We start from the raw sequence: 144,179 nt of genomic DNA on the forward strand, positions 1-144,179 counted from the left end.
GGGATTGGTCTAAAGAATGCAGAAACATCTCCCTGCCTGCACAGGCTCGTCCTCAGACTCCCTAATGTTCTCTGCCTCTTCTCAGGGGCCTGCTCCCACCCTCCCCATCCAGCCCACCCCAGTTCACTGCCCCACTCCTGTCCCCAGGCCCTTCTATGGCTCTGTCCTCATCCTTCAGGATGGTAGCTTTGCAACTGGGTTCTGGGTAGACTAAGAAGAGAGATGAGGAAGGGCAGGGAGGTGGAGAGGTGAGGAGGGAGGGTGAGTCCTCCTTCCTGGAGACCTGGAAGTCCCTCGCATCCTGTTACTCACTTCTCTCTCTCTCTCTCTCTCTCTCTCTGCTTCTCTCTGATTCTCTCCGTCTCCCCTCCAGCAACATGACTGCTGCTGGGAAATCTGTCAACTTTTGCATCCTGGGGAGCTGAGGGAGGCTTTTCTAGCAATTAGGCCAAGGCCTCTGATCCGAGAGATTGTTAAACACCTGGCAAGCAATAACCCGCTCCACTGGGCCCCGTGGGGAGGGCAGGAGGAGGGCAGGGCAGCAGTCAGAGCCTCTTTCCACCGCCTGGCCAAGGGACCAAGGCCAGGTGCAGGAAGGACTGAGGGGGAAGAGAAGGTAGTGGGGATACGAGCCTTAAAAGTCCTTCCCTGCACGCTGCCTTTCAAGAGCCACAGGCTCAGCTCCGGGCCCAGCCAGGCCACTGAGCTGCAGGTCCCTCGCTACATGAGGGTTAGAAAAGAAATGAGTGGTCAGGCTGTGGCAGAAGGAGAAGGCGTGTGTCAGGAGCAGAGCAAAGAGAACGGAGTTTGGAGTCAAAAGCCCCAGGCACAAGCTCCTCTCTTTCCTTCCTCTGCCATCTTGAGCATGCAACTTCACTGCTTTGAGCCTCGTTGGCCTCCTAGTGAAATGCAGACCCACTGCAAGGTGTCCCAGGGACGGGAAAATTAGTTCAAGGACAGAAAGTTTCACTGGTGAGGCACCAGGCTGACTCAGTGGTTGAGCGTCTGCCTTCAGTTCAGGTCATGATCCTGGGGTCCTGCATTGGGCTCCCCACGGGGAGCCTGCGTTCCTGTCTCGGCCTCTCTGTGTGTCTCTCATGAATAAATAAATAAAATATTTTTTAAAAAGAAAGAAGAAAGAAACAAAGAAACAAAGAAAAAAAGAAAGTTGCTTTGGAACAGGACAAAGAGCCCCCCCTCTTGAGGCCTGCCCTGCCACCCCGCCACCCCTCCACCCCACCGCCCTTCCACCCACTGGCTGGGGGGGGAGCTGTAATTCCCCTAATGCAAGGAGGGGAAACAAAGCGTCAAGGTTTTAAAGATGCCTGTTCATCTTGCTTTGCATACATTTGCATATTGAGTTCAAGAGGCTTGTCCTAATTCTAAGGATGGAAAATAAAATAAATTAACGAATGCAAGATGAACAAATGTGATTCCTGCAGCCATTGTCTCCCTGGCTGTTCTGGGCTTGACACCAGGGAGACAAAAAATGTTCTCAAGGCAATCAACTTAATCATCTCCGGGCAAGGGCCCCAGACAGAGGCACCCTGCCTCTCCCACCCCCACCCACAGGTCTGGGAATGGGGGCACCAGGGCAAGGGGGGACCATCCGTGAGCTGCACTGGGAACTTGCATCTCAGGGCGTGGTGGACGAAAGCCAGGGTCCTGGCCCACAAGGCCCAGGCGTGAATCCCAGCCCTGCCACGTCCAGATGGGCGGCCTTGGGAAGTCACCCAACCTGTCTGCTCTTCGGTGCCCTCGGGACTCAGACAGTCAGATGGGGATAACCCATAATACGGACTCCATAGGGTTGGTGTGCAGACTCAATGAGTGGACGTGAGGAAACTACTTAGTGAAAGGCGTGATAAGCGCTCATGGGTACTACTGTTCTTATCACTGTCATCATCATCACGTGGTCGAAAATGCACACAGGACCAGGAACCTGAGATTTGTGGGGTTGTGCTCTTCCCCTGCCCCTGGTCCTCTGGCCCTCTTGGCCTTTGTACCCACAAAGGGATGCCCCGGCGCCCTTCAAGCTGTGACACAGCCAGGCGGCCCCAGTCCTGGCCCGCCCCGGGGCTGCTGGAGAACACACTCTGAGGGGGCGTCAGAGGCACAGCCCTGGAAAACCCGCAACCGGCCCTCTTCCTCGCATCCCTCAGCTCCTACACTCCGGAAGGACACTGCCCGGTGCCCTGGGACAAGCGACAAGCTCCGTCTTCCTGCTTCCACCCCGCCCGCCCCGCCCCCCTCCCCCCCCTCCCCCCCCTCCCCCCCCCTCCCCCCCCCTCCCCCCCCCCCCCCGCCCCCTCACACCCTGCTGGCCGGATCCGGATCCGGATCCGAGACTCCCCACCGCCTCCACAGACACCCGAGCGGGAGAGCGGGACCACAGCTCACAGGGGGCCACAGCATCCACTTTGCCCGACCGCTTCACTCACCACATTCCTCCCTCGCTGCCGGGAGGGAGGGCGGTGTCAGGAGCCCCACTTTAAGGTCCAGAAGATCAAGGCTCAGAATGAAGCAACCTGAGACGTCCCCCTGCCAGAATGGTTAACAGGGAGCTGGGAGACCCGTGATCCCCGATTCCTTCCCATGGCTGGTCTTTCCAAGGCACAGAAAGGAAAGGAGGTGGAGAGAACACGGCAACCCCACTTCCCACCTCAGCACCCCTGCGGCACAAGGCTCCCCTGCTCAGGAAGCTGGCACCCGCGCAACGGGCCAAGAATCAGCGCCACTGCCTGCAGGACGTTCTGGAGCTTCACTGATTGATGGCCCGAAAGAGCCACCCCTGAGTGCCTCGGCCGTGACCATGACCCCTGGCCCATCCCGTGGTGGCTCCTTCACCTTCCCTCCAGCACACCCTGGACTCATGAGGCTGCTGGGCTAAGTCAGAGGTCAGATATCAAAAGCCCGGGGTCAGTGGCTCCCACTTCCCACCCAGTCCAGGAGGACCCAGGCCCAGGCTGGGGAGAGGGTCAGGAAGGAGAAGGGGGAAGGTCCCAACAGCCAGCCCAGCATCCACGCTTCCCCCAGGACCTTCCTCTGGCGCCCCGAGTGGGCGGCCTCGGCTGCCATCCCCATCTTTCCTAGCTCCTGAGGCCCCTTCTCGGGCAGAGGCCCATTAGGTTGATTAAGAAGCACATTCCGGAATGAAGGAACATATTTCAGTCCCCAGAGGACCCTCTGCATTTTCCCACTCCCTCTCTTCTCCCTCTGCCGTTCCCTCTCCTTCCTCTCCTCTGTCAAGGCCCTATCCCTGCCCTCCATGGCCCTGTCACTCACCTTCTGGCCCCTCGGATTCCAGGGGACAAAGATGTGAGCCAGACTCGGTCAGCGCCGCAGGATGGGGTGGGCCAAGCTGGGCCGGGCTGACATGCTAGATGTGTGTCGGAGAGGGAAACAGGAATCCTCCAGCATCGATCATATAATTTAATCCTCTCAATGGCCCTTCCAGGGAATTATTACTCCACTTTTTATAGATGAGAAGACGAAAGCTCAGAGAGGTTAAGTAACTTGCTCAAGGTCACCCAGCCAAGAGACAAAAGTCAGCAGTTCTGAAGCCCCGCGCCTCACTCACCATGCTCTCCTGTAATGCCTCCTCCTACCCCATGGACACCAGGATCACACAGTCTGGCTTCTCCCACCCACCTCCCGGCCACCCAGCCCAGGGCCCAACTATCAACTCAGACATAAATCACATCGAATCACCAGGGAAGGTGGTTAAATCCAGAGGCTCCTGAGCCCTCTCCTAGAGCTGCTCAGCCTGAGGTGGGGCCCGGGGATCTGTGTATTTTAACAACTTGCCTTAGTGAGTCCGATTTCCAAATAAGTTTAGAAACCACTTTATTAACCAAAATTATTTTTAAGACTTTATTTATTTATTTATTTATTTATTTATTTATTTATTTATTTAAGAGAGGGATCATGTACCAAGCATGAGTTGGGAGAGGGACAGAGGGAGAGGGACAAGGAGAAACAGACACCACGCTGAGCGGGGAGCCCAACACAGGTTGATCCCAGGACCCTGAGATTGTGACCTGAGCCAAAGATAGATACTTAACCGACTGAACCATCTAGGCACCCCCCAAAATTCTTTATTTTGCAGATAGGAAAACTGAGACCCAGAGACGGTATGCAATCAGCCCAAGGCCACACAGCAAAAGCCCAGAGTAAGGCCTAAGTTCCAGCCCCCTTTCAACCTGGAGGGTCATTAGCAGAGAGCTGCCAGTCTCCAGGCCTTCTCAGGCACCAGCCCCTCCTCGTCTCCACCCCCACTTCTTCCTGAGTAACCAAACCAGGAAAGCTAGGGCACAGCATTCGCAGGGAAGAAGTGGCCTGCCTCCACATCCCTTCCCTTCTGGGCCTGGCAAGGATGTGCTGTATGGAAAGGTCTTTACTTTCTCTGGGCCTCATTTCTTTCATCTGTTAGTTGAATCTCTGAGACAGGACCTTTCTGTTTCCTGAAGGGAGTCTAGAAGCAAGGGAGAACGAAAATCCCACCAATGCAAGTAGCGACTCTGGCCAGCTCCCCAGACCATTGGAAATGGGTCACTAGCTACGAGAACGATCCACTCCCAAAGCCTTGGGGTTCGTGCTCACAGGCACTGCCATCCGGGTTGTTCTGGTTAAGATCTCATGGCCACAGCAGAAGGACACGCGTCAGAGGGACCTTGCATGGCAGGAGGCTGCTTGTCTGGCAAATCCGTCACAGTCGTCCCCAGCAGATGGGGGGAGTAAGCCACGGTCCAGAGACAGCAGCACGACTTGCCCCTTTGTAGCACTAAAGCTCCCACATCCCAGGAAAATCATCAGTTTCAGACTAGCCCGACGTTGGCCACTCTTGGCAATAAGTCACGTGCTCGGGGTCACACGGCACAGGCCCTTCCCCCATCAGGAACTCTTTTCCTGTAAGAGAAGCAATGGATGGCGGCATCCAGGCTGCAAAATTCTAATGGCAATAAACAACAAGAGCCACAATAATGTCATGTTTCTTCAATTCTAAGAGGCCATTGATTTTAAGGAAAAGTCAAGTTAACAGATTTTCAGGGGGGGATCCCTGGGTGGCTCAGCAGTTTGGCACCTGCTTTTGGCCCAGGGTGTGATCCTGGAGTCCTGGGATCGATCCCGCATCGCATTCCCTGCATGGAGCCTGCTTCTCCCTCTGCCTGTGTCTCTGCCTCTCTCTCTCTCTGTGTCTATCATAAATAAATAAATAAATAAATAAATAAATAAAAAATCTTTTTTAAAAAAAGCTTTTCAGGGGCAAAAGGGGAGGCACAGGGATCCCTGGGTGGCGCAGCGGTTTAGCGCCTGCCTTTGGCCCAGGGCGCGATCCTGGAGACCCGGGATCGAATCCCACGTCGGGCTCCCGGTGCATGGAGCCTGCTTCTCCCTCTGCCTGTGTCTCTGCCTCTCTCTCTGACTATCATAAATAAATAAAAATTAAAAAAAAAAAAGGGGGAGGCACATCACATTACGTGTAAGATGCATCTTGATGCCGGAATTCAAGTGTTGGAAGGAAAGATAACGGGGATCTTCGAGCTGAGGAAGTACAGTCGTAATAATAACCCAAACAGACGCGCAACCCAACATGCACAGCCCTTGTCCATCGACAAAGCACTGTGGGGGGTGGCGGGTGTCTCCACTGTGGCGAGGAGGACGCTGAGGCCCAGGGAGCTTCCCCAGCTAAGCCCAGGCGTAGGCCCAGTGGTCTAGTGGACCTGAGGATCTTTGTTCTTGGAGGCTCTTCCCCAAGGGCTGACATCTTGGCCAAGAAGGGTGGAGTCGGGGGAGGCATCCTGTACCCTTCGGGAGACCAACAGCATTAGCCCCAGCCATATAACACCAATGGCCTCGTAATTTATATAGCGGTTTTCATTACTTCCCTTCTCCAAAGGCTTGTTCAATAAATTACCATTTTATGAATTCCAAAGTGCTCCGTGGAGCGCAGAGCTGCACCTGGCTCCAACTGCCATAAGAGAAAGGACAGAGGGGGCTGGGGAAAGGGTGCCGGGCTCCCTGCAACAGCTTGCCTTACTTGAGGGCGAGGGGGGATCCCCACAGGCTTGGCCGGTGCCAGTCCCATCAGGTCCTGGTCTCTCCCCACATCCCAGCGCTGTGAGCTTGGGCCTCACTTCCCGCCTATAAACATAGGAGGATCAGATCTCCTTTGTGGATTGTGAGGGAAGTAAATGGGATGATGGGATTACCATACCTGGCACGCTGTAATGATAATAAGCTCTATTTCCTGTCGCTGTAACCATCTCCTTGCTCCACTCAGATCATCAGTCACCCCCTCCTTCAGGGAGCCCCCCAGGACTGCCCTGCTTCAGGCCTCCTCTTTCTCTACCCTAAAACTCTCCTCAGTAATATAAAATAGATCAATACTTACTGATATGGGGGATGCCTGGGCGGCTCAGTGTTGAGCACCTTTCAGCCCAGGGCGTGATCCTGGAGATCCAGGATCGAGTCCCGCATCAGGCTCCTTGCAGGGAGCCTGCTTCCCCCTCTGCCTGTGTCTCTGCTTGTCTCTCTCTCTGTGTCTCTCATGAATAAATAAATAAAATATTAAAAAAAAATACTTACTGATACGGAGAATCTCCAGCATATGTTGTGGAGTTAAAAAAGCAAGATGTAAGCCAATTTGTAGAGTATGATTCCAATTTAATACAATATATTTTTACAGATATGAATATATATTATATATATATAGAGAGAGAGAGAGGAATATATCTGTATAAGCCTAGAAATAATCAATTAGTAGGTTTCACAAACTGTTAACAGTTGTTTTCTTTTTAAGATTTTATTTATTTATTCATGAGAGACAGAGAGAGAGAGACACACACACACACAACAGGCAGAGGGGGAAGCAGGCTCCATGCAGGGAGCCTGACGTGGGACTCGATCCCAAGTCTCCAGGACTGAAGGCAGCGCTAAACTGCTAAGCCACCCGGGCTGCCCTGTTAACAGTTTTTAACTTCTGAATGATAAGTCTTACTTTGGAGGAGAGTCAATTTTTATTTTTGTGTAATTTTATGTAGTGGCAGTGGGGGTGACCTTTACCTTAGGGTGTGTGTTTTTAATATACTTCTCAAGTTAGAAAAGGAAAATAAAAGATGACTCCTCCTCCAAAGAATATGAAATGAAATACTCTTCTCTTCCTTGCTCCGGGAAGATGAGGCCAGAGGTTAGACTCCGATGCTGAAGTGTGAATTGGGAGGGGAATTTTTTGCATGCAAGTGAACCAGGCTCTGGGTCCTGTTCCCTCCCTCACCAGCCCCCTCCGGTCTCTACCGCCCCCTCCCCCACCCCCACCAGGAACCTAACCCTGTCCTCCCTTGGCATGTGCCTGGTGACTTTGAATGGCAGAGGACCTAGCTGTGCATCCCTGAGTCCCTCAGAGGGAAGGAACTGGAGCTGCATCCTTTACCATCGTGAAGATGCACCTGTACCAAATGTGGTCACCATGGCAACATAGTCACACCAGGGGGCACTGTCCAGAAAACAAGTTGCCTGGAAACAGGGCTGAGGATGGGCAGGGTCCGACCAGAGGGAGCTGCCTACTCACCCCCAACTCCCCACCACCACCCCACACCCCCACCCTACCCCCCAACCCCCGTCTCCTATTTCTGAGGAGGAGGCCAAGAGGGAGAAGCCAAGCAAGAAGCAGGCGGACCGACAGCGGAGATGAGGAGGCCCAGCAAGGCTCTCCTGGCCCTGGTCTTGGGTTTCCTGCTATGTGAAGAGACAATGGCAGACGTCCTCGGGACGTTTCCAGGCCTCACAACTAGTGCCCTAGCTGGAGATAGGTAGTCACAGAGCCAGACAGAGACTTTGGGCTCTGAAGCAGACAGCCTCAGTTGGGGAATATGCTCCATCACAAGTGTTGGCATTTCCCTGTGCCTCAGTTTCCATGCCTATATAAAAGAGGAATCTTGGAAATACCTACTTCTGTTGGCTATTGTGAAGAATAAATATTATTCTGTTTGCACAGTATACACTCACAATATATGTCACCTGTTGTCATTAAAATGCTTGGCACATAGTAAACACTCAATAAGCATGTTTATTATTAATTCCTCCCTATTCTAGTAGGTTCCAGACAGCCTGCACCCTCTGTAGATGCATCCACAATTATTTGTCAAGCCCTTACTCTGCCAAGCTTTGTTCTAGGCCCTGAGGATACAAAGATTTAATGAAAAAAATCATAAGAATTCTCTGCTTGTGGGTCTCACAGAGGAGGCGGGCCGTGGAAGTCCACAGAGGGAAGATGCCATACTGTGACCTGTGCTGGATGGAAGCAAGAAGGGACAGGTGGAGGGGGGCCGGAGGCACTTCTCAGTAATGCCTGAGCTTAGGATTGAATAAGTGGAGAAGGGCAGCCCGGATGGCTCAGTGGTTTAGCGCTGCCTTCAGTCCAGGGTGTGATCCTGGAGACCCGGGATCGAGTCCCACGTCAGGCTCCCTGCATGGAGCCTGCTTCTCCCTCTGCCTGTGTCTCTGCCTCTCTCTCTCTCTCTCTCTCTTTCTCTCTCTCTCTCTCTGTCTTTCATGAATAAATAAATAAATAAAATCTTTTTTAAAAAATGAATAAGCTGAGAAGCTGGCCAGGGAATAGCATCCACAAAGGGACCCAGGTAAGTATGAGGATGAAACGAGTGGTTTATAAAGCAAGTGGGGTGTTGGTTTGCAGTAGGGGTATGGGGCAGGTGACCTAGAGAGCACAGGATGAACAGGGTCACATGGACATGGGGTAGCTTCTGAGGACTCAGGTGTCACCTGAGGATGGTGTGGAGCAGGGGAGGATAGGGGCACACCTGGAGGAGCAAGAGCTACAGGATGGCCATGGATGGGGCACAGTTCAGGGAGCGGGGGTGATGGGGGAGCACTTGGGTCCTCCTTCCAAGGCCCAATCCCTGACCCATGGTGTGGCTGGCATGGCTCTGAAGCCCCTCGCCCCCACAGGGAGCAGGGTATGATTTAAAGAACGAGCCAAGTCCAATGCCTGGAGCAATCAATGCCTTCATGGGTCCCCTGCCCACCCCAAGTCTCCCAGGGACTCTCGTGGCTGTTCCCAAAAGGAACCTCCCAGACAGTCCAAGCAAACCCAGTGTGACAGGAATAAGTGCTGTGCCTCCCAAGAGAATGCAGAGAGCATGCCAGCATCTGAGCAGCACTCTCTGTGATGGATGCCATCCTGGCTCTTTGTTCCAAAAACCCCTGGCGCATGGTGCCACAGTCACACCTAGGAGCTAGGATGTAGCGGGACCGTGGAGACCTGCAGCACCTCTAGGAAGGAGTCACCCTGGTTCTCCCAGCCCCCTTCTCTCTTCGGGAGAGCTGCAACTGCAGCAAGCAGGCAAAAGGGGGTGGCAAGTGTTTCTGCAGGTGGGGAGCCCACAACATCATCCTCCCCGAATTCTGCAGATGAATTTTGCAGATGAGGAAACCTCCGTTTCCTCATGCTGCCCGAGAAGCAGCATACTCAAGGCTAATAAATAAGCTACCAGTAGCAATGGGCCTCTGGGGCTCGCCCCCTGGCCTCCTCCCCTACATCTCCACGGGACAAGATGCGCCCTGCCAACACAAAACCCCAGCTCCAGCCCAATCCTGGAGAGCCAGACCTGCTCCTGTTTTTTGTTTTGTTTTGTTTTGTTTTTTTAAGTCCTTTCGCTTTTAACCTGACCTTGAGCTCTGCTTGGTTAAGGAAATGAAGTAAGGGTTCTGTAAGGCAGGAGGAAGGGGATGAATGAAACAGTGCTGGGAGTGAAGATCAACCGTTCCCGGTTCCTCACAGGCCCAGGGTTTTCCCCATATTCAGCTGGGCTCAAATAGAAGGGGTTTGGAACACACCTCTTTGAAAGGGCCTCATTCAACTGAGAGGTTAAGAGAAGACAAGGCCTGGGGATAAAGGACACAGAGACCACCAGCTTATATACCCTGGGCCTGTGAACATCCCCTTTTCTTTTCTTTTTTCTTTTTTTAAAAAGATTTTATTTATTTATTTATTTATTTGCACCCACACAAGCAGGGGGCGGTGGAGGGGCAGAGGGAGAAGGAGAGACAGATTCCCGCAGAGCAGGGAGCCCCATGAGGGGTTCCATCTCAGGTTCCTGGGATCATGACCCAACCCCAAGGCAGCCACTTAACCAACTGAGCCACCCAGGCGCCCCAAGCAGAGCTTCCAACAGGTCTTCCTGTGTCCCTACCTGCAGTCCCAGAGTGAAGGAGGAAGGGGGGGGGGGGGGGATTGGGGGAGAGCTCCTCCCACTGGACTGTGGTATCCTGGGAAGTAGCTATTGGATCTTACTCCTTGTTGGGTCCTCAGTATCAAACATAATAAATCGCCTTAAATCAAAGTGTAACAAAAAAGTCTCAATAGGAGGAAAGAAACAAATATTCATGAAGTGCCTGCTGTGAATCGGGCTCTCAGCTGCAGAAATGTGCCTCATCGAATCTGCACTCCATCCAAGGTGCTCGGAGAACTGTGGTTGTCCCCACCGCAGGTGAGAACACCAAAGTTCAGAGAGGTTAACTTCATCTCCCCAGCCCACACAGCTTTCCAGTGGCAGAGTTGGGAGTCGTGTCCAAGGCAGCCCGGCTCTGAAGCTATGGTCATCCCTCCTCACCTCGCCACCCCTCCCCCTGATGTGGAGGAGCTGCAGTGGAGAGGGCACCCAGCTTTGGCAGCCTGGCCTCCTGGAATAGCCCCGGGTCTGGAAGCCTCTCCTTGCACAGCTCTGTGGCTAGAGCACCAGCTTTCATGTCTGCCTGGCTCCTGGAACTAGCCTCCTGGTCTGTGCCTCATTCTGTGCTCCCGAATAAACGAAAATGCCTCAAAGATGACTTTTTCACCAAATCTAGCCTATGGGCCTTGTTTCTGAAAGGCACCACATCTGGGGTTTCTGCTTCTGGCTGGGGCATCACATAAGAGATGCAGGCAGGGAAGGTACAGGTCCTGGGAAGACAGACAGAGTGACCCTCTAGTGGCTGTGACACCCTCCTGCCACCCCCCGAGACCAGGTACCTGGCCCTGAGTGAGGCTGCTGGGGAGAGGGGGGTTAATACCTACTGAGAAACAAGCAGAGCCAAGCCCAGGCGTGTGCTCCATGCACAAGGCTGCACTTAATCCTCAAACAGCCCCGTGAAGAAGGCACACTTGTCCCCACTTTATAGCGCAGATGGGAGGAGGGACTCGTCTAAAGCTACACACAGAATTTGAACCCAAGTCTGTCTCACCTGAAACTTGTATTCTTTCTGTGACATTATATGACATGAGTGGAAGCCCTGGGTTAACAATGTCCCTTGTTGGAGGGGCCAGTAGCCACGTGGACCAGGCCCACAGGGGACCAATGTGGAGGGGGCGTGGCCTCCGGCAATTGCCCAACAGACTAGACCCTTGGAAGTGGTCACCAGCAGCAGTGAGCTCCCACCGCTTCCTGGTCCCTCCTTCCTAATAGGAAGCCTGAGTGATGGGGAATCAGTGTTCCTCTGACCTGTCACCTCTCGGACCCCAGGGACTCCAGGGAAGGCCCAAAGAGCCCAGGAGGCCTGCATCTGCACAACCATTAGGTACCCTCTCAGCGGCCAGGCCTCCCTGCATTTGGTGGGTGAAGAAATTGGGGTACAGAGAAGAGGAGGGCTTAGCCAAGCCCACCAGCCCGGGGAGCTGAAACAAAGGCACTCACATCTTGCCCTTCCCACTGTGGGAGCCCCTCCTCCCACAGGCTCAGGCCATTTGAGAAGCCTGGGTCCCTGTGGGTGGGTTGAGAACTGGATTAGTGTTGCCTTGGCCCAGCAATGTTTATTCCTCAGGGTTTGTGTCCAGGTGACAGGACCCAGCATCTGGGAGGATGGAGCTCTAGGAACATAGTAGGCTTACTGCCATGATAAAGAGCTTAGTGCGTGCCAGGCATTCCACATGTTATCTCCTGCAACCCTGTGTGAAGTGAGCATCACCGACCTGGGATCAAAGTTCCCAGGGCAGGGACCCCAACACACCCCCATCCACCAGGGCTGCCTCCTCTCCCGCCAGCTAGGCCAGAGTTGGTGAGGACAAAGCACTACCTCCTCACAAGCCAGGTGTCTCTGAGCCCTGGAAACTGGCTGAGCTGGGAGCACAGGAGCAGGCTGGAGACTGAGCTGTCAGCTTCCATCTGCGTGGGTTTGATGCCTGCTTCAAGTTTCCGCTCGCATTCAGGGTGGTGATTGAAGGCACCAGAGGGGAACTGCGTGTCTTCCAGAATTATGATAGGTACTTGCTGGATAATGACTCTATGTCTATTCTAAGCAGGAGGCTGGTGCCAGGTGCCCCCTCCTCTAGTGACCTCGGCTCCACAGTGAGGCCTGCTTTCCACGGGCCGTCCTTCCAAGTCACAGGAAATCTCTGCTCTGGCCAGAGGGGTGCATACAGCTAGATGTCAAGGTCATCCTTCCTGACTCACAGCTGAAGCTCTCTGGCCACCCTTGGTTGCTGAGCTACCTAGAGCTCTCTGTCAGCCAACTCTGAGAAGCCTCTGTGTTTGTTGTCAACTGTCAGAGGCAAGAAGTTCTTTCTCAAGTTCAACCTGCAATGGTCAGGGCTAAGACACTAGGGCTGAAGGTCAAGGAAGCCAAGTCTCGGTCCCAACCCCACCACTACCATGCTACACACTCACCACTGGGTCACAGGAGTTTAGCTGGTGGCCACTGAGGCTCTGTCAATTTATAGTTCACATCTAAGATGTCCTGTAGATCACAGTGTGAAGGCAGCTTCTTTCATTTCTCTGGTTGGAGCAGTTTGGGGCTTAATGGGAGGGAGAACCACAGACCCAAAGTGGGACTCCTCCCTCCAGAAGTCTCAAGAAGAGTAGAGATGGAGCTGGGGTCAGATCGGGGGCCAGGAGGCAGAGGCAATGGGACTGGGCAGAGGGGGCCTAGGTGTTTTCCTGTGTCTCTTCCAAAATCTCTATAAGGAGGGGCTCAAGGCACCAATATGTTCCAAAAGGAAGGCCCACTACAAAAGCTGCCTTGCACAGCAAGCCCGGTGTTATTGTGAAGATGATTTCAGATCAATAAAAACAGCCAAGCTCTCTAGAGGCGCTTGATTCATGCTTTCCATGAGACTGAGGAATCATCAATTGCCTGTATTAGGAATAAGAAGACCACTGTAAGGATGACTTTAGAGGCAGGAGGAGATGGGGACACTGATGAAATCGTGGGGAAGCAGAAAGCTGCCCTAGAAGCCCTGGCAGGAACGCAGGCTCCCTTCCCTTGCTTCTTAGAAGGATAAGCTTGGTGAGCCCAATCCTGAAACCTCCCACCGTTTCTCCCAATCTCGTGCTATCAAAAACGGTGTTCTGAAGGCTTTCCTGTGCTAAGTCCCACACGGGCATTGGCAGGCTGCGCAAATGAAGGAGGGCCTCCAGGCGTCAGGGTGCTTGGGAGCTGGGTCTCTAAAGACTAAGACACTGGAGGTATGCAAGTCTATTTACTCCTTGGCAGAAACACAAGTCTCCTTGGCTTCAAAGAAAAGAGGCTTAAAAAGTCTTGGGCGCCGAGATGCAGACATCAAAAGCCGCCTGCCCACTGACAACCAGATGCATTAAGTGCAAATGAGGCTGAATGTGCAGGTTCTATTTCCCTTGAAATATACTTGTCAGCCCGGAAGGCAAAGATCAGAGAGCCGAGGGCTCCTCCTGGCCTGCATCTACCCTCCTCCTGGCACCCGGTGCCCCAGCTCCCATCCTTCCACGGGGCCACCGAAATCTCTTCTTCCTTGGGTTGACTGCTTGTTCTCTCAGTGTTTCTGGAAGGGAGGAGAAAGCTCATCTGGAGACACACTGGGTTTGCAGGCAAAGCAATGGATGGGTTGATGGAGCAGAGCCTTAGGAGGATCTCAGCTGTAGGAAGTGAATTGAGAGTTCTTTGCCTCCTCCTCTGGCCAGAGGACTAAAAAGGACACAGCCTCTCCCCATCCCAAAGGATGCCCAAGTCTGGTGGGGGGAACCCAGTCTCTGAATCAGGAGCCCTAAGTGTGATGGGAAAGACACAGCCCAACTGGAGAGGAAGGGTTCTCCTTGTCCAATGGGGCAGAGAAAACTCATACTGCCCTGGAGCCACCAACCTGATGGAAGAGACATAGTCCTGCCTCAGATGAGCTCCTAGTCTGATGGAAGTGGTAGCCAAGATCCCCCAGTCTGAAGACTGGTCAGCTGTTCCAATGTCTGATAAGCAATCAGAGCTTTTCCAGCCCTGCACTCCCCGGGTGAGCCTTTACCAGATTTGCCATAAGCGAGGACAGCTCACTGGGCATCTGAGCACCAGATGCTCTCCTCATCTGCTTCCTGCCCATACCCAGGGATCCGAGACCTTACCACGACCCACACTCGCAGCTTGAGTGGATCCCGGACTGGGCTGTCCTTACCATCCTTGCCCATGATCCCTTCTCTATCAATACCTGCCCCCTAATGTTCTGGGAAGTCTGGGCTCCTGAGGCAGCCCAGTAAGAGAACCTGAAAATTAGCCACAGAATCGCTGAACAGTAATTGGGTGCTTACTATGTACTTGACATATGTAGTGTGCTGGGGATGAAATAGCCAATGAAGATGGAGTCCTGACCCTGGAGGATGCCCTATCCCAAACACAAAGTTGCCATATATTCTGAGGTCCACTATATGGAGTATATCTCCATGAGTCCTGTGGCAGCGCAGAGGAAGGAATGATTAATTCTGCCTGGGGTAGGGGTGGAGGAGAGGCTTCCCAGAGGAGGAGACATTTGGCTCAGGCCTTAAAACATGAGCAGAAAAAAAAATGAGCAGGAATTTGCCAGATGGAGGAGGAATGAGCATTTCAGCAGAGAGAGGAGGTAAAGGCTCCAGGGAGGGACATAGCTTATGGGACTCAAGGATTAAAAAAAATGGGAGGGCTGGGATCCCTGGGTGGCGCAGCGGTTTGGCGCCTGCCTTTGGCCCAGGGCGCGATCCTGGAGACCCGGGATCGAGTCCCACGTCGGGCTCCCGGTGCATGGAGCCTGCTTCTCCCTCTGCCTGTGTCTCTGCCTCTCTCTCTCTCTCTGTGACTATCATGAATAAATAAATAAAATCTTTAAAAAAAAAAAATGGGAGGGGGTGGGCAGCCTGGTTGTCCAGCAATTGTTCTCAAACTATGGTCTGCATCACTTGGGGGTTTACCAAAACTGAAATTACCAGGCCCCATTACCATATTTCTGACTCAGTGGGTCTGGGGTGGGGTCAAGGTGACACTGGTAACTGTGCGAGGACAATGCCTTTGAGAACCACAGTTGTGAAGGACTATAACAAATTGGATCATTACTCCCAATTCTTCTACTAGAGGAAGTAGAGTATATTCCCTGCCCCATTGGGCTTGGCCACAACTCATGTGGACTTGACCAATAAAGTGTTAGTGGGGCAGCCCGGGTGGCTCAGCGGTTTAGCACTGCCTTCAGCCCAGGGCCTGATCCTGGAGACCCGGGATCGAGTCCCATGCCAGGCTCTGTGCGTGGAGCCTGCTTCTCCCTCTACCTGTGTCTCTGCCTCTCTCTCTCTCTCTCTCTCTCTCTCTCTGTCTCTCATGAATAAATAAATAAAATCTTTAAGAAATAAAAAAATTAAGTATTAGTGGACTTGATGTGAGCAGAATCTTTAAATTTGCTTATGGGGTTCAGCATGGCGTCTTGTGCTTCTGTTACCCACCATGGAAGAGTGTGCTTTGAGGAGCTGCTGATCCCAGGATGGGAGTTATGTGTCACAGACCTGAACCCAGCTTACAGCTTGACACAGAGTTTCCCAAACCACCTGAAGACCCATGAGTGAGATAAACAAGTTAGTGATTGTAAGCTATTGGGATTTGGGGGTTTTTTGTTATATAGCATTATCATAGCCAAAACCTGACTAATACAAAGGCTTTCAGTGACATGCTAACAAATTCAGGATCCATGCAGGTAGGAGAATAAAAGCTGAGTGTAGGGTAGATCTAAGCAGGCAAAACTGGAGGCAGGAAGGCCAGGTAGGAGGCTGTTGCCATAGTTCAGATGAGACACGGGATGAGCATCCCAATAAGGAGAAGAGAGAGAGTAAGGAATGGACTGGAGAGATACAAAGGTGCTAGAACCCCCAGAGGACTTACTGGGTGAAGAAAGGAGGGAGGCAGCTGCCTGGGTGGCTCAGTCAGTAAGTGTCTGCCTTCGGCTCAGGTTTTGATCCCAGGGTCCTGGGATGGAGCCACATATCGGGCTCCCTGCCGAGCAGGGATCCTGCTTCTACTTCCTGGGCAAGCCCCTGTCCCTGCTTGTGCATTCTCTCTTTCTCACTCTCTCTCTCTCTCTCTAAAGTAAATAGATAAAATCTTAAAAAAGAAAAAGAAGAGGGAGGCAGAAGTTCACTAGAATGGCTACACTTTTGTACGGAGAAGATGGAGCAGTCCATAGAGAACATGAAGGCCTTTTGTTCTCTGATGCCTCAGGAAGGCCCATTGCATCCTGAAGGCCAATAAACACATAGACGTGCCCCCCAGACTTCCACCTCCCACAACAGGGTCCTGGTCAGGGCGCATGCCTGGGCAAGCTGGGGCCCATCCAGAGCAGCAACTAAGAATTGCAAGGGGACTTGCTCATTGAGAGACTGAAGCCACAGCCATTTCTGTTGTTTTTCTCCAGTCTGCTTGGTTCTAAGTCAGCTGTAGACGAGCTTCGCCCACAACCGCCAGTCTTTTAATTTAATTGTGTGGTGCTGGGGTGTTTTTCCCCCTAGCAAATACATCAAAATTGTCACATCGTAAATAAACAGCCTTCTTTCCCCACTCAACACCCACCACCCACCACCACTCCACCCTACACATGCACAGCTGGAACAGCTGGAAGGGAGGGAGGGCTGCCAGGGGCGGGGGGCCTAGGAGTGCCGGGGAAGCTCCCCTGGAGGGAAGAGAGGCAGGCAAGCCAGACAGCTGCCTTCAGAGCCAAAAGGACTTGAGGACTAGATTCTTCTGCAAGCCTCCACCAACTAGAGACCACATAGAGCTGTGGAGAAGCCCGGCGGCAAGCTGGCCCCCCTAGGAGCATCACTAGCCCCTCTGAGCCTCAGCCTCCTTATCCGCCAAATGAGTTTCAATGTGAATGACAACACAGCTACAGCTACAACAGACCTTTGTCAGCTGTGAAGTGTCTGACTGTCTAATAGTGCATTGTTACACAGTGACAGTGTAGAGTTGCAGAGGCAGGGCCGGGCCTTAGTCACTTACTGTGTGACCTTGAGCAAGTTGTTTCACCTCTCTGTGCCTTGGGTTCCTTCCTATAAAACAGGGCTACCAAGAGCACTCGACTCAGAGCACCTAAGAAGTAAATGCAGCACGTGTAAGCACCTGCAACAGAGCCCGCATGTGGTGAGGGACTGACGAATATTAGCTCTCACTATTGTATCGGGGAGTAACAGCCCCCTTCAGGCTACTCAGCCTCTCATTCCCAGGCAGTACTCTATGAAGAGGGAAGCGCCGAGACAATTCGAGGTCCAGGAGACCATGGCAAGAGTTCTTTCTAGCTGAGTTCTCACTCTCGAAAACCAGACTTCACAGAGGAACGTGTCCCCCCACCACACACATGCATGCACACACACATGCAGGCACACACGCAGCAAGGAGAGTGGAGACACAGTGCGGGTGCCCCCGTGCCCCCATTGGGAGGGATAAGTAAGGGACTGGAAACCCGTCAGGCACATTCCCACAGGAATGGGAAGTCCTTCCTACAGGAAAGGTGAGGCACCTCTCCCCATTGAGGCACCAACAGAGAGAAAGAAGCAGATCCAATCAGTCCCTAAATGTTCATGAGCCACCCCTACTGTTTGAAGTACTGGGAATGGGGCTGTGGAGCAAACCAGCAATGTCCCTCCTTCCTAGGAATTTCTCTCCTTTATGGTGTGATGGATAAATCCTGGGCTCCGCGGCATCAGATGCCATCACTTTGGACTTCATCTTGTCACTTTCAGGTTTGCCATCCTTAAGGAGTCACTTAATGCCCCCTCTTCACCGTGTTCCCCTCTGTAAAAGGGAGATGACGCTCGCCCCTGAAATGTGGTCGTGAAGATCAAATGAAAGTGCATGTCTTCTGGGAGCTCAGTAAATGCTTGCTTTTCATGTCTGTGCTATGTAGCGTTTAAACCGGTGCTGCAGACACTGCTTGTGCTTCTCCTTTCCCTTAGTGGTGGAAGCTCTGGATTTTAGCTGGGCACATAGCCCTCCAGAAACGAGCACATTTCCCAGCCTGCCTTGCAGCCAGATTTGGCCAGCAGAGGGTAGAAAGTGGTGTGTGCACTGTTGGGTATGCTCTTGAGGAAGGCAGCTGGCTGGCCCTCCTTCTCCATGGCCCTCTCTCCTCCCTCCTAACTGGCAGGAAAGCAAACCCAGTGGACATGCTGGGGAGTCATCTCGCCCATGCTAAGGAGAGTAGTACCCTGAGGAGTGTTGGGGGACAGTTGGATAGAAGGGATCCCCAACTCCAAGGGGCCACCATGTTAAATTGGAATGCTTGTGACCAGCCTCATGTTTACATGAGAAGGAAATCAGCTCTGATCCTCTTTAAGCTACTGCTACCCTACGCCTTTGTATTGCAATTGAAAATGTCTCCCCATTGAAATAACACTTTTTCCTTAATTAGCAGCACAAGGAGTGGAGAAGAACATGGGGAGGGGTCAGCCTGAGGGCAGGCAGGTGAAGAATAGACTGATGGGTCATAAAGATTGTACAGACCGAGCTGGTGATGGGTGATGGATGGAGACAGTCCAAGTTGTCTTTTGGAGGATGGAAGGATGATGACAGAGCTGGTTACACGCCATGACTGTGAGGTGAGCCCCCCTTGGGGGATGACAAGCCCAGTTTGGGACACGTGGAACTAAGGTGTGTGCATAACCTCCAGGTGGCACTGTCCAGGATGCGGGGCTGCCTTGGGGGCTGGAGGTGGAGACTTAGGGACCATTTCTCTATGGAGTGGAAGCCCAGGCACAGGGGTAAAGAAAGCAGTTGGAGAGGAGATGGACAAACGCTCAAATCAATATGTATGTACACAGTGTGATAAGTACAAGGAAGGAAAAGAAGATGCTGTCTCTGAGCGGACAGTTTGCATGAGAAGGGTCAGGGCAAGTTCCACGAGTTCATGATATTTAAATTGAGACCTAGGTACATGGAGGATTTATAGGTACCTGGTAGGAAGGCAATGGGGCAGAGGAGTGACAGAAAACAGCTCAAGCAAAGGCCTTGCGGCTGGAAAGACTTGACCCATGGAAGCCAGAGGCAGTGGAAATCTGCCATTCTTTTTGGCTGGTCTACATTAGAACCCCCTCACTATGTTAAGGAAGCCCCTACTTTTTCTGGCAAGACCAGCTTCCCACAACAGTCACTACAAATGTTAAATAATCACATTCCCAGGCTCTCATGCAGCCAGGATGCAGGGACCGGGCCTGGGCCAGACCATCCGAGGCATGCTGTGCCCTGTCTGCCACCTAGGACTGTGCCCATTGCACAGAGCACACATGCAAGGCTCTTGGTCACTTAAAATGATGATCTGTCTGAGACCTTAGAGAACTTTGCTTTGTTGTGTAGAGCCCTGCTTTATCTGGATCTCAGTCTTTGTTCATGATAGAAATCTGCTTTCTGACCCCCGAATACATAACTGCACTGTTGTTATCAGAAATCCTGCACTTGCCACAGAGCCCTCTTCATGCACCCTGATGTCTGCTCTCTTATGCAGAATTCCACTTGTTTCTACAGAACTCCACCCAGCTTCCCAGAACTCTGCTCTTGGCTTTTTTTTTTTTTTTTTTTTTTGAAACAGATTCCAATATTGATATACAGAGACTGTCTTTATTCTACAGAAACCCTGATTGGTTATACAGAAATTCACCAAGTTACACGGAATCCTGCCTTTTTCTTCAGAAGCATGCTTGGTCGTGCCGAACCCTTGGTGATTTTATAGAAATCTGAATTCACAGAATCTTGCTTTGTTACAGAGAAACCTGCTGTGTTCCAACAGCCCTTCCCCATTAGAGAGAACTCAGTAGAGCTGCACCAGCATCATTGACTTGGACACCTGCTCTGGGGTGCAGGACCCTGCCGCCCACTTGACCACTGCTTGCCAATCTCATTGTTCTTTAGAACGCTTTTTGGGTGCACAGAGTTCTCCCAGGAGGTTCAGAACCCCAATTTTTACACAACACCCCAAAATTGGTACAGAGAAATCTAGGAGGTTACACTGAACTCAGCTTTGGTTGGTAGGACCGCATCCTGGTTCACAGATTCCCACATCCTGCGATGAAGCCCAGCATCACAGTAGTGGCTTCTGTAAGGACATGGCACCCATATAAGCCTTTGTGAGGCAAGTGGTCAAAAGAATGGCTAATGGATCCTCACCTTAGACGAGGCTGGGAGGGCCTGTGCCCCCCGAATCAGGATCCAGGCCCCCTTCACTCTTTTCTTCCCCAGCCAGGGAGGACTCAAGCCTGAGATATGGACAGCAAGGGCCAAGCAGAGACCCGGAGCAAGGCCTCGGAGAAAGAGACAAGCACCCAACTTGCTTCTCCTCAGGCCTGGCCCCAGCTGCCTGGGCACAAATCTACTTGGACAGAAATAATCAGCCAAATTAATTTAGCTTTAAATAGCAGCACTGAGAATGTTTCCACAAAATTTTCTCCGAGGAGAGCTAAGCAGAATTAATGATGGCACAATATCGGAGAGAAATGTTATTTATTAAGGCCTAATCATTCCGGGGAGGGGGAAGTCATCATAACATAATAAAGTGGGAATCAGTTGGCCCAGCCCAACCCCGCCCAGCCCCACTCAGCCCGGGAGCCAAGGAGGGGCCCTGGGAGTCCAGGATCTGGGGAGCCTTGTAGAGAAGCTGCCTGCAAAGTGAACAGCTTCTCCTGGGGCTCCCTGGCATGGGAGAGCTGGGCTAGGCTCCCCACGTCCTGCCACGTTCCTCGTAGGCTGTGTCCACACCAGCCCACTTGTTCCTTTGCTGAGCACCTTCCAAGGGGGGCAGACTCCACTACTGCCAGGGCACCATCAAAACATGGAGCTCACCCCAAGCGGAATCTGTGGAGCCCCACCCCACTTCCCGCTGCTGCCACTTTATTTTTTATTTTTTTTTAAGATTTTATTTATTTATTCATGAGAGACACACAGAGAGAGGCAGAGACACAGGCAGAGGGAGAAGCAGGCCCCACTCAGGAAGCCCGATGCGAGACTCGATCCCGGGTCTCCAGGATCACACCCTGGGCCAAAGTTAGGCACTAACCCACTGAGCCACCCAGGGATCCCCTCGCTGCTGCCACTTTAAGGGGGCCTCCATTCATTTGTGCTTTCAACTATTATTTATTGAGCACTGAGATGTCGAGCTGCTCTGGATGCTGGGAGAGACAGCGGGAAGAGCAGCAAACAAGTAAATGAACAAGATGATGTCTGGTGGTGAGAGTGTTCTGGAAACAATAAAGTGATAGAGATGGAAGCAGGTGGCAGATTTAGGGGATGTGGTCAGGAAGGGACCCCGAGAGAAGATGAGCTACGACCTGACACCTCAATCGTTGGGGTTGGTTGGTTCTGTGAAGAGCTGGAGTCAGGGGAAAATATTCTGGCAGAGGACACAGCATGGGCAGAGGTCCCGGAAGAGGGGAAGAAGCTTGGTTTTCTGAAGACCAGAGTGACTGGGGCGTGGTGGACGATGGGGAGAGAAACAGGGACTGTGAGCGGCAGTTCTGCTACCAAGAGTGTGAGGATGGGTCAGAGTCAAAGACTTCCCAAGAGGAAGATGAGATCTAGGAAAGAAAGGATGAGGGGCCACTTTCTCTGACCCCTGTGCACCCCAAGATCTTCCCCCCATCACACCATGGCTTCTGATCGGCCTGGTACCACATACGTCACTGTGCCGGCTGCCATTTACCTTAAGGGACATTGATAGAGCAGCATAAGTCTGGAGGAGGCTGCTTCCCATCTTTTGGGGGCATGCTCCACATGGGGTCTTTTGGGTCTGTGGTCCAAAATGCAGCATCTGTCATCAGAGAGGCCTGGGTTCAAATTCTGACTCATCACAGAACCATGGGCAAGACATTTAACTCCTCCAAATTTCAGTTTCCTCAACTATAAAATGGGACAATAGCATTTACCTTGTGCAATTCTTAAGAGGATTAAATGGGTGAAGGAGGTCCTGAGGCATCTCTGGGATACCACCAAGGTCCCCAGGGTCCTCCTTGGTCTGAACCATAGGCTGCCAGTCATTGGGGTCTGGAGTGTGCTGATGTAGAAAGAGTCAGACACACCTGGCCACCAGGACTCACCTTTCCTCACTTGGAAGGTGAGAGTGATAACCCCTCCCCCAGGAGCTCATTTGAGGGTCACATGGAATGATACTTGGTAAACACCTGGCCCAGGTAGCTCCATTACTGCCACTCTCTCCCCCAGACTCCTCTGTTGGGCTATCATAACAAAATGCCACAGACTAGATAGCTCAAACAATAGAAATTTATTTTCTCACAGTTCTGGAGGCTGGAAGTCCAAGATCAAGGTAGCAGCAGGGTTTGGTTTCTGAGAGTTCTCCTCTTGGCTTGCAGATAGCCATCTTCTCACTGTGGGATCTCCTGGGAGATTCCAGAAGAGCAAATCCGTTCCATCTGCATTTGAAAAACAACATGGTAGACATGTTTACCACTCACATTTCAGAGACAGCAAGTCAGCTTTGGAATCCAGCCTGAGCTTTGATGAGAGAAGGGAGTCAGCATCCAGACACCCCTCTCAGTGCTTGACCATTCTAACTGACCCCCAGGGCCATGGGAACTTTTCTGCAGGTGTCAGGACCGATCTTTGACACTCTGGCCTAGCCCCAAAGACTCTGATGCACAGGAAGGAACCTATCTACCCCTTCTCAAGGTGCGGATTCCTCCATCCAAGTGTGCCCTACTCCATCCCACCTGCTGGGGATAGGCCTTCTGGAATGACCTTCATTAGTCCTAAAAACACATAGTCAGGGAGGCCTGTTGAATGTGAAATGCCCCATTTCTCTTGGGACTTTTCTGGAATCTAAAATTAAACACAACTAAAGAACTCCTCCAATCTAGCCAGACTGGTTTACTGTTTTCCCCTCCAAATAAGCCATGAGGGTTCTATATCCTGAAGTCTTCCCTCTCCTCTATTCACAGCTAGGTCTCTTCTTGCAGATGACCCCACCAGTTCTCCACCAGTTAGAAACATTGGGGTCACATTCCACTTATTCCATCAGCCATCAATACCCATAAATCCTCCTTCCTGAGTATGTAATTGTGTACTCCCTGCCTTCCCATAGGGAACATCTGTTGCTCTTGCCTGCCTAGCATCCATTCCCCTCTGTTCTGATAAGGCTACCCTGATTTCCTTTGGGGAATGACCTCTCCCACCTCTTGGGCTATGTGGATGGGTGGAGTGCCCTAGGTTGACCCCAGGCCCCAGCTGCATGGGTGAGTACATGACCTAGGCCCGCCAAAGAATCCCACAGCCCTGGTCACAATGATTCTCTGAGGATAGACATTTGACCTAATCTACGTCAATTAGAGTCAGGTCCTGGACTTTTATAGGACCTACTGGGGATTGTTCTGGGGCATCTCAGCTGTTGAAGGTAAGTTGGATATGTTGATGATCAACTTGCCACAGTAGGGGCAGCGCCTCCTTGAGAAAGAAGGCTGAGTGAGAGGTGGAGAGGGAGTGCCCCTAGTGTACCAGTTTGCTTTTATGTGTGATAACCAACCACAACACCTCAGCAGCATAGCCCAATAAACTTCTATGCGTGGGGATGTGCAAATTGGCTGCAGTTTGGCTGATCCAGGGCAGGCTCAGCTGGGCCACTCTGTTGTAGGAACAGTAGCGGCTAGGGTGGCTTGACAACATGTGGCTCTCATCCTCCTTGGGCCAGCATGCTAAAGAGTCCTTCTCATAGAATGGCAAAGGGACGAGAAAGCAAGCAGAAACGTGCAAAGTCTTGTAAGGACTGGATTCAGAACTGTCATACTGTCACTCTGCCCCTTCCATGGGCCAAAATAAATCACACAGCCCAGAGTCAAGGAGAACTGAAATCCCCTTTGCCCTTTAAGTGAAAAGAATGGCAAAGTCTTGTTATCAAGGGCATGAGCAGGGACAGAGGATGCGAGTGGAAGGCAATCTACTATAAGTGGTATTATTTGAACCTCTGGAGCCAGCTGAGCCTGAGCCAGATTCACCACTTGAGCCTGACTGATCTGCCTTCCCCAACCCTGCCCTCTTCACACCTTGACAGATACTATGTTTTGTTTAACAAATGGAGGCAATTCTCTTCTAAGAGAGAAAGAAGGAGCCTTAACACATATTGAGTCCCACGGTGTGACAAGCTCTGAGCTGGGAGCTATACATTCACTTATACTGGAACCTTAAAACAGCTCTGTGAGGAGGCTGTGAACATCGTCATTGTGCAAATAGGAAATAGGCTCAGAGGGGCTCTGTAACCTGTCCACAGTCTCACGGTGAGGAAGCCGCTGAATGGTCAGTGTTGAAAACACGTGCTTTCCCCAATCCATAATGGTGAACTTTCACCCCAGAAGTGGGCAGCACCCATCCTATGCTCCATGCTTCCCTCAGCCTGCTAAACTAACAGCTAATGTTTCCTGAGCCCTTCCTGTGTGCTAGGTAACTGCTAAGCACTTCCAATGTATTAGCTCACATAATCTCTCCAAAAGCTCTGGATGTATTAGTACCATCTATGTATTAGTACCATCTCCATTTTACAGAGGAGAAAACTGAGCCTCGGGAAAGTTAGACAACTTGTCCAGGTGGTAAGTAGTGGGGTCAGGATTCCAACCTCTCCTATCTGACCGCAGAGCTGGCCCCCTGGTCTCTGTTTGTCTTAAAAAACCTCTAAAAACCCTGGGGTTGGGTGGGAGGGTCAGAAGTGTCAAACCTAGACCCTGCCTCTTCCCAGTGCCCCCCTCCCATACACACACACACACAAGTCCCCAGCCCTCAGGTGCTCAGCTAGCCCTTCAGTGCCTGGTCACTAGCCTCTGGGCCGGTGAGCCAGCCTACTCCATGGCTGCAGACGTGATAAATGGCTCCAATTATCCCCTCTGAGTTCCGGTTTAATGTCATGTTTTATTAATGGCAACTGTCAGAGGAAAGCAAAGCACCCACTGCGTGCCTGCTGCCTGCCTCCATTTGGAAGCATGCTCTCCAGGTGAAGAAATGAAAAGGTGTGAGGGGAAAGGCACCACCCCCAATCCAGCTCCACAGGCAGGAAAATAACTCAGTGCGCCTCCCCACTCAGGCCCCAGGCTGAATGAATGCCACATTTTTGCCTGGCACGTTCCACCCATTGCTAATGCTCTGTTGCTTCCTTGACTGACAAATTAGGGGTTTGAACAAAATGCGAGGGGGGGGGAGATGGCAGCTGCCCACCCTGTAATTAAGAGAGGGTGAGAGAGAAGGGGGGTAGAGGGTATCCAGCCGTCCCACAAACATGCCTTCGTCTTGCGCGGCTTTGGCTGAGCATTTTCAGAGTGGGCCTGTGCAGCCCCTGGTGGCCTGTCCTCCGGGCCATCCCACTGATCCGAGGCTGCAGCTTCTCACCCAGCTTTAGGACCTGTCAACCAGGTCCTTGGAGACACAGGCTGGGCAGGTTTCACTTGTCCCAGCTGAGAGATGGAAAACTGAGGTCTGGCAAAAGGCAGTGCTATCTCCCAGGTTATGGTGGGAGCTAGTGGGAAAGCCTGCACTGGTACCTCGGGCTTCTGCCTCCATCTAGAATTCTCCTGCTGCATAAAGCTATATAAATGGCCATGGACAGCTTGCAGTGAGGGACATGGGTATCTCCCCCCACACATACCACTGCCTGGATGGGCTCCGAGCCATCAGTCACAGGGCTGAGCCTGGCCAACTCTGGAAAGGGTATGTATGTGTGCATGCAAGCAATGGATGCTCCCTGACACAGTGAAGTCACCCCTTAACAATATATAGGTGTAGAAAGAGGTGTAGTGCCCCTAATATGGTCAACAAACAGACAATGCCTACAGTAGGCGTGTGTCAGGGGGTATGATGGGAGAGGACCGTTTCTGTTTCAAGAGTTAACAGACCATCTCCATACCCTCTAAAAATGAGGTACAGGAGCCAGATTGAGAGGACTGTTTTGTCAGTCCCAGCCCTCTGATGGTGCCAGTCTCACCAGGGAATGCCCGAGGCACTTACTAGGCTGTGTGACTCCTAGCCAGCCCCACAGGCCTTTCTCCCCAGGGGCCAGTATTGTGGCTGAACCAGCCTTGTGGTTCTTGTTACCACCACAGGATGTGCACTCCGTGGAAGCCATCAGGGAACTTGGAGGAATAACATTTCTTGCTCCCAAGTCCTGGAGGGTACACAGCACATCAGATGGCCACACAGAGCAGCTATGGGTAAGGAGAAGGCATATCCAGGGCTCTGCCTTTATTAGAGACCGAGTGTGGGGTGTCTAGGGTTTTCTGGGCTCACTCTTTATGGGTTACTATAAAGCATATGAGTGGGAATTAGGGTGTGGGAAGGGAGACCTGGGGTCACTCAAGCCATTGGTCAGCCAGGGCTTTCTCAAAGAAGGACCTTCATGAGTGAAGGGCAGCCTTGTTCCTCATCAGATAGTTTGCTAGTAGCTGGCTTATACAGCTGGCACTATGTTTGTTCTAGATGGATGTCTTTTGAAATGGATGCCTTGACAATGAAAAGCTTAAAACTCACACTACTGGTACATGAGCTACCCCTGGTAGGATGAGATCAAGGTAAACTTCTGGGAGGAAGAGATGTCCAAGTAGGGACTGAAAGAAAAGTAAGAATTAGCCAACCAAAGGGGATGAGAGTTAATTCCTGGCACAGGAAACAGTGGGGAACAGAATTCTAGAGGGGAGGAATGGATGGGGCTCTGATGTTCAGAGAGAGAGAGGCATTGGCTACAGAGTCTGCAAGGAAACTGAGGTTGGAAGGAGTCACACCCCCACACGGTCAGGCTAAGGAAGAAGTTGTACCCCCCACCCCCCTCCCACCAAGAGTCACTGTGTCTTTAAGCAGGAAGGGAGGTGTGTAAACGCCTCCCGGAAAGAGCATCGGGCTAGGATGTGGAAGGATGGAGCAGAGGGAAGAGCAGTGAGAGGCTGTTCCCATAGCCCAGAATGGGGAAGGTAGGGATTGCAGCCTGGTTTTGGCAAGATAGCAGTAGAGATTCAAAATATATTAAGGAACTTCTAATTGACTTACAGAGGTCGGGTGAGAATGGAAGCACCAAAATGCCACCTGGATTCTAACGCAGGCAACTGTGGCTGGAGCAGCAGGAGAACTTTCCTTGAGAGGGGGGAGATATATGTCCCTCTGGGGTTGAAGGATATTTTCAATGTGTAAAGTCAGATAAACATGGGTTTCCCAGTGCTCCTGAGCTAGACCTGATGGGACAGTGACAATGGGAAGTGATGATCAATAAAGAAACTGTATTCTTATGACAGTAAAGCCCAGTGCCTCCCAGGCTTGGCTCTGGAATGAGACTTCTTGCCGGGGAGGGATGGATAGACTCCTGCTTTCACGGTCCTCTGCAGCTAGATTACTTCCATCCCTGGGGCCTCCCAACTACCCTTTTAACTCTTTCCCCAACCCATCTCTTTAAAAAAAAAAAAAAAAAAAGTATTTGTTAACATAGAATAAAATTGGCTTCTGTTTGATTACAGTTCCATGAATTTTAACACCTGCCTAGATTCATATGCCACCACAACAGAGCAGTTATGTCACCGGGGAAGAGCCCCTCGCTTGGCCTTTGTATACGTCAACATTTCCCCCACTTCCTTCCCCTGGCAACCACAAATCTGTTCTCTATCACTATAGTTTTGCCTCTTCCAGAATGTCATACAAATGGAACCATACAACATGTGTGACCTTGTGAGATTGTTTTTTTTCTCTCAGCATATTGCCTTTGAGATGCATCTAGAGTGTTATGTGTATCCATAGTTCATTCCTTTTTTTATTGCTGAGGAGTATCTCATTGTGTGGACTTACACATCCATTCACTTGCTGAAGGACAATTGGGTTGTTTCCAATTCAGGGTGATTATGAATACAGCTGCTGTAAATGCTCACCTACAGTCTTCCTTCCTCTCAGTAAAATACCTGGGAGCAGGACTGCTGGATTTTATGACATATACATTTAATAAGAAAGTGCCAAACTGTTTTCTGGATTGACTGTCCATTTGCATTCCCACCAGCAATGCATGAGAGTTTCACTTTCTCCTCATCTTTGCCCCCATTGTTATTGTCAATATTTTTTATTTTAGCCAAATTAAAGGTGAGAAATGAGATCTTATTGTGGTTTTAATTTGCATTTTCCTAGTAGTTAATGATGCCAAACATCTTTTCATGTGCTTGCTTGCTATCTATATATTCTCCGTGATGAAATATCTCTTGCTTATTTCTTCTTGGGTTGTTTTCTTATTATTAAATTTTAAGAGTTCTTTATATATTCTGGATACAAGTCCTTTGTCAGATATGTGATTTGCAAATATTTGCTCCCAGTCTATGTTTTGTCTTAGCAGTGTCTCTCATTTAGTAAGAGCTTTTAATTCTGATGAAATCCAATTTGCCAAATTTTCATTTTATACATAATGTTTTTGATGTCATAGCTAAGAATTCTTTGCCTTGCCTAAAATCACTAAAGTTTTCTCCTATGCATTCTTCTAAAAAGGCTTCTTTGATTTCTATCATCTGCATTTTGTAGTTTTCAGCATACAGAACTCTTAATGGGTTTGTTAAATTTATTTATAAATATTTCATATTTTTGGAGCTATTGTAAATGATAGTTTTAAATTTGATGCCCAATTATTCATTGCTGGTATATAGAAAAATGATTGATTTTGTAACCTGTGACCTGATCAAACTGCAACTTAGTTGTAGGAGTTTTTATTTTTATATAATCCTTAGAATTTTCTACATAGATAAACAGTTGGTCTGTAAATAGAAAGAGTTCTATTTTATTATGTTTCAATCTGTATGCTTTTGTTTATTTTTCTTTCCTGATTGCATCAGATAGAACTTGCAATGGTAAATGGACATCCTTGACTTGTTGCTGATCTTAGGTAGAAACATTCTATTTTTTACTGTTAAGTATGATGTTGGTTGTAGGGTTTGTTTGGGTTTCTTTTTCTAGATATCTGTTATCAGGTTGAGGAAATGCCCTTATGTTTCTAGTTTCCTGAGAGTTTGTGTCATAAATCACTACTGAATTTTGTTAAATGTGTTTTCTGTGTTAGTTGATATGATTATCTGGTTTTTCTTTTTCAGGCTGTTAATATGATAGCCGACACTGATTAATTTTCAAATGTTTAACCAGCTTGGCACTCCTGTGAGAAACTCTACTTAGTCATGGTGTATTATTCTTTTTATGTATTACTGGAATCAATTTGCTAATACTTTGTTAGGAAATTTCGTATCTATATTCATGAGAGAAATCGATCTATAGTTTTCTTTTTGTGTGCTTACTAGGTCTGGTTTTGTTATCAGGATAATGCTTGCCTCATAAAATGAATTGGGAAGTGTTCCCTCCTCCTCTCTTTTCTTAAAGAGATTGTGTAAAATTTGTGTTATTTATTTTTAAAATGTTTGGAAGAATTTGCAGATAAATAATCTTGACTGGGAGATTTACCTTACTGAAGCTTTTTTTAAATCTACAAATTCAATCTCTTTAATAATGATAGGACTATTTAGGTTATCCATTTTATCTTGGGTGAGTTTTGGTAGTTTGTGGTCTTTGAACATTTCACTTAAGTTGTCAAATTTATGTGCCAGGAGTTGTTCATATTATTCCCTTAATATCCTTTTAATGTCTGTTGTGATATCTCTCCTTTCATTCCTGATACTCATAATTTTGTCTAATCTCTCCCTCTCTCTCTTTTTTCTTTCAGTCTTGCTAGAGATTTATCAATTTTATTTATATTTTCAAAGAACCAGTTTCTGGTTTCATTGATTTTTTTTAAATTGTTTTTCTGTTTTCAATACTGTTGATTTCTGTTCTCTATCTTCCTCCTGCTTGCTTGGGATTTATTTTGCTCTTCCCTTTCTAGTTTCTTAAGATGGAATCTAAGATTAATGATTTGAAACCTTTCTTCTTTTCTAATATAAGTGTTTACTGCTATAAATTCTAATTACTGCCTTACTACATCCCACAAATTCTAACTACCTTCTTACAACATTCCACAAATTTTGATATGTTGTATTTTCATTTTCATTCAGTTCAAAATATTTTCTAATTCCCCTTGAGGCTTCTTATTTGACTCACGGATTATTTAGAAATATGTTTTCAACTCAAAGTGTCTGGAGATTTTCCTGTTATCTTTCCATTACTGATCTGGTTTAGCTCCATTATGCTCAGAGAACATACTTTGCATGATTTCAATTAAAATTTGTTAATATTTGTTTTATGAGTCAGAATATCCTCTAGCTTGCTGAATGTTCTATGTACACTTGAAAAGAATGTATATTCTACTTTTATTGGGTTGAGTGTTCTGCAAGTGCTTATTAGATCCAGTTGATTGAATCAGTTCTACTGATTTTGTCCACTAATTCTATCAATAACTGAGAAAGGAGTGTTGGCTTTTTCAGGATGCCTGGGTGGCTCAGTGGTTAAGCATCTGCCTTTAGCTCAGGGTGTGACCCTGGAGTCCTGGGATTGAGTCCCACATCTGGCTCCCCGCATGGAGCCTGCTTCTCTCTCTGCCTACGTCTCTGTGTCTCTCATGAATAAATAAATAAAATCTTTAAAAAAAAAAAAAAAGGACTGTTGACGTTTCCAATTACAATTACAGATTTCTCTATTTCTCCTTTCAGTTCTGTTAGTTTTGCTTCGTGTATTTTGAAGCTGTTAAGTGAATCCACATTTAGACTTCAGTCTTCTCTATGAATTGATCCTTTTATCATTATTTAAAAACCCATTTTATCTCTGCTGATTTTCTTTATCTGAAGTCTACTTTGATATTAATTAAAGCCACCAAGCCTTCCTTTAGTATTTTCAAGATATGTATTTTTCCACCGTTTTGCTTGTATCCTAACTATATCCACATATAGATGATGTGTCTTGTAGACAGCATATATTTAGGTCAAAGCTCTGTTTTTTTTAATCCATTCTGATGATCTCTCCATATAAATGGGTTTGTTTAGACCATTTACATTTAATGTAACTACTGATTTGTTTGGATTTAGATCTGCCATTTTGTCAGTTTTCTGCATAATCTTTCTATTCCTTTTTTATTTGTTTCTCTGTTTCCTCCTTTTCTGACTTATTTTGGGTTAGGTAAACATAGTGTGTATTCTATTTTGATTTATAGTTCTTTTTCCATATCTCTTTGTATAACTTTTTAAAATGTTCTTTAGTTATTGCTCTAGGAATTAAATTATACATACCTAACTTTTCACAGTCTGCTTAGAATCATTGTTTCTCTCTTCAAGCAGAATGTGGAACCTTACCACTATCTATGTTCCTTTGTCTTCATCCATAGTCGTCTTGTATATTAAATACATATTGAATATATCTAACTTCCCCAAGTCACATAGTGAGTAGCAGTGCCAGAATCCACCAGGCAGGCTGATGCCAAAGCCAGGAACATAACTACCCTTCCCCAGTGATGCCCCTGATTCCAATCTGACCCAGCAGAGAATTCCCATGGACTGGACCTTCCAAAAAGCCCAGAGCTGGTTATAAAATGTCTTGACCTCCAAATTTAAGAATATCCCAGGTCATCCCATCAGACCAGGACCCTAAGGGAAAACACATTGGATTTCAACTCCCACATGTCCTTTTGGCTGGGAGTCTTTGCTGTGCAAAATTTGCCCAGATATTCATGGCAGCCTTGCCCTAGAGTTCACACCTCAGCCAGTAAATGGCTCTGCTTTTCTGAAACCTTCTGGACCTTTGGGCAGAACAGGAAGTGTCTCTGCAAACTGAACAGTGCTACTCCAGCCAGATGAAAGAAGCTCACACAGTATTCTACAGGAGCAGTTTGACATCTCTATCATCCTGACTGGCTAACCCCACCCCCCCACCCCCCCTTGCTTCTTTGGCTGAACTCTCTCCTTCTCTTCTTCTCCCTCATCCTCCAGGGCTGAGGAAGAGAGTGCATCTCTTGCCTGTCATCTTTCTGCACAATTGGAATCGACAGGTCCTTGGGCAAAGGGACTGGCCCCTCCTCTGACAGCAAACTAGTTCTAAATAAATGAGTATTGGTTTTGCTCTGTTTGTTTTTCATTTGTAGCTATCCTTTGATTTTTTTTTTCTCTGCAAAATTGGTTAAGCAATGATAGCATGGTCTGCTTCTGCAGTTGCATTGATTGGGCTGCTCCTGGAGTCTGGGTCTTTTGCTGGGTTTTCTGTTTTGTTTAGCTTTTCACCACCACCACCCCCAACTCAATTCCCTCTTCTATATTTGTGGAAGGGCAAGAACTAACATATACTTAGCATTTATTAGTGCCAGGCACTGTGCATGTGATTTATGCCTTTTGTCTCATTCTACCCTCAGAAATCAAAACAAAACAAGCCAATTGTGGCAGGTATTTTTCTTCCTCTTTTGCAGATGAAATTGGGGCTCAGAGCAGTTCCAAAACCTGTTCAAAATTGCATAGCCATAAGTCAGCAGATCCAGGTGGGGATCTTCCCCCTGCTTCCCCTGCCAAGTGTTTGCTTTATTGCTGGCCAGTCCACCATGTGGCCCTCAACAAGTGGTCTTTCTAGACCTCACGCTGCCCCTCCATGAAACAGAGGGAGCCCAAAGGCACTCAGAGGCCAGCAATACAATGTGAGTTATTCCTCCAGGTGGGGAAACTCTGAGCTCATTAGAGAAAGGTCAAAAGCAAAAAGAAATGGTGGCAATGAGGGGGAAGGAAGTATGGCTTCATCATGAATGAAGAGTCAGGAGACCCAGTATGAGCATCTTCCATGCCAATACCTCTTAGCTGAGTGACCTTGGTTAAGTCACTTCACCTCTCAGTGCCTTAGAAATGACAAAAAGCTGATATTGGAGTGCTCACCATTTTCCAGTCACTGATTTAAACATTTTCCATAAAAAAAAATAAAAATAAAAATAAATAAACATTTTCCATATATCAACTCATTTCATCCTCAAGATAGCCTTAGGAAGAGCATTATCGGGAACTTTGCTGAATGCTCCGTGAGACGTGGAGGAGCTGCGGCTGCCCGAGCTGCGCCCAGCAACACGCCCCTTCCCGCTCCCCCACACCGGCTTCGGCCCTCTCACCGGCTGTAGAAAATGGTGAAAGAAACCACTTACTATGATGTTTTGGGGGTCAAACCCAATGCCACCCAGGAGGAATTGAAAAAGGCTTACAGAAAACTGGCCTTGAAGTACCACCCTGATAAGAATCCAAATGAAGGAGAGAAGTTTAAACAGATTTCTCAAGCTTATGAAGTGCTCTCTGATGCAAAGAAAGGGGAATTATATGACAAAGGAGGAGAACAGGCAATTAAAGAAGGTGGAGCTGGTGGTGGTTTTGGCTCCCCCATGAACATCTTTGATATGTTTTTTGGAGGAGGAGGCAGGATGCAGAGAGAACGGAGAGGTAAAAATGTTGTACATCAGCTCTCAGTAACCTTAGAAGATCTATATAATGGTGCAACAAGAAAACTAGCTCTGCAAAAGAATGTGATTTGCGATAAATGTGAAGGCCGAGGTGGTAAGAAAGGAGCAGTCGAATGTTGTCCCAATTGCCGAGGTCCTGGAATGCAAATAAGAATTCATCAGATAGGACCTGGAATGGTTCGGCAAATTCAATCTGTGTGCATGGAGTGCCAGGGCCATGGGGAACGGATCAGTCCTAAAGATAGATGTAAAAGCTGCAACGGAAGGAAGATAGTTCGAGAGAAGAAGAGAAGTGCATATTGACAAAGGCATGAAAGATGGCCAGAAGATAACATTCCATGGTGAGGGGGACCAAGAACCAGCACTGGAACCAGGAGATATTATCATTGTTTTAGATCAGAAGGACCGTGCTGTTTTTACTCAACGAGGAGAAGATCTTTTCATGTGTATGGATATACAGCTGGTTGAAGCCCTGTGTGGCTTTCAAAAGCCAATATCTACTCTTGACAACCGAACCATCGTTATCACCTCTCATCCAGGTCAGATTGTCAAGCATGGGGCTATCAAGTGTGTGCTAAATGAAGGCATGCCAATTTATCGTAGACCATATGAGAAGGGTCGCCTAATCATTGAATTGAAGGTAAACTTCCCCGAGAACGGCTTTCTCTCTCCTGATAAACTTTCTTTGCTGGAAAAACTCCTACCTGAGAGGAAGGAAGTAGAAGAGACTGATGAAATGGACCAGGTAGAACTTGTGGACTTTGATCCCAATCAGGAGAGACGGTGCCATTACAATGGGGAAGCATATGAGGATGATGAACATCATCCTAGGGGTGGTGTTCAGTGTCAGACTTCTTAATGGGGCCGGTGAATAACACTGCTGCTGGCATTTTATATGCAGTAGTGGATGAGTGAAGGACTATAATCATAGCTCACTACTTGCTATTGTTTTTGTTTTAATATTCAACTATAGTAGTGTTTTAAAAGTTAAATGAAGAATAAACTCAAATATAAAAGCTCAAAAAAAAAAAAAGGAAGAGCATTATCCTCTCTTTGCATCTCCATCAAAATAGAGGGGAGTCATGAAGATCAAGCATAGTAAAGAAAATAAAATAGTTTTTATTGTGTGTATGCGTGCATGAGTGTTAATGTGTAAAGGGGAGGACTCTGTGTGTGTACAAGGAAGGAGTGTGTGTGTTTGTGTGTAAGGGGGAGGACTCTATGTGAAAGGGAGGACCCTGTGTGTGAAGCATATGTATGTGGAAGGAGGAGGGCTATTATTGCAGAACTCAGAGCTGCCAGAGCCCATCAGGGAGGAGTAGCCTCCTGAGCCCTCAGGGAGCCCTCAGAGAGATTCAGACAACCTTCATGTGCTCCTGAGATGCTTTGACCTTGGCCTGACACCATCCATCCATCCATTCATTCAATCCACAAATATATGAGGGTTAATCACAAGCCAGACACATTCCAGGTGCTGGGATCAAAAACAAAACCCAGAGCATTTCTGCCTCTGTGGGGCCTACTTATGAGCTAGGGAAACAGAGTATGGTTCAATTAACGCATCATCTATAATAAAATATCATGTGGAAAAGGTAAGTGCTTTGGAGACAGAGAAAGCAGAGTTAGGGGTTCCACAAGGATGGCCAGGGATGTCTGCTTGAGGAGATGATATTGGAGCAGAGACCTAACTGAGGGAGGCAGAGGACCTACAAGGCAACAACAGGGCTCTGTAGTGGAGATCAGCTCAGTGCATCCAAGCAGCAGCAGGACAGAGTGATGGAGGAGGCCAAGCAAGAAGAGCCACATTGCCTGAGGCCTCACAAGCCACAAGAGGATGTGGGACTATTGTAAGCATCATGGCATGCCTTGAGAAGTTCTGAGCAAGGTGATATCATCTGATGGTGAGTAGGAGCTGACTGTGTACCAGCCAGAGTGATCATTCTTAAGCACTCTTGTGAACATCTCCCAGTCCCTGCCCCCTTCCCTCATCTTTTTCCAAAAATCTTTAGAGGCCCCTCTTGGCCCTCAGGACAAAGGCCAGGCCCCTAGGCATGGTCCTGCCCCAGTGGCCTCCAAGTCACACTTTCCCCAACCCCTTCCTTCCCTACACCTGTAAACCATTATTCTCCAAACCTGCTCACTCTGCCTGGAATACCCCTGTCCCCACCTAAACTAGACACCTCCTTCCCACACCTTGGTCTCTGCACTCATCTCCCTCAGGGACTCTTTCCTGGCCCATCTCCCTCCTCCTGCAGCAGGTCACAACCCCATGCTGATGGCTGTCAGAGCATTTATCACAGGAATGGTCATTATCTGCCCTCTCGTGGGTTTCTACCAAATGCAGTAAGCTCCTGTGGGCTACAACTGGAAATTACCTATCAGTGTGTCTCCAGTCCCTAATGCTATGCCTGACAGACCTATAGTAGGTATTTAGCAAACATTGAACAAATCAATAATAATAATTGAATTAATATCCAAGCAAAGCTGCCCCCCTCTGACCCTTATTCCACGAGGCTTTCTGGTTCCCAGGGTGGGGGTGGAGGGGCCAGAGGAGGGAAAACCCCCTTGTTCTTCTCCAGGGAGAAGCAGCCCTGGCTAGGCCAGCCTGGGAGCCAAGGGTGAGGTTGACTTCCAGAGGCAGGCGGGCAGAGCTCATAAACGGCCTGGTTACATTTATAGCCATGTTCTTATTAAGCACCAGGAGAAGAGAGATGAATCATATCCCCTCCTCCCGCCCACAGCCTGGGGAGGTGGAGGCCACCAGCCAGTCTGGCCTTAAATCTCAGGAAATCTAAAAGTCACAAGTGCTGTGGGCCAGCCCTGCATCACTAGGGACAGAGAGGAATGCTGCTTCTCAGGCAGAGCCCTGCCCTATGCCCCATCAGGACCCAGACCTTGGGCATAGGAAAGGAGGGAAGGGCGGAGGTGCACTTTTCTGAGCAGTTCTGGGAATAGGGTCCTCAATTCAGAGCTGCACTGAATGCTGTGTGACCTTGGGAAAGTCAAATGACAGCTCTGGGCCTCTGGGTGACACACTTTCCCTTGGTGAACAGATTCTAAGTGTTTCTGGGAACACTCCTAAAAACTATAATGTTTACCTCCCCTCGACCTTTCCATTTTACAGAAAAGGAAAGAAAAACCCAGTGGGGACCCTGACTACCAGACTTCTAGCAACTGCTGTTCTGAAATATCAGAAGTGCAGTGGGTTCTGAGAATAGGCATGGCCTTGAGGGTGAGGTGAGGGATGGCATTCACAAACATGTCCTCATGGTACCCTCAGCCAACCCCTAATCTGGGAGCCATGATAACCATCACCCTCTTAAAGCAGAACAGGGGCCCTTAGCAAATATCTCTGGATGGCAAGGGTGAAGGGTGAGGGCAGCCACACCTACTTCCCAGGGAGGGTAACTAGGCACAGACCATCTGCCAGTACTGGAACGTGGATGGGGTCTTCTCCATACCAGAGGCCTCTTTAGCTATTTGTATGCGTAATTGATTTCAGTGAGATTTATTGAGGTTTTTAAACCCTTTTTTTATTGTGAAATATAACACAAATACCAAAAAGTGAATAATCCATAACTGTAGAGCTTAATGAGTTATATAAAGTGAACACCCAGGAAACCACCTCTCAGGCCCCAGGAAATAAGACGTTGCCAGAAGCTACCCATCCCCATGCCAGCTCCTCCCTCCCTGCTGCTCAGGGACATCCTGGTTTTTACAGGAGGGCATTTTTCTATCCTGAACTGAGTCCACTCACCTGGAAATCCAAGAGAATGAAGAATATCGAACTGGAAGGCAAGAGGCATGTTCCAGTCTCAGATCTCAGTTTCCTCATCTGTAAAGTAGAGGATTGGACTCATCAAGCCATAATGGTCTAAAATCCTAAACAAGCAGGAAAAAAAATTCTGCTGGGGGACTTTGTGTGTACAGGGTGAAGAGTGGAGATCAGAGGGACCTAGACACACCTGGACACACCTCATTCCAGGGAAATGGTGATGTCCTTTGTTCACCAAGCCCGGGGCACTTGTGACTAGAGGGAGCCTCTATGTGCCTGCCTTGGAGATGGAGTTTGGGAGTTTCCTGCCCCAAGATCTGTGGGGAGCCCTGGGGTTCTCCAGGCTTATACCAAACCCTGCCAGGAAGACTTCTGTTCAGTTCTGAGTATTTCTCTTAAGGAAAAAAAAAAAAAAAGGTAAGAACCCAGAAGCCAAGCAGAGTTTGGCTTTCCTTCCGTCACAAGCACTGCTGTGACTTCCAGTCCTCTCCTGGTGTCAGTCCCAGGACAGCTAACCCAGCAACCCCTCTGCAGCCTGACAGTTGGGAAGCACACCATGGAGCACAGGGAGAAAGAAGGAGGTAGAAAGGTAGAGCCCTACTGCATACTGAGCACTGCAGGGGCACTTGGTACTCACTGTCTGGTTCAACCACCCTCCTCACACACATCTGGAAGCAATATCAACACTCCCATTTTCAAAAAAGAAGATGCTAAGGCTCGGAGTTGAAGCAACTTGTTCAAAGTCACACTGTTGGCAGGTGGCAGAGGCAGGCTTAGAAACAGTCCTGTCTGGTTCCACAGCTCTTTATTCCCCCCACCATGTCCAGTCCTGGCCTGGAATCAAGAAAGGAAGTCAGTCTCTTCCCCCTCCTGCCCTGGTGGTGGTGTTGATGAGTGGAAGAAATCACCAAAGGAAGTCAGGGTGATGGAAGGTGAAATGGACTGAAAGGAAGAATGAGAGCTGGTGGGGGGCGGGGCGGGGCAGGCGAGGGAGCAGGCAAAGCTGCAAAGACCAGGCTGAGATTTCTAGCTGGGACAATTCAGTGGATGACAGAGCCAAAATCCAAGATAGGAAAAGTAGGCTTGGTGGGGGAGGAGCTTGGTTTTGAAGACTTTTAGAATTTTATTTTTCACTTCTTTTTCCTTTCCAAAAAGCCTGCTATGGAATTTGAACATTATAAATGGGTGGATGGATGGGTGGACAGGTAGATGGATAGATGGGCAGCTGGATGGGTGAATGAATGGATGGATGGATAGGTGGATGCGTAGGTGGGTGGATAGGTGGATGGTTGGGTCGATGGATGGGGGATGGGTAGGTGGATAGATGGATGAGTGGGTAGATGGATGGGTGGTTCCATGAATGGCTGGATGGGTGGTCAGTTGAGAGAAGGAAGGGGTGCAGAGGTGAGTACATTTATGGCCAAGGATCTTCTGGGTCTCCACAGCACTCCAGGTATGGATGGAGAGATACACAGTACCCTATAAGCAAGGCCCAGCACCCAGATATGCCTAAATGTACTCCCACGGACAATATTCCTGGATATCCTCCTGTACCTGTCCTCTTCCTCTCTCTTCCTGCTCTTATTCTTAACCCTCATTTCTTCCTCTATCTCTTTTCCCCATTGCCCTCAAGACTCCAAGAGGGGACATGCTACTCTGGGCCCAGGAGCAATGGCTGTGAACTCCAAACTCCTTAGCTCATACCAGCAACTCCAACTGGCAGAGCAGGGGCTCAGGAAAGCCTGGGGTCACCCATAATGCCTGATGCTGAAGTGGATCCAGACTCTCTGGCCACTCAGTCCTGGGGCTCGCTGCTAAGCACCTGCTGGAGGAGAGGAGCCCAGCGGGGCCTGCATTCCCATCTCTGGAAAACACTGAAACAAGCTGGCCTCTCAGCCCTGCTGAGCTCCTGCTGCCCAGCCTGGGTTAAGGCCATGGCTTCTCAGCAGTGAACTGTGATTGCTCGGTTGCTTTTCCTGCTGGATGATTTTAGTTGAATAATTTTGCATGATCTCAGCACAGCATGAGAGAGCACCAAGCTAAGGATAAGGGGCTTACACGGCAGGAGAAGGTTCGAATTGGAATCTAAAGAGCTCCCTACAAATCGGCCTCTGCCAGGGACTAGAATTTCCTACAGCAGTGGTTGCTGGTCTGCTAATTACAGCAGCCCCTCCCTCTGTCCATGGCTCTGAGTGGCTCCCAAAGGGAAAGGACCCATGAGTGGTTCCCAGGCTTATGCGATCACGGGTGGGCCCCAGGTTGATCAATGTACCCAGCACTGTACTGGCGTTACCTTGCTGAATTTCCACCACCTCTACCAGTGCCCCCCCCACACACACACACACCCTGTAGAAGCAAGCATTGTCATCCCTACTATGCAATAAGGAAACAGAAGGGCAGACTTGCCTGAGACCCTCACCCAGTAAGGGCTGAAGGAGCCAAAGCCAAGCCTAAGATTGACAGACATCAAAGGGGTGAGTGGTGGGTGCCCATGACTCCAAAAAGAGGCAATGCATCCGGGTTGGGAGTGGAGGTGCCAAACTGGAAGACCATCCTAACAGATGAGCAGAGTCCAACAGAGGAATCCAAGGAGTTTCCCTGGAGGGGAGGAGTTGGGAAAGCAGGGCTATTAGAAGATCTGGAAGAAACTTGGATCACAAGTCAGAGCTGCCAAGACTCTTACAGGGCTTCGAATCATCCTCTTCATTTCACAGATGAATTTCACAATCATCCTAGAGAAGTCAAGGGGTTTGGTCAAGGTCACAAAGCAGGGAAGCTGAGATCAGAGCCAAGTACTCCTGACCCCCATAATCCCACACCAGGCTGGGCCTCCCCTTCCCCTGAAGCCAGCCTTGTCCTAGGTCCACCAAGGCTGGGTCAGATTGGAGCCAGAGTAAGAGGAGTGGAGGAGTTCTAGGCCAGGTCCAGGCTGGGATCATCCCTCCTGCAGTCCCTCGCCCACCCCACCCTCATTGCTATTCCTGGCACCGCCCACTTGCTCCCCCTCCCTCAGAAACCCAGTGATGCTGGGAGCTGGAATTTGGACGTTTTCCCAGCATTTGGGATGTTAATTAAAACTAATAAATCTGCCACTTGGAGTTGGCTTGAAGATGAGAAAGGGTGAAGTAGGAGAGGGAGGAGGGGACTCAGGCACAGGATCCCCATGCACACACCCCCGCGAGGGTCTTTTCCTTTCAATCCTGCCTACTGAATTATTTTCTTTATTGGCCATTTATTCATTCCACTCTTGATTTTCCCAGCTGTCAGCCCCAACCTCTTCCTAAGCATGCTCTGGTTGTTCTAAGGAGGAGCGGAAGACATTTCTAAGGCAAAGACTGGCCAGCCATCCCCTGCCACTTCGAGGGACTAAGCAAAAAAGCATGCAGACCAGGATTCAAATCCCAGCATCGCCACTTTCTAGCCAGGTGACCTCTGGGAGTCATTTGTCCTTTCCAAGCTTCTCTTCCTTCACCAAAATGCAGATTATATTTCCTGCTTTTGAAATCACTTAAAAGCATGGATTTAAACAAAAAATCAAAATGGCTGCACTAATGTTTCAGCAAAGTTCAATTTTAAAGTGACCTTTTTCCCTCTCTTCTGCAAAGCTCCCCTCCTCCCTTCTTAGCCCTTTGTTTCAGGAACCCGGTACCCCCCGCTAAAGATGTGATGAAGGAGGTTGGTGGCATCTACAGGATTCCTGTCAAAACCTGCTAGATCCTGTATTTCCCTATAAAACACTCCAGCCTCTTCCTCCCCAAGGGCTTGAGGTTTTTGAAGGCCATACCCTGCTGCCTCCTTTGCTGGTAAAGCAATAATGAATAATCACAATAAAGCTCTCATTCCCCTTCATCCCAAACTCTGTCTTTGAGTTAAACTTTGGCTCTGAAGCACAGGGGGTGGTTTTCCACCACACTTTGACAGGTTATTGAGAAGATGGCATGAGAAAGTTATGTGCAAAACAGCCTCTTACAAACTGTTTAGTGATGTATTTTTTGGCCTCTGTGATTTCCTATCCTGATCTCACATTCCTTCTTGCCCATCTCCCTTGACTCCTAGAGATTCTCACAAACTTTCCAAGTTGTATATTAATAGGAATGGAAATAATGCCATTTTACAGCTCAGTAAGGGTGATTTGATTTTATTTTTTAAGATTTTATTTATTTATTTATGAGAGACACAGAGAGAGGCAGAGACATAGGCAGAGGGAGAAGCAGGCTCCCTGTGGGGAGCCCCATGTGGGACTCACACGCTGAGTCAAAGGCAGACCCTCAACCACTGAGCCACCCAGGCATCCCCATAAAAGCAATTTTAATTTAAAGAAGTCCCTCACTAGTCTAGGGGGCGCTCTGGGCCATGATAGTGTCTCACTTGTGTTCATTTTCTCAGTGCCCACCCCAGGGCTAGACACACAGGAAGTGCTCATTTACCACGTCTTGGATGGATGTGTGAAGTGCCTTGGACTCTGAAGGAGACATCCATTCCACTTGTCCACACAATACTGTCCCCTCCATCTAGGAACAGCTTCTTCAGGTTGCAAGGAACTCCATGTCCTACTGTACCTGCTTTCTTGCCTCTTTTTTGCTACGCAGACTCTCATGTGACCAAGCTGGTCCAATCAGAGCTCTCCCCAGGTATTTTTCTACCTGAGGCTGGTGGACAGCCCTCCCTCCCCTTCAGTCATGGGGCCAGAAGGTGGGTAGAGATGCCTGTGGGCACAGCTGTAGCCTTTCTCACCTGCCAAAATGAAGTCATGTATTAAAAAAAAAAGACCAAAGTGAGCTGAAAAGTGAATGCCCAGATCCACTGATCTGGTCTTCCTCTGACTGGGTTATGTGAACCGACTGAATTCCTCATTTCTTGGTTAAACAACCAAGCTGGGACTTTGCCATTTACAGCCACTGACTCACCTCTATCTTGTGTGATTTCAAAAATGTCCCAAGTCCGGACACCTGGCTGGCTCAGGGATTGAGCATCTGCCTTTGGCTCAGGGCATGATCCTGGGGTCCTGAGATCAAGTCCCCCAACAGGCTCCCTGCAGGGAGCCTCCTTCTCCCTCTAACTATGTCTGACTCTCTCTCTGTCCTTCTCTCTCATTCTGTGTCTCTCATGAATAAATAAATAAAATCTAAAAAAAAAAAAAAATATCCCAAGTCAAGCCAGCAGAGGTTATTACTTCCATTTTACAGATGAAAGCCAAGTCCTGAGAGAGTGGGTTCGTTTCCTGAGACCACACAGCTGGCAATGTGGAACTAGAATTGATAAACGAGTTTATCTAGGGTGGCGAGTGCTGTGAGTAAGGGCTCACACTCATTATTTCACACCATCATACTCCAGTAACATCAATAGCTGCCCTTATCCAGATGGGGAAACTGAGGTGAGAGCAGGTACATAAATTACCCAAGGTCACCAGCTAGTCAGTGGAGCTGGCCTAGGTTTGTCTGCCCAGAGCTGGTGCCACTAGCCACCCAACTGCCCAGCCTCCAAGGTCTCAGGCTGCCTTTCTGGAAGAGGAGCATGTAGGCAGTAGGGAAGTAAAGGCACTGGAAATTAATGAAGTACCTGCTCCGTGCATACACAGCTTATGCAAAGCCTGTCAGGAGCACAGAAGGCCAAGCCATGCCTCACACCTCAAGGAACTCCAAGACATGCCCATAACTTCCATGCTGCAAAGTTTGATCATCCTAATGGAGGCTCAGGTGAAGTGCTCCAGGACCCAGAGGAGGGAGAGATGACTCTAGCCAGGGGAGGGACAGGATCTGGGAAAGAGTCATGGGGCTGGTGGCACTGAATAGGGCCTTTCATGCAGGTGAGACTTGTACTCGTGGATCTGGTGTGGCCATTGCGTGGTGAGTGCCATAAGCAGACACCTCATAGCGGGGTGACTGGGAGGGAGGCAATGGGCCTACTTTTCTGAAAGGGAATATGCATGAATGGGAAAGACAGAGACAAGACCAAAGAAGCAAGTTAGAAGCAACTAGCTGTGGGCTTTGGATGCCAGGACTAAAAATCTGGGCTTTGTTCAGCAAATGGTAGAGAGCCGCTGGGGAATTTTGAACAAAGACAGTGACACAGCCAGACGGCGACATGATGGTGGCAGCCACACCTAAAGCGGGTTAAAGGAGGGAGAGGCCAGTTAGGAGGAAGCTAGCAGGGAAGGCCGGGAGCCTGGTGTGGGCCAGAGGAAAACGTGGGCCCAGGAACAACCAGCTGAATGTGATGACACTGAGGAGGCAGGATCGCCAGGGAAGAGCGTAGAATGGTGGCAAGAGCTCCGTCTTGGGCTTGCACCTGGTCCGCCTGCCTCCAGAGGCTGACGTGCAAGTCTCCAGGACCTTGAACAGATGGCAGCATGGGAACCACAGATGCACTTGGCGATTCCATGACACAGGAGCTAGAACTTGTTCTGACATCAGTTTGTGTTCAGTGAACGCTGAGGGGCTGATGGGAGGGCAGAGGGACAAATGAAGGAACACATGAATGATGAATGATCCAGTGAATAAATGCATCAGTAGAAGAAGCAGGGGAGGAGGGGGAGAGGTGAAGCAGCTTGGAGTGCTCCTGCAGGAGCACTGGGCTTCCTGAGCCTTCCCCTCCCCCTCCTCCACACTCAATCCTAAGGGGAAGCAGGAGGGGAGGGCAGGAAGGGTTTAAACATGAACTGCTGGCATTGCACCGCCAGCACCCCTCCTCCTTCTGAGAAACAAGTACTTAGAAGCAAATGCTACATAAAACCCAGTTAGCGCTGCCGTGATTTTAGGTTTTGTTACAGGGGGCTTCCCACTAGCCCTACCAGTTTGGGGCAGGGATGGGGGCCACTCCAGGGGCTGTGACTTCAGTCTAACCAGTGACCACTGGGGGCCTGGCCTAGGGCACTGGTGGTGTCCGAGCCAGTATGGGGCCCGGGGGCTGGGATCTGTTGCCTCCAGGAAGCCCTCCCATTGGGACCACTCCTTTCCTTCCAAGACAAATTACTCACTTGCCGGTCAGCAATCACACCACATCACAGATATCAGGACTGCTTACTAACATTGTACACCCATTCTCATTTGGTCTTGACAAGGGCACCATGAGGTCTCTCCCTACTTCACAGATAAAGAAACTGAGAGTTGGAGAAAGTAACTGTCCCCAGCTCACGTGGTAAATGGTAAAAGCTGGTCCAACATGAAATACAGAGATGCCTGGTCACCTCCCACTGCCCCCTCACATTTGTACAAAATGGGGCTCAGAGGGGAGAACCAATGCAAATGAATCCCACCCCCCACCCCCACCATGAATATAAAATGCCATCCAGGCAGAAAAGCCCCCCAAACAATCATAATGATGAGGGATAATATTATGGAGGTCTTCTCTCGGGTCAGGCCCTCCTCTGTGCTAGAAATGAATCAACTCACATGACCCCATGATAACAAATATTAGCTCCTCTTTCCAGGCAAGTGACTGGCCCAAGGTCACACATGGCCAGGATGAGGCAAAGCCTGGACTCAAACCCAAGTAGTTCAGCTCCAGAGCCAGCGCCCTACACCTCCTCCAGTTCCAAAAATACTCTGAGGGCAAGTCTTAACAGTGCCCCTAAGTTCTCTGGGGTCAAGTGGGCACAATGATAGCCCTTGGCTATAACAGCATGCTACAAAAAGCTAATTGAGAATACAGCTGCCGGGGCATACTGTAAACTGTCCAGTACTGTATAGTGGATCTTACCAGTATCCCTGGGGTTTGGGTGACATCTAGGGAGCCATTTTTTTGTTGTTGAAATTCAGGAGAGGTGTTGATGTAGGCAGATGGGAGGCCAAGCAGGTGTATGGGACAGGGAGGCAGGGACCTGAGAGGCAGCTGGGCAGGAAGTGCAGGTACATGCTGGATGGAGACAGACAGAAGTTGCATTGAGGGCAGACCAGGGTTCCTGAAGACCTGCTGTGTGAACTTGGGCAAGTCACTGGCCCTCTCTGGTCCAAGTTTTCTCCTCTGAAAATAAAGCAGAGCAGAGAAGCAGGGTGATGGGGGAGTGGGATGAAGATGCTCCCTGAGGTCACTTCTAGCCTCACCGCACTATTTCGGTGTCCCCGAGAGCTGGCCTGTGGCACAGTAGAACACAGGAAACAGATATTATGGTGATCGTATGGTACACAGCTGGCTCTCTACAAGCTTTACTACTGGACAGCCAGAACCCCAAGTAAATACAAATGCTCTCAGCTTCCTGACCTCCATCCCACCCACCCCAAACTCACCCTACCAACTCCCCAGAGATCTGAGAAAATGGAACATTGGGGAGATACCAAATAGAGAGTCATTGATCTACTCTGAGCCTCAGTTAACTCCTCTGTAAGGAGGAGTAGAAGGTCCAGCTCTGCCAGCCTAGGGTTCCAGCCTTCAAATGAAGCCTCTTTCTCCATGAGGTTATGTGTTTCTCTGAGGATAAAAGCAGGGAAAGGGCAGGAGCAGTACTAACTCAATTCTTCCTGGGATAGAGCACCCTCCAAAGGGAGATGAGATGGGTGCCGCATGGCTGCTGAGAGGAAGATGATGGAGGAGCTTTATCATCTCCATGTTAGATTCTGGATCAGCTTGGAACAGGATGCCACTTCCTCCAGGAAGCCCCGGTGAATATTCTGGGTGCTGACTAGCCCAATGCTTGGTGGCCAACTCCATCTCCTCCCCATCTCCAGCCCAGTCCCATCTGGGTGCCCCCTCCTCACACTCGCACATGGGCTCCCCTGCCCCACAAGCCCCCTCTTCCGTGGATGGACCACATGTCTCCACCAGGCTGACCTCTGTCGCCACCCCCTCCGAGGCCCACTAGAGAAACAGAGGAGTCAGGGCTTCTGTCTCTTTTTCCCATTTCTTTTTGCTATGGTTTGGCAGATTCTTTGATAGCCTGGACTTCCAGGCTGGGGGAAAGGGCAGCTCTCGGCAAAGAAAAAATAATTGAAAAGAACACAAGGCAGGAGGTACGGAGCCAGTCTCCATCCCCAGCAATGTTCTGACCAGGCTCAAGGACACATCCTGTGACCATGGGGACCCTCGGAGGCTCCTCCATTGTGTGAGGTTCCCATTGTGTGCCAACAATGAAGACTCCACCACAGTGGGCTTACAAAAAGTGTGGCATATATTACATCTTAACATTTAACAATTTAATGCTTTAACACAAAAATTACAATGTAATATAATTGCTCTATTAACACGATAATTACAGGTTTGTTTTTAATTGATTCATAATATGCTGCAGATGGTGTGGTCTGGTAATAGGACCAAGTGTAGAGTTATAGGATGAGCAGTTCCTGTTGAGCCTGTCAGGGTATCTCTGAGACAGGGAGAAAATACCCCATTTGGAAATCATGTCAGAAGCTAAATGAGAGAATGGGGGGCCTGGCCTGAAGGCCCCTCCTGTTCCTTCTCGCCCCCACCCCATTCCTACCATGACAAGCTCTGCTCCCGAACACGCCTGCTTCCCTGAGATACCACGAAACATAGACGAGGGAGGAAATTTCTAGATTAACAGTTCAGGCTCCATTGACCAGATGAGAGGCTCAGGCCCCATGCAGCAGAAAGCACTGCTGGATAGGGAGTCAGGAGAGCCTATTTTGCAAATACATCTCTTTCACTTATTACTCACATAGCCTTGGAAAAGTCGGCTCACCCTTCTGAGTCCCCTTTTCTTCATTTGTGCAATAGGCACAAATAAAGCCTGCCCACCCAGGGGAGCTGCGGAGAGGTACAAAGCAGCAGACACAGGTGATGTGATGCCCGTTGGGCTCAGGTGAAGGCAGTACCCATGGCACCAGCAGCAGAACTGAGAGTACAAGCCAGGCCGGATGCTGTGCATCCCCTGCCCTCACCCACCCTCCACAGCTGAGCTGGAGTGGGAATGGTCTCGGAGCAGCTCTGACTCCGGAGCCAGCAAGGAGAAGCCATATCCCCCGCACAAGTCATGCCCCCTCAGTGAGTCAAGCTTTCACCCTCCAGCCATGAAATAGAGGAGAGCTTGAGGTCAGGGAGGAAGGGGGCATCTGAGAGCTGTAACCCCGGGGCATCCCGCCCCGCTGCTGTCATAACCAAGTAAAGCCATCTGCACCCAGAGACCTCTGTCTGTGCAGCAGGGACACAGTCAGCCACATCAGCTCCAGCCCTGGGGATTAAGGGACATTGGGAATGGGCGGGTGCCTGGTCAGAAGGTCCCCCCAGCAAGCCTGACTGCGGACCACAGGGACCTAGACACCTGCTCCCAAGCAATCCCCCCATTTCCTTTCCATCTCAGGATTCTCAGAGTGTTGAAGAGAACAGCAACACCCAACCCCCAACTCTGAATGGGGGGATGCTGGGGAGTGAGGGGGGAGTAGGAGGGGGCAGGAGCTGGGGAGCAAGACTCCAGACTGGGGAGGAAGCTTAGGTGAAGGCAGGGAGGGAGCCAAGAGGAAACTGAAGCCACTCAGCAGAGCAAGAGGCTCCTTCCCTAGCCCCCAAGCACATGGAGTGTGAGAAGCCCACTAGGCAGGGAGCTGAAAGCTTCACTCTTGTTCTAAGATCAATCTTCAAAGTGTACCCTCTCTCTGGGTTCACCTTGCCTTCTTCTCCACCAATACTTACTCTCTCATCCACACACCACTGCTAAGGTGACGCTTATAGAACATGAATCTGAGCACAAATGTGGCCCCCAGCTTCAGCTATTGTGACTCCCCTCTGTCAGTCCATCGGTGAGTGAAACTGTGGCTGGCATCGGGGTGACCTGTTCTGGTCCTGCTCCTCCGCATCCTTATCACTAAGAGAGCAGTGCTCTGCCCAGCTGTTCCCTCACCTCTCCAGACTCCACACCCTTAGCAACCCAAGCAGACTCGTCTGCTTGCTCAGGTCAAATTCAGACCTCTGGCCCTGAACAAACTTCCAGCCTAGCCCCTAGAGCCCTGTGTCCAAGGCAGGGGCCCACTTCCTCTCTTGGTGACCCATACTGGACATGCAGGCCACCTGCAGGGGGCAGCCAGCTTTTAGCTGCTGAGTACCTGGAAGGTCAGCCCCTTCTCCCTGCGGGAGGGGACCTGGAACCCGAAGCCCACCCCTTGGGCAGGCAGAAATGGATCCCACCCCTTGGCCAAGAGTTACAGTGTGAGATAAAGCCCCTTGAAGGGGCTGCAGGGGCATCAGTGTTGTTGGAGAAAACCCAGCTTCAGTGAGAGCAAGAAGACAAACGGAATGTGGCTCCCAGCTGGCCCCACGCTCCAGGGACCGCCCCCTACAAGCCACAGGCCTCAGCCTAACATGGCTGTCCCTAGGGGGTCCCCTACTGTCCCTCAGGTGCCCAAAGTCCTGCCACAGGACAGAAGAGCTACAGGGCCTCCAGACAGACCCTAGCATAGGTTTCATCCCCTTCCCCACCCCGCCCCCATCAGCCCCCTGCTAATGCCCTCTGTGGTCCAGCCCTGCCCAGGGCTTACCCCAGTGTGGTCCTGCCCGTGGCCCAGTCGGACCCGATCTCTCACCCCTTCCCAGACTCCAGGCCTTCCAGCCAAGCCCTCTGGATCCCATCTGTTCCTCTGCCTCTTCTCTGATGCTTCTCTGGGCCTTCTTGCTCAGATTCTCTGACAACAATGTTATCCTACAGCCCTTTCAAATGACGTCTACTTTCTCACACACCACACACATCACCCACCTTACTTCTAAGTGTCACCTTCCAGCAGCATCCCTGGCTTCTTCCTTTAACTTCTTGGAAGGGCGCAGCCACAGACATCTGTCGCCTGCCCCCCACCCTCCCGCCCTGGCTGCAGTCCCCGACAGACCTCAAATGCTGATGAGGCACCTTCCCCTCCATCAGTGCCCCCGGCATCAGTCAGCATCCAGGAAGAGGGTCCAGTCAACACACCTGTCAGTTCTCTGATCTCAAGGCCAATGACCTTTCCCTCCCTCCCTTCATATGTTCCTTCTCTGAACCTTCCATCTTATCTGTGCCTTCCCTGAGATCTGGATCGTAAACATCTCTAAGAACCCTCTGGCCATCACCTCCTCCCCTTCCACTTGACTTAGCCCAGAACCCTGTCCTGGCAGTGCAATGAGCTCTATGAGTTGCCCTTCCACGTTCTCCCTGGGGGTCAGCACTCCAGCTGTCCCACTGCGAGCACCCCCACACCCTTGTCCTTCTTTGCCTTTGCCACATCACCTGGCAAGACCCTGACTATGGTCAAACCCAACTCCCCACCAGCCCCTAACCAATGAAAACTGTTAAGGAAAATCGGGCGATCATGATGGCTGGACCTACTTCATGCTGATGGGCACTCAAAACCTCCAGCCTCTCCCATGACAGCCCCCTGGAAAATTTACTTTGCCACTGACTAAGACAACTGTTTCCCACATCTCTCCTCAAATCTCTAACATGTTTCTCTCACCCTGTGACCTTGTCTCATGTTTCACAGGAGAAAAACAGACTCAGAAATAAAAAGCCTGCCTGTCCTCCCAACTCTGATTCCCTCGTTCTCACCGCATCTCAGCCCACCTACTTGGTCCTCCTCTCCATACTAATGCAGTGAGAGCCTCTGCTCCCATCTGCCACCAGCCTCCTCCACTGAGCTCCCTGGACCCCGCCTTACCAACTATAGGACTTTGATTCTACTGTCGCCCCCATTTCCCTGCTCTGCTAGAACATTCCATCACCATGCAGACATGACTTAATGTATAGTGTGTCTGAAAACTACCACCAGGGGAGCGCCTGGTCAGCTCAGTCAAAAGAGCGTGCAACTCTTGATCTTGGGGTGATGAGTTTGAGCCCCACAATGGGTGTAGAGATTACTTAAACAAACAAACTTTTAAAAATCAATCAATAAAAATGCCATCAGGGACCCCATGCCCCTTCCTGCTGGTACCTCATCTCTCTCACTTGCTTTCATACAAAAACTCCTCCAAAGAGGCATATACACTCACTTCCCCACCTCCTCAGCCCCTATTCTTCTGTTACCTTGGGTTTCATCACCACCTGGCCCCTGAAAAAGCTGTAATCCAGGCCACTGATGACCCACACTTCGAAGTCCATTGTCACTTCCCTGTTCTCACCTTGGGTGACCTCTGGGGAGTATCCCTCGTGGTTGACCACTCCTGTCCTTCAAAACTGTTACTTTCCTTGCTTTCTCCTCCGGGACCACTCCTTGTCCATCTCCATTCACAGCTTCCCTTCTGCCTGGGCTCTACATCTGGGGGTGCCCCAGCCTCCTTATGTTGGATATGAACACACTCTCCTCGGGGATCTCACCTACTCACACGGCTTTACATGCTGACCACATTCAAATGCGAAGCTCAGGCTCTGATCATCCCGCTGACCTGAAGATTCACTTACCTACCTGCTCATTCAACATCTTCCCTTGAATCTCTGAGGCATCTCAAATTCAACCTGTCCAAAAAGAACCTTCTATTTCCCCATCAAATCCATTCCTCTTTCTCCCTACATACTTTTTGTGTTTCAGGAAGTGGCACCTCCACCCACCAGTGGCTCAGATACCCAAAGAGTTCTCCTTGGATACTTCTCTCTGTCACACGGGACAGTGAGTCCTACTGTCTCCCCCTCCTAAACACATCCCCAAACTGATCACTCATCACCCACCTCTGCTGCTACCCTTTCATCTGCACTATTACATTTCTTCCCCCACCCCAGCCTTCCCACTGCCACCCTTGCCACACCACACAGTGACCAGAGCAGACATTCCCAATGTAAATCGGGTCCCACTGTGCCCCCACTGCTTAAACACCAGTGGCTTCCTGTTGCAACCAGAGTAAAATTCCATACTTGACCATGATTGGCAGATCAGGCACCCCTGGAAAGACTGAGATGGCGAGCAGCATGCAGGACATTTACTGGAGGGCTACACTCCGGATCATGCCTGTGGGGAAAGAGTAGGAAGGAGGACCAGTGGGGGGAAAGGTTGAACCCCAATATAGTTGTAGCCAACTGCACAGGGAGCTCTGAGACAGGAATGGTCCTTCAGAGTTGTCCCAGGCAAGGTGTCAAGCCTTACATTCCCGCCTCAACCGGCCATGGCTGTGGGCTATCTCCCCCAAGGCAAGAGATGTGACCCTGAATGGACCAGGCAGCTCTCTGGAGTGGACCCCAGTTCCTAGAGAGGGACTCAGCTGAGAGCTTCTTGCCACTGGAGGAGGAGGGCAACCCACCACAGCATCCCCTCCACATGGCCCACAAGACCCTCGTGATCTGGACTCCTGGCCCCCAACATATCTCCCACCACTGTCTCTCCTGTTTACTATATGCCAGCCAACACCGACCATCATTTGGCCCCAAAATGTGCCACACTCGAGATCTTTACTGCTTCTTCTGGGTGTTTTGTTTAAAGATTTTTTTTAAATTTTATTTTATTTATTCATGATAGATACAGAGAGAGAGAGAGAGGCAGAGACACAGGCAGAGGGAGAAGCAGGCTCCGTGCAGGAAGCCCGATGTGGGACTCGATCCTGGGTCTCCAGGACCAGGCCCTCGGCTGAAGGTGGCGCTAAACCACTGAGCCACCGGGGCTGCCCAAAGATTTTATTTATTCATGAGAGACACACAGAGAGAGGCAGAGACATAGGCAGAGGGAGAAGCAGGCTCCCTGCAGGGAGCCTGATGCAAGGCATGATTCCAGGACCCTCAGGTATCACGCCCTGAGCCAAAGACAGATGCTCCACCACCGAGACGCCCAGGTGCCCCTTTGCTGCTTCTTCTGTGTCTCAGTTTCCCCATCTGCAAAATGGAGACAATAGCCACACCCATCTTATTAGGGGCTTGAGAGGATCCAGTGAGTCAGTGAGTCAGTATACATAAAGAACAGTGCCCAGCACATGGAAGTGTTATATAATCAGATGACAGTGGTGACAACAATTACAATGACAGTGGAGGAAACTCTTCCCTCTTCCCTGCCAAACATCCTACAATGCACAGGGCAGCCTCCCCACAACAGAGAATTATCTAGCCCAAAATGTCAGCAGTGCCAAGGCTGCCAAATGCTGGTTGATATGTTTCTTTTCCATCTCCTCCACACAAGAAGGTCTTATCTCTTAGACCTGCTGTATTGACACCTTGTAGATGCTCAGTAAATGCATGTTGGCTGGAAGTGCCTTTATGTACTCAATATGTCATCGGCGGTCCGAAACTGTTCGCTGAGGAAAAATGTGATAAACTCAGTGACTTCAGAGCTGTATGATCTTGGTGAGTCATTTAACCTCTCTGAGCTTCAATCTGCAATTTGCTCATATCTGAAATAGTATAAATACTCATTCATGCACCAACATTCACCAAGAGCTCGCTGACTCCCTGTCTGTCCACTCTTCAGAACTGTTTTGGGAAGAACAGGAGCTCTGTGGATTCATCCTGTGGGACTGGCTGACATGTCACCTCCCCCTCTGAAATCCTCCCTGATCCTCAACCTTCCCTCAGCGTCCTCCACCTCCACTAAAAGTCTATCCTCTTTCAGGTCCCCCAAGCCTCATGTTCACATCCCCATGGCAGTGCTGTTGGCCTGAAATGCTAGTTTAGTTCTTGGCCCTATCAAATCCCTACCCCCCCCCCGAACTTTTATAACAAATAGTTTGTAATGGCTCCTTTACAATCCTGAAATGAAATTCATGGATAGTATAAACCTACCTAGACACATCATTTGAAAATAAATCAGTATAATGTCCTAACTGGAATAGAAAAGAAAAGTAAAATGAAGATCATTTATAATAAAATATGTATCTCAATATGTAAATGCTCAAGTTTGACTACACTGGAAGACATAGTGAAGAGTGGAAGCTTTGTACCAACATGCTGGATCATCGTAAGGGCCTCAGTCTTGAAAACAGCCTGACACACAGGGGTTGTGTCTGGAACTCAAATCCCACAAAGAGCGTTGCCATCAGAAATGATTTTCCAAAAATGATGAATAACTCTTGGTAATGTTTCCAACAGAACAAAGTGCAATCTTCCTTCAATTTACACGGTAGTTGTATTCCTGGAAAACTCAGTGTATATTAAATCTGTGACACAAATGCTTTGTGTTTATATACAAAACACAGTTAGGTTCCAGGCTCAAATAATTATAAGCAGATTTTTCACCTACAGGAATGTCAACCAGGATATTAGAAAGTCATGCAGGGTTACAGGAGTCCTGCATCACGCAGGACTATCTCATTGTTGCAGGACTTCCGACATCCTTTGCCCTTCCTGGAAAATGCCAGTAGCATCTCCTAGAGTAACTGTGACCATCAAAAATGCTCCTGCTTGTTCCCAAAACTCTCCCTAAAGGGTAGTGCTGTCTCCATAGAGAATTTCTGTTCCAGTTGGTCTGTCTCTTTCACCTGACGATGAGCCACCAGAAGGCAGATGAAGAAGCTGGGTACATGATGGATCCTCAATAAATGCTGACCACTGTTTCACTTCTCCACTCCTCAGCCTCCTGAGACTATTCCCAAACATTCTTTGTTTCTAATAAACCACCCCAAGATGGCTTGAGGTAACAATGATATCTTATTTCCCCTGATTCTGGGGGTGGGGAGGGGGTCAGTACCTCTAAAGTTTTCCCGAGTCTTGCTCTTGTGGCTACATTCGGCTGGAGGATCCACTATGGGTAAGGTCAAAGCTGACCTTACCCATGTATCAGGCAGGTGGTGCGGGCTGTCAGCCCGGGGGGCTCCATTCTTCTGCTCCTGGTTTCTTTTTTTTTTTTAATATTTTATTCATTTATTCATGAGAGACACAGACTGAGAGAGAGGCAGAGACACAGGCAGAGGGAGAAGCAGGCTCCATGCAGGGAGCCCAATGTAGGACTTGATCCCGGGACTCCAGGATCACACCCTGGACTGAAGGCAGGCACTAAACTGCTGAGCCACCCAGGGATCCCCTGCTCCTGGTTTCTTATACTGTAATTAGCTAGATTAGCTTCCTTGCATGACATTTCTGGACCATCTCCCACAATGGCAAAGCTGCAAGCCTCTTGAGGCCTGGGCCCCAGGTCACAAACAATACCCTTTCTGCTGCATTTTTTAAAAGATTTTATTTATTTATTCATGAGAGACACAGAGAGAGGGGGAGAGAGGCAGAGACACAGGCAGAGGGAGATGCAGGCTCCATGCAGGGAGCCTGATGTGGGACTCGATCCCAGGTCTCCAGGATCACACCCTGGGCTGAAGGCAGTGACACTAAACCGCTGAGCCACCCGGGCTGCCCCCTTTCTGCTGCATTCTGTAGGTCAGGGCAAGTCACAGGCCACACAGGGGTTGGGGGAAACAGACTCTTCTGTGGATGGGATTTGTGATAATGGGGGGCATGTACAGGGATGGGACTGGTTTGTGTGCATTGAAGAATTTTCCACTCGGGTGCTTGCTTTGGCAGCACATATACTAAAAAAAAAAAAAAAAAAAAAAAAAAAAAAAAAAAAAAAGAATCTTCCACTCAGGGTTTGCTGGGAAGGGGGATAGTCCCAAATTAAGCACGAACCAAACCAAGTGATAAAATGAATACACAGAGGAGATCCACCACGTGACAGAGTGGCAGACAGATGACGGTGAGAAGCACTTTGGAAACACAAGCACACTCCCCATACCACTGTTGCCACCTCGGGCATGTGGCTGGTAGACACACAGGTTGGGAGGCAGATGAGACCTTCTCAGCCATCTCTAGTTCTACCACCAAGCTTGTATTTTTCCACAAGACTGTGTAATTCACCAAAGATACAATTACTTCAGGCAGAACATAAATAGTGTGTGCCACATGCCTATGGGGCTCCATAACTCAGACTGGTCTCCAGGGGTAATTAAAACATCCTCTGAAAATAGTATGCAGTATGTACCTGCACCTGCCAAACCCAGGGTAGCAGCTGGGACTGCTTGGGACAGAAGAGAAGGTGGAAGAGGAAAAGGAAATAGCCCGCAATCCTCAGAGAACTCTCACCAAGAGGCCTCAACCCAAAGAACACCCAAGTGCAACAGCTGAAGGGAGTTCAGTGTCAGCAAGAACTCCTCGTTATCCTGGCGGCCACTTTTAGACTGCAGCCCAGAGTGTCTCCTTCCCCTGTGAATGATAGAGAAGGGATGGAAGGAAGACTGCTCAGGACAGGGGCAGGATGAGGGTGGGATGACCTTCCATGGATAGTCTGTGTCTGAGGCTGGGGATTGGGGAGAGGATGCCTTCTGTAGAAGAGGGAGGAAGGGATCATCAAGTCTTGAAGACCTACTCTGCATCAGATGCTGCACAAGACACTTCTTACCCATTTTCATCCAATCTGTCCCCATTTTATAGATCTGAAAGCTGAGTGTCAACGGCGTGAAATGCTATTGCCAAAAGCAAAAAGTTGCTAAGTGAAAAAGCAGGGACCATGGTCTTTTGACTCCAAAACCTATGAGGGTGTCTAGAGGAGGGTAAGAGGCAGAAGTGTCTAGACAGCAGGGAAGAGAGAACGCTCTCATGAAAGCAGGAAATACTTGAAGGCCAGTTGTAGAAAAAGGCAAAAAAAGGATGTGTCTTATTCCATGTGTCCCCAAAGGCCAGCACTAGCCCAGAAAATAGGTGTTATCAGGAGACAGATTTCAGAAGAAAGAATTTTCTAATGGACAGAATTGTCCCACTCCGAAATGAATGGGTGGTATGAGGAGTTAGTAAGTTCCCCATCCTTGTAAGCATGTAAGCACAGCCTGGATGTTCACCATCAGAACTTCTGTAGAAAGGTCAGACCTGGTTCCTGTGCAGTCTCCTGGAAATTGAGGTTCCCTGGGAGTGGCCAGGCAGCCCTAGCTAAGTGCCTGGCAGGTACGGGGGGGACAGAGCTGGGGTATGGGCAGCTTGGTAACTAATGGAGGGGCCCTGGTCTCCACTTTCCGTCTTCCCTGGCCCCCCCAAAGCCTTGAGATGTCCTCATCTCATCTGCTGCTCTCCTGGCAGAGCTACTGGCTGGGAGAGTAGAGGGATCAGAGGCCCCCAGCCTCACCCATATGTTGAATGGCAACAAGTTAACCCCCTGACCTTTAATCAAAGGCTCAGAGCACAGTGGCTGGATGAATGCAGCCCTTTCTCCAGCTCCAATTACTCAGCAGGGAGTTCATGAGGTGGCAAGAGGTAGAAGGAGCAGAGACAGATATGGCCAAGAGGGAACAGTCCTAAGGAAGCAGAGCTTTAGCCACCTGGGAGTCACCCTAGCCTAGCTGAGAGAGGCCTGACCCTGGTAGTCATGGGGGAGTGCACCACTGAGACCATAGCATCCTGGCTCCCTAAACACAGCCGCATGCTGGGGTTGGGGGTGGCACACGGGGGCCATCTTGAGATTGTGGGGAGCCTCCTGTCCACATCACCCCGTGTTCCCTCTGGGAGCTGCCAGCCCTAAAGGCAGAGGAAGGTGGCACGAACAGAACACTCCCACACCCAACCCCCAAGATCCTTCCCTCCTAACTGGGATTGTGCTATTTAAGGGAATGTCCAGACCAGGGTGCTCTAGGAGCCTTGCCAGCCCCTCTTCCTCTGCCCCCTTCTTTCAGAAAAACTTGGAGGTGGCAAGGGTTCTTCCGGGACCTAAACTCCCCTGTTGGGAAGTGTGGGAGGCTCTGGTCTCAACAGTCCAGTCTGATGGAGGAGACAGACCCTACCCTGTAAGAGCTCCCAATCTGATGGGGGAGACAGAATTCTGAGGTCAACAACCCAATCTGAGGGAGGAAGACAAACCCACAGAGATGGACTCCCAAAGGCTCACACAATGAGAAGATCCCCTGCCCTCTGCCATGCTTGCACATGTTGGTGCTGAGAACAGTAGAATGTCCATAGAAGGAAGGACCAAGGTCAATTCTGGGGCCTCCGTTGAGGAGGAGGTAAGCTTGAAAGTGGCTTTACTTCCTCCAGACGCTGCCTCGGAAAGCATTTCCCAGAGCACAGAAGTGCCAGTCTGTACAGTTGTGGGAGCCAAGAAGAAGCAGCTTATTAATTTAATCCTTAAGCAAATTTACAAAATTGTCAGTGGATTTGTAGGAAGCCAAGGGAAGTGGCTTCTGGGGGAGCTGGCAGCCGCTGTGCGGGGAGCGAGCAGGGAGGGAAGAGGCTGGTGCCTCCTAGCCCATTCCCAACCCCTCCTGGTGGGGCCCCTGCTTCTCTGCACCACCCCCAGTCTCTTCTCTAGGAAACAGAACCCCAACATTGGTCAGGGACGACTTCAGCCACTAAGAGAAATAATTCTAAGATACTGAGTGTTTCCAGCATGCAGGATACTGAACATACATTAACTCATTTTCTCTCTCTGTCTCTGTCTCTGTCTCTCTCTTTAAATTTCTTTCAGCTTTATTGAGGTATAATTGACCAATAAAACTGATCATTTCAACTTCATAAATGAGGTAGATGCTCTTATTATCCCCATTTCTTGAATGGGAAAACTGAGCACAGAGAGCTTAAGTCACTCATCGCACCAAGGTCACACGGTTCAGAAGTGGTAGAGACAGGACAGGGTCCTTGCCAGGCAGCCTAGCCTCGGAAGTCGGAAGTCGCGCTCTTAACTTCTCTGCTATCCCATCGCCCCTCTGTTTCCTGCCTCCCTCTTCCTTTTGGCTTCAGTCAGAAAAGGGAGAGACCAGGGAAGCGCAGGCTCCTTCCCCCATCCTCATAGGACTGTGGGCCAACTACTTCCCATGCTGCCTGTAGGGGCAGCACCAAGTGTCATCAGGCCATCCCCCAGCCTCAAGGACCTCTGCCACCCAGTGCCAGGGGCAACACCTCTTCCCTATCCTCCTCCCATCCCTTCCACCTCCCACGCTGCTTCCATCCCAAGAGATGGAATGCATGGAAACCCGTGCTGCCCCTCAAAAGGGGAGCCTCCAGAGAGCACAGATTTGTGGCCCATGCCCTCCCTGTGGGCCAGCTCCGTACCCTCTCTAGCAGGGTCCCAGGCCTTCAAGTCTTACAGCCACTCCCCTTAAAAAGGGCTTGTGCCCAGCAGCCTTCTCGCTTGAGGAGAAGCCTTCTGTGAGCCAGCCGGAGCCAGCCCCAGCTGATGGAGTCTCAGTCCCCACAGGGGCCTGGCCAGTTAACCTGTTTGGCGAGTCCACTGATTAAGCACCACTAAGAAATGAGAAACGGCCTGGCCAGCCGACAGCCCCACCCCCGCCACCATCCCTGGTCTGGCTCCAGTGCCTCTGTCCAACAGATCCCTCATTAGCATCTTAATGTGAGGAGCATATGCAATGAGGCATCAGAGAAAATCCCCAGCATTTAAATTCATTAACAGTCACTGGAAGTCTTCAGTGCAGTGGTGGAATTATCGCTAAACTGCTTTTAACTTCCCAGCTGTGCACTAAACGGCAGAGGAGCCTGGCTCTAAGGGTTTGGGAGAGTGCTAGGGGTACTGCCGTCTGGGGGCCCAAGCTTACGCCCAGGGATGCCGGGGCATCTGGCCGCAGGGCTGTGTTTTCTAGATTCTGTTCAACATCCTAATGATGAGTGAAAAATTCAATCAACCAGCTGGCTTGTCCACTTAGGAACAAACAGCCGCCTCGACTGATATTGATGTGGGCTGCGCAGCTCAGGTTAAGTTGTGTGACCCTGCTTCTCTCTGCTCAGCATCTGATGGATGGTGGAGGAAATGTCTCTTCTCCCCGGGCGTGGGGCCCCCACCCCCTCCTGGCCTGGCTGGACCTTGCCTGCACAGCAGTTGCCCCCTCCAGGGAGCTGTTTCTGATGCCCTGCTCTCCCTGGCTGGGTTTGGCCCATACTTTTCGTCTCCATCACCCCGTGCATGGACTGTCCCCACGCACAGCCCTCAGTGCCAGCCATGACCTACCTGAGAACCTCCTCCTCCATGTGCCTGGAGGGCATCATTCAGTCTCTGTGTATCCCAAGCCCAGCAAACACCTGGCACAATAGATACGCTACCCAAAGATTCACTGAATTAATTAATTGATCGATTAATGTCCCTCTTTGCCTGCAGTGTCGATCACAATGCCCGACTCATTGTGGTTTCTCAATAAATATTTGCTGAGTTAATGTTGAATGATAGATAAGTGGTAGCTGCAGGGACAGGGTGAAAGCAAGGAGGTTAGGATTCAGGAATTCAATGCTTTATTCAACAAATGTTAATTGAGTAACTAATCACCATGGCGGCAGTTAATATTTATATAGGGTTTCCAATCTGCAGAGCACAAGTTAACTCATTTAATATTAATAACAGCCCTGCACAGAGGATCCAAATACTATCCTCATTTTACAGATGTGAAAAGTGAGGCACAAACCTTCTAAGCATCTTGACCAAGGCCATATGACCCACAAGTAATGGAATGGGTATTCCGATCCTAGGGGGATGGAACTTAGGGCACTGCTGTCCAATGCAAGTATAACATGAGCTGTGTGTGTAATTTTAAATATTCTAAGAATCCCATTCTAAAAAGTAAAAATAAGTTGGTGAAGTTATTTGGATAGGGTATTTTACTTGCCCCATAAATATTCAAAAAATATTACTTTTTCAACATATGATCAATATTTTTTAAAAGTATTAATGAGATACTCTACATTCTTGTTTTCATTCTAAGCTTTCAAAATCCAGAGTGCATTTTATAGTCACTGCAATACCCAGCAAGGACTCCAACATCACAAGTGCTCCATGGCCACATGGCCATGGCCACATGCAGCAAGGGGTTACTATGTTAGATGGGGCTGGGCCAAAGTCTAGATTCTTTTTTTATTTTATTTTATTTATATTTATTTATTCATTTATTTATTTGACAGAGAGAGAGAGAGAGAAAGAGAGCACAAGTAAGGGGAACAGCAGAGGGAAAAGGGGAAGCAGGCTCCCCTCTGAGCAGAGAGCCCGAGCAGGGCTTGATCCCAGGACCCTAAGATCATGAACTGAGTGGAAGGCAGGTGCTTAACCAACGGAGTCACCCAGGTGCCCCAAAGTCTGGATTCTTAACTACTGTGCACTACTGCTTCCACTCGCCTGGTGTCTGGCATAGGGCTACACACTGAGGACATAAAGATGAATCAGGCATGGTCCCTACAAGGAGCCAACTGTTGGGGAAGATACTCAGGACCTGACAACACACTGTGGTGAGCATCAGTAAGGTAAGATGTGGTAAGAGCATGGTGTTGTAGATTTGTATAGAAGAAGGACCTAACTGGGCCTTGGGGGTGGGATGTCTTAGTCAGGGAAAGTTTCTAGAAATCAGAGACCCAAAATTTCAGTTGAGATTAGCCGGGTAGAGGCAGGGAAGAACATGTACAAAGGTCCAGCAGAGGGAAAGTAGACAGCAAGTTCAGGAGCCCACAGGCAGTTCATCCAGAACAGCGGAGTCAGGAGTCTGAAGTTGAGGGGTAGGGGGCAGGGGAGCATTGAAAGCTGAGGCTGGAGAGGTGGGAGGGGCCAGAACACACCTGGCTATAGGCACCCTGAGAGGTTTGGACTGGACCCTCGGGAACACAGGGAGACACTGAAGGACTGTACATGAGGGAGTGCCGGGATCAGATGTGCATTTCAGAAGCAAGCCTCGAGGGGTCAGCCCTAGAGCCAGGAGGCTATAGCCAAGACCTGTGTGATGGGGCAAGAGTCCGTGCCAGGGCTGGAGAGGAGATACGAAGTCAAGGCAACAGGACTCAGTGGCTGAGTGCAGTGGAGACCGACAGGAAAATCTGCCCCCTGGGTTTCCATGGGGACAACTGGGTGGACGGTGGGGCCATTCCCCCAAAGAGAAGAAGCACAGAGGGATAGAAAGTGGGTTTGGAGAAGGGGAGGCTCCCTTAGATCCTATCACGTGGAATTTCAGATAATGGGTGGCTGGGCCTTCGGACAGCTTAGGAGGTTCAAACTGGGGACTGCAGTGGACACATAGTCACTGGGAACAGATGGCAGAGTCTCCAGAGCCGGCCTTTTTTGGAAGACAAGGCACGCCCAGGATGTGGCCACAAGTTCTCCTGTGGTTACGTGCAGTTAAGCACAAGGAAGAAAATGTCCTGACAATTTAAGGCCACAGAAACCACACTGATAAGGAGGTAACAGGCTCCTGTGTTACCTCATTTGCTCTGTGTTAACAGCTTCGGGGAGTAGACAGCGGAGGCCCAGAGAGGTTAAAGGATCCATCCTAGGCCACACAGCCAGTTAGGTGACAAGCTGAAGAGTCCAGGCCTCCTGACTCTAACTCCAGGGTCCTTTCACCCATCCATCTATCCATTTGGCCACTACTTACTGAGCAACTACTGTATGCAGTGCACTGGGCACTGGGCATACACAGCTGAGTTCTGACATACTACATCAAGGAGGATTTAAAGGTGAGGAGGAGCCCAGCAGAAAGGAAGGGGACAATGAGAGGAATAAGACCCGACAGTGGGAGCAAGGCATTCAAAGGCAGTGAGGAGGAGGCTAGTGTGAGCACTGGATCCAGGCTGGAGAGAAGCGAGGACATTGGTGAAATGGAGGGTTTGCGCTCCGTGCACAGCCCTGGGCTCGCAGATGCTTTGTCTCTATGTATCACAAATGACTCCATCTAGCCCTAACACCAGCAGAAGGGCCTGGGATGACACAAAGAAATTCTGTTACAGTAACTGGGGCCACCATGCTCTCTGTTCTGCCCTCTTCCTATGGCTCATGCTCGGGATGAGGCAGCAAGAACAAGGTCATAACTCCAGTTTGACGGGAGAGCTGAGCTTGAGAGCTGGCTTAGCCACAGCTCATGTTGCGGCCTTGCCTCGGTGTCCTCCTTGGTACAGGGGGGACACGGGCCTGGATCTGCCCTTCCCTGTCCCAGGTGAGCCTTGGAATCACCTCAAAGCTTGTCGATCATGCAGGTGCCAAAGCCCTGGCTCAGGGAATCAGTAGTTCTGAGAATGGGGATCAGTCAAGCTGGGAAGCTAGGTGACCTCTAAAGACCTCTTCAGCCCTGGTCTTCCCAGAGCCTCTGGGATACACAAGGAGCAAAAGAGGAGCCTGTCAGGCTGTCAGACCCAATTCTTAAAACTCATGGGTCTCCTCAGCCTCCCACCTTGTCTTCATGGTTCCATTTACAGATGAGAAAGCCCAGGAGCACACCTGACCACATTCAAAGACAAAACACATCACCCTAGCTTGCCCCTTTTCGGTGGGCCAGGTGCCCATCCATGTTTGTCAGTTTTCGAAAATAAAACAGGATACCCAGTGAATTTGGAATTTCAACAACAAATAATCTTTTTTGGTAGAAGTATGTGTCATTTGATATGGGGCCAACAATTTGATGAAAGGTGCTCCCAGCCTCTGGGGTTCTGAAAGCAGGAGGGGCCTTCCCCTGGAATTCTCTCCTGCTGCCTATCTCAGACAGAAATACACGGAGATCATCTATGGAGGATCAGGGCAACAGCCCCTAGTGACAATCACCTCAACCCACATCACTGCCTCAGGCCCCACGGCTCTCAGAGCAAGACAGGACTTCCTACTCTTCAGAGAGAAAGAGGTGGGTATGAGATCAGATGATTAGGACAAAGCTGCCAGGTTACAGACTGGAAGAACCAGTAATGGCAGTACCCTAACGGAGTTGTGCATTGGCTGGTCCAACCCAAAATGATGGGCCACAAGACAGAACCTTGACCCATGTCAGGCCCAGGTCTGAGAAGGAGTTCAAGATCACCATCCACAGACAATTTTTTAAATCCCTTCCATCCCACAGCCCATCCCTAAACACATGCATATGAGCAGCTCTGCACTCTCAGAAAGAGGGCACTGCCATCCGGAACATTAGCTTCTTATCAGGAGCTGCTTTCCGCTACAAACACAAACACAGACCAAAAGAAAGATTGGCTGGGTTGGGCCTGGCCCAGGATGGGAGATGAATCAAGAGGAAGAAAACCTACTCTGGAAGCCCTTTATTAAAATAATTAATTCACTTCATACCTTTCAGGGAGCCCAAGAGAGGGGTAAAGGATATGAGAGGCAGATAGGAAATTGAAAGAAAAAAAAAAAGTCACAGACTAGGGAAATGTGAGTGTGAGGGGAACATCTATACTGGGCAGGTGGGAAAACTAAGGCCCATGGGGGGAAATGAGCCACCCTCCCGAAGCCTAGATGTGGTGGGGGATCTCTTCCTGGTTTAGCTCACCTTAAGCCAGGAGCCCCAATGAACCCGATGATCCTGTATGTAGCTAAGGGACTCACCCAAGGAGCAAGTGAGGAGCAGACGGGTCTGCTGGGAAAGGGGACCTGGATCAAGGGTCCAGGGAGAGGCGGATCTGGCAGGAGCAAGCCGGTCAGGAGGCTTCTCTTTAGCTGAAATGGCTGTCACTTTACCAGCAAGGCTGTGTGACAGGCTCCACCTGAAGTTGAACAAATGCTTCCCTCTTCTTTGAAAGAATAAAGGCTACAAGAGGGAACAGCCAGCAGTGGCCGCCAGCCCCGCTCTCACAGGTACAACGAGGAGCAAGTGTGCCCCAGGGAGAGCATGTGCTGCTAAAGAGCCCATCTTGCCATGCATTGACACTCCTGCCACTCGGGAGCACAGTCAGCCTGGCTCACCTTCCAGCATACCCTGTGAAACAACCACAGGTGGCAGTCATGTCCACACACATGCACACACACACACACACACACACACACACAGAGCAGTGGAGGCGTAGGGGGTGGGGAGGTGGAGCTCTAAAGCAACCTGCCCCCCCTTCCCTCCTGCAGCCCCCAGATCTTCCACTGGATGCTTGGCCCTCACCAAACCAGGATGGGGCCCAACCAGGAATCTTTCCAGGCTAAGCAAGTCTCAGGTTTATCATCAGCCCTTTTTATAACAAGCATTTGGGAATGCCCTCTTGAAATGAAATGGAATACATAGAGAATACAACCTGCTTCCATACATAATTTTTAAATATCCTAATTGTAATATAAAGGAGAAGTAAGTAGGGGGGATTATAATAGAACAGTATGTATTTCAGTATGTGAATGCTTTAGCATGAGCACCCATGGAGACCCAGGAAGAAGTCAAACATTTGCATCTGAATGCATCATGAACACAAAACCTACAAAGCTGATAGATTCTGTGGTTTCTTTTGGGGACTGAGACACCATGAGCAGTCTTGCCATCCACAATGTGATTTTCCAACCAATAGACAGTCCTCAGTAAAATACTCATCAAAACAAAGTCCAGGGGCACCTGGGTGGCTCAGTGGTTGAGCGTCTGCCTTTGGCTCAGATCATGATCCCAGAATCCTGGGATCAAGTCCCCCATTGGGCTCCCTGCAGAGAGTCTGCTTCTCCCTCTGCCTATGTCTCTGCCTCTCTCTGTGTGTCTCTCATGAATAAATAAATAAAATCTTTTTAAAAACTCAAAAGTCTGACCTTCCTTGGATTGTACTTGATGGTTACTTCCCTGGAAAATTATATATATATATATATATATAATATATATATATATATATATATTATATATATATATAATTTGATTTATATAGAAAATCATGCCCGAAATAGTGGAAACATAAGTAACACAGAGTTAAGTTCTAGCCTCAGACAACCAGACACCTACATGTTTCACCTACATAGCATCTGGCAGGACATGTAGCATCTTTTTAGCCTTGCCCACTGCCAGGTACCCTCAAATTATGGTGGTGGTCCAAAATGCCCACTGGGGGGCAGTAGTGCCCTCAGTGAGAACAACTGCCTCAGACCCTCCCTGAGACTGTGTCCTGAGTGGGGTTGCCCATCGCAGCAGATGGATGTGAAGGACAGAGGGAACAAAAGATGGAAACTAGTTTGAAAAAAGCAGAGCCTATGATCCAGTGAGGTATGACCATTCCCACAGAGGCAAGGCTAACAGCCACAACATGAGCACCTGGCGAAGGGGGGGTTGTTGGTGCACAAAGGACTCATCCAAGCTGGGCGCTTGTCACATACTGTCTGTAAAGCAAGTCCTGGGGTCCTCTGGACCGGGAGCAGTGGAGGGGCAGGTATTGAAGCTCTAGGAGGTTAATTACTTGAGTCCAAGTTTATCTGAGTCCAAAGCCCTTACTCTAAGATGCCTCCTGCCCTTAGAAAAGGCTCCAGGGAAGAGTGGGTATTTTCAAGGATGACCATGCCATTCAAGCTAAAAGAGAGCTTCCCCCAGGTGAGGAAAGGGTATGGGCAAAGACGTGGAAAGCAAGTTCAGGTAGCTGAGGTCTGATTCGCCTGGAAAATGGACAATGGGTAGCAGTGATGGCAGATAACTCTGGAAAGAGGTTTAGGCCAGGTAATCGATGGCCTTCAATGTTCAGGTAGGGAGCTTGGTCTGATTCGGTAGGGACTAGGGAGCCTCTGGAAGTTCTTGAGCAGGGGAGTGAGATGCCCAGATCTGCCTTCCTGCAATGCCCTGAACTGGGCTCCACAGCCTTTTCTCCAGTCCCACAAACTAGACTCAGCTCAGCATCTACTTCTAAGCCAGGCCCCTTCCCAGGGTTGGTGCTGTCAAGGAATTCCCCCCGGCCTCCTTGAGCAGTTTCCAAGCCATAATTAATTGCACAGTAACGAGGATCTAATTGCCTTCCCCCTGCCAGCACCCTAGAGATGATGGGCTGTACCTGGAAAAAGGTGTATTCAGAAAAAAACAAGTTAACACCCTGAACAAAGAGGCTGCTAATTACATTGTTTCCATTACCTGGAAAGACACTTTTTAGGAATGGGAGTCTACTGCCTTGGCTCACTATGGGAAAAAACAGGGTCTCTGGTTGAAGAGACCCTGTTCCCTCTCCTCCCCAACAAAAGAACTACATGGACAACATCCTGACTGCAGAATGAAGACCTGCATTTTTCTCTGGGGAGCCAAGAGCCCAGCAATCTTCTTGTCTCCACATTCCAGATGGACAAACTGAGACCAAAAAGGATACAATGATTCAGCAGAGTGGACGCTTTTCCACAGCGCTCCTGTCTACCATAAATCCAATGACAGGGTTGCAGGAACAAGGGTAGGACCAGGGCAGATTCTTCCCCAAAGTTCCCTCCACTTATGAAGGAGGAGATGTGTGCAAAGAGGTAAGGGTGGCCCGAGGCTCCAGTGGACAGTGAAGAATACTTCCTGGGGGACCCCTGTCCTTGCCTGGGGCTGGCTGCCCAGCTCACTGTGGGGCCCAGCAAGCTTCAACACTTGGGCTGCTAGCTCCAACCTGGCCCTCCTGGGCACATAGAACCTTCAGACCATCCCCTCACAGCCAGTATACAGCAAGTCTCTGAATTTCTAGGGGGCTCTAGTTGCTTCTTGGATATTCAGTAGACACGAAAGAACCAGCAGTAACTATTTCAAGCTTTATAGGCCATACCATTTCTGTCACAACTACTCATTCACCCCTGGTATGGAGAAAATTTCCTATGGACAGCAGCAGGATATTGCCTCTTTCAGCCCTTCTGTCCCTGACACAGGTGGGCACTTCCAGAAACTGATTCTGTGAGCCAAGCAGAACACAAATTACAGGGGCACCTGGGTGGTGTAGTGGTTGAGCATCGGCCTTTGGCTCAGGTCATGATCTCGGGGTGCAAGAATCGAGTCCCACATCAGGCTCTATAGGGAGTCTGCTTATCCCTCTGCCTATGTCTCTGCCTCTGTCTCTGTGTCTCTCATGAATATATAAATAAAATCTTAAAAAAAAAAAAAGGACACAAATTACAGAGGGCTTGACAGTGACTATGAGGGTAGGCATGATGCCTCTCTTCTTCTCCTCAGTCTCCACCACAGACTTAGCATAGTTTTTGTGATATGATACCATATCCTCCTCCTGTCTGGGCATTAGAACAGCATAGGAGGAACTGCCTGTGTGATTGGGAAAGTCCTTATTGGGCCCCAGATCTGGAAGCTCTGCTGCTCCTTCCCACTCACCTCCTTCAATACCTTCTATGGTTATTGTCCAGAGTCAGGCTACCACCTTTGTCAAACCTGCTGGCCTAGAAGCTTCTTGGCCTGAGGCCCTGGCTCAATCTCCCAGTGGATGGACTGTCCCTTGTAGGCTCTTCTACTAGCTTCTCTCTTCAAGCAGACAATCCCATGGCAGGAGCAGAGAGGGAGAGATGCACTGGCAAGGCAAGCTTCTGGGAAAATCTGCAGGCCATGATGGACGAAGAAGAGAGCCTGAGCAACTGGACCCAGCAGAGCCTGGCTGCAGGCCTGTCACCAAAGCAGAGAAAGGAGCAAGTCACAAGTGGCAGGGGCTTGGCTCTGAGGATGCGTTTAGGGCCCTCCAGGAAGCTGAAGATCGTTCCAGGGGTTCCCAGTTCTGAAAACCTGCAGTTGTGGGAAAGGCTCCAGGATGAGGCAGAGGTATGGATGAAACACAGATCAAAGGCTGCAATTGGGAGTTGGAGAAAGAAAATCCAGCACAGGCTGCCTCCATGCTGGCTGGGCCCTGTGAGTCTTGAACTCCTCCAACTGCCCAGGGAGCCCAGAAGCTCTGTTAGTAGTTGGTGAGTACAGAGGGAAGGGGGGCAACCAGACGGCCAGCCCAGCTCAGGGCTCCTCATGAACAGAATCCAGAAAAGGCCAGGGTTGGGCTACCCCCAAGGAAGATAAGGCCCTTCCCAAGCTTCTAGGAGGACCTGCCCGTATGATCCTCCTCAGGAGAGGAGGCAGCAATAATTTAGGTGTGGACATCCTCCTCAACAAGTATCACACCAGATTGGGAAGGGCAACAAGGTCCTTGGAAAATATTACTAATCTTGTCTGATTCCAGTGGGGCAGTGACTGTCATAGTGTTTAAATATTGTCTCATTTAACTCTCTGGAACAATCTATGAGGTGGATATTTCTATTCCCCACTTTACAGATGAGGAACTAAGGTACTAAGTCATCTGCTCAAATCCCACAAAGCCGACAAGTGTCTTGGTTGGATTGAAACTTGGTTCTGTCTGACTCCCAAATGTGGAGGCCAAGAAAATTAAGGCCATTCCGCCTTAAGTTCAGCGTTAGCACAAGTACAGCCATCTCAGGCCCCTGTGAACAAGAGCTGACATTTACATTACTTCAGTTACAGGAAAAAAAAACAGCTTACAGCTTCATATTAGAATGAGAACAGAGCTCAAGCCAGTGGCAGGAAGCCCCATTTTAGAATGAGAACAGAGCTCAACGCCTGTGGTAGAAAGTCCCATATCAGAATGAGAACATAGCTTAATGCCCTTGAAAGCCCCATATCAGAATGTAAACAGAACTTGAGAAATTCCTCCACCCCTTCTGAAGGTCCCCTAGACCAGCCCATAAGAATCCAGCTGGAACCCACCTCGGGGTCCAAGGCCCTGCTCCGCTGTGTATACTTGGACCCAAGCTCAAGCTTGTAAATAAACCCTCATGTGTTTGCATCGGTGTCGGCTCCTTGGTGGTTTCTCGGATTTGCAATCTTGGGCACAACATTAAACATTTCCTGAATGCCCAGGGATGAAATTCAAAGTACTTAACCAGCAGTATGGCATGGGTGTTGACCAACCCGGAAAGATGCCAAGTGACTGAGCCCCAGGATAGCCATGCTACATCTCCCCAGCACTAAGAACAACCCCATCCCGCACACATGCATGACACAATCTATCTGAAACACAAACAACATATCATCTCAGCTTTGTCTTCACTGCTAAGGAAAGGAACATAAATCGTAACAAGCTTGACACTCCAGTGTCTACCATTCAAATCAATCTGCAGTCCACTGTCCCTCGTTACAGATCATCTTATCCAATTCCTTCATTTTACAGATAAGAAAACTAGGTCCAGATCGGGGAACTGACTTGCTCAAAGTCACACAGCAAGTTGGGAGCAGACTCCAGTCCCAAGAAATGGAAGCCCTAGTACCCACTGGACAGTCCCATCCCTGTACACGCTGGTAGTAGTGCTACAACTCAAGTCTATCCTCAGGGGAAAAAATCTGCAATGTGGAATAGGAGCTTCAAAACTATTTTTGCCCTTTGACCTGATAATTCCCCTTCTGGGCATCAAATCTTCAGAAATAATTCAAAGGAAAGGGTAGAGGGGGAACAATGTTTGACAAAGATGTTTGTTTTGAGGCAACAATATTTGCAAGATAGGAAATTTGGCCAGCACTCAAATGCTCAACTATAGAGGTAAGCAAACGGTGGTCATATTGATGCACTGTAGTTATTAAAAATGACAGCTCTGTAGACAAAGTGGATACAGAGGAACATTCAGGTAAAATACTGATAAGCCGAAAAGGCAGAAAATGTCTTCACATGCTGGTTACAACCAAGTAAAACAAATGTGTGCATTAACAAAGGCTGCAGGAGATGAGGAGAGATGAAAATGCCTTATTGTTCAATTGGGGATAGGTTATTTTTTTCCCCACAGAGAGTTGTTTAATGTCAAAAATTTTTTTAAGATTTTTAAGTTATCTAACAGTAATGGAGGAGAATGAATGATCAGAGAACAATCCTGCATTCAAATCCACCGAGTAGAGTCTTAAATCCCACTGAGATCCCCTTCCATGCCCGTGCCTTACCAACTCCTCTTGAGGCACATGTGCAGCTTAGCATCCTACTCCCACTAACCATCTTCTTGGAAAGATAGTCAACAAACCACCCTGGCGACACACATGATATCAGGAAGTCCTTCCACATGTCTACCCACTTCCCTGAGACTTTGGCAGGCGTGAGAACAGGTTCTTTGGCAGCATCTCAGCCATGAATCCCCACAGAAACACAGACAAAGATAAGAGAGAAGTAGAGAGAAACACACAGAGAAACAAAGAAAAAGTGTGACAGACCTGGGAAGGAAGAAGACAGTGAAGATCAAGCTTCCTGGGAATGTATCTGGGGAAAAGGAGAAGAGCAGTTGGTTCCAGGCCCAGGAAGAATTATGAAAATCCTCCCATGCACACAGAGATATGCAGCTTGCAGAGGCTCCTCATTTGCTGTGGAAGCAGGAGAATGGGCAGCAGGCACTGGGTTGAGCTGAGTGTAGGAAAGACCCCAGGGTTAGCTCTTAGGGTGAGGTGGGCCCATCCCCTTCACTCCCTCAACTCCTTCCTCCAGCTTCATCAATCCAAAGTTTATGGCTGTGAGCCTGGTGGGATCAGATCACCCTCCAACCCCAGCCCAACACCACCTCCATGAAGAACTGATGAGCATCACAAGCCAGCCACTCCAGAGAAAACTATGAGGTCAGTACTGGGATTTCCATTTTTCAAGTGAAGAAATTAAGACTCAGAAAGCCTATTGGACTTGGGCAAGCTCACCTGGTAAGGGATGGAGCCACCATCTGATCCAAAGTTTGTTTTTTCTACCAGACCACGTTCCAGGAAAGGAAATAGCCCTGCCAGGGATAAGTCCCTGGAAAATCATGCTATGTCTCACTTTTTCAGGACTTGGTGCCAGTGGAATCATGTCCAATATGGTCAGAATAAAAATCCAGGGTCTTACCATCAGGGCAGAAGGAATTAGACAAGTTTTGGGGAACAGAGCTTTCAAAGAGGAGCTCTAGGATTAGCTCTGGTTACAGCTACAACTTTGGTTATCACCATTCTCGGAAGCCAACACCCTTACCACCTTGAGTGTAGTTATAGGATCCTGTTAGGCTACTTTGGGACTGACTGAGAAGAAGGGTGTGTGAATCTGAAACACATAGCCCGATATCTTGGACATGGTAGTGAAGTCTGCTGTGCTGAGCCAGGCACATGCCACATCACCAGGTCACAGACAAATGAACCCCATGTGGGCTCCTCAGAGGTGGCCAACCTGGGAAAGGCCTCCCCTAAAGGGGGTGGGCTCAGCTAGTCAGATTCTCTTCACAGAATTTGAATTGGAAGATACAAAAAGTTGGTAAGGCCATGAGGCTGCCTGGAATGGCTTAAGGTTACAAGTTAAGTAGAAACCATAAGGCATTCAGATGTTGAGAAAAGGAGAAGCTGCCAGAGCCAAACAGAAGCCACCATATGGGACACAGCTGAGCCATATTCATGATGTCTCAGTAGAGGCACCCCCCAGCAATGCTTGATGCTGCTAGGGAAACAAGAAAACTAGTTCCAATAGATGCCATGGACCCAGACTTTTTTCCCAGATCCCATGACTGTGATACCTGAACCCTGTACTTCCCCTAGGATTCCTATCAGGCCTGTGATAGTAGTCTTATAATAAGTTCCATTTGTTGAAAAACTTGAGTGACTGTCTCTGTTCCTTGCAGTCCAAAAATCTGAGCACAGAGCCCAGAACTGGGTTAGATGCACTTTTAAATTTTCCCATGCTGCACTTTCCCATCACAGCCTGTTTGTCTGTCCCTCCCTCTAGAATCTAAGCTCCATGAGATGCTGACCTGTTCACCATTTTATCTCCAGAATTTGGCAGTATTTTAGAAGGAGGGAAGAAAGGAAAGAAGGAGAGAGAGAGGGAGGGATGAGGGGAGAGAGAGAAAGGGAGAGGAAGGAAGGAAGGAAGGAAGGAAGGAAGGAAGGAAGGAAGGAAGGAAGGAAGGAAGGAAGGAAGAGAGAAGGAGGGAGAGAGAGAGAGAAAGAGAAAGGGAGAAGGAGGAAGGAAGGAACAAATGAACAAACAAAGAGAGGGAAGCAGGGAGGGAGGGAGGAAGGTGTGAGGGAAGGAGGAAATGGAGGAGAGGGAAGGAGGGGGAAAGAGGAAAAGAAAGAAAAGAAGGATGAAGGAGTAACATCTGCAAGTTTGTATTGTTAGACTACCAGCCCCGCACGTTGTCATGTGCACCAAGGATTGAAGTTGACCTCCACCCTCTCCAAGTCTACTGCACCCAGAGCCAGAGCTAGTCATCCAAGCTGAGTTTCCCACAGGGGCACTACTGGTATATTGAGGGATCTTCTTCATTGAGTGGGATGTCCTGCACATTAAAAGAAATTTAGCACTGCCAGCCCATCCTAATTAATATCCTCATCAATTAGTGGTCCCTAGTCATTGTGTGAAGCCAAAACACCCTATTTCTGGATGCCCCTCTGGGCACTCTGTTCCCAGTTCCTCTGACCATCTATCCTCCTTGGGAAATCTTGCAGTAGCACTATGTTTCTTACAGAATAATTATAATAATAATACCTGACCTCGTAGAGCACTTTCTCTATGACGGGCATTATTCTAAGCACTTTATGTGTATTAATTCATTTGATCCTCACAGCAACTTTTATTGTAAGATGGCTACTGCTGTTATCCCTATTTTCCAATGAGGCTCAGAGAAGTTAAGCCACATGCCCAGAGCATAGTGCATGGGTGGCAGAGCTGGAATTCAAACCCATATTGGTCTGACTCTGGAGCCTATACTCTCAACCACAATGCCAGTCTCCGCTCCAAGCTGGCTGCTCCCCGCTTCACCAAGCTTACCTTCTCGCACCTCGCTGCTCATCAGTTATCCCACATATGCTTGCAAACACATGCACACACATTCACATATACCCTGGCTATGTTGGCTCACTCACTGATGCCGGAATATGCTAGCATTCGCTCTTCTGAAGCTCCTCCAAAAACGTCCTTTTCTCACTCACTATCAGCTCCATCTTTCCCATTCTCAGATTTCCTATTCAAACAGTGCTTTTCCAGAAGACTTCCAAGCTTCTTCCACGCAGAATAAACTATTCCATTCCCTCAACCTCTGGTGGCCCTATAGTCGTGTTAAGCATGTCATGCAAGCTGCGTTGGAACACAGCTACTGTATGGATGTTTCATGAATGGCTAGGTCAACTCTGAGGACTTGGAGTCTGTTCTCAGCAGGTGCTGGGGCCCAGTTTTTTTCTCCCAGCTCTCACCAGGAATCTTGCTGGATTACTTCACTGCTCCAGCTGGCCAAGCCCTGTGCAGTCTCCCAATCTGCCATTTCTAGGGATAGCTTTGACTACCATCTTCCTCAGTTTCCAACCCTGACACCCAGGATCCCAGGGCTACCACCAGGGGGCATCCCATGGCCCCAAGTCTTCCTACCTCTCAAACAGGTGAGAAGATGGGACCTGAGGGTTGTCGTGCCCTTACTCTGCCCTCCCCCTGGGCCTCTGGCCCTGTCCCTGGTACATTCCCTCAACACAAGGCTAATGACCCTTCTTCCCCACATTTTGATCCAGGTCCACTCCCAACCATTAATAATAGCAGCACAACCAAGTGGTTCGTTACTTAGCAATTTACAATCATTAATTAATGGAAATTGCAGATTGGGGCCGTGAAGGAGAATGGCATGAATAAACTCATTTGGAAATCAAATTAATTGAGTGATGGAGAGGGAGGGCTGCCTGGCCTGGAGCAAGAGTCCCTCCTGTAGCTGCTAAGCCAGCCTCCAGCTTTGGAGCAGGTGTCAGATTGCCCATGGGCGAAACAGGAAGGAGATGCCCCAGGCTGGGGTGAAACAGAGAATCTACAAGGATGACAGTGGGATAGATGTGGAAGACTAAAATGAACACCAAGGCCACTCTCTCAACTGATACCGCTACAGAGTTGCCCATTGCCCCCTTGAACAACTGCGATCCCCCATCCACCATCTGCCCACCCAATACCAAGAACTCTCCCCAACCACCTCTTTGGATGATTCCACGTTCCTTAAGCACAATTCGCCTTTGGGAATTAATTTTATAGAGGGCATTTAAAGGGAAAGGGTTAAATACTCCTCCCTACCGCACCCCACTCTAGGGAAGAATGCTGAGTAGACATCTCTTCTCCCAAAGCTGGAAGAAAGATGCTGCTGCCTGTGCCCATATTTCTTCCCTAGGAGACACAATTATCTCCCCCCACTTCCCTTTCCAGCAAGCAACAAGCCAACACAGCCCCTGATATACGGGCGCCAGCGCAGACTCTGTGCTGGGGAAAAATGCATCAGAGAGCTGCCACCCTGGAGTCATCTCCCTCCCCCTTGTCTCTGGGAAGGGATCTCAGTGAGGAAGGCAGAGGCTGAGGAGGCTGGCAGATCCCACTCATTCCAGCTGAGGACTCAGGGCTTGAAGGGCCCTCCCCAGAGGGCAGGATAAGGATCCAAAGGGCTGTAGCCTCTGCCTGTAGCCCACCTCCCCCCTTACCTCCTGTTCCAGCCACTGAGTTGTCCCTCCTCTGCGCCCACGCCTAGACTGTATTGTCTGCCTGAAATGCCACTCAGTAATTTAGTCATTTGTGCCTTCAACATGCAGTAAGCACCTACCACTGGCACTACTAATAAAACACTGAATAACATGAGATTAATGAGTCCCTGCCTGATGTAGCAGTAGAAGACCGTCTCCCCAAAAAGTAATTTAAAAATAGTATGGTGGCCATGATGGTAGAGAGAAAGCTACCAAGGACACCTGTAGTATAGGGTTGGATCCTGAAGAGTAAAGAGAAATTTAGCAGTTGGGTAAGAGGGCTGGGGGAAGGGTATGCCGAGCAAAGAGAAAAGTATGTGCAATGGGTCAGAGTCATAAAGAACATACATTTGAGAAGCTTAGAGCAGTTTGTGGTTGTTGGTTGTGAAGACTAGGGGAGTAGTGGTGAGACAAGGAACTTCAGGTGTCACGGTGCCCAGGGGCATGCCACAGGGCCACTGATAGCCGTGAGCACACATTTGCCCTGGCAGCTGAGTGAAGGATGGCTACAGGGGGTAAGAAAAGAGACAGAGTGGTGGGTAAGTAGTAAGAGGCTACTGGACTAGTCCAGGTGAGAGGGGCTGAGGCTGGAACCAAGGCAGGTTCAGTGAGCATGGGGACAAGGAGAGGATCTGAGAGATACATCCACTGAAATCTTACCCGTCTTCAAGTCCAGTTCAAATGCCCTTTACTCCGCGTAGCTTTCCTGATTTCCTCCACAACCACAACAGTAACAGCTTCTTTGTTTTGTGTCCCTAGACCATTGATATCTCTATCAAACATATAATCACATTCTGCCCTGTGCTAGAGGACTCTAACTTTCTTTCCCCTGAATACTCCCTGGAAGCAGGGACAATGTCTCTTCCCAGAGCCTCGCCCCATGTCCTGATTTTGTTTGAGTCTAATTGAACTGAAATACAGGGAGGATGTAGTTCAGGTACCTGGTAGGCATAAGAACATTCCACATATGAAGAGGCTGCCATGTGAGGTAGGGAGCTCCCCAGCACTAGGAATGCTCAAGCAGAGACTGGCATTCCCTTGTCAGGGGCCTGCAAAGGGGACTCTTGAACTGAGTGTGAGGGCAGGAGGCACCTGCTCTGAGCCCACATATTCTAGAGGGGCTAGTCTGCCTTTCCCCAGAGAGGGACAATCACTTCCCCTGAGCTACACAGTAAGTTCACAGAGGAAAAGAGATGGTTATGTGGCCTGGGCTTCTCCCTGGAGTAGATTGAGGCTGTGTCCAGGGGCTGGGATTGTGTTCAAATCAGACCCTGATTCTGCAGGTCTGAGGTAGGGCCTGACACTGCATTTATAACTGGCTCCTAGATGATGCCCATGCTGCTGGTCTGCAAACCATGCTTTGAGGACTAACACTGAATGCCCACTCCAAAAGTAAAACAAAACAAAACCTGCAGAAGAGTGTGGGGAGCCCATTTCAAAGATGAGCAAGCTGAAGCTTAAAGGAGCAAAGAACCAAAATATAGAGTCCATACCATGAGGGACTCCAGTGGGAGACAGAGCACCCACTCTTATAGAAGTCAGTCTGATGGAGGACAGATATGCCCCAAGTTCAGGGAGCCCCAAGTCTGACGGAGAGATATAGCCCCCAAAAGGTAGGTTGCAATGGGTATAAAGCCATGGGTATAAAGTCCTCCCTGGTAGGAGTCCCCCTGATCTTGTCAGAGAGACATAGCCCTTGCCTTAGGGGATCCCCAGCCTTTTGGTAAAGGCACAGCTCTACCTGTGGAGAGCTGCCAGTTGGCTCAGAGACCCAGAGAAAGGAGGGGAAGAGGACCAGTGCCAAACCTGTATTTCTAACACAGAGCTCTGCTGCCTACATTAAGGAGGAGATGCAGGGGACAGAGACAGGAGCCCCTTCTCAAACCACTCTCAAAACGTAGCACAGATGCACTGAGCTCCTGTCCCCAAAAAAGAGCTGGAAGGTAGCTCTCAAGCATGGGTGGGCTGGGCTATTTAACACTGTAAACACCACACTTTACTGCGGCCATTAGGCCCATAACTGCAGCCCATCCATCCTCACCCTGGCCCCGCGACATCAAGCGCTGATGGTGCAATTAGGCAGCAGAGAGTGGGCTGTAAATTGCGGGCACAGCCATGCCTCTGCCAGACACAGCAGAGATGGTCCTGCCTGCACTCCTGCATCCTAGGCTCCAGCCATGAGTAGTGGTGACCCTCGCCCTCAGTACCCACCTGCCAACATAGATACCCTCCTGGAAGCTGGTACCTGAACCTTGACCTATTCAGGCTGCAGGAAACTGTAAATCTCTTTGAATAGCTCCACCGCATCAGTATGTATGTGACAGGTAGTTCTGGGGTGACTCTTCTGTGCTTCCTTAGTGTCAACCTCTAACAGCTATTATTCTGTGTCCTGGAAAGGGGGCTGCTCCCCACCAGACCACAAGCATATCCAGGCCTAGGACTATGTCTTTTGAACACATCCTTGTGTCCACTGGGCCTAGCACGTAATAGATACTCCCAGTTGGAGAAAGCACATTCTAGTCCATGATAATATGTATTCCCTGACACCTTGAGCAAGTTACATCCTCTCTCTAGAACCATATAGTCATCTAACAAAGAAAGGGAGTAGACCACAACAGAGGTTGCAAACTGGAAGCCTACTGGCCTCACAGACATTTTTCGTATGACTCACAAGACTAGGGAAATTTTTTAAATTCAATTATTTGGTGATATCTAGACAATAGGAAATTTCATCTAAAAATCCAAATTTCTAGTACTTCTTTTAAAATAGATGGGGACAACAATGGGCCCATATTCCTTCATGGCAGCCATGTGGTGCTGCATAACCACTGCTCCTTCAGACAGCATGTGCACTCTCAAGTTTGCCCCAGACCTCACCTCTCCTTAATGTATCCTTCAGTTTTCTTTTCTTTTTTTTTCCTTTTTAAGATTGATTGATTGATTGATTGATTGATTTATGATAGACATAGAGAGAGAGAGAGAGAGAGAGGCAGAGACACAGGAGGAGGGAGAAGCAGGCTCCATGCCGGGAGTCCGACGTGGGACTCGATCCAGGGACTCCAGGATCGTGCCCTGGGCCAAAGGCAGGCGCTAAACTGCTGAGCCACCCAGGGATCCCCAATCCTTCAGTTTTCTTATGCCTGACCCACTTCATTCATTTCAGGTACCTTCATGTGGGCTTTTAGGTTTCTCTCTCATAACCTGGCCACAATCTCCCTATGTCCTATGATTCTGAATCCTGCAAATAAATGAGTAAACAGATGGAGGAGATGGTTGGCTAATGGATTCCAAGCCCCTCACTTCCTTTATGAAAAAAAAATCACCAAGTTCTTCACTGTTCTGCCTTCCTACATCAGAGAATCTCTTTCTTGCTCCAGCTTCCTCAGAGGATGGTGATAGGAGGTGAGTTTATAAAATATTTCAAATAATGATAAGTATCAAGGATTCTGATATGTCACATTGCACAAACGTTGGGGACAGAGTGATCTTGGGGGGTTTATAGGGAGGGGGACCCACTGCCCACCTACTCTGAAGCCACAACCACTCCATCACCAAGGTCTCACTGGTGCTTTAGCATTATTCCTCAATCAACACCTTGGACAGTTCCACTCTTATCCAACTAGGCCCAGCCCCTCAAGGTGCCACCTGCCTCCCCAGCCTCTTTCTCAGCAGTGGCTCCTCATTCTTGTGCTCTAGCCAAATGTGCCTTGTGTCCACTGCTCAAACCAGATAAGCTCTTCCCCAACTCAGGATGCTTCTGGCTCCATCCCCAGGAAGTTTTGTGCTTCTACTTTTTACAGGGCTAATTCCAACTCTTCTTCAGATCTCAGCTTCAAGATCACTTTCTTAGGGAGGGCCACCCCTAAGAGTCCAAATTAAATCTGCCCCTAAACTTAGAGTCCAAATTAAATCTCCATATAATGCTGTCTCATAGAAACTTCCCTCTCCTTCAGAGCCCAAATTGTGGCTATAAGGAGATAGCTGTTTGTGTGATTATTAACTAATGACCTCTTCCCCACTACAATAGGATTTCCAGGAGGCAAGGTGCAAACTGGTGTTGCTTACCACTGTGCAACCAGGTCCTACTGGTTATACATAGATGAATGAATCAATCACTAGATCCCTTCTGTCTGTATTAACTGTGCTAGAATATAGTCCCTTTCCTAGAACAGCCCATTGTTTTGTTGGCTAGTTAAACTCCAGTTTACCTGAGTTAAAAGTAATCCAATCCTCCTCTCCCATTACAAAAAGTGGGATTAAAATTCTGAAGCATAAAATCATTCCATAATTAGATGGCAGAGCCAGAGCTAGAAGCCAGTCCCCTACTTCCCAGTCTCTCCCTATGGCCTCTTCCCTCTGTGGTTCTGTCCTTTCATCCACCAGTTAATGGCCATGCATATACCCACTTCCATTATCCCATCAGCACTGCTTTGGGCATCTCTATTGCTGCATTTAGCCCCCTGGGGTTTCTGTTTGCTCTGGCTCTACCCCATTGCTGCTTTCTCAAAGATGCCTGTCTGGGGCTCCTTGCAGCTCTGAGTGTGGAAGAGCAGGAAGATTTAATGTTGCTGCTTTGGTCTTTGTCTCTGCAAAGCAAACCCTTCCCCTGCTGGGAAACTCATCATCACCAAGCATCAAACTCAAGCTGTGCTCCACTTAGCTGTTTGCAAATGGCAGTAGGGAGTGGGGGGCACGTGGGTGTGTGAGTGAGAGGCTTGAAGCCCAGAGAGGGTGCCTGGGGGGTCTTGTAAGAAGATGCAAAGGTGGGGGGCATTATTGGCAAGGCAGGTGAGGTGTGTGTAGGCCTGTGAGGAAAGCTGGTTGACTGTGAGCAATCAGCAAGAGTTCAGGTCTGCCCTGACCACAGTCACATCCCTAAAGTGACCATCTTCTAATCACAAGCATAAACATTGGTCAGCACAGGCTTTGGCACAATTCCAGTAGTATATCCAGGAAGCTCTCAGTCTTCCATGAATGGACTGATTATCTCACCAGCTGTGAGTCCAAAGGAATTCAACTAACTTCTGTGAACCTTACTTTACTCATCTTGAAAGTGGGAACCTTGTAAAGTTGTTATCAGTATGTAATGTGATCACTCATATACACACCCAAGAAGGAGTTCACACCTCATAGGATGCATGGCAAATATGCTTTTCTCCCTGTAACAAGTACCTACCCTTGCTTGCTCCGTACTTTGACCACAACTTGTCCCACAGTGTGGCTCACCCATTGTGACTGGCCCAGGACTAAGGAAGGCCATCTGGAAGGGAAGCCAAATTGGGATGGGGTGAGTCATGGCCATGCTAGCATTCCATGTCCTCACCTATTCCTGTACATCCTCAGCCCCTTGCCTCCTGCCCTTATTCATTCCAGATGCCAGTACTCTCTGAGTTGCAGAAATTTATCCCACAGTCTGAGCATCTTCTGCCCTCCACCTACTGCTGTCTCTGTCTTATCCTCCTCCCCTCCACCCCATGAACATGAAGACAAAATACCCATAGATACAATAAAAATGATGGAGAAAAAAAGAAAAGAACAGAAGAAAGGGACAAAATTCCGCCACTGTCTCAGCCTCCCTAATTGAATGACTCTCCTACCTGACTCTCCTTGTCGGCTCCCATGTTCCTTCATTCCCTCTGATGGCCTTTAAAATTGTCTCCCCCATCTCATCAAATCTCTCCCCCTTCCTCCCTGCTTGTTCTCTAAGCTGCAGATTACTTTTTCATAAAATTCAATTTCTAGCCATTCTCATTACTTACTCACTTAATGTGGCTGGCTGGGAGGAGGGGAGCCAAGGAGGAAGACAGGAGGGGGAGATGGTGTTCTGTGCAGCACTTACCCAGCCTAGTTACCAAGGCCCCTTGCTGAGGTGTATCAGAGCCTGATATGAGCAGATAATGGATTTCTGTCCCACACAGGGAGCCAGCACTGGTGTATTTGGGGACTGCAGCATTGTGTCAAAGGGCGGCAAGATTAAGAATTGTCTTCAGGGACTCTTCTCCTGCTGGGAGGAGTCCACTGGGAGAGCCATTTGTTCAACAAATATTTACTGAGAGCCTTTTATAGACCAGACAGTCTATTAGGTGCTGGGTGTATAGCCATAATAAGAGGGGCCTCTTACCAAGACCTTGTGGTTGGGGAAGAATTTGGGAAGAAGTGACATCGGTGAAAATCTGAATAGGAATTATACAAGCTCAAAGGAGAAATGAATTTGGGTTCTTGGTTTGGGTTCCTCTCAAAACAAGGTCCTGGGGGCAGGTAATTCACTTGAGAGATGATTCTGGGAAACCAGACCAAGGGAGTAAGGGGAGTGAGACAGAGAAGTTAAAAAGCAGTAAAGAGCAAATCATTGAACTAGTTATTTATACAGAAAACTCAGGACCCTCTGAATAACCATACAAAATGAATCTCAGAATTACCCTTCTGAAGAGAAGAAGCTAGGACATTCACCTCTGACTCCTGTCCCCATTGTTTCAGAGTGACCCCCAGAGATATTCATTCTCTTACACTTCCACACTGCACATGTCCAGGCTGAGCAGTCTTCTCTGGCTTGAAAGCCCTGAATAAAAAAAAAATCAGAGAGACACCACTTTGCCTGCTTGAGATAAGATGCTGGCAATATGCCCAGAGTTGCACTGAAATCAGATCAATTGAGGGAATGTAGCATGGGGCATACAAAGTGTCTGCTACAGTCCACCCCTTGTAGTGCTCAGATCTGCTCATGACCCAAAATAAGTGCACTTTGTCACTGAATTTTCAAGATATAGCTGGCCTTAATCTTCAAAAAAAAAAAAAAAGTCTTTAAGCAGGAAGGTTAGTGGATCAAGGTACAGTACCAACTGCTAGAGCAGATCCTGAGGTTACCATTGATATTCAAAACCTACATCCTTTACCATTTACCCTATATTTACTTCACCCTCAGTCAGAGTTCAGCTGCTCTGGGTTGCTTGTTCCCTGGGGGGTGTAAGCCCTTGGTTGTCTTGCCCTAATCATGCTATGGTTGCTACAACAGCTCATTTAGTATTATCTTCAGGCATGGAAACATCAAAAAATATTCCAGTGAATCCCTGAGCTCCAGAGTCCTATTCCTCATTAGGTAGCAGAAATGCCAGCTTTATGAAAATCATAGTGAATTACCCCAGGCCCTTCCTTCCCTGCTATTCCACTAGTATGAAGAACCCGAAGTTACCAGGCATACTCATAGTGTCACTCACAGTGGACCCCTAAGTTATCTTCTGGTAGAAGTGTTCTCCACAGGAACCAGAGCCTAGACTTGTGGCAACAGAAAGCACACATTCTCCAAATGTTACTAGAAGTGATGATGATTAGACCCAACCCTACTTCCATCCCTTGTTCCCCAGACATGTGTATTCTAGCTATTAAAGGTACAACACAATAATTAGCCACCAATTCAATACACATACCATATCCTGGAGGTCAGCACCACAACTCCACAAAGTGTTTCTCACAAACCAGCACCTTCCCTAAGTCTTTAATAGGCTATTTCAGTATTCAGTCAGACATTGTATGTTATATAGTAGGACCAGTGAATAACATATCTCATGACCATGTCTACCTTCTTCACCATGAAATGAGTATCTTGGTCTGAGATGTCTTTGTGGGATCCCATATGGATAAGTCGGGCACACTTTAGCCCCCCCAGATAATAATACTAATGGAAGCGCTGTAAACAGGAACAAAAAATCAACAAACAGGTGAATTGAATACCATTAAATGGAGACCACCAACCTTCATTTTTTAGATCTTTGAGGGTGGCACTAATCTGCAATTCCACTTGGATGGTTTTTCCCTTTCTGTATTGGCTAAAGGGAGGACATTACAGGACATTCTCTTTGGCTCTTCTTACCATAAAAACTTACTCTATAGGTGAAGCCACCAATGTGAGGATTCTACCAATGAATAAGTATATCCATCCCCATAATGCACACAAGGCTTAGAGAAATTACCACAAGGACACACTATGAACCTATGACATATACTGTAAGGTAAATATAGGCAGGACTCCATTATCACCTGGCCTTCACATGACCCCAGTTTAACTGAGGAACTTTTTTTTTAACTGAGAAACTTTGATGGTATTACAGGTCCCCTAATATCACTGATAGTTCAGACTCTGTATTCAAGCAAGAGTCCTCAAAAGATCTGAGTATTCCTCTTTCTGTGGTGAATAGTCATGGGCTTCTTTGGGAAAAAATTAAGGGAATATTTATTGTATATACTTATGGTGGCATTGTAGGTTCTTCTTCAAGAGGACTGTCTTTCCATCAGTTGAATACTAGATCTGAGAATTAGCTCAAATCTGGAGCATGGGTGAGAAATCATGTTTTTCTATTGCAGTCGCTGATATTGACCATCAGCTAATGATATTTTAAAGTTTTTCCTAGTTATACAAGTCATGGAATACTCTAGCTGGCCACCTATCTATCTAGCCCCTAGGAACACCATAGTGTGTCACCCATCACCACAACTCTCTGTGTGTCAAAATACCCACGTGGCCATTCTGGTCTTGCTTCCCACTATGATAATTATGTCCACTTTGCCTCTGAGGATTAATGCCACCACCAGACCTCTACTAGTCCAGAGCCTTCTCATCTCCATTGACACAAGGGAACCAGTTCTATGGCTGCATCTCCCACTACAGCCCAGGCTTCCAAAAGACAGCCACCACTGAGCAGGTCAATAGTGTTAAAGCCTCCCCCACTAGTGCATTCCTTATCAGTTTAATGGTGAGTGTTCTATTGGCCTTCCCAGGGCAAATAGATTATATGGTGGTTTCCTGGTTTCATGTAATAAATCCATTCTAATACATCCACTTCTCTGAATCTTCTGACTCCGTTCTCAGTGCTCTGCAAAGGCTATTCTGACATCTTCAAGAAGATATCCTAGCAGCAGATTAGACCTAGCTCTAGGAGTCGTCTCCAGAGTACTAAATCCTGAGTCATGAAAAAGTGTCCCTATGTCAATAAATCTATTTCCAGCCTATATTCTACTCCATTTCAAGTCTAACCCCCAAATTCCATTCCCATGCAGATTTCTCAGTTTTATATATTAGCCAGGTCCTTCTGCAACTCTTTCAGGGAAAAAGCTATTTCTTCCCACAATAGAGACTATATTTCCCTTGAGCTAGGCTAAGATCTGACTCTAGTTATGACCTGGGTGAGAAATGAAGGGCAGATCTTGAGGTTGGACAAGCATCAACTCACAAGGCAGCCACCTCAGAAGAAGTTTCTGCACAGCTCTCAGAGAGATGTTCACCTATTCCAACCAAGGAGAGGGGACTACTATTACCAGCCAAGAGAGTTCAGGGAAATCTGAGAGCTCAATGGTCTCAAGTGCATCACCCAATGTCCTTATCCATTCCTGGGGCCTCATTCCTTCTCTATCACAGTCCTGACCTGAGCCTAGGAGACCTGTGGAGATTGCGCAGTCTCCTTTGCAGTTCTCCCTTTCTTTTCATTAACTCCTGGGCTTGAGCTTCAGCATAGGCTGCCTTCTAACTGTACCTACCTCAATCCACTAAGTGAAAGCTTCAGTAATTAGGATGTCCAGTACATCAGAGATTATCACAAACCCCCATTAGCTACCTATAATGGAGTCCCTATTCCCATCTGACTGGAAGGGACATTCCAGAACCCCATGTAGAGGATGTACTTTCTAGGACTGCCTCTAGTAATCACTGTCATACTTGAGGTTACCCTAAAAGCAGAACCTGAGACAAGGTCTTAGGCGCAGGTAGTTTACTTGTAAGATGATCCCAGGAAACCAGAGTAGGGACAGTGAGACAAGGAAGGAGAAAAACCAGTAAAGATACGTGGTTGAGTTGGTTACACTGTGGGCAAGTAGGCTCAGTCCTGCTGGGACCCTCTGAAGAGCCATGTGAAATGCACTTTATAATTGTTTCTCTAAGGACAGAGGGTAGGGACATTTGTTCACTTATGCCTGGACCATACTGATGCTCCCAAAGGTGAGAGAGGAGATGACTAGAGCACAGAGGATTTGGGGAAGGACTGGAGGCAAAAAAAAGTTAGGATCTGATCATCATCTTGTAGGCTGTGTTAAGATTTTGAATTTTACCCTAAAAGAAATTGAAAGCCATTGAAAGGTTTTAAGCAGGAAAGTAGAATGATGATGAATTTGTTATAGAGCTTTGTAGTAGAAGCCACTAATTGTCCCCCAGTATTACCACTCACCTCCTTCCTCAGTGCTTCTGGTCTGCCAATTGGCACGTGACTCTAGCCCAAGTCTCTCTTGCATCTAGGTGTGGCCATATAAATCACTTTTGGCCAATGATATGTGAGGTGGAAGCAATGGAAGTATTATCCAGAAAGTTTCTTTAAAGGGACTGTCCTCAAAAAAAAGGGGGGGGGGGACTGTCCTCCCTGCTGGATGGACTGCAACTGTCCTCCCTGCTGGATGGACTGCAAATATAATAGCTGGAGCTGAAGCACCCATCTTGGTCCATGAGATCACAAAGGAAAAATGACAGAGCACTAAAATAAAAAGGAGCTCCAGTGCCTGACTATGCTATGGAGTAGAGCCACCAGACTAGCCCTAAAATGCTCACTTGTGGACATTTGGGTCTTTGTTACTTGTCCTCTAAACTAATTCTGACTGATACAGGGCTCTAGGGAGAATGCAGATACATCCAGGATAAAATTACTGTGAAAATCAAGGCAAAGAGTAATGGCATGTTGGACTGAGGGGGTGGCAGTATAAAGAGAGAAAAGTGGATGAATGGGAGAAATATTTTAGAGGTAAACCTATGATATTTGGGGTGGGGGATAATAAGGGGGTTGAGAGAGAAAGAGCAATCTAAGTAATGTCCAGGTTCTAAGCATGAACAAAGAAAGGATTAGTGATGGGACCTAGACTGGGCATGAAGATTAGGTAAGCAGATAATCTATTCCTTTGTTTCTAAGTGGGGACAGATACCTGTTACAAGCCCCCAAAGGTACCTGCTCCTGTGAAGGAGATCTTGAACCAGCTTCCAAAGCCAGCTCAAGATTCATCTTTTCAGTAACCCTTCTTGGATTACTCCTACATCCCCACCCCCAACACCATTCAACTTGTTCCTTGCTCTTTACATATCCAACATCCATTTTCAGTGTTTCATACAAAGCTCAGAAAATTTCATTAAGCACCAACTCTAAGCTCTGTGTGTAATGGAAAGATGGCTTGGTTGGAAGGAGAGCGAACTCAGGCACTGTATTAACCACCAGGGATAGAAATAAAAATGAAGTTGTCTCCACTCTCAGGTAGCTCAGAGAAAAAAAGGTAGATTAGTAAATATTGTCAGCTCCAGGGGAATCCATCTGATGATAAAAATGTTCTGGGCCCATCATTTACCCCAGTGAAATTGGTGGTCCCTGCTTGAAGGGTTAGAGAAATCACAGATGAGGCAGTATCTGGGCCAGATGTTGAAGAAAGATGAGGACAGACATTCCTGGCAGAGGTAATCTCTTATACAAAAAAATCTGAGGGGGAATTAGTGTCATACTTTCAGAGAATTGTTAGCCATTGAGTATTATTAGAGTATAAAGTTTACATGCTTTTTTTGGAGGAAAGAGGGACAGGGAACTCAGAATATACTCAGGGCTCGTGTCTGAGGGCCATTTAGGTATGGGTGACAGAAAGGGGGGGGATGAGGAATTCTAGGCAGCAGAGTGCTATGATATATAGCAAAGCAGTCATTATAATGACACCAATTGCTAATATTTATTGATTACTTCCTATGTGCCAACACTTGTGCTAAGCATTTTACCTAGATAATCTCAGGTACTCTCCACCCACTAAAATGAGTATTATTAACATCCTTATCTTTACAGATGAGAAAACAGGCATCCACAGGGATTACGGAACTAGCCCAAGGTCACAAACTATTAAGTAATAGAGCCAGGATTCTAATCAGAGAGGTCTGCCTCCAGAGCCCATGCCCTTAACCAAGATGCTAATGCTAACATTCCCTCTCATTGCTTATGTAATGAAATGTGTAATGACACACATTATTTTACTACTGTGTTCTAAGTCATTCCACGTATGGCAGTAGAGAGGGAAAATAGGCAGGGTATTTTATACAGAAGAAATTTTCAATAAATATCTCTGACCAAGGGAGAAATCGAGGCATAAATATGGAATTCTAAATGGCTAAAACTAAAATGCACTTTAGAGAAAATCTGGTCCAATTCTCTCATGTTCCCAGGAATAAAACTGAGGCTCAGAGAAGGGGGTCACATAGACAATTGGTGGCAGGCTCTGACTCTGATATTTTTCTTACAGGATCAAGGAAAATGAGCAGTGCCCCTGTAGTCTATTCCTTACCACTCTTCATAGCACTATCTTTCTGGAGGTACTGGCAAATTGTACTCACTCCCTAGAAGTAAAAGAATAGCTTTGTTCTTTAAAAAAAAAAAAAAAACCCACAGCAGAGGTCCCAGAAATAAAGCCAGAATCGGCCCCAAGAAATATGATGTGCACACCGCAAAGTCTGCCAGTAGGGAGTCAGTTGAAGGAAAAGCAAAACTTACCCCAAAGCCATCATAATGGGGAAGACTTTAACCACAAAAGAATAAAAGATTAACAGCTCAAATGAAGAGCTCTAGCCCAAGTTCCTAAATCCCAGAGTGGGAGCAAGTGAGCCTTCACCGGGTCTAACTACCTACCTCTATGGTCAAGGTCAAAGCCAAGCAGAGAGGTGCCCAGGGTTACTTATGGCAAACTGAGATGGAGCTTTGCCCCTAATTACACCGTCTCTCCATATCTCTCTCTTTCTCTCTCTCTCTGCCCTCCTCTCTCTTCCTTCCTTACCCTCCAGGATGCCCAAGATCTTTTTAGTATCTCCAAAGGGGAACATCTTGAAGATACATTTATAATGATGCACATGTCCAGAAAGGGCACCAAAGTTTGGGGGTTTTCTTCTTCCTTAACACATTGTGACTAGGTTTGTTAAATTTCTACTCCACATTCTGCCTGAAAAGATAGCTGGTGGCATGGTGCAGAAGAAAAAGCACTAGACTGAGAGCCTGAAGGTTGGTTCTCTTAGCATTTGCTGTGTGACCCTGGGCTTCTTATTTACCCTTTCTGAGCCTCAAGTTTGCTGCTCTGAAGGAAAGGAAGGGTCTTTTGGGTTCTAGGAGCCTATTAAATATGATGGGTCAGCCCCTTCACTGTCCCCTCCCAATAAACATCTACTGCTCCTTGCCTTGCTCTGGCTGTTCCTTATCAGGAATGCCCTCCTAGCACCCCTCCACCAATCCAAATCACAGCCCAACTTTCTCCAAGAATCTTCCCCTAATTTATTTCATGACTATATGCTCCTTCCCCTAATTTATTTCATGACCATATGCTATATGTCTGTTCTGTGCTATTTCTCACATAAGTTGCCTTAGAATCCTTCATGCATGAGTGGATTCATTGTCCAACTGGACAGGGAGCTCCTCTAGGGTAAGAATCCCATATTCCCATTCCTTTTCTACTTTAAAACTGTGGGCATTTAATATATGTCTGTATTATGCCACTCTACCCCTCAGCTGGGTTCAATTGGCTTAAGTTCAGGCTTTACATTGTCTACAGAATAATGTCATTCACTTACTCAGAAAATATTTATCGAGTTCCTACTATGTGCTGGGCACAGTGCCAGGTACTAGAGATGCAACGATGAACAAGACGCTTCAAGGACTTCATAGTCTGACATCAAGGTCCTTCACAATCAGTCCAGTCCCAACCCCTGGTATTCTCCCACCCAATCCTTTAAGCTAGGATGATCCATCCACTTGCCTTCTGCCTTTCCCTGATTTTACTCATGCTGAATCCCTTGCTGGGAACTCTTCTCAATTCCTCACCATCTTCATAACTCCAGAGAATAAAGTAGAGAAGAAAAAGAAGGAAGAGTGAGAAAAGAAAGCAGAAGAGGAAAGAGGATGACCAGAAATCATAAATCCAGCCCAACCATCAAGAGCATGGAAAAACTTTGCCAAATTCCATCCTGTTGTCTGGGATCTAGAAACCTACTATCCAGTTCACAGGCCAGTATTAGGGTCACCTAATGAAAGGTGAAGCTCAGGCCACCTCTCATTCATCCCATATAGGCACCCCTGCCAAGCACCCTCACTCTCCTTCCAGATTCATCCATCAGCCCCCATAGGCTGCTAACTCATTTCTTATGCCAATTGCTTCACTGTAGTGATGCAGCTGAATCAGAATGTTTAGATGAATGGCTGAATGAGCGAGTGAGTAACGAACACACAAACCTGCCATCCCTGGTATTTTTCTTTAATTGGATTAAAAACAAAATTTAGTTTCCCTTCTTTTTCTCTTAACATATGCTACAGATCAGTGCTCCTAATGATTACATCCCAGTACCTGCTATGCAGGAGCACAGGGATGTCAGGGGGGAGTGTCTAGAGAGCCAGCACCCCACTTTGGCCCAGCGTTCCTGGCCCCTGCTCTCCTACCCTCTCTTGCCCATGCTGGAGCATGTTTGGAGAAGGGTGACCTAAGGATGATATGGTAGAGACTGGCTAGCTCACCAAACGATTTCCCATTTCTTCTTGGATGTACCACCAGGCCATATTTCCCAACCTGCTTTGCCCTTAAGGTCAAGGGCAAAGGTTGGACTGAGTTAGACAACAGAGTAGGCAAGAGTGATACGCATCATTTTCAGACATGACCTACTCACTGGCTAAGTAGAGAAGGTTTCTTCTACAGGACGGCAGAGCCCAAGATGGAAGGAAACAGGGATGTGGAATTACTACACGGAAGGCTACCTGATGAATACCTGCACTGGACAGTAGTTACTTGAATAAGAAGTAAACTCCTGTATGTAAAGAAGGCCCTGAGATTTAGACATAGTGTCACAGCAGTTATCCCAACTACCACCTGTAGACTCACAGCCCCATCATGGGAGGACAGTCCTGGAGAAGAGTAGGTTTAGCAGAGAATATTCTACACCATCCTCAAATACTTTATGACTGTCAGGGGGCAGATTTGTCCTGTGTGACCCCAGAAAGTAATTGTAGGACCAAAGGGAGGAAAATTACAAGGATGTAGATCACAGCTGGACACAGGGCAGGAAGATATGGACACAGGGAGACCTCGGGAGATGGGAACTCCCACACCAGGGGTGTGCAAAGAGCAGGAATGCTGTAGAAGTTACTCGAGCATTGGCTTAGCGGCTTGACATCAGCTTCCTGTTTTGAAGCTATGTTCAAGAACTTAGATTCTGTGTTTTATTATCTGTCTTTCCCTACTAAGATGCAGCCTCCTCCATCAGTCCAGGATCTCCCCAAGGCCCAGGCTTGATTCTCAAGTGAAACAGGAAATCCCTGGGGCAGGAATCCTAAATCTCCTTCAGACTCCACCCCAGCTCCTTCCAGCCACAGCCCTGATCAAGGGCCCCATGTTCACCTGTGGGGGGATGACTCAGTGTTTGGAGAATGCTTGGTTACTAAGGAAAGTTGGATTTGAGCCCAAAATCTCTATTCCTAAGTGAAAGAGGGAAGGGAATGAACAGACAAGTCTGAGGGGGAGAGTGGAGGCAGAAGCAGAAGACAGATCTGAAAAGCAATTTGAGCTGGAGGAAGAGAGGGCTGGCTGTTCTCAAGTGCCCAGCAAAGGCAATCCTCTTCATTTCTCTCCGCTTTGTCCAAGGAGGAAGGCGTAGCAGGGCTTCAGCGGTGTATTCTCATGAGAATCTCTGGCTCAGCTCTCTAGAGGCTTTTTGACAGTCCGAGAGTCCGGACTGTGTGCTCCTCCAGTGTACACATGCATGGGCATGTGCATGCACGTGCACACACACACACACACACACACACACACACACCTTCCCACCTCTGTTCTGGCCTTCAGAGAAAGGACTGCTATCCTCTCAAATATTTCCCAGAGCCAAGCTCCCAAGAGCACCCTGAGATTTCTAAGAAATCTAGACTGGGGGAGTGGCAGGGAAAGATGCAGAGGAAAAAAAGGCTTTGGGGAATCTTCCCATAAGAATCATTAAGGCGTATTAAATCCTGAGGTCTCCTCCTCCTGCCCACACCCGGCCTCACCTCTGCCCAGGGCCTCACATCACGCAGGTACCACATTAGGGCCAAATTGAATTAGAATAATTAACTTTTGGTCACACTTTTAATTTGATGCTGGAAATAAGAAAGGTAATGGAGATTAAACAAGGCTCTGACTCAAGAGACTAGCCTGGAAGCTACACAGGGAGGCCCCAGGTTCAGGTGGGGAGAGAAAGAAACATCCAGAGGAAAGAAGCTGAGACAGATGTGTACAGTGCATGAAAAGCTCACCTGTCCATGTATGTTTACACATGTGTTCATTTTGTGTGCCTGTGTGCACTTATTGCATATAGGAATATGCCTCTACAACACATAGGCAAGCATGTACTTGTTAGGTCATGGTCAAGCATGTCTGAAGATTTGCACTCGAGTCTCTTCATATGTGTGTGAGGGCATGTGTGCACGGGTGTACTCGCATTGCTTTAAATCCTAGGCAGGCAAGTCTGTTTGACTTTTACAGAATTCATAAATGTCTTCAAACCCATCTGCTGCTTGAGGCCCTTCAACCATATTTCCCCCAAGAGAGCACACAACATCAACCCACCCTCTGCCCTGACCAGGCACTCCCCACCACTGAAGGCAGCCTGCAGCTCTCATCATTAGGAAGTACTTCTCTCCCTCCCCATTTACTCACAGAACCCTGGATCTGCCCTCAGAGTCAAGTAGAACAAAGCCAATCTGTCCCCCACAGCATCTCCTGAAATTGTGACTATTTCCTTCTCTGTGATCTCTTCTCTAGGTGAGGCATCTGGTCCTCACCTGGCATTTCCCTCCCAGAAATGCAGGGTTTCTTTTTCAGATTAAAGAAGATAAAAAAAGTACTGTGCCTTTTTTTCCCCCTAAAGAGAGAGACCTCCCTAGGTCCTCCTACAGGACTTCATGTGATGAAACATTTGTACATTGGCCCTGAACACTCAAGCACATGCCAGAGCATGAGGGAGGCGGGCTAGGATAACACTAACGCCAGAGGAACCCTTTGGGGTCATCTGCTCCAGCCAGGGTCAAACTCCACGTGCATCAGAATCATTTGGTGGGATTTATTAAAGTACGGATTCCCAGGCCCTTGCCCAGAAGCTTTGATGTCGAATGAAGGTCTATGGAAGGCACTGGTCCTCTGCATTTTTAACAAGCAGTCATGTAGCTCTGAGGCAGATGCCTATGAATGATCATTTGAGAATACTGACATCATCCAATCTTCTTATTTTACAGAGAAGATGACTGAGGCCCAGAAAGAGAAGAGATGCTCAGAGTTAGAACTTAAGCCACGACTGGCACCCTATCTTCTAGCCCCTGGTGCTCATTCCTACTACCAACCCCATAGATGGCATCCTTTTGAACCAGTGTCCCTCCACCAGAGGGAGGAATGAGCTCCCTTGGGAGACACTGGTTCAGAGATACCCAGGCCTACAAGGAAGCATCCTTCTTCAAATCTGACATTTCCATCTGTTCCCACACTTATCCCCAGCCAGGGGTCAGTAAGAAAGAAGCAGGGATCAGTAGCCTCAAGTCTGCCAAATGAAGTGTTCTCAGCCCTAGAGGAGCCGAGATTCACGGAGGCCACAACTGTTGGAAGGAAATTCCCAGCAGGCAGTGAGAAATAGATGGAGATCAAGGCCTCACTGAAGATGCCTGGGTCAGGGGGTGAGGGGTTGGGAAATGAGCCAGGCAAAGGAAGGCCAATCTGGACTTTTGTAGCAGGAGATGACACCAGAAATGCAAGATCTGGTGGCCACAGAAAGCCTTACCTCCCAAGGAATCCAGAGTTACCTTCCAGAAGGTTGGCCACATCCTCTGCCATACTGATCTGTCACAGTCCATGGCCTGAGGTCCTCAGGTCAAATCTAGTCCTACAGACACAGGGACCAGAGAGGACAAATCAGGACCTAAGATGACACAGCTTTTAGGTCAAAGTCCAGTCTCCTAGTGCCTGGCATGTCCTTTCCACTGTACCTCTCTGATGGCTTGCTACAAGAAGCCAAGTACCAACTGTAATTACCTCCAGTAATGAAGAAACAGAAATAATAAGCATGATGTTAAACCAGCTCTTCTCTCAATAAAACAAAATGAAAGTGCCTAAGACTAGACCAGGAAAAACTGTCTTTCACCAACACTGATCTTCCTCACTACCTGCAAGCATTGTCTCCCTGCCCTGGCTCCCAGGACACCCTCACTTGCTAGGATTAAGTGAGAGCTGACAGGTGCTTTCAAAACTCAGAGTCCCAGGGGCACCGAACATAGTAGACTAAAAAGGAAGGAAAGGGAATTTGACTTCTTTAGAGTTTGCTCCTTGATTTCATTTGGCCTGAGGTCTTATTTCTCTCATGCCTTGCAACCAAGGTCACGTTCCATTTCCAACACTGTTTTCTGAGATTCCCCAGAGGAGAGGTGGGGCAGCCTTGATTGCTCCAAAGTCACTCACTGTCACCATCACCCACCACCTCTGCCAGCAGCAGAGGAAGAGCTGGGAACAGTGGGGCCACTGCAGGAGGGAGAATAACTGCAGAGACAAATAAGAGAGGAGACAAGCCCAGTCTCCTTGCATGGCAGCTGAAAAAGCCCAAGCTGAGTGTGTCCCTCCATTTCTCTGGCTGCTAGGAAGAGCGTGAGCAAGGAAAGAAGAGAGGTCCCTCATGCCTCACCCTACCTATGGATAAGGGTGGTGGCTCATGGGGAAGGGTTCAGTTGGGAGATGATGGGTGGTGGTGTTTCTGCCCATGTCCAGGCCCTCACTTTCTCAGGCCCCACTTCCCCAGCTACCCTCTGCTTGAGAATGCCATGGAAGAAGTGATAAGAGGTATCAAAGACAGCTTACCATCTTAAAGTCAGGGGGCCCGAGTCCAGGCACTGCCCACAGTGCACTGTGCATATGACCCATGTGACCTGACCAGGTCCCCATGTCCTCAGAGCCAGCCATCCCCATCACTATGGTAGCAGACATTCTGACCCTTCCAGACCCCTAATGCCTCACATCCCATTTCTGCCCCAAAAGCATCCTTTCCCCTTCTCCCATTCCTGTCTTTGCCCTCAGATGAGCACTGAAGGAAAAAGCCAGAGTGCTGTATGAGGCAGGGATGGGGAGGCTGACTCACACAGGGATCTGGAAAAAAAAAAAAAACAATCCCCGAGAGGGTAACCTGGTATCTGAGACCTGACAGGTGGGTGGGGTTTGTCTGCAAAAGAGGGTTGGAGAGGAGCGTTCTGGATAGAGAAAACGGCTTGTGTGAATCTCCCAAGGAGGAAAAAGCTCGACTCACTCACTCAAGGACGATGCAGAGCCTCCTCTGAAGGGACACAGAGAACCAAGGTAGCTGGGACAAACCAATAGGGCTTGGGGCTTCTGTGCTGTGGGGGTGAGGGTGGGCATCTCCTGGTGAGGCATCAGGCCCAGAGGCATGAAGCAGGCCTTTCCAGGTGGGCCGGCTCTATTTGATGGCGAAGTTCTAGGCTTTCTGCCGAAGTCCAATCAAGCTCCTTGACTACTACTGTGAGCCTCAGGGGCCTTGTCTAGAGAGAGGAGAAAATACCTCATAACCTGGTGTGATGATTTAAATTAAGTTGTATTGGTAGGAACAGTGCTCAACACCTACTATACACTCAACGCAATTGCTTTCTCCTCCTACATCTAACTCAGAAGCTTGCACTGAACTTTCAGCTCTTTCTTCCCTCTGGGGCATAGAGCACAGAGGTAAAGTCAACTGTCCCCATGAAACCCCACATGTCCTACCAAGTACAACTCACTCTGAGAGCAAGAAATTGTGCCTGTTCATGCTGCAGCCTCACAGAGCCACGCTAATGTGGAAAAATGTGTCTCCCTATTTCAGCTCTTGCCCTCCTCACACCCAGCCCAACCCAACCATCAGAACAATCCCATTAAAATCGAAGTCAGGTCAGGCCACTGCTCTGCTCAAAAACCTCCGATGGCTCTGTCTCACTCAGGGTAAAAGCTAGTCACGACAATGACCTACAGAGCCCCATGTGCTCTGCTCCTCACTGTATTTCTGTTCTAATCACCTACTTGCATCCTTTCTGCTCCAGCAACACTGGCCTCTTCGCTACGCCTCACCTCCTGCCTCTGGGCCTTTGCGTGTGCGCAGATACTCCCATGTTCCTCCTCTCTTCCAGATCCTTACTCACATGTCATCTGCCAGGTAAGGCCTTCCCAGTCACCATTTATGAACTGTACCACCAACAGCCCCACTCTCCCCTCCATGCTTTACTTATTTTCCTGTATAGCATGAGTCATCACTAATAATGCCATTTTAAAAATTGCTTTTGTTTGTTTTTATCTCCCCCTCCAAAGTGTAAATTCCTTGGGGGCAAGGCAAGATATCTTTTTAAGTTGTGGTGGTTTTTTATTTTGTTTTGTTTTTGTTTTGTTTTGTTTTGTTTTTTGCTGGTTTCATTCATTCTGAATCCCTCAGTACCTATAACCAACAGTTGCCTGGCCCACACAGAACATTTGGGAAATGAATAGGGGTGGTAGAGGGAAGAAGGAAAGTTTCTTCTCAGCGTCCCCGGTGGCCATCTGAGGCACTGGACATCTTATCTCAGACAAAGGCAGGTGACAAATCAAGGCTGGGATTTTAGGTGGACAGGAAGCACACAGTTCATTCTGTGCACCCAATGCTCGAAACTAGCCAGAGGGAGAATTCTGACGTACAGGAGGGAGAAGGCAAGTTTCTGACCCCCGCGGAAAACGCTGGTATGGATAATGAATTCGCCTTCATTCTGCAGTGCCCTCCTCCCCACCCGTGAGAAGATGCATTTACAGGGCACAGAATCCAGAACAGCTCCTTAACCTGTCAGCTCCCCAGGAGCACCACAAGAGATGCCCAGCAAGTGTGACCCATGTAGGTACGAACACCGCCAGCTTCTACTGGCCCTCTCGTCTTCCACTTTCCAAGCCTGGGAGACAGCAATCCCTGTCTGCCTAGCTCACAGGGCTCCTGCCAAGCCCAGGTGTGTGTGTAAACGTGTAAACTTCCATGCAGATATTCATCCAGTCCCTGAACTCTCCTCCACCCAAACCGGTTTTCAGGATTCTGAGAACGAACACTTCCTCTTCCCCTTCATGTGCAAACCAGTTTAAAACTCTAGATTTTGCAAAAAGTCATCTCTCTGGATCCCTTTGCTTGCTTTATGTCTTTGTGTCTCTCCCCCGGCCTCCCTTTGTGTCTCCATGTGTGTGGCTGTCTGTCTGCCCACCTGCCTGCCTGTCCATCCGTGCCGCCCATTTCCTGCTTTCTCTGCCTCACCCTGTACATCTGTCTGTGTCCCTCTGTCTCACGTGTGCTTTCCATCTGTCTCCTGCTTTGCTTCTCCTCTCCCCTTTCCTTAGTCTATTGTTTCTCCATCTGTCCTGCTACCTGTCTCTGTGTCTCTGTATCCAAATATGTTTCTCTATGTGTCTTCCCTGTCTCCCCCTTTCTGGCTCTCACTCTCTCTATCCACCTCTCCCCTGAATCTTGGTGCACTCTCTCCCCACTTGCTCCCTGGCTGCTTCTTGTCTCGGTGAGGATTTATATAACACACAGACAGCAGTGGCAGTAGCCAATTTGAAAGGCTGCTCGCAGATAGAAAACCTTAAGGCTACCCTAGGTTTCAGGAAAATGAGCTGTGGTCCTCCTGAGGGCTCCTTTGCTCAAGGATGCCTGGACCTTCTCTCCCCTCTTAAAACGGAGAGAGGCAAATCTTTGTTGTTGTTTTTTTTTAAATCTTTGTTTTTTATTTAAGATTTTTATTTATTTATCAGACTGTGGGAGCACAAGCCAAAGGAGGGGTAGAGGAAGAGGGACAAGTGGACTCCTTGCTGAGTGGGAAGTCTGATGGGCTCTATCCCAGGACCCCGAAATCATGACCTGAGCTTAAATCAAGAATCAGATGCTTGGGATCCCTGGGTGGCGCAGCGGTTTGGCGCCTGCCTTTGGCCCAGGGCGCGATCCTGGAGACCCGGGATCGAATCCCACATCGGGCTCCCGGTGCATGGAGCCTGCTTCTCCCTCTGCCTGTGTCTCTGCGCCTCTCTCTCTCTCCCTCTGTGACTATCATAAATAAATAAAAAAAAAATTTAAAAAAAAAAAAAAAGAATCAGATGCTTAACCCACTGAGCCACCCAGGCATCCCTGAGAGGCAACTCTTTAGACAACATCCTGTTGTTGTAGACAAGCCCCTGTTGTAATCAGGGACCTTTGGACCTCCTGGTTCTCAGGGAATAAGAGTCACAGTTGGTCTCCACCTCTACCTAGCACAGTGGAGATAGCACTGGACTCAGAGTTGGGATACCTGGGTCTCACCCCCACTCAAGGAAGCATTGAGCAGATCTTGGCCCTGTTCAGAGTCTGTTTCCCTAATCTGGAAAATGGGCACAATACTCCAAGTTTCTAAGAAAATCTGGGCCATCCTACTGTAGGGGAATCAAGTGACCCCAGATCATAGCACATCCTGATGACAATCAGGGCTGTGGTAACAGCTTTAAGAGAGGAGGCGTCAGGGCCAACAAAAACCTCAGAGAATGTGTCAGGAAAGTGATTCAGTGAATCCAGGGGTGGATAGTGGGCTCCAGCAGCCATCTCCTTTTACCCATCCCATGGCTAGTGCCTGGGATGTCACCCTGACTACTTAATTTCCCTATCACACTTGGCCCATGCTAACCCTACACCTGGCCAATCAGGCTTGGCATGAGGCATGAGCACATCTGATCCTGATTCCTTCTCAGCAGTAGCAGCTGGGGGCCAGAGAGAAAGGAGGAGAAAGGTAGGGTGGAGAGCATGGGTACCTGTTTCCCAGGGTTGTTGGGGAGAGGAGGAAAAGAGGAAATAAACACTTATCAAGCATATAACCTGGAAGTTTCTCAGTGCAAAGTGCAGGAATGGAGCCTTGCTTAGAAAGGTTACAAAACTTTGTTGAAGTTGTCCATCTCATAAACGAGCATATGGGAGTTGGAATGTATGTCTGCCTGGTTCCCAAAGCCTATGTTTTTTCTGTAGCTAGGTGGACTTTTAAAGGAGAGAAGAACTTCAAAAGGGAAGGAAAATTTGCAGAAACACTTTTCCTACTGTGCATGATCCCAGAAGTCATCCTTATCTGTGAAAAAAGGTAAGAGGAGATGGATTTTCTAGGTCTGCAAAAGAGAATCCGGGAATTATTTTGAGGGAGGAGCTCAATTGCTTGCTTTCAGGTTCTTGCAGGGCTTACATCAGGGAGACAGAAAGATGGCAGCTATTCCCACAAAATAAAGACAATGGACACAGATTGCAACAAGAGGGAGCAGACTGGAGGAAGGACCTCCTACCCATCAGAGGACTGGTACAGGCTTGAGTTCACTCTTGGAAGTTATGTAAGTAAAGGAGGGGGCATTCCAACTTTCCTAAAAAGCACTGGAACAGTGCTAACTTTTGTGGACACAGGAAAATCATCTGCACCAAATGGCCTGCTAGCAGCTCCTACAACTCTTAGTGTGCATAGGTGTAGGTAAACAGCACCACCACACACATTCAGACACACATACCCCACACACACACATTTCTTGGAGGCTGATAAACAGCTAGACTCACCAGCCCTCACCCTCAACTCCCTCTGTGTGGTTGGACTGCGAAGGGAGGGGCCCTCAGGTGGGCTGATGGGCATTGGTGCCCCCACAGACAGACAGGAAGCCAGAGCAGACATTTCTATCTCCTCATCACTCCAGGCAGCCACCTCCGAGCCCTCTGCCTTTCAGGAAGCCAAGTCAGGAAATTAACAGGGAGCCAAGACGCCTCCAGACACCTGCCCGGAAATTCAAACCTGGAGCAGGTGGGGGCTGGCTCAGCAGGCAGAGCATGTGATGGGACGGGGCTCCATGCACAGGACAGTAGACATATGCAGAGGGTGGGTATCAGCCCTTCTTAGAGGAGTATCCAGTGTCACAGATAATCAGTGTGGGCTGCCTGGGATGGGATAGGAGGCACAGCCAGCTTCTCCTGGGGAGCATGCTCCACCCAAAAGCAGGAGGCCTGAGAGCAGAAGAGCCCTGGCAGCAATCTAGTGATTTGTTCTATGGCTGCCTCCACCTAACTCTCCTGGAGGATGTGACAAAGGGGACACATCTGAGGCTTCTCCCTAAAACCTAGAGCTGAAAAGAGGCCACACGAACACTGAGGCAAGCATAGGTTTTAGAGCAGGGCAAACCTGCATTCAGACCCACACTTTGTCACTTACAAGTTCTATGACCTTCAGCCTCAGTTGTCTCATCAGTGAAACAGACCTAGCAGTAGCCACCTGCAAGGTAGGCCAACCATTCTAACAAATAATCCTTCAACTCTCCATAGTTTAAGGACCTATTTCCTATTTGCAGTCTAAGCCTTGGGGTAAGGGGTGCTGTGCTCCATACAGTCATTCGAAAGCCCAGGCTCTTCTTTTTAGACAACTCCAGGGAACTCTCCAGGCCAGGGCTTCTCAATCTCAGCGCTACTGACTTTGGGGTGGATAATTCTTTGTAGTGGGAGCTATGCCATGCATTCTGAAATGTTTAGCAACATCTCTGGCCTCTACACACTAGATACTAGTAGCTCTAAGTTGTGACAACCAAAAATGTCTCCAGATATTGCTGAATGTACATCTCCAGTGGATAAGGGAGTAAAATCGCCTTGAGAACCACTGCTTTAGACCCTCCACAGCTAACCAACTGAGGAAGAAAAAGAGAACACATGGCATCTTGCACAGGAGGTTTGAGAAGGCCAGTCTGAAAGCAGCAGAGCACATTACATTGCCCACATTCCATTGGCCAGCTTGAGGTCACATGGCCCCACCATGGGGCAGGCTGGGAAGTGTAGTCTATTGCTTGTCCTGGAGGGAAAGTGGAACAGAGTCTTGCCTCTGCTACATCACCTCTTGAGCTATTGGAATGATTTGATGAGCTCAGGATTTTATGTAAATAAATAAGATGCATGGCATGTGGAAACCTCTCAACAAATCCTAATGACTAATATTCTTGGAAGGTCTGCAGGAGCTCCACATCACACTGTGCTCTTAGAATGCATTATCTCACTGGATCCCCATTTGCTGATAAGGAAACTATGGTGCCAGGAGAGTAAGTATCTTCTGCAAGGACACAGAGTTGGTGGCTCTCGCTCCAGCACCATCTTGAGTCCTCTACTATACTCCCTTCTAAATATTAGTCTCCTGCCTCAGATTCCCTCACCATGCTGTCACATGCAACATGGACATTCAACGAATCATTCACAATACAGTCTCTGCACAAAGGATGAAACCAGGGCCCCATGAAAAGACTGCCTGGAGTCACTCAGCTAGAAAGCAGCAGAGCCAGAACTAGCACCCAGGCCAACTGGCCACAGATGCAGCACTCTCTGGGGAAAAGATCACTTCCGTCCTCCTGCTATGGCATAAGACACCACCAGAAATCTCTGCTTTCTGTCGTCCCGTCTCTGCCTGGATCAGACCCTGCTCTGTGTCTGGCACAAGTTTGCTGGGTGACTCTTAGCAATCTCTTTTGTGAAAGCTTAAGTTTTTATGTCAGGTTGACTGGGTCATGGAGTGCCCAGATATTTGGTTAAACATTATTATGGGTGTTGCCTGCATGGGTATTTCTAGATGAAATTAAAAATTGAATCAATAGACTGAGTAAAGCAGTTTGCTCTTCCCAGATTGGGCCTTATCCAATCTGTTTCAGGCTTGAATAGAGCAAAAAGGCAGGGTAAAGGAGAATTCACGCTCTGCCTGACTGTTGAGCTTGAACATTGGTCGGAAACTTACACCGTAGACTCCCAGGTCTTCAGCTTGCCATCTGAAGATCCTGGACTTCTCAGCCTCTGTAACTATGTGAGCCAAGTCCTTATAATAAGATACACACACACACAAAGATATTTACAAGTGACCTTGAATAACTCAGGAGTTAGAGACACTGACCCCCTCTCCCCATGCAGTTGAGAATCCATGTATAAACTCTGACTCCCCCAAAACTTAACTACTAATAGTCTACCATTGACTGGAACCCTTACTGATAACATAAACAAGTAATTAACATATTTGATATTTTATATATGTATTATATATATACTTTATTCTTACAATAAAATAAATGACAGAAAATAAAATGTTATTAAGAAAATCACAAGGAAGAGAAAATATATTTGCAGCACTGTTTATTTATTGAAAAAAATCCATGCATAAGTGAACCCAGAGTTCTAACTCGTGTTGTTCAAGGGTCAGCAGTATATAATATATATTTTTCCTCCCCTCGCTGTTGCCATCTGCGCTTCCATTTAGCCCCCTTATCAATCCTGTAGGGAAGGTGAGGGCATGGCCTCCATCCTACATAGTCCTCTGTCCACACAGCCAAGAAGCAGAGCTACAACTAAAACAGAATCCTGTCTCGTGCCAGACTTGAAGCTTCCTCCCAGGACTCTCCCTTTCTGATATTCTGGACCCCTGCCATTTTGAGCCTGAGCCACCCCCACCAAGGTCACCAGCACTCTGGAACTCAGCCTGGGGCAAGGCTCTAAAAAGAGAGACCCCTCTGTTCTCAGGAAGCGTTTCCCAAACTTTGGACACAGGAGGAATAAGATACTGACTGCCCTTGCTCTCAAGTAGAGGTATGCTTGACTTCTCTTCCTCCTTCACTGACACAGCCAGCTGGACTGCACGTTGTATGGCCCAAGTTGATCTGGAAGGATTCAGAGGTGAGCGGAAGGCATCTTCCAGACAGGCAGCAGAATCAGGCCTGGCTGAGGAGACTGTGTGTTGGCCCTGTTCCCCTTGCCCTACTCAAAAGGAGGCCAATGTGACCCACCCACATCCAGCCTGACCACTGGCCACTACCTCTCCTCTTACCTCCAGTTACCCCTAATCTGGCTCATGTTATGGCTTAAGTGGCTCTGCGGCCTTCTGGCTCCCTTCGTCCTTGCAGCTACCCACTTAGGTCAGACCCTCTTTCTACAATGGCCTTCTCACTGGTCCCTGGCATCAGCTTTTACCCTTCTAACCCATCCCCTACAATGCTGCCAGAATAATCTTTCTGATAAACTTGGCCATGTCACTCCCCTTTTTGAAACAGTCCATGGCTCCTTGACACCTCAGGACAAAATCCGGACTTCTCAGGCCCACAAAACACTGCTTTGGATCCTGTTAGCCTGCTTCCCCTCCAACATATCCTCAGCCATGCTCTTCCTTGCCCTCAGGGCCTCAGCAGCACCAAATTACTCATGGTTTCCCTGAAAACATCATTGCCTCAAGCTTTCTTTCATTTTGGCTAAGTTGTCCCCTCTATGAGAATTGCGTTCACCAGGATACACAGCAAATTCCTATTCATCCTTTAAAGCCCTGCTCAGATACCACCTTCACTTTGATGCCTTTCCTTACTGCCTCCTCCCCAGACAGCATTAATTATAATACTTAACATGTATTGGGTACTTACAGGCATTAACATACACCCATTACATGTGTCTCATTTAATTTAATCACCCAGTGCTGAGTAGAGTGCCAGTTTTGAAAATGTCCCCTTGCCCCACCTTAAAGCAAGGTGGTTTTGTGACTGCCTCAACCAACACAGTTTGGCGGAAGTGACGCAGGGTGCCTTCCCAGGCTGGGTCATAAAAGACCACACAGCGTCTACCTTGGGCTTTCGCTGTCTGAACATTTCCCCTCAGGAGGCCCCCTCATAGAAGCCACATGCATAGGCTGCTAGTGGCTCTGCTCTGCAATCCCTGCTGAGCCCAGCCTTGGAATCACATATGAGAGAGAAGCCTCCAGATGGTTCCAGCCCAGCCATGTTCATCCTCCCTGAACAATTAAGTCTTCCAGTTGAGGCCCCAGACATTGTGGGGCAGGGACAGGCCTATCCCCACTGCACCCTGTCCAAATTCCTGACCACAGAATCTGTCAACACACAATAATGTGGTGCTTGTTTGTGCCCCTGAGTTCGGGGTGTGGGGGGGGGATGTTACACAGCAACAATAGTCACAATTCCATTGGAGCCCACCCCATTTTACAGATGAGAAAACAGAGACACCGACAGGTTAGGTAACTTGCATGAGGCCCTAGGGCTAGGAGGGAGTTAAGCCAATACAGGAAGTAGACAATCAAACTCCAGAGTGGGCCCTCTTATGCACTTTTCTCATGGCCAGGATCATTGACTACTTCGGTGTCTGTCTTCCCCTTAGGACTGAGCTTTTTGCGGGCAGTGATGTGTCTCCAGTCTCCTGTCTCTATTCCCAGCACTGGCTCAGTTCCTGACGCAGAGCTGATGCCAAGGACAGGTTTGCTGAACTGACCAAAACAGCAGGGGGGCGGGAACCCTGGCGGGGGGGCGGGAGGTTAGGACCACTGGAAATGAGCCTGTCAATGGTGCCATGGTCTCCCCACAGAGCTCCTCCAGTACTGCCCTGTTAACCCCAGGCCTTCGCCCCACCCAAACCTCTGACTCATATTCTGTTTAAATTGATGATTTTCTGCCCAGTCTGTTCTTCAGTGCCCAGCGGCCCAGCTGACAGCTTCATTAAAAATAGCCTTTGGCGCCTCTCAGTCCAGCAGACCACACAGGCATGTGTCATCACTGACCCCACAGCCCTGGCCACTTCCCCACCCCACCACCAACAACACATGGGACAGCTCATCTTAGAGTCAAGTGTTTGAATGTCCCCTAGTTACCACCAGGGACCCCTCCCCTGCCAGGCTACCCTGAGTCTGGAAGTGAGGGGCAACCTCTCTAGTCTGAGGTCACCTAACAGATGCATCCCACCTGATAAGTGGCCCTCAGGGAAGAAGGAGTCCAGGACAAGGAGCAGTCCGTGCAGATGGCTGAGTTCAGACCCTGGCTCCATGCTGGGGCAATTCTGGCCTTAGGAAAGTCATTCCCTCTGCTGGACCTGCCTTCTAGCTCCCAGAGGAAATCTCAGAATGATTTCTCAGGAGTAGAACTTTTGGGGAACTGCATTCCAGAGAAAAGATTATTCTTTCAGCCCCATGGTCCCCTGTTGTCCCACTGCCTGATGTCAGCAGACCACTCAGCTTCACCCTCCTTATAGGCTCAGACAAGAGGCTGGCAGGCCTTCAGCTGAGAAATGAGACAAGCACATGGCTGAGGCCTGCTGAGCTGATGCAAGGATGAAATAGGAATCATAAATAAAATAGCAACCATTTCTTAACATTTTTCTACACCCCAGACACTCCTCGATGGACTTTACCTGCAAGAATCTATTTATTCACCCAAACAGCTATAGTCAGGTAGGTACTCTTGTTATTCACATTTTGCCGATGAAGAAACTGAGGCACAGAGACAACAAATGACTTGGCCGAGGTCTCACAGCTAGCAAGTAGAGGAGGCAGGAGCAAAATTCAAGCAGACCAGATCCAGAGTCATGACTACTTAACCCCCTCACACCAAGGTGAAGTGCTTAGCACAGTGTGTAGCATGCACAATAGGTGGCCAAGCACCCTTAGCCCCTTCCCATGGAGGAGGGAGAAGGGCTAGGATGCAAGGACCCCAGGGGCCACAGAGAGGAACCACCACCCCTCCTCCAGAGCAGGGAGAGACCCTCCCCACCTGCTTATGGTTTAACTGAGCCCCAGCCCCTAGAGGATAAGGAACGTGAGGGGGCCATCTCCAGCGTGACTTGTCCTTTTGTTCTTCTGCTTGCATGAGAAAAGGATCCGAGAGTTATTTACTGCAGAGATTTCATCACGATGTTCTCACCCTTACTGTACATCCTTTAAAGGTGAAATAAAAATATCTAAAGAAAAAAAAAAGGCTTTTTATTCGGCATCGTAAAAGCCATTGGCAGACGTTCCCCTGGAAGGGGATAAAACAGCATAAAACTCCGCAGTGACATTGTTCTGGAAGAACCCTCCCAACCAGCCTGAGCCTGGAAGGTGAGCCTGGAAGGAGGGCTGCCAAGAGGGGCCCTGCACCAGGTGTGTCTGCTACTCTATCTCCAGAGCCTGCAGCTGGGATAGCAGAGTAGGAGCTTAATAAATGCTTGTTAAAGTCAAGAGTGAATAAAAGAATGAGCACCAGAGGGAACACTTCCTAGGGTCTTGCCTGACTGTCCCTAGTGGGAGGGCAGACAGTGGACCAGAGTATTATGGTGCCCAGCCCCTTGAGACTGACTTCCCAGCAAATCGGAGATCACACTCTCACATCCACACCTTTGTACCTCTGCTCTTCTGTCTAAAGGGATTTTAACCCAGGCCTCCTGCCTCCATCTGTCTGCAATATCAATTCCTCATGCATCCCCCTCCCTCACCCTTGATCTCTAAGGGGCCTTCGCCTCTTCTCGTGGATTTGGTGCTCCCCTTGGAGTTCCTCCAGGCTCTGTATCGGTATCCTAGGTGCTTATGTCTTTGTTTCTACCAAGAAAAAGTTTATTCCTCAGAACAGGGGTCCTGGTAGGAAAAGCTCAGAAAGTATGTCTCAGATGAATGAATCACATTTACATGATCCTTGACGACACTTTACAAAGTTGCCCATATGTGCTCCAAGAACTCTCACAATATATACACACACACACACACACGATATCCAGTTTTGACACTGTAAATCTCATTTTACATATAAGAAAGTAGAGACTCAGAGAAAAGCAAGACTTGCCTACATGAGTAGGCATATCCTTGAATCCAGTTCTACATCCTTCACTTTCCTCTTTAATCAAGTTGAAATTCACAAACTGTCACTCTTGCCCAACACATACACACACACTCACACAAGTACACACACACATCAATGTATGCATATACACAGACACAGATGGATACATACATGCACATAGGCTCATGGATGTGTGCACACACACAGGTGTGCTCACACAGAGATGCGTGCATACACACACAGATGCATGCAAATACATATATGTATGTGCATGTACATGCACACACACATGTGCCAACAAACACAAATGATTGGCCTGGAAAGAAAAACAGGTGATGACAGAAAACAGGTATTAAGGAAAAGCCTACATGCTTCCTATGCCCATTCAATTTCCTGAGCACCAGCAGCGCAGCTTCTACCACCCAGGCTGGAGCTTGGGGACTCCTCTCTGATGGATTGGTAGAGCCCAAGAATAGACAGAGAGCTATTCTTGAGGAAAGATGGAAGCAGTCCCAAAGGTCTCCCTCAATGCCTCCCACATGACTATCAGGGTTTGTCTTTGACTTTCAAACTTTTAATTTTCACATCATCAGTTACTATATCAAAGAAATTTTACTACAGGTGCCCTGGACCCAGGCTGTTTCTAGCAGCCCTGAATCCAAATTTCTCTTCCCACTGTGGGTAGGTCCACATCACCAGTGGCATTTCACTTCTCAGGAAAGTCCACATGGGGAGCATGGAGAAGCAGGGGCAATTGTAGTGAAACCAACCCTCACTCTGTTTCCAACTCTTGCTCACTTCCATTTAAATGTTGCTGAAAGTGTCATGTTCAGAGTTCTGGCTAAACGTGGTGGAGAAAATCTTCTCTTCCTGGTCCACTGGACTCTCATGCTGATAAAATGAGAGGATGGATGGGGATGGACTGCATAAACACAAAAGTGCTGTGCACACATGAGGAAGTCACTCTTTATCTCACTTCCTCCCAACACCCCATTAAAATGACTAAGGGATTTTGTTAAGACATAAACCAGACCAGGAGAAAAGGAGAGGAGGCAACAGTGATAAAACTGCTGAGGCTGAGGAGCAGATGAGTGAGTAACAACTGCCTCAGGAGGTCAGAAAAGGCTGAAACCTAAGTTAGCCCAGGACCTGGGAAGCCCAGTACCTGACTGGTTCCTAGTTCAGAAGCCCAGAAAGTCTCAAGTTTGAGGAATACCAGCTGCTTCTGAGAGCAGGGCTCAACTCAGGCATCGACTGAATGTCTGCATATGAAGGAGTCACCCTCCAGACACAGTCTTCACTCTACCTCATAAGAGAGAAGAGCAATGGGATCTGAAAGGCTTTAAATTCCAGAACACAAGCCCTCACTGAGGGCAAGATGATGACAGAAAACAGGCATTAAGGAAAAGTCTACATGCTTCCTATGGCCCCTCAATTTCCTGAGCACCAGCAGCGCAGCTTCTACCACCCAGGCTGGAGCTTGGGGTTCTTCTCTCTGATGGATAGGTAGAGCCCAAGAATAGACAGAGAGCTATTGTCCTCCCAAACATTCTCCACCCTCCTGCCACACACTAGGCCCATGCACATGGACCTTCTAGGAAGCCAAAACATCCAATACAAAAGGTGGGGAATAAAAAACCAGGAGAAAAGGGCTCAGATCAAACAGAAGTAATTTAGGAAGGAGGATATCTTAAAACCCTACAGTCATCCTTGTTCCAGAGAAGACACTGCAGCCTTGAAAAAAGAACAGGCTCCTATTTAAATTAAAAAAAAAAAAAAAAGAACATTCAGGAAATAAAAAGGACTTTGGAATTAAAGAGAGAGAGAAAATTCCACTGGAGAGTTGGTGAATAACATTGAGGAAATCTCCTAGAACACAAAGAGTGAGAATAAAATACAAGAGAAAAATGATTAAAAATTTCAGAAAATCAGTCCAGGAGATCCAATATCTAACTCATAGGCAATACAGGAAGAGAGAGAAATCAGAAGTAAAACAATGATCACAGAAGTAACATAAGCAAATGTCTTAACATTGAAGGATATGAGTTTCCAGACTAATGGGCCCCTGATACCAAAGCACTTCATTGGGAAATTTCAAAACACTTAGGATGAAGTTATTAAAGCCACCAGAGAGAAAGGGAAAAAAAAGTCTAGTTATGTAAAAAAGATCAGGAAGTTGCAGGGCATTAAATTTCTCATAAGCAGTCGCAGAAATTTTATCTCCCATGCTGCACCAAAATAAAAGCATAAACCAGTAAAAATGGAGCTGCTGGGACCGGGGAACATGATATCCAGACAAGAGAAGCCAAGGAAATTTCCAGGTGGTAGCAAAGAAACCCCAGGATTGCAGTTCTGCCCAGGGAACATAAGAACAGAAGGATGGAGGACTCCATGAGGAATATCTCCAATAAAAATATGAAACCAAGAGACCACAGATGCCTGTGAACACCCAGAGAGCCGATGCCCACATTTATACCATGTGGGGGGACTCCAGGCTCAGAAGAAGGGCCCTCCTTCTACAGTGCTTTCTTTAGACCAGAAATGCTGGATTTCCTCTGTCACCATTCCTTCACTGAAAGCAGTTCCTAGCTCCTCCTAAATCACAGGTGGTTGCCATGGAAATGATTGTATGTATAAGCAGAACAAACACCCAGGGTACTCCTCGGTCTTCCAAAACTGGGCCGGGGGTGCTATTAAGGTATGGCTTAGTTGGCTGAGATGTGGGAGACATTCTATTAAGGTCCAGGGAAGAGGTTTACTTACTTATGCAGAACCTTCAACATCAGAGTGAGGTTACTCAGCAGAAATGAAGAAGAATGCACAAGAGGTTGAGGCAGAAACTTTGTTTCCAGTGACAAAGATGGCCTGGAATGGATATTATGAGGTTGGCTAACTTTTATTTATTTTTTGTTTGTTTGTTTGTTTGTTTGTTTGTTTATGAAGGGAGAAAGAATTTCAGCCATGAAAATGCAAGAAGTCCTCAATTTTGAGACCAGGTGGAAAAGGAGAGATTATAGTGTGAGCCTTTCCTGAGACAGAGAAGAGCCTCAGGTTACACAATGGGTTAAGCCAGAGAGCCAGGACAGAACCCAGGGCCTTGCCATAGGCTTCCAGAATGTTCTCCAAGGTCACCTACATCTCATTCAAGCATGCTATAAAAGTAGAATCAAGCACCTGTTCTGGGCCAGGCACAGGCAGGGGGCCATAAATAAAATGTCACAATCTAGTGACAATGAATGCCTGTAAACAGCAAATAGGCACATGTAAAATAATGGGATGTGTGGTATAGTGCAGGTTTGTACTAGGTAAAGCAGAAAAGAAGTGCAAGTTAGCCTCTGGGGGTCCGGGAAAGCTTCACAAGGCTTAAAGGGGTGGGTTGTCCAAGGGGGTGAAGGGGAATGTGAGGGTGGCATTCCAATCAGAGGACACAACCTGTGCAGAAGCAGGACTAACAGTTGGGTTTGTCTCGAATATCAGGTCAGAGTTCTGAGTTGCAGATGGGAAGACAGGCTGGACCACATCTGGACTTGCATTCTGGTCTCCTAGAAGTGCTACTGGGGAAGAGTAAGCATGTAAAGATACTGGAGGGCTGGTAAGTCCCAGCCCCCATGTATCCAAGTCGCAAGTTGAAAGTCAGCCTGCAGAAAAGGTCTGCCAGCACTCACCAAAGGAGAAAATGGAAATCAAGAAGGAAGTTTATCCCAGAGGTCTCATGATACACAGGAAAGTGGGACAGGAGAAGTGCTCCCCCACTCAGGTCTTGGCTCCTCTCTCTCCTAATTCCCCAACCTCCCCATCCCACTCACAACCACCCGGTCCCAGCCTGCAAGGTAATTATAAAGAAGTTAAACCGAATTACCCACGCAGGGTTTATTTTGTGTTTTTCTGCTGCTGCCGCTGCCAATTATGGTGCAATTAGACTGCCTTCATTAGCAAATGAGATTAGAATTAACATTGTTAATTACTCGTTCTGTTAAATGGGGAAGCGGGTGTGGTGGGGAGGGCACTGGGTGGGTAGTGGAGGGAGAGACAGTGCATGGCAGGGGGAGGTTTGCAAGCCCCCAAGCGCTCTTGGATCCTTGAGAGGAACCAAGTTTTACCAAATGTCAAGACACAGGTAGAGTGAGACAAGATGGAATCTGCAAGTCAGAAAAGGGGAGCTTTACTCATTAATAATATTCATTATGGTTCCTTGTATATTCAATCTGTACAGCACTTTAGACACATTATTCACTTAACCCTTGCAACCGTGTATGAACTAGGTCCTTAGCATCTCTACTTTGAGAGGAGGAAAGTCATGCTCAGAGAAGTTAGGTTACTTTCCCAAAGTCACACAGCTATAGTAAGTGGTAGAGGTAAGCACTTCTCCATTCCTGAGTGCCAGGACCGTCGATTCTCGTAGGAAAGGGGGCCCACATGTACATTATGCTTTATGTAATGATAGTTTTAAGTCAACTCTTTTGATGCTCAGATTTGCCCCACAAGGAAAACAGAAATTAGCCTCATTTTCCTTCTGAGGAAGCTGAGATCCTGAGTTTAATCAGGGGTTCATATAGCACAGCCTACAGGCCATATCCAGTGTGCCACTTGTTTTTGTAAATAAAGTTTTATTGAAACACAGCCATGCCCATTTATTCGTGTGTTATCCATGGCTTGCTTTCAAACTAAAACAAGAGTGGAATAGTTGCAACAATGACTGTACAGCCCACCAAGTCTGAAATAATTACTACCTGGCCCTTTACAGAACTCCTGGTTTAAATAATTAACATAGGGGATCCCTGGGTGGCGCAGCGGTTTGGCGCCTGCCTTTGGCCCAGGGCACGATCCTGGAGACCCGGGATCGAATCCCACGTCGGACTCCCGGTGCATGGAGCCTGCTTCTCCCTCTGCCTATGTCTCTGCCATTCTCTCTCTCTCTCTCTCTCTCTCTCTCTGTGTGTGTGTGTGTGACTATCATAAATAAATAAAATTTTAAAAAATATTTTAAAATTAATTAATTAATTAATTAACATAAAGTCACACAGTACCTGCATAAAAGTATGGGATTTGAACCCAATTCTTCTGACTCCACACCCAGACTCTTCAGCAACTTTTGCCTAGAGGAAAAGGAGGCTGTTCCAGCTAGAGTAAGCTTCCAGTGAGCTCAGACAGAACTTTCTTGCCCTCAAAGAGAGAATCATAGTAGACAATCTGAATTATTTCATCCTCACTTCAGAAATTTGATGGGGTTGGCCACTTGCATCAACAATCAATAGAAAACTTCATTATGAGTAGTTTTAAAAATAAAGAGTTCAAAAAAAATAAATAAAGAGTTCATATTTTCTTACACTAAGAAGTCCGGAGGTAAGGCAATTTTAAGTTTGGTTAATTCAGCTGAGTCCTGGGATACTATCCAGAACCCAGATTCTTTCCTTCTATGCATTCCTCAGCATCTTGACTACTTCCTTCATGATCTTAATGTGGCTGCCAAAGCTCCAGACATCACATCCTCACCTGACAACATCCTAAAGTAGTGGGTAGGAGCAGATGCTTCTTTTGGCAAGTCCGTTTTTCAGATCTCAGAAAGCTTGTCCCAGAAGGTACCCCTTCTCTACCAACAATCTTTCCCTTAGTTGCCACTGGCCAGAACTGCATGACATGCCAATGCAGGAACATCACCAGCCAAGGAAATGGATTGTCACGTTTGGCTCAGATTAGTCAGGATTCACTCCTGGGGGAGGAAGAGTCCCAGCCTCCCCTGAAAAGCATGGCTGCTGGGATCTAAATTCTGATAGCAAGAAAGAAGTGGGCAGAGGGGTGACTGTTAGGAAGGCAATGGATGGATAAGATCCCTATTCTATTGGCTATGTGGAGAGTCCTAACCCTGAAGGTCTAGGAAATAGATATGGTCCACCTTATTCACACCTCTTTCCAATGCCCTGTTGCCTCTTCTTGCTGCAGGGGGCAGGAAGAGCCAGGGGAAGAGTTCATCTCCCCAGGGGTCTGGCCTCTAACCCAGAGCATGGGCACAAATCCCTCCCGAGACCCTTTGGCCTTTGGTCCTCCCTTCCCCTCTGCCACCTCCCAGCCCAGAAAGGCTGAGGTTTCATGGGCATCCCCCTGCAGTATTGCCTCCTTAGTTCTTCTCTTACCTTATTGTTCAATGACCTCACAAGCCACAAGCTGTGCACCAAGAGATAGAGGTCTGAGTGGCCCCAGGCAAGAGGCTAGACCAATAGGCCCCTCTTTCTGAGAGGTACTTAGAACTGTGCCCACTTGTGCCAAATGCCAGAACAGAAGTGGCAGGGTAGATGGCCTGGGCTGGGCTGAGCAGGTCATGTCCCATGCATGGAGACTCTTTCTCCCCTCCATCTCTGCATGGGCTAGTAAGTCATACCCTCTGCTTCCAGATTCCCAAAACACTTACCCCGTACCACCTCTCCCTTGCCCCCCCTTCTCCACACCCCCCAATTTCATTTCTTTTAGACCCTGGGCATCTGGGTTCATGCATCTTTGCCAGGACTTCTTCCTGCCATCTGGGCAGGATTTGTGAGGCAGAAAGATTACCCAGGCATTTAAAGAAGGTTCATGGAGAAGGGTGTTGGGCAAGGTGGGTCCCATCTGGGTGCCACCTGTCATACAAAGGCTCAGGGGCAAATTCCACAAGGCCACATGGCCTTCATTAAGAAAGAAGAGTTACTGAGGGGGGAGGGGGGCTGGGGAAGGGAGGACAATACATGGAGTCAGTTGGGGAAGGCCTGGGCCTCTTTCCTCCCATCGTCTCCACTGATGGTACACAGGAGTCAGGGCCATCTACTGATGGCCAGTGTAGGTTTGCATTTCAGGCAATGTTGCTGATAGGCTCAGTCTTGGGGAAATCTCCAGTATGCAAGAGACAGGAGGCATGTTCCCTCCCACCTGGGGTCAGTTGGGAAATTTATTCTGCAGTGGGAGGCCTTGCATTAACCACACCTATGTGTGTGTGTGTGTGTGTGTGTGTGCGCGCGCGCGCACAAATGCACACATGCACACGCACACTGCCTGCTGGCCTTTGACTTTACTTGACTGCCAGGTTGGAAATAAACATTTCAATCTCAAGCAATTCCTCTAGTCATGGTGGTTAGGGCCCAGAGGAGCCCCCATTTTCATTCCCTATGCTGTCACAACCCTATTAAGGCTGGGTTTTCCTCTGAGCAATTCCTAAAGTATTAAGCTTCTCCAGCTTCCTCCTTGCTCTGAGTTCTCAGAGCTCAATGAACAGGCATCTGCATGATTGATGAGGCTCCCAAGACCCATGCCCTCTCCTTTCCTGCCAATCCTACCCATGTGAGACTTACCCCCGCATCAAAGTCTACCCCATAGCCCTCCTGTCAGATGTCATGCAATTCACCTCAAACTTGGTGGTGACTCTAAAGCTAAAATCTAACTCACCCCCAAGGAGCAAAGGCCAAATCCATGGGTCTGACACAGACACGAGAGATCCCAAAGAACAGAGAAAGAAGAGATTTAAATGACCTCTCCCTTGTCTTAGTTCAGATTAGAGAGACCAGTGACCCTGGAGAAGAGGTTTATGCCCTTGAACCTTCAGGGGCAGGCATGGATTATGATGCAGGAGTAGGACAGTTGGAAAGTGACCCTAGGCCCCCTTCTGCTCATGGGTGTCTGTACTTAGGCTCAGCTTCCCACCCCAGCCCACCTCTGACTACAGACCCCAGTGCCCTGATGCTGGACAGCTGTTGCACAGCTAATTCCTCCCAACAGCTAGCATCCATGTCCAGATTGCTTGGAGCCAAGCAATAAAGGTTTTTCCTTATATGCAGGCAAATGAGCCTGGGGTTGGGAGTCAATATCTCCCTAAGATATGTAAACTCCTTCTAGTGTCCAGCACATAGTCTAGGCCCAGATAGCCTGAGATGGTGGGAGGAGTAGGGGCCCTGGCTTTCCTTTCACTTATTCATCCTGGCTTTGTACATTTCCCCTTTCTGAAAAAGAGCCTCTTCCCAAATGCCACATGGCATTTGGAATTCCTAAGTCCCAAGCCCCGGTGCAGGATAGGTAGCCACCCAAAGATATCTAACCTGGCCTAGCAGACAAGTTGAGGGTAAGGAAGAAAAGCGAGAGACAATAATTATTTAAGCACCCAAAACATGCCAGGTGCCTTATGTAAGGGTATCTGAGTGATCAGGGTCAGTTTTGCCATCTGTAAAATGGAAAGAACAGAACAAGTGCCAGAAGGCTGAGATGATGGGGTTTGGAGGTTATAATCAAAGTCAAGGGGAGTTGGAAAGCCAAGTTCGGCAAGGAGACTGCCCTTAGTACATATGGAGAGGAAGGGGGCGCCCAGAAAAGTGAATTAGAACTAAACCCCAGAAGGCTTTGAATGCCCAGTCAGAAACTCTGGAGTTATCTGATAGGCAATAGAGAGCTAGGAAAATGGTTTCCAAGCAAGGGAGGAATCCATCAGAGTCATGTCCAAAAACATTAGGACAACTCCTACAAGGGAAAATTTGGAAATGTCCCAAAAAATTAAAAATAAAAAACAATAGAAAACAGAGTTTGTTGCCTGTCATCTTGGCGAAGCAAATATTCCAGTTCCAGGCAAATGAATTTAAATGACTAAAGACATTCCAAGGCATGAGCGGGAGCTGAGTTGCTGGGGCCAGATGGTTTGGTGCTTCCCGACCACTGACAAATCCATCTCCCATAGGTGGCCCAGAAAAAAATATAAGCTCTGGGCCAGATCCCATCCACCTGACATTCCTGTTAATAACAAAGCCTAATTAGCATGGCTTTTAAGCATCCATTACATTAATTTAACGTGAAAATCTAATGGGGTTTTATTGGAATTTTTTTCGGCAAAATTAACCCTGCGGGTTTCTTACACATGTTTTCATTAGGGGCTGTGAGCAGTGGAGATAGTCAGAGAATTAGAATTAGCCCCTGTGGTTTTCCCTCTAATCCAGTCCCTCTGCCCCCAAGCCCCCAAGTATGTAAGTCTTTGTTTAGCAAAGCTCTAGTCCCCACACACAAAATGGTTCCCATAAAGGACCACTTCGATAGGGGGAAGGGTGTCAAGCCCCAAGTCTTGAGTACATGCCTCTCCTATTTCAGACATATCCCCTCCCATCCCTAAGGCTGCAATTCTGGGTCTTGAAGAATCTCGGGTTACCAGGACAGGATCTCTAGGCAGGGAAGCATTCACCATCAGATGGTTTGACCCAAGCCTGTTCCCCATTCCCCTACTCCTGGCTCTTTTCCCACTAGGGGTGGCCATGTAACCCATGTCCTGGCCTACAAAATATATGAGCCTCAAGGGAGGGCATCCTTTCCCGAATAAAAAAAAAAGAACCTAACTAGAAGAATGCCTTCTGCTCATTTATCCATCCCTCCTCTTGCCACCTGGAACATGGATATGATATAGGAGCGATAGCAACCATTTCACTTTCTGCCATGAGGATAAAAGCACCAGGCTGGGGATTTTGTGGTGGGGAGGGGAGTAGGCAAAATGGAAAACAGGAAGAGCCAGGGCCACTGATGCATCCTTGAGCTAAACATGGTACCAGTCCTCAGCAAACAATGCCTGGCCTTCTGGTAAGAAACTCTACGCTTATATGTCTCTGTAGGTCAACTTTGCTGTTACTTGCAGTCAAAAACAATCCCAACTGATATATTGGATTCTGGTCTCAGAATCTGTGTGACTTTGGGCAGTTCCCTACATCTCTCTGAGTATCGATTTCCTCACTTGTAAAATAGAAGGATGGAAGAAAGCATGTTTTCAAAAAAAAATTTTTTTAGCCAATAGACCCTAACAATCACACCCATTCCAATGAAATTGTGTTCCATGAGTTTATAAACCTAATCCAAGGGTAAGTGTTGGGCAAGCACGGGGATTCCGGAGTCCTGCCTGCTGGACACCCACCCCACAGTGGAGAAGCTACAAAGACACCTCTGGCAACCCCAGTGCTCCACAGAGCACAGATGGTGAAACTACCAGCATGAAAGACATCTAAGAGCTTTTCTGGCTCTGACGCCATGTAAGTTTGCATCCAGAAAGCATCAAGTGACTCTGGAACCTAGAAGCCAGTGTGGCAAACAGACCTCTAGAGCAGTGCTTCCCTCCACCTCTGGTGTGTACACAGCCTCCTGGGGATTCTGGTAAAATGCAGATCCTGACTCAGCAGGTCTATGGTGGGGCCTGATTTCTAACAAGCACCCAGCGGTGCCCATGAACCTGGTCCGTGGACCTCACTTCAAGTAGCAGTCAGGAAAATACCACCCCAGAGTCAGGCAGTCAGAGATTTGAATGCTGACTCTTCCACTTCACTACAGGATTTGGGACAAGTTGCTTGACCTCTCTGGATCACTGTGCACAGTGTCCAGACATACTGTGGATGCTACCAGGCTGAATCACACTGTAAAGTTTGTAGGCAGGGGCTGCAGCAGAGGCAACCCAGCCAGACAGGACTGGGGCTGACATGGGGTTGGCAGTAGGAAACAGGTGGTGAGAGGCAGTGAGGGTGGGAGAGATCAGGGTGGGTATGCCAGAGCATTTGGACACTAAAAGAAAGTGCAAATTATATGCACATAGCATCACTCTAACAATCATGTGATTTGATAAAGACGCCTCTGCCTGGGGATGTCTGCCATCTTGGCAGTCTGAGTTCAGAGGTGGCCCTGACTTTAACATCTCACTGCCCTCCCAACTACCAGTCATCCAGATGGGAAGGAAGTCACTGAGAAACTTAGCAAACATCTGCTCCAGCCCCTACTCCCATTTTCCAGATGGAGAAATTGAGACCCAGAGAGGCTAAATAATTGCTCAAGATAACACAGCTAGTTCATAGCTGGCTGGGCAATCCCCCCAGGTCTCCTGTCTGTGACCATGTATGAAATGGTGACAGGGAGTCAAGGGGAACATGAAAAGCCCCAAGAAGGAGCCAGGCTGAAGGAGGCAGGAAGAGCACAACGTGATGCTATCATTGTGCCAAGTAAGACAAAGGCCTTTTGTTGGGCCAAGCAGTGAAGACAAGAAATAAAGATGTTGGGGCTCTTGCTCCCCAATTAGTGTCAGTGCTTCTCTTTAACCCAGCCCTGTGCAGGTGACAAATCTAGCTCCCTGAGGATCATGGCAAGGCCAGCAATTGCAGAACTAGGGGATGGAGGGTGGGACCCCTCCTACCTGCACTGTGTAGGGAAAGCACCTAGATTTTGGTGTCACCTAAGACCAGCTTCCATACTCACCTCTGCCACAAACTGGCTGTGCAACCTTAAGCAAGTGTCTTCAGGCTCCTGGCCATAAAATGGAGATTCTCCACCAGGAACATTCAACTAAAGACAAAGGTACAATGTGCCTGGCACAGATCCTCAACCCATGTGACTTCCTGCCCTCTTCCGTGCCATCTGGGTGACAGGCACAGCCCTGTCCTTGGGAAGTTTCTAGTCTGTGGAAAGAGAAATTTTGTCCTTGAATAATTCAGAAGCCATTTACTCTTGGGCACCTAGATGATACTGTCCTAGCACTAGCAGGTTTTTTCACTGGGATTAAAGTTTACTCAAGCCAAAATCTAAGTGAATTTGCCTTTCTGAGCTCACAGTGGAGTTAATTGAGGGGAGAGGAATGACCAAAAATGAAGACTTAGTAATTAATAAGTCAACTGGCCGAAGTGGGCCAGTGCCATTCACCCCACTGAGCAGTGTGGGAAGTAAAAGGGACAAGAAGACTCAGTGAGGCCACCCTGCAGGACCTCAGAGACCAATGAGGAAGCATGGGCCACAGGCCACAGGGCTGGTTGGTGGTCCATGCCAAAGTGAACCATGGCACTCCCACTGCTCTGGGAACAATGGAGGTCCATAGCGAAGTGGGAGAAGCAGCTGGTGGCCCATCGAGTCTCCCCATGCCTTTTTGCCTCTTCCTGGCTTGCCCATTTCTGCATTCCACAGACTGGGAACTCAGATTACCCCTCCCCTTCACATAGGCTTCTCAAATTTAAGCCAACCTCCAACACAGGTACATGGAATCTAGGTCATTCTACAGTAACTTTCTGATTATTTCCTGCTCTGTTTGTTGTTCTTCCATGGAGCATGAGTCTTCAAAGATTTGGTCTATTTCTTATTCTTCTCTTGTATGTATCCCCTTCCATGTGCCCTTTAAGTGTGGGCCTGGTTGGCCCACACTGACAGCACTCTTGCCCCATGCCTCGCACCTGCCTTGCATTGTCTGGCACCTGTCCTGCCTCTCTTAGAGAGAGAGGGGTGTCTAAGCCACTGTGGCCCAGGCCCCATCTAGAATAACCACAGAGTACCTCCTGGCCGTGTGCAGTACTGAGACCAGAAAGAGCTCTGCATAGGGTCCCAAGACCTGATTCTTTGCCCAGTATTGTTCTCTACTTGCTATGCGACATTTGGGCTCTTACTGGCCTTCTCTGAGTAAGTGGGATCATGAGATGTCCCCACAGTCCCTTCTGGATCTGGCATCCTGAGGCCCTCACCACCAAGCCCCACCCCTTCCCTCCACCCCCTGCTCACCACATAGGAGTACTGAGAAGAAGAGGAGAGGACAGCTGGCCTGGCCTGGCCTGGCCTGACCCCTGGGCATTGGCCACACAGTGCAGTACATTGAGAGAAATGAGCAGAGTTGACACAGGGTCCTGCCTCCCAGGGAGAGAGGTGGTCTTTGGGAGAGGAAAGTTAAACCACACTGGTTCAAATGTACAAAAGCCAGCTGGATATTTACAGCTGAGAGTTAGCTTAAAGGAAGGAACCGTGCTTATTTTGGGGTTATGCAAATTGATCGCTGCAAAGACTTCCAGGAAAACTGATTATCTGACTGTGTGAAGAAACGGGATTAAGGATAAGAGAGAAGACTCCATGTTCTGCAATTCTCATCCATCCCTCAGGATCTGGGTCCTTTGTGCCTTCCCAGCCCTGCAAAGCAGGCAAGTTCTTCCCACATCACAGAGATGGCAAACAGAGGCCTGGAGAGCTTGGAAAGCTGCTCATAGTCACACAGTGAGTTGGAGGCAGAGCCAGGTGAGACCTGCCCTCCCTCTCCAGGGAAGCCACCTTATCTCCCCAGCCTGGCTTGCTGAGTGTGGCTGCAGGAACTGCTGTCTACAATTCCCTGGAGGAGGGAGTGGTGTGCAGCCTCCAAGATGGTTCCCCCTGAGCCTCACTTCCTGGATCACGTCTTAGTGTAATCCTCTCCCATGCCGTGTAACCAAGTGGGTATGGCAAAATGATGGCATGTGACCTTGAGGTGAAGTCATTGAAGACATCACCACTGCTACTTGTTCTCTCTTTCTTGTGCTGGGGACAGCCACCACATATTGTGAGGACCTCAAGCAGCGCTGGAGGGGTCCATGCAGTGAGGAACTAAGACCTTCCCAACACACACTAGCCAGGCATGTGAGGGAGCCATCTTGGAATGGAGCATCTCGGGGTGGACCCTCCAGCCCCAGTCCAACCCTCAGATGACTGTGGCCCTGGGCCAGCATCTTGACTATAACTCCCTGAGAAACTCAGAGCCAGAGGTTCCCAGCTACGCTATTGCCAAATATCTAACCATGAAGAGACAGAAAACATTAGCTGTTGTTTTAAGCCACTGGGTTTTGGGGTGATTTGTTATGCATCAACAGGTAATTGCTATAAGAAGGAACAGGATAGAGCAGCAGGGACACTCTACCACATGGCTTGGCTTTCTACTCATGGGCTCCCATGACTTGACTGAGTACAGGAGCCTGGGTTGAGTAGGCCAGGCTAGGAAACCAGGTTCTTAGGGTTGGCTTCCAGCAAAGAGACAACAATAGCTTTGGCCATGTGACACCAGCACCTGCTCAGCCACTCCCTAGGGCCCAGTAGTCTAAAGATCAAATCCTCGTGGCTTAGCAAAGCACACAGGCCCTCCACAATGTGTCCGGGATCTGCTCTATGGTCTCAGCCTCTCCCACCAAGCACTCCAGCCACATTCCCACCCTACCCTACCCTATGAGACCTACTGTCCCCTCACATTGGGCCTCTCACTGTTCCCTAGACAAGAAAAGCCCTCCTGAGACTCTATAGCTTTGCATGTGCTGTTCTCACACCCTGGAATATGCTCCTCCCTCCAATTACTTGGCAACCTCCTGCTTGAAACCTCAACATGTCCCTCTAGGGAGCACAAAAATGCCTCAGGTAATTAGGTTCAGGCCTTCTGGCCCTGGCACCCACAGCACCCAGTGATGTGTGCCTTCACCATCTCCCCTCCAGACTGTGCTAAGGGCAGGGCCATGTCTTCTTCATCCACAGCCTTTGTCACATGGCACTGGGCCTGGCACTGAGGCAGTTTCTTTCCCCCAAGAAACTGTTTTGTCAAATTAATGAATGAGTAAACGCACAAACGTGGCCCTAAGCAATTCACTCTTCCTCTCTGAGGCTCGGTTACTTACTCCTAAAATAGGAGTAATCACCACCATCGTCATCACCATCATCCATTCCTCACTTACTACACAGCCTGTCAAGGCAATCCAAGGGGACAAATGATATAAGCTATGAAGTGTGGTCCAGCAGTGAGAGGGCTCTCCTGAATTCTGCTAAGAACTACTCTCACCACCCCCTGCCCTCCCACAGACTTCCCTGGAGAAATTCTGTCCCCTGCACCACCTCCACCTTCCCCAGTAGCATGGAGAGTCCCCTCCAGCCACAATCTTCTCCCCTCCTTTCTTCCCCTCTCTCTTCAACAAGCAAACTTGAGAAATGGTAAACGTTTTCCCATTATTCAAATGGCATGGAAATTACCTACTTGGCATTCCTCTTTGACATGGAGCCTTTAATTAGCCACTGGCTCCCTAGTCCCCCGGTATTTCTCCCTGCTCTGCAGCTCCCTCACTTCTTCACCCCCTCCCTCCATTAGCATCCTAATCAGGGATGCCCAGGCCTGGAGGGAAGAGAAGAGTGAGGGAGCCGTGGTTTCCAGAAAGAACCCATCCATGGCTGGAGGGGAGCTGGGTTCTGGTCTCTGCTCCTGTCACCAACACTCTGGCAACCTTGGACTTGTGGAGGTCACACACAAGTCGGGGGCAGAGCTACGTTCAGATCAGGGCTTGGGCCCCAGTCCAGATGTCCTTCCTCAATCCCACAAAGTATCAACGTATCCTCCATTTTACAGACACCTCTCCTGGACCCGTGGCCCTGCTTCCCGCCCTATGCAGGCTTCTCTCATCCGAGAGTTTAGCAGCTCCCTTGCCTGTTGTTTTGAGGTTCCCACAACCTAGGCCTCCAGGGATATGGGAAGGATACAGCACCTGATCTGAGGGGTCAGCTCTCAGCCTGGTAGGACTCAAGTGGGTGCCCTGTAGATGCTTGGTGCAAATCACCAAGTCTTTATGGGCCATTGCCTGGCCTTAGCTGATAGATCATCCCTGTGGGAGGATGAGAGGCAACCGGTGCTGGGTGTCATGAGCCTGCAGCGGTGTGAGCCACAGTTCTGCCTCTCAAGGAATAGCAAACTAATTGAGAATTCTAGACTGTCAAATAGGATGCCACCAAGAATCAGAGAGAAGGCATAGATTCTGAACAAGTCACTCTAGTTCTTGAGTATTGGTGAAGACAACACTAGCTGCTATTACAGGTAAACCTAAAATCTCAGAGAAGTTATGCCTTGTTCACACGAAGGCCAAAGCAGTGCTGGACAGGGGCAGAGAACAGTGCACCACGCCCCCAACAATCATTGATAGAAGGGGCTCTGCCATCTTCAACACGCAGCCCCCAAGGCTGTCTTGGGTCCAGAATTCCAGTTGGTGGATGGGGAAGAAAGGATGGGAAAGATGCCCTCTGTGTTAACCATGTTGGGCCAGAAGCAGCACACGTGCCTTCAGTTCACACTACCTCTGTGAGAAGCAGATGGGGCAAGGCACCCCTGTGGGGCAGCTGCTCCCCCACACTAACCCCACACTGGAAGGGGAACACAGTGAGCTGTCTCTGTCACATGAAACCTCAGTTACTACCTATAAAGTGTGGGCAGAGGGGGACAAGATTGACTACCAGGGCTGGAAAGGAACCTCCAAACTCATGCAATCCAATCACCACCTCTCCTCCCATTTTACAAATGACTGAATGGGTCCAGAGAGTTAAGTGACTTGCCCATGACCACAATGGCACACCCAAAAATCTAGGTCTCTGGACCCTCAGACCAATGATGGAAGTCAGAGCTACATCCACAGAGCATCTGCCCCCTACAGAGCACATTGTCTCTGATTCTCAAATAATCTGTGAAGCAGGCATCACTGGCTCTAATTTACACATGAGGACATTATGGTTCACAGAGAGCAGCCTGCCCAAGGTCACTTGACTTGCAAGTACCAAAGCCAAGAGTTGACCCTGTTCCAGGCTGCCTCCCCATTCATTCTGCCACCTTCTTTCCAAACAGCTAACGCTGAACCAAGCCCCAGTCCTCTCCATGTCCTGACCCTTTACAGGTTAAATCTCCCTATTGCCCATCACATCTGACCCCCCTGCGTGGGCGGTCACACCATGTGCAGTTATCACTATTGATTACCAGCCGAGGTCCAGGAGTCTGAGCCACTGCCCCAGGTCCTGCAACAAGGGAGGGGCTATAAAAGTCCAGATGGAGTTTAGCTGTCATTTCCCAGATGGGGGTTCAGGGCTGTTATGGTGCATCCAGGGTCAGGGCCTTTAAAGCTCCATCTGCCTTGTTGTTTCACAGCCTCCACTATGTCTACCTCATGGCCCAATATGGCTGCTCCAGTGCTAGTCATTATATCTGCATGGCAGCCAGCAAGAAAGAAGAAACTGGGGAAGAGAAGGTCACTTTCTCTTTAAGGACACTTCCTGGAAGTTATACATACCATTTCTGCTTCTAGCCCATTGTCCCTAAATTGGTCATATGGCCACACCTACTTACAAGGGACACTGGGAACTATAGTCTTTACTCTAGGTTGCTCTGTGCAGGGTTGTTACAGAGGAAGAGGAGAGAATGAATGTAAGATGACTGCAGTCTCTGTGCCAGGAACCAGTCAGGCCCAGCTCCCAGCCCAAGCACTGGACCTGTGACCACATTGCCAAGGGGAGGGAGACTAGGGCTGCAGGCTTGGTTCAGTCCCAAGATAAGAAATAATGGGTCCCCCGCTGACCCCTTCCTCTGGGAGCCCTGTCTATTGTTTCTGGCTGGGAGAACTCAGCACCCCCCACCCCCCACCCCCAGGAGCTTTTTCCACACAAAAAGGATAACCTGGCTTCTACCTGTGGCGCTGTGGGAATGCTGAAGTATCCTCCTCTGGAAGGGCAGAGAAATGAGTTAACCCTCCCATCCCCCACACCCCACACACACTAGTCTACTCCCTCTCAAAACCTCCTCTGTGAAAGGGGAATAAAATGGCATCCAAGTAACCTCCCCTAACTGTCCCCGTGCTACACTGCAATGGGTCATGTTGTGTGTTCACCTCACTGGGCCACAGGATTCCCAGACACTTGATCACACATTCTCCTTGGTGTGTCTGTGAGGGTGTTTCTGGATAAAATTAACACTTGACTTGGTAAATGAGGTGGAGCAGACTATCCTCCCTAACGTGGGGTAGGCCTCATGCCATCAGTTGAAGACCCAAATGGAACAAAAAGGTTGAGTGGCAGGGAACTCCTCCTACCTGACTGATTAGGCTGGGATGTTAGTCTTTTTGGGCCTTCAGACTCAAAATACAGGCTCCTCTTGGGTCTTGAGCCTGCCAGCTTTCAGACTAGAACTTATATCATCAGCTCTCCTGGCTCTTGGGTCTTTGGACCTGACCTGGAACTACATAACTAGCTCTACTACATCCAGCTCTCAGACTGCAGAACTCATAACTTCTTAGCCTCTATGATCACATGAGCCAATTTCTCACAACCAATCAATAAAACGATATATACACAAAATCTCTGTTCTATTGGTTCTGTTTCTCTAGAGTACCCTGATACACATACCTACATGAGAATCAGAGAAGTTGGGGTTACTATGCCAGCCCTGAGCTCTACCCTCTCAGTTGGGAGGTTTACCTGAGCCTTGGCTTCCTCTACTATCAGATGAGGTCATTGTAACTGCCTCAGGAGACTGGTAGAAAATATTGGATTAAATGAGATTATCTAAGTGGAAAGTCTGGCATATAGTAGGTGTTCAATTAATCTTAGTTTCTCTCCCTTTCCCCTATCCCCACCCAGGATAGAGCCCAATGAATTCATAAGAATGCAAAGTGGTTGTGTACTTCTGGCAATAGAAATTATCTGGGATTCATATATTTACAGTAAGTAGCACACAAGGGGACATAAAAATGCCCCACCCACATGAACCTAGGGTTTATACATTTCTAGGATGTCCCTCCCTTTTATTTTGCCCTTTGGGGCCTTCCTCCCATCTTAATTCTTACTCACCTGGAAACATGGCAGGGGTAGATTTGACTAGGAGCCACCATGGCTATATACCCTGACTGCCACACACATGCTCAGGTATGAGAGTGCCCTCTACCCACTAGGGTTGACCAGGGCCATCCCAGACCCTCCATCCTCTGATTGAGGAAACTAGGGTGAGAGGGAGGAAGGGCCCATTCAGAGCATGTTGACAAGAGGGCCTTTGACCCAGCATGATAAAGACTAATGGTACTTTGAAGGTCTTTAAAGTGTTAAGATGTTTCTGCCCCCTCGTTACACAAAGCATGCAGGAGAAAGGGCTCTGGTCCTGCTTCTGACACCAACTAGAAATAAAGCTGTATTCAGTTTCCTCATCTGTGACATAAGGAGTGACTAGATGACCTTCACTGTCTCCTCCACCCTGATTATTTGGAGATGCAAGTGGCGGATACATGCTCCCTTGGTCACACCAGCAATCACATTCCCTGCCCTTTAGCACCCAACCTCCCTGTTAGGAAACCTCCCACTGTGTGTATTGGGGTCAGGGGTCATCTCTGGTGGAGCATCCTGACCAGCCTGGCCTGCAGCATGTCCTCTTCTTGCTTTCTCCTCAGCAGTAGCCCCTGGGTTCCTGCTCTCCTCAAGACTAGCCTCCCTGCCCCAATTAGCTCCACGAAGCTTAAATCAAATCCCCTTTTTGCTAACCTATGTATAATTGGCTTTCCATTGATACATAAACCATGCCTGTGCCCTGAACATACAAGCCCCATTCTTTAGGATGTCACACTGGCTCTGTTGCTCATCCTTGGGTCTTCTGCCCCTGTTCCTTTTCAGTATCCTATTCAGAATGTCTATTCTTCCTCTTACCCTTTTTAAGGATGGAGAAGAAGGAGGTAGTAAATCCAGGATGAGCAAAATTTAAAAATATAAGCTTAAAGGTGGCTCCCCTCCAAAAAAGAAATAACAACCAACCAAATTGTACTGCTTTGAGTTAGACTGTGTTCACTTAACCCTTTGCTGCTGAGCACCTACTGGGTGCCAGGCACTGTGCTAGGCACAGGGGCACACATAAATAAAGATGCACCTTCCCTGCAGCAGCTCCTAGTTCAGCCTCCGTTGACAGATTAAAATCCAGTTACTCCACAGCATAGTACCTTCATATTTTATGAGACTGTGTATAGTGGATTTGACACCGTGATAAAGATATTAATAAAGTCCCACTTCATATGCAAAATTCTAAATAATGTGTATACCAAATATTTTTTAAGCATGAAACATGTTGAAGCTGGCAGGCCCAGTGAATTGTAAACTGTGTTTGCATGCTCACCACACGGCAATGCCACTAGAGCTGATAAACAGAAACACCTACTCACATGTCAGGAATTGTCTTAAATTAGGCAAAGTTCTGAATTATACAAGGCCTTCTGTAGTGTGTGTCTCACACACAGTGCAACAGGTCTGGTATTTGGAGTTCTGGCTGCAGAATCAAAGTGTGGCAATTTTGCTCCTGGCTCTACCACCATGTGATTTTGGACAAAGCATTGAGCCACTCCAAACCTCAGTTTCTGCATATGTACAATGGAGATAAAAGCTCCTCCCTCTAAGGGGCTTATGAGGATTAAAGGCATCCTTCCATGTAACGTGCTCAGAAAGTTCCTGCAGACACTGTAGCTGGGGTTTTGCAGTGAGCTGGCAGGAAGGGGTCCTTGACACACACTACGAGGAGCATGAACCGTGGCTCAGAGCAAAAGCAGGTGCAGCAGTGCTCTGTGGGACCCTGATCCCTGGGGTCCCCAGAGTTGCAGGGCTACTAGAGATCTCCTTCACAAAAGCAGAGTCCTCCCACCCGAGTGACACCACTACTTTTATGCTTGAGGTCTGTGGCACTACCCAGACACTTAACCCTAACAGTCTTTATGCTCACACTTCAGGAAATTCAGTCACTCTGGATTATTTTTAAAGCCAACCCGGCACTAATAGGGCCTCATCTAGAGGAGAAAGCAGAATAGGGACCCAAGTATCCTAGAACCAAGCCTCTGGCCAGCACCTTGGTGTGCCAAAAGCCTGTCTCTCCAAAATGCCCCATCGTAGTTAACATGTTCTAAGCCAGTCTAATGTGATCATTGCTACCCTGGAGCTTACTCTGGGGAAGCACAAGGGAGGCCTGCCTAACCCAGCCCAGGGAACAGGAAGGCTGCCCCAGAGGTAGGAGGAAGAGGCACTGCACTCTAGCTGATGGGAGTAAACCCAAGGAGCCAGGTGATGGGGTGGGGGCAGAGGTACAGCCCATCAGGTAACAGCTCGCACAAAAATGTGGAAAAGAGAGAGAACTCGGCACATTCAAGAAATTGCTGCTAGCTCCATATAAAGTAGGAAGAGTGTCAACCAGAATCTAACCCACTCACTTCCAGATGAAATGGTTGGCAAGTGAGTGAGGCTCAGAGTGACCCTCTCGAAGGGGTTCATGACTTTCTTTGTGCTCTGGAAGCCTCTGGCAGTCAGGTGAAATCTCTGGGATGCCTCCGTTAAAATCATAAAATAAAGTGTATAGAATTGCAAAGGGAGCCAATTATAGCAAAGTAGTTATTATCGAAAGATTTTGTTAAATACATATGTGCTCTGGGGATACAACGTACAACATGGGGAATATAGCTAATAATATCTAACAACTTTGTATGGTGACAGATGGTAGCTAGATTTCTCCTGGAGATCACCTCTAATACATATAAATGTTGAATCACTATGTTGTACACCTGAAACTAATACAATATTGCATGTCGACTACGCTTCAACAAAAAATTTAAATAAACAAATAAATATATGTGCACTCATAGTAATATATGTGCCTCTGTAATAATGAAATAAATGACAAGAGCTAGTGGTGGGAAGTAATGCTGAACAGACAGTTTTTCAAGATATTAAATGTAATATGATGTGAAAATGCCTATAATTTCTATTGGTGACAAATCGCAAGTATTGTTAATTCTACTAACTGCAGTTGGTTCCCTATGTTCATACTAAAGGGGAATACTCAGGGGTGCCTGGATGGCTCAGTCAGTTAAGCATCTGCCTAAGCTCAGATCCTGATCCCAGGGTCCTGGGATCGAGCCCCATGTCAGGCTCCCTGCTCAGCAAGGAGTCTGCTTCTCCCTCTCCCTCTGGCCCTCCCCACTGCTTGTTCTCTCTCTAATAAATAAACAAAATCTTTAAAAAAAAATAAGGGGAAATACTCAATTGCAGGTTAAGAGTGGTGAAAATAAAGATATGACTTTTTCACCTCCAAGTTCACGGACCTGCAGAATTCTCTCCATGTCTCCTCAGATCTCCAAGACACAAGGAGAGAAGCCTCTGCCTTGACAAGAATCTGCTTTGTTCTCAGGATGCAGTGGTGAAGAGAATGGCAGCCAGACCACTGGCGCCGTCACCACTACAGAGCCCCAGGCAAGAAACTCCACTATCCAGTGCCTCAGTTTCCAGTGAGAACCAAATGAGGTTACACTCGTAAAGTAGTCAGAAGAGTGCCTGGCACATAGTAGGTGACCAATCAGTGAGAGCTCCATTCTTCTCAGCCTCAAAAACAATGGAGAGAGAAACCCACAGATGGGGGGTATTATTTACTGTCTGAAGTCATCTTAATAAGCACATGAAGCACAATTAGCAGAGTTATTTCAATTCTGAGGTTTGCTTGACTATAAAAGCCTCACATTTGTCCTTCCCCGAATTCTCTGCTAATTACAACTGCTGCCGTCCATCGCAGCTGCCACATGATGCCCGTGTTGGCTGCATCTAAAGTAGTTGTTAAGGCAGCATAATGGTATGTGTTGACTAACTGGCCATCATGCCCTGTATGGATGGAGTCAGAGGACAGAGGCTGGCCAGGACCAGGCCCTAGTGCCCCAAGTCACATGGCCCCTGTGAGCTCCTGGGCCTCCACCTGCCCTCCCAAGCTGCCCCATAGGACTAGGCCACGGAAGGGCATGGGGATAGAATGCGAACTAATTGTTTGGGCACCCTGGCTGGGGCCAAGCGCTGCCAAGAGGCTGTGGGCAGAAAGATGTCTGTCACTTCCAGGACGGGACTGTCCCCTGGGTCTCTTCCATGTTGTGGCCAAGAAGGCCACATAGTGAGATGGAATTGAGCAGAGACAGGAGCAGATTGTCAAGTTGCCTCTCGGGGGAAACGCCCAGTGGACTCTGCAGAGGTAAGAGGTAAGCCTTAGTTCTATGATCCCATTAGGGTTTTGTTGCCACAGCATGACCTGGCTTCTCATGCCTCCTCTAGTTATTGGCCCTCAAGTATTCAAATGCTGGTTTTTCTAAATAAAGGATTTAGGAAGTAATTGCTTCATACTTTTTTTTTTTTTTAAGATTTTATCCATTCATGAGAGACACAGAGAGGCAGAGACACAGGCAGAGGGAGAAGCAGACTCCCTGCGAAGAACCCAAGGCAGGACTCGATCCCAGGACCCCGGGATCACGCCCTGAGCCAAAGGTAGACACTCAACCACTGAGCTACCCAGGCACCCCTGCTTCATAATTCTAATAAGAAATGAATGATACTATGCAGGAGGGAGTGGATTTTCTAACAAAGAGGCAGGCTCAGCAATAAGTCCACTGTTGAAAGGCCCCTTACCATGCTCCCCAGACCTTTCAAATGACAAGCTCACAACAAAACTGAGAGCACACAAATCTGCAAGCAGTCCCAACAGTGGGGCCCAGGGTAAAGAGTGAGGGACCAGATATTCTCAGGTACCAGAAAGGAGCTGTCACTTGGGACATAACAAAGGAAAAACTGGGTCCAGTGATAGAAGAATCCCGCTAAGGATTTCAGAATCAAGAAGAAAGTGTTTGGGTGCAGGTTTTACTCTGGGGTTCCCTCTATCCCAAGCATATGAAAAAAGAATTAAGTACAATTGGGTTTTTCCCCTTCTCAGCAGCAGACCTTCAACCCAGGCTTCTCTTTCCCTTCTCCGGAAGGAGACGATAGGATGTAAGAAAGAAACAGATCCTTTTTCATCACTACAGAGTGAAAGAACCCTACAGAACTTATGACCCATTAAAAAAAAAGTCACAAACTTCCTGATTGAGGAAATAATTCTGGATTGTCCCAATCCTTAATCAGAAACCCTAGCACTGATCATGGAGTCTATAGTAGCAGCACAGAGTTCCAGAGTCATAGCAATCTAAAAGCCATGGCACAGTCCTGAAAAAGAAAACAAAACAACAACAACAAAAAAAAAAAAAAAAAAAAAAAAACAGGAGAGTAGGGTCACCTGTCTGCTCAGCCAGGAAGGCCTATCTCACATGGGGGCCACTGGCTTCTTCTTCTTCATGGGGGCACCCAGGTGAGCAGACCCCAGCATCTCTTCTAGAGTCTGTGCTTCCTGCCCACAATGGAGTCGCAAGCAAGTGATCCCCATGCAGTAAATAAATAAATAAATAAATAAATAAATAAATAAATAAAGAGCATGACTTTGTGTTTGAAGGACGAATGCCAAGTCTCCTCTCTGGGGCCCTCTCCCAAACCTCCGTATATCACCTCCACATGACCAGGCTGTCAGGCCTGCCACTCCAAGCTCTGTTTGGCTGTGATATACACAAGACAACATGTTTCCTACACCCTCAGGCCCTGCAATCAGGGAGAGGGAGGGGTGGAGAAATCTATCCAAGCCTTTCTAGGATTTATGTTTGAAACTATTTTCCTTTGTCAGGGGAGAAAATGAGCAGCTGTTCCTAAAGGTGAACCCTATAAATCAGTGCAGATGTGATGGCGCCTCCTGCCTTTTTTGGCAACTCAACTGGATTTGGTTTGGGCACCCATACCTGGGCATGCACACTGACATGCACCTCCCTTTGACTCCCCCACTTCTTCCCTCATTCTGAATCAGCCTCAACCCCTTCTCCAGGAAGTCCTCCCAGATTATGCTTGTCTATTTCCCAGCCCTACAACCCAAGCTCTGGCCCTTTCTCAGTCCCCAAGGAGTTAGGTCATTCTGTGATTGTTCATATCTTTTCATTTCATGAACACTGGCCCAGAAACTCCTAGGCAATACAGATTGCCTCCTCCATCAGACCAGGAGCTCCCCCAGGGCAGGATATGTCTCCGGCATCAATCCAGGCACAACTAAGGGCAGAAAGAATGCTTCCCTACCTACCTCTATCCCTTTGGTAGGTCAATTCACCCTGCTTTAGCAGGGGAAGCACCATGATTCCACCTTCTGAAGCAGGGATTCTAAGCAAGGGGAGACATGAAGTCTGAAAGTACACACCAAAAGTTTGTACATATTTGCAATTTCTGGAAAGAGGGTCCATAGCTTTCAGGTGACCCTCAAATGGATCTGTTCAGAGCCAGCAAGAGACCTCTGGAAGCACCAAGCTCTGGAAAGACTGGTACTGCCCTGCCTGCACCTATCATACGGGATTCAACAAAAAACAGCACTGAATTCTCAAACACAGCTTCTGTGATGCACAAACTCATCAGAGCTAAATGTCTTGTTTTTACTGACGCCCTTAGTGTATGCTATTTCCTTGGGGTCGGGGGGTGGGGGAGACCCTGCCCTCAGCCTGCCATGTAGGAAGGTTAAAGATGGTTGCTCCCAAGGTGGAGATGGAGATATAGAACATATACTCCCCTCCTGTCTCAGCCCATGAAGCAGGCAGGCAGGTGGGGAATTAAGCTAAATCTGTGCCTTTGCAGGCACCTGGATGGCTCCTTCAGTTAGGCATCTGACTCGATTTGGGCTCACATCATGATCTCAGAGCTGTGGGGTGGAGCCCTGTGTCAGGCTCCACACTCCACACAGAGTCTGCTTCTCCCTTTGGAAACCTCTGTTTCTACCACCTGGCCAGGGGTAGAGGAAATAGAACCATTTTTATGCTTTCTGAACTGGAACAAGACACAGAGGGTGCAACTCTGTAATATCAGTTGGCACCACTAAGCACCCTTCTCCCCAAACACTGGGGATGCCACCCTACCCCATGCCCAACCTCCAGCTCTCTGAACCTAGGAAAGCCCCTGAAGTACTTCAGTGAAGGAAAGACTTAAGGTCTCCCAAGAAATCTCCTACCACTTTTGAAAAGCCATGAGCCCCCAATGTGGTAGCCCCCAGACACCCTGAACCCATTTCAGTGCATAGCCCCACCAACCATACCCTGTGCACAGCTCTGAAATTCCCCAAAGGAATGGGTCAAGTTTAGGGCTGAGAGCCCTCACTGGACTTGGAAACCAACAAGAGACCCACAGAAGATTCTGGATGAAGGAGTATCAGGAGCTCCAGATTGCGAGTTGGGAAAACTAGTTCCAGATTCCAGTTCAGCCACTCTTGCACTTACTACTCAACCGTGGGCAAGCCACTGCCCCTCCGGCCCCTACTGCCTCCATCTGTAAAGGGAGGGGCTCGGCCACCTGAGTGTCAATCACAGCTGTGTGTTTTGGTTGGGGGGGGGCGGTCTATACTACAGAGAGAGCCTGGATTTGGAGGACTCATCATGGAGGCTGATAATAGTCTGGACTTCCCAAGGCCTCAGGACAGGAGCCACAGTCTCCCCAAACTGGGCATTTGCCATATGGAGAAGCCTTGACTATTGTGGGAGAATGAGCAAGAAGAGAGCCACCTACCCCCTACCCCCTAGGGGGAGTGGGGACAGAAAATTGGGGCTTAGGGGAGGGTATGGCTGGTGAAACTTTGCTGAGCAGGGTATACACAGGGCCCTGGGAACCCAGCAATTGTTATTTTCTTTGGACCCTCAGGGCTCACTCTGAGAAAGAAGGCAAGTGCTGGGACACCTGGGTGGCTCAGTGGTTGAACATCTCACTTTGGCTCAGGGCATGATCATGGGGTCCTGGGATCGAGTCCCACATCAGGTTCCCCACAAGGAGCCTGCTTCTCCCTCTGCCTATATCTCTGCCTCTGTGTGTGTGTGTTTCTCATTAAAAAAATAAAATCTTAAAAAAAAAGAAAAAAGAAAGAAAGAAAGTGCCAAAAAAATGGAAAGGATATAAGAAGAAACTCAAGCTTGCTGAGGTTTCTAGGCACACAAATACCTGCACTTAATCCCCTCAGCCCCATGGGGTCAGTACTATTGCTATCCCCATTTTACAGATGAGAAAATTGAGGTTCAGAGAGCTCAAATGACCTTCTTAAGATCACACACACAGCAAGGAAATGGCAGAGCTAAGGGTTAATCCCATTCCTGTACCTGCAGAGGACTGGTAGGGAGGGGAGGACTAGAAATTTAAGGATCAGGGGAATAAGGGGACGCTGGGGTGCGAGGGGGCATCTCCTGTGACCAGAGTCAGGTTCAGAAGGAGCTCTCCAGCCACCATAGCCTTCAGACCAAATACTCCTAAATGGTCTGGGCACACCTAACCACTGTTGAAAGGAGACAGGATCTATCAGTACAGAGACCAGCTAGGCAGAAGAGATTCAGTGGGAAGGCAGGACCTCTGGGCCCCACCGCTAGCTGGCTATGTGATCCTGTAAGTCATGGTGCCTCCTTGTCTGCAAATCGGGATTTGGATTCAAACTCACTTATTCATGGAGTGAGTGATACATGCTATCTAGGTGTCAGGTCCTGTGTTAGGTCCTGGGAATAAAGAGCACAGGTAAGACCAGGAGATGACTAAGAAAGACACAGGCTCTACTCTCAGAAAGCTTGCAGCCTAATAGAGAAGTTAAGATTGGTAATATTACCAACAGCTAACAGTTATGGAGACCCCACTGTTTACCAGGCAAAACCGTAGGAGATAGATGCTAGTATTATCCTCAATTTACAGATGAAGAAATTGAGACTCAGAGAGGTTCAGTAACCTGCCTGAGACTACACAGCTAGTAAGCCAGCAGAGGCAGAGTAAACACAAAATACTGTGAGTATCCAGGGGAAGGAAGGCTTCTGATCTGAGCCTTTAAAAGACAGGGAGAATTTGAACAAACGTTTAGAGAAGGAGGAATAAGTAATTCTATTAACTGGAAATTCTGACAGCACTTGACTCCCACTCTGCCGAAACACCAACTAGTGCCCCTGAAGAGCGGCGGAACTCAGGCCAGCCTCTAAGCAGCAGCACTAATGGAAGGGGCAAGAAAGATGAGGGGCAAAGTGGAAGGGAGGAGGCAGGGAGAATAAAAACACTTCCCAAAGCAAGTCCTGGCTAAGCTCCTAGATATCGTGCAAGAGGGAAAACCCAGGAGTAAGGGCAGTTGCCAGCAGACCAGCGATGAGGCACACTGCAGGCATTGTGGGAGGGGAGGGCAATCTCCACACTATATCCCCAGCACCCTAGGAATTAAAACCCCAACTGTGACCCGTGCATGCACGGAACACTGTACAGCCATAAACTGCAATGTTGGGGAGAATATTTATTGTCTTAGAAGAATATGGACATATATTTCAAGTGAAAAGGCAGGCTGCAAAATAATATGTATGGTATGATGCCATTCTTGAAGGGAGAAAAACATCTTTGTATAAGTCTGGAAGGATATACAGATCTTCCTCAACTTACAGCGGGGTTACATCCAGATAAACCCATCAAAAGGTAAAAATATCACAAGTCAAAAATACATTTTATACACAAACCTACCAAACATCAAACTTAGTCTAGCCCACCTTAAACATGCTCAGAACACTCACATTAGCCTACAGTTGGGCAAAATCACCTAACACAAAGCCTACTTTATAATAAAGTGTTGGATATCTTATAAAGTGAGAAACAGAATGGTTGTACAGGTGCAGAATGGGTTGCAAGTATATTGACTGTTTCCCTCATGATTGTCCAGGGAGCTGCCACTGCCCAGCATCACAAGATGGTACCATAGGACACCTGGGTGGCTCAGTGGTTGAGTCTACCTTCGGCCAGGTCGTGACCCTGGGGTCCTGGGATCCAGTCCTGCAACAGGCTCCCCGCAGGGAACCTGCTTCTCCCTCTGCCTATGTCTCTGCCTCCCTCTCTGTGTCTCTCATGAATAAATAAATAAATAAAATCTTTTAAAAAGAAAAAAAGTGTATCGCTAGCTCGGGGCAAGATCCAAATGCAAAACTCAAAGGACAATTTCTCTCTCTTTTTTTTTTTTTAAGATTTTATCCATTATCCATTTGAGAGAGAGAACACACAGCGAGGGGGAGAGTCAGAGGGAGAGGGACAAGCAGACTACCTGCTGAGCAGGGAGCCCAATTCGGGGCTCAATCCCAGATTCCCCAGGATCATGACCTAAGCGGAAGACAGATGCTTAACTGACTGAGCCACCCAGGCACCCCTCAAAGGACAATTTCCATTAAATGTGTGTCCCTTTCGCACCATCATAAGATCGAAAAACTGTAAGTCAAACCATCATAAGTAGGACACTGCCTCAACACCCAAAAATTTAACAGAATTTATCTCCAGGCAATAGATTGTGGATGACTTTTATCTTCTTTACATTTACCTGTATTTTCTAATTGTTCTACAGGCATTATCCATATAATCTTTTTAATGAGGTAAATGTATCAAGGATTTTGGCAGGGTGGCATGAGCAGAAGAGATGGGACAGCCACCAAGTGTCAGGGTTGGGAAAGGTTGGAGGACAGGGGCTCAGCCAGGATGGAGGCAGGGATGGGGAGGAAGACAGTGGGTGCTCCCCTGACAAGACAAAGGATTTATTGTGAAAATCAGCTGTGGGGTCCTGTCTCCACCATCCTCTACTGGCTCCCCATCCACCCACCCAGGCTCCTCAGGGCCCAGAGGTCTTCCCAGCCCCCAGAAGCAAAGGGTCCAATGCAGAAGCCCACTGCTGCCTAATAGAGGACACTGGGGAGGGGGTGGCGCAGTCCTAGGAGAGAGGTGGATTTGGAGTGCTCAGCCTGGGAGATTTGAGAGAAAGGCAGGCCTAAGAGACAGAAATGGACCTAGCAGGCAGCATGTGGCCCAGAATGATGGGCAAGGTGGGAGGGTAAATCCAGATTCTTGGAGTGCTGCATCCTGCTAGCAGCTTTAGAGCTTGCTGAGTGGAGAGCTTTGTGGAGCTCCTGATCTGATAGGAAGTGGGGAAGTTTAATGAGCTCCAAGATAGGGAGGGAGTAGAAGGTGAACTGCCTTCTTGGACTCCTCTGAAACAAGATAGAAAGGATAGAGCAGAAGCCATGGTTATGATAGCCTGTGTCATTTTTTTTTAAGATTTATTTAATAATTTGAGAGAGAAAGAACACAAGCAGGAGAGGCAGAGTGAAAGGAAGAAAGAATCTCAAGCAGACTCCGTGCTGAGCACAGAGATCAATGTGTGGCTTGATCTCATGAGTCTGCGATCTCAACCTGAGCTGAAATCAGGATTCTGAAGCTTAGCCAACTGTGCCACCTTGGTGCTCCAAAAGCCTGTCATTTATGTGTTTGTTGTTCTCTTTGCACTTTGTGTTCCCCCTCATTAATAGGAAAACCCTTAAAAACAACCAGGACCCTCCTTGACTAGATAATCATCAGAGTTCTATAGTATCTGCCAGCTATCTTTGAAAGGTAGCAAGCTTCCTTTACCTGGAGGTATTCAAACAGACACTGGGCCACCATCCTGGCCTGTTCCTGAGAATTCTGCATCAGGAAGAGAGTCAGAGTCAAACCTGTGGGTCCCTCTAATTCATGAGATCATCAAAATCGATGAACAGGGGGTGTTAGGCAACAGTGGCTGCGAAGAAGGTGCTTAGCTAAAAAAGAAATTAGTGAAGGTACTCACCACGCCCTTCCCTGGTCCTCACCTATCAGTGTCTAAAGGACAACCTGGCCAGCCTATGAGTGTGGACAGTAGGGGCTTGGGTTCTGGAAAAGGCTCCTGTCCCGTGTACCCCTCTGCTTCAGAAGTGGGTGTCTGTGGTCTGCCCTCCAGGATGTGCCGCTCAGGTCCAAAGACAGGGGGGAGAAAACATGCCTGGTATAAAGGGAGGCAGGAGTTCACAGGTCACAGGGGATTCTGCAGATTGGAATACTGGAACTCTTCTATTGGCCTTTCAGCAAATGTGCTGATGTGAGAACACAGGCCTTCTGTGTGCGGATAGTAGTGCACAGAATTAGTGGAAACGTCAGCATCATTGTTGTTTGTAGATACAGGAGAATCACCAAAGATAAAGAGAAAACCTATAAAAACGAGAGTAGGTCATGCACAGCGAACAATTGATACTAACTGTAGTCACACTGCTTACTATTTACATCTCATATGCAGCCTGATAACTATTGTATTTGTTGTTAAATGGGGAGGATTTATAGGGAAGTTGACTTGGGTTTGCTCCAAGGAAGAATTCCCTGGTAATTAGGGCAGCCTAACAGTGCAACCTGTTGCTCAGGGGTGGATGCCTCCTCCATCCACCCCATCCTGAAATATTCAAGCAGAAGCCTGCTTCAATGGGGGGGGGGGGGGGTGCTGGCTGGGTGGTCCCTTCTGTTCACCTCTCAGATCCTCTCTCAATCCTCACCCGGACCCCACCCTTGGAAGCTGACTGGCAGGGACACTTGATTGCGGGCCCCAACTCCCTCTGCCTTCCATCAGGCATGGCCAGTGGGAGCCTTGGCAGGGCATGGGAGAGTGGAGAAGAGATGAGAGGGATGAGTCTTCCACACTCACTCCCTGCAGGGCCATCTTGGGCCTCGGGACAGAAGGTCACAGCTCCCCTTAGAGTAGCCTGCACCACACAGCCCCAGCCACCTCTGGCCTCTGGTTTCCACTCTCTTCTCTCATCCCTTACAGCCCAAGGAGGGACACAGCCAGGGAATCAAGGTTACTAACCCTGGGGTACAGCCCCACCTCTTGAGGTTTCCCCACTTCCTGCTCACACCTTTGTAAACTGTTCCTTTATTAAAACCCTCCTGGGATTATCTTCATGTGAGTGTGCCATCTGTTTACTGCTGGGATCCTGGCTGATACATGGGGGTTCCAAGTCAGACCAAAAATTAAACTATATGGCCTCTCTACATTGTACAATTAATTTCAGCAGTTTCATGAAATGTGAATCAGGTTCACTTTGTCATAGGCTCTATTTCATTACCGTACTAAACTTTATGTTGTCAGCCGCTATCAGATGTGGCCTGTGGCTCACAACATTCAACGCCATTGCTGCTATCCACAAATAGGGAAACTGAGGCCTTCCAACACTGTACCCAAGGTCACAGCCAAACACTAGAAGCCAGGAACCCCAGGATCCCACCCCAGGGTGTCTTCCCTGAGCAGAACACTCCGATCGGCCCTGGTGACCCTTCCCTGTCCCCCTCCCACCAGTGAGGCAGCAGGCCCTTCTCTCTCCAGTCCCCTTCCCTTCCCTTTCCCTGGTGGGAGAGGCCCTTGGGGAAAATGATGAGATTTTTATAGCATTCCGTGGTAAGCACTTAATAACTCTCCAGGCTATAGATCTGTGCCTCACATAGGCTGGGGATAATTCACAGTAAAATATGACTTTTCATTTATCACACTGACATGTAATAAATACTTCCCAGTGAAGCCTGGGCACAAAAGGGGGTGGGGTGAGCAACCATGAGATGAGGCTCTATGACTGAGTGTTGGGGGGGTTCAAGTCCATGGCAGGCAGACTCCAGGGCTGAGCAAACCCAAGTCTTGGGTGGACAGAACCCTGGAACCAGGGATGCTCATGATGTCACATGAAATTCCTTGGGATTATTGGCCAGTGTGCCACCACAGTTCCCCCACTAGACTTTGCACCATTTCTGGGAAATCAAGAATCTTCCTCCTGGAGCCCAACTCCCCCAAAGCCAGTGGGGCCTGAATCCCAAGTCCGGGCAGATGTCCTCTTCCTCCATGCTCACATCTGGCTCTCTCTGACTTGTCTTAAAGAGCATCCTCCTTCGCCTTCCACTGACCCTCTACCTCCCCATTGACGATGCTCCATGATTTGATGAGAAAGGATGCTAGGGGACACACATATCACAGTTCAATAATTAGACATCTAGGTTGCTTTCCATTTTTTCACAATGAGATAATAATAGTAATAGCTCCCATTTATTCCACATCTACCAGGAGTCAGGAGCACTTGCCCATTTAATTCCCATAGCACCACCACCCCCTATGGCATTATTGGCACCCCCAGATCAAAGGGGAGGCACTCAAATTCAGAGGGTTAAGTAACTTGCCCAACACCACATGGTGATTGCATGGTGGCATCAGACCTTCATCCAGATCTGACTGACCACAGTCCCATTGTCCTCGTCATTATATGTCTTAGGTTGGACTCCCTCAGAAGCAGATCCTGAGGCCAGGATTTGAATGTGAGATGTTTATTTAGGAGGCAACCTCAGGAAGTATCAGGAGGAGAACAGAACAATGAAATAGGTCAAGAATGAAGCCAATACAGAATGTATTATTAGTGGGCCTCACAGAAGACAACTGAGGGGCTCCGGGGACAGTATAGAACACACTTCAGGGAATCCTGCCCAGGGGGTGAGGGAGCTGGGGTCTATCTCCACCAACTCCTGTCAATAACCAGTGGACAGTATCTCACCCTGCTGAGATGGCTGAGTGGGTTCCAGTTGGCAGAGAAAGCCTTGGGCAAAGAGCCCAGGTTGCAAGCTATCAGATGGTGGCCCTGGGTCTGCATGGAAATGGTGAGCACAGAGGTGCCTGAGCAAAGAACCAACAGTGTCTACTTTCCTGCCCAGGCCCTCATCTGGACCCCTGTCATCGCTTGCTGGAGGAACACAACTCACCAGGTAGTCCCCCTGTCTTGGTCTTGCCCCAATTGACATATCCCCCAGGTCTAGACAATAAGCAATTCCACCTTAGTCCATACAGCAAAGGATGGTTGGAAAAGTATCCCCTCCACCAGGAACAACACCTTGCTGATGACTGGGGGACATCCCTGAGCTCACAAAGGAAGAGACCACTGGGCCTGGATTATCTTTGAATCCTTCCTCAGCACCTCAGAGTGGGTCTGATACAGAGTAGGTGCTCAGTGAATTGTGTTACATTTGAAAAAAATCTCCTCAGGTACCCATGGCAGTGAAGGGAGGGCTCGCTTCCTTAATAGCCCCTCCCCACCACTTCTACTGAAGAAATGACCATGCCCTCCTTGGTAATCTTCCTCTGTCTGGTACAGGATGCTACTCCAGCCCCTAATGCATGGCTGCCTCCCCAGGAGACTGAGTCTTAGCACTCAGAGTCAGGCTTACCACATGCTGGTCAAATGCATGTCTAAGGATTTGAATTAATGAACTGAGTAATGAGTATTGCTGTGCCCCCACCTTGAGAAATTCCTTAGACCAATGGCCACATGTGGCCAGGAATCCACTGGCCTGGTAGAAGGAGAGGCAGAGGTATCCATGATGCAGAGAGGCTGCATGGTGCACACACTCCACCACCACTAGGGGCATTGTCCCCTCCTCTTACAGCTCTGACCTGGCCCATGTCCAACCACAGAAATGAGGAACCAAGACAAGGACCATCAGCTGGCTCTGACTGAACTGCATCCATGCAGAGAGCCAGGGCTCTGGGGATGCCATTCCAGTTCTTTCCCACCTGTAAAGTTAACTTTCCAGATGATGCTCTATGATTTGATGGGAAAGGGCCAGAGGGGAACCCATATACCTCAATCCTGGCTCCACTAGTTGCCACTCTGGCCCAGTACAAGTGTTAATTTTGATAAGCCTTGGTTTTTTCATCTGCAAAATGGACACAGTTGCTGAAAGAGAATGGAGAAACTCAGGCCAAGTCCATGGTGCAGTGACCAACACACAGCAAGCACTTGTCTCCCTCCTCACTTCCCATCTGACCTGGAAAGTCAACAGTGATTTCCTATCATCCTTCCCTGAAGACCCTGTACAAAGATGTTGTAGAATCCTTCTAAGAACCCACACAAAGAAATCTTAGAAATCCTGGGAGAAGTAGCTGAGCATTCTGCTTCTCTGAAAACTTCTGAAATGAGTGATCTCTACCCATTCACCAGCTGCTTCTCCCCTCCTCTTCCTGCCTGGCCCCCAGGTGAACCCATCACCAACAGTATTTAACTCCATGAATTCAAGCATTCTCTCAAGTCCTGAGTGATCTTCATAACCTCACTGTTTTTACAGGGCAGGGGGTATGTGAACTCATTTTTCAGATAAGAAAGTTGAAGCTCCAAGATGATAGCTCTCCAAAAGCCAGTCAGCAGGTTTCTAGAAGAATGGGGTCATGTGACCCCTGCCTCCCATCCTTGACCCAGGGACCACCCTCCCTCTAAAGAAGCTGGATAAGATAGAAGCATTTGTACCAAAAAGTAAACAGGGATTTCCCTTCAGCAGCTGAAGACATCTCCCAACCCCTGCTTCCTACTCCAGATTTGAAGCAAAGAGCAATAAACAATTTTTGGGATTTCTCACCTGTCGGAGTGGATTTCTTGCTTACAGAGGAAATACAGGTTTCTGAATAATTAAGTATGAGGCTCACCTCCCAGTGCCCAAGACTCCAGAAGGCACAGCAAAGCTGAGGCAGAAACTCTCCATCAGCAAGCAAACAAGAGAAAGTTGGAGAAGTTTGCTTCTCCATGTGAGGACCAGATAGACCTGGGTTCCACCTGAGGCCAAGAAGCCCAGGCCAGAAGGGCTGTGAGGGATAATCTGGGCCCCACACCTCATTTCCAAGCAAGAGAACTGAGGGCTAGTGAGGGAGACCTACCCAGGGTCACTCAGAGCCTGAAGCCCTGGGAAAATGGGAAAGGTTCTAGATTGTAGCCCAAATTTCAGGATTTGAATTCAGCTCTACTTCTTTCTAGCCATGTGACCTTGGGCCAGCCACTTTATCTCTGAGTCTTCATTTTTCTTTTCTGTCATGTGAGAACAAAAAACAAAGAACAAAACCCATGTTGATAAATGCCATTCTACAGATGGGGAAAGAAGGAGGTGAGGAAAGTGAAAACCCCTGGTGAATTATAAACAGACATGCAGAAGCCAGGCCTCCCACTCTGGCTCACAGCGCCATGCTCTCTTCTCTCTCCTGCACCCCCAATCCTGCCTGTGCTGCCTCCAGAAAAAGACCAAAGGATACATTCAAGAAGCAACAGGGAAATAAAGTCTAATTCAAACCAAAATGCCACCTTCAGAAGAACAACAGACTCAACAGAGAGGCAGTGGGTACCGCAGCTTACTGGAAGAAGCAGAGTTGAAGGTCACAAACTTAAGGCCAGTCATATCTCAGAACTGTGAATACTCATCATCACGAGCATTTATTGACTGCTTACCATATGCCAGCAATACGCTGGGCTTCTTACTCTGTCACATATAGTACTCACAACAACTCTGTGAGACAGATGACAAGGTACTTTTGGCCTCATCTTACAGAATGAGGAAACCCAGATTCAGAGAGATTAAGTACCTTGCCTGAGGTCAAACAGCTAGGAAGTGGTGGAGTAGGATTCAAACACAGTGGTCTGCCTCCAACCCTGCACTCTTAAGCCTTCTGCTTTCCTGCCTCCTTGGAGCATTACAGCAAGTCTCTGAACACCAGAGATTCCATGCAGCTCAAAGACAGCAAAGAAGCCTATGTGAGCATCCACCACTATAATTTATTGGAGATGGTAAAATAAAAAAACTCCTCTCACCCCTTACCCCACCTAGACACAGCAAAGAGAAAGAGAAAGAGAGAAAGAAGTTGAATAACCTTTCTGTGTTAGCTCCCAGGACCATAAATGGAGCTGCATAAATCACCCCAGGGCCAGGGAACTGGAAGAAGACAGAAGGAAGATGGGTCCCCCATTCATCACATCACATAATAAATGCCCCCTAGTGAAGCCCAGTGAGCTAGCACCCCTTTCAACATACACACACACACACACACACACACACACACACACACACACAGAGTCCTACCACCCCTGCCTTTGCTCTGGGAACAAAGCCTTCATTCCAGAGGTCCTTCCCTCCCCCAAAGGTCACTGAGAGTGTCCCCAGGAAGTGGTGGTTAGATATGAATTTCAGGAGCCAAGGCAGGACCCCTAACAGGCACTTGAGCCATAACTGCCCCCACCCCAGACTCAAACAGGACAACTGCCCGCAGCCTCTGTCCAACCCTCAAGCTCCTACAGGTTAGGTCTCACTCACCCTAGAGCTGCGGCTGCCTGGAAGAGCCCCTGCAGCCAGAGGATCCACCTCTAGCTAAGAAGAGGCAGGTAAAATGAACCTTCACGATATTCTCAACCAACAACCTCATCAACACACAGAGAAATGGAGGCCCAAAGAGTGGAAGGCCTGTCCCAGGTCACAGGGCTCGTTAGGATAAAGCTCTGATGAAAAGTTAATCTCCTGGCTCCTGGTCCAGCACTCCCTCACTAGCCATCCCATCAGTCTTCAGGCTGAACTATGTAACTGTCTCCTGTATCTGCCACTGCATATGTGAGCCCTGGAGCTGGAAGCCAAAGGGCTGCAGGGCCTGCCAACTACCAAGAGCTCCTCCACACTGGGGCCAAGGGGCAAGGGTAGAGAGAGGCGGCCACAACACAATCAACCCATTACATCAGCACCAAACAGACCTGACTTCAAATTCCAGCTTGGCCATTATGTTAGTTATCTATAACCAACACAATGACCCCAAAATATAGAGGCTTAAAACAACATATATTTACTCTCTCACTATTTCCGCAGTGCAGGAATTTGGCCACAGCTTAGCTGGGTCCTTGGCAAGCCACAGTTTCTCACAAGGCTGCAACTTAGGTGTCAGCCCAGGGTCTGCAGTCTCAGCTGATGGTTTGCTTAGAAAAGAATCCATTTCCAAACTCAGCTACCTGGCTACTGGTAGGACTCCATTTCTTGCAGGCTATCACAATGAGGGCCTCTGCTCCCTGCTATATTACTTGGGCCTCCCCCACCCGGCAGCTCACTACCTCAAAGCATGCAAGCCAACAGGACAAGAAGAGCCTGACAGCAAGAAGAAAGTCATGTGCTTTGTAATCTAATCATGAAAATGACATCCTATCACCTTTGCCATATTCTCTTGGTTAGAATCAAATCACTTAGTCCAGCCCACACTGAAGGGGAGATGATTACACAAGGTGTTGAATACCAGGAAGAAGAGATCACTGGGGGCCATCCTCTAATTTGGCCTATTGCAGCCATTGCTAGCTGGGTGTTCTTGCTCACACTCCTTAACCTCACTGAATGTCAGTTTCCTCCTCTGTAACCATGGGGGTGGGGGTGGAGGGAGGGTAGTGTGCTCATTATCATGCACATAGAAGGTGCTCAACAAATACTGGTTATTAGTCTTCTAGGTACTATCAGGAGACTTAACTCCAGGAGAGGTTTTTTTTTTTTTTGGCTAACGAGCAGTCAGGCACACCCAGGGAGACATGTGGACCTGGACACAACACAGGATGGAGGACCAGGAACATGAGTCTTCCCAGTCTGGAGGGAGAAAAGGAAATCATTTACTTAGCTGGAGTCCAGAGGCAGTGTAACAGGGAGAGTTTGGGGCACAGAGTAACAGAGGAACCTACAGATGTTGGCTTAGGAACCCTGACAACGAGGCACCACAGCTTCAGGAAGAAGGCTAGGGCCTCCTCTCTCAGAAGGGATTCGGAGTCCCAAGGAAGTGGTCTCCCCCAAGGAAGCTAAAGGGAATAAATTAATCCAACAGTGGCTGGCTGGCTGATCATGCAGGATGTCCCTAAGTTTGCGAGTCCAGGGAGCCTACATGTACCACCAGCCAGTGCTTGGTGAAAAATGGCATCTGGGGAGGGGCAAGGACTTTCATGAAGAGCTCTGCTTTACCCTGTTAAAATAACTTTAAATAATTATGTTTCAAATTGGAGCCAGGTATTACAAGCTATACGCCGCAGAGAAGGAAAAGAACAGAAGCCTGGAGTACCCAAGGCAAAATGACTTTAGAAGATTGCAGATGAGCATTAGGGAGTCATAAAATTATTTATAAAATTGCGTGTGACTGTGCATTTTGTGGAGGGAGAGAAATCTGCCCACTCCCCCCCAAAACAGATTAGGAACACAGATCCAATCCAACTCTCCCATTTTATAGATGAAGAGTCTGAGGCCTGAGTGATAAGAGTCCCCCAGGCCATACATCTATCCAGCAGGGGAGCCAGAGAAGGACCCAGGCCAGCCCACTTCCCACTTGTCCTGGACAGATTCAAAGTACATCCTTTACCTGAAGAGGTTTAGGCACTGCGTCCTCCTAATAAAGCAGCAACAACTCTGAATCATGTTTAATTATTTTGCAGGATAATTGCTTTAATGGGCCACATGAAACTTAAAGGATTTTTAATAAAATCTCAGGAGCTCTGGGGACTCCAGGCCCCTCCCCATGCTCCTGATCCCATGAAGATATAACATTTGTCACTGTTTCATTAGGATCCGCAGTGCCCCATGTTATTTATGAGCATGCTATTTATTGAAAATTGTATTTTGAGGGGGAAGAAGGGGAGGGATGAAGTTTATCAAAGAGAAGCCTTGGCATGAAAATTAGTGACATTTCAAAGTCCCCAAATCCCTGCTCCTATAAAAACTGAGTTCAGCCCTCAGATGTCAAAGCCATTACTTCAAGTCCTGTTCCAGGTAGGGGCTGTGTGGGGGCTCCTTGACGCCTTCGTTGTCCTTAGGGGATAAAATTGTCCTCGATTTGACCTGTGTCTGTCTTTAAAAAAAAAAAACAAAATTGTTTTTATGTGAAATAATGTATGCACAAGTTTAAATACAGTATCTTGCTAAACTACTTCCTACACCCAGTTCTGTTCCCCCTAGGCAGCATCTTTTTAAAATATCTCTTCCTATATTTACCTCCATTTTTCCACATAATATGCTTCTGCTGATATTTCTTGATTCATCAATTTTAGACACAATCTATTGACTTACAACTGTAATAGATGAGGATTTATCTCCCTCACACTCCCTCCATCCCCTTCCTGCCATATCTCTCTTTTTAGTTCATCATTAGTTACCCCTGAGATCTTC

General features: G+C 48.5%; 1 long non-coding RNA gene and 1 pseudogene across 1 annotated transcript; one reads left to right on the top strand and one right to left on the bottom strand.

The window, feature by feature from the left end:
- Nucleotides 1-3,952: 3,952 nt before the first annotated feature.
- On the bottom strand, nt 3,953-44,614 carry LOC140606303 (uncharacterized). The gene is made up of 6 exons (XR_012008651.1): nt 39,798-44,614; nt 38,029-38,225; nt 37,374-37,451; nt 22,514-22,649; nt 21,923-22,030; nt 3,953-4,908 (listed from the first exon to the last, which is right to left on the bottom strand). It is a non-coding gene; the product is annotated as an uncharacterized lncRNA (long non-coding RNA).
- LOC140607462 (dnaJ homolog subfamily A member 1 pseudogene) lies at nt 33,194-34,559 on the top strand (annotated as a pseudogene).
- Nucleotides 44,615-144,179: the final 99,565 nt, after the last annotated feature.

The sequence above is a fragment of the Canis lupus genome, chromosome 16 (genome assembly GCF_048164855.1).
Source record: "Canis lupus baileyi chromosome 16, mCanLup2.hap1, whole genome shotgun sequence".
Classification (NCBI taxonomy): Eukaryota; Metazoa; Chordata; class Mammalia; order Carnivora; family Canidae; genus Canis; species Canis lupus.